We start from the raw sequence: 144179 nt of genomic DNA on the forward strand, positions 1-144179 counted from the left end.
CTGTACAGGAAGCATACACACTTAATTACAGAGTCTGTGAGTTTCACAAAGGATTCCTTACTTGTATTATCTGGGGACGAGTCTTCTCACAAAGCTCTCCAGTGCTAATTCTATTGTCCTCTCAAGGAAAAGGAAATAATTTGTTGCATCAGCTGAATGGCGTCCAATCAGTGCTTGTCAAACACAGAAATACATGATCCAGTAAATAAAGAAATTGTGTGTGCAATTAAATAAATGTCATATTAAAATTCACGTAAGTGACAGGCTTGATTATGCTCAGCGATAAAGCACAGTGTGAGGTACCAAACTGAGAGGTATAAAATAGGTACCTGGCTAAATGTCTGTTTCGTTTTGATGACAGATCCTTTAATTCGAGGCAGCACCAATCCAATGTGGAATTCAGCCACTTGACAGTTTCCCCCCAAAATTCCATTAGTAATTGGCTGATGGCTGGATTAAATGGTGTATTAAAGGAGCCATCCATCATGGTCCTAAACAGCATGAGACAGAGAGGGAGGGAGCACCGTGCTGCTAGACATGTCTGTTCTGATGGCCTCATGCAACCAGCAGTGCCACATCAGTGGTCTGTCTCTATCTGACCATGCTGGAAAGGACGTTCTAACCACAGTGGGAATTAAAACTGAAGCTTTTATTTGAGGAGCTGATCATCATTCAGAAATATAAATAATAGTTGGTTTCAGTTTCGTTAAACTTTTGGTCAATTTATGAATGCAGTTAGATGGCTATTACCTATCTTCATGTCTACTTTTTATGCAGGGGAATTGCAACAACACTATTCCTGTTTCTTAGTTAACCCTCAGAGTGTCTACAGGGCAGGCTCAGATCCCAATATCCAGATTGACAGAGGCAACGTCCATCACTATTCAATTAATGGGATCAGTTTCAGGGCCACAAACAATGACTGGGTACAATCTGGCAGTGTGTGTGTGCGTGTGCGTGTAGGGGGAGCCTCACAAATAGCTGGTCGAGTGCTGCAGTCTGATGAATCATTGATTGGAAAGTTTTGGCCTCTCCTCTCCTCATCACTGAAAAGCGGGACACAGAACAAGGAGGTAACACCTGACGTGGCTTCTCATGTAAGTGTTATATTGATACAATTTCTGATCCCTCATGTTTCTTATTATTGCAGATATGTACTGGAATTGCATAATGAGAGGGTGCACGTTGGACAGGCTGAGATAAATCAACATAGAAACCATTAGACCAAATCTTTCTTTAATTAAAATCGAAACATAAATAGTTGTAGCATGGTTCATTACACTGAGCCTTTGTACAACCAGATTATAAATTCTCTCTTCAAAGTGTGTAGCTAATCTGGATTTGGATCCTCAGATTGTGTCTCATTTAGAGATTATTAGGATTACATTTATTACACATAACTGTAGAGATTCATACTGTTTCCTTTCCATTGATCAGCAACCAGAAAACGATTTCACATTTCAGCAGGGCATCACCCAGGTTTAAATGCAGCGTCAGACAGAATGCTTTTTTAAATATATCAGCTGTTCTAAAATTGTCTCCAAAATGTCTCTTGTCAATGAAAGTTTTTTTCTCTGGCCACAGGGTCATAGCTGTTTTACATGTTGCTGTCTTCTGTCACCCCTTCTGATCTCAAACAACTTATAAAGACGTCCTGCTGCAATAGGAAGATACTACTGCAGATAAAGGGTAACTGTATCTTCATAGAAAACAGTTGAATGTTTTGTTAAATGCTGGTGACGTTTTGGTCGTAATGACCTTCACCCATGTCTGCATTCAGAGTGTGTCACAACCTCCCTCGGCACTCTTCTGCCCCCCTCTTAGAACACACAGTTTAGAGAGATTATGAGGTCAGGTGTTAAATAATAGTTTCACTCAGCTGACAGATTGTCTTCCTCTGCGTGGGCTCTCTGTGTCGCTCTTCCTGCTCCTCAACACTCCCCCCTGTACACTGAAAAGTCAATAATTATTTTGGAGCTATTTTCTCCCATGTTACCACTCTCTCAGCAGACATGATAATTGAGGCTTTTCATGGGAGAGAGCAGGGGAAAGTACGGTGTTCAGTGTGCTGACAGTTTGAAACCTCTGTGTGTGTGAGACAGTCACTCATACAGACACACAAGCATGCACGCACCCATATATACACACGAATGCACACAAACGTGCACATGCACACACCATCCCCTATGCAAGATCAAGAGGCTGCATAGCCTGCTTATTAAAATGTCACACTGAAAAACATCCTGTTTGGTAGTTGTGGTCTGGAGCTAGGAAACATGGTTTGCAGTGTATTCTTACATTTGAATGGGGATGTCTAGTCAGTTGAACAACTGAATGCATTCAACTGAAATGTGTCTTCCGCATGTCAATCTCTCAAGGCTCAAAGTGGAGGAGAGATTGACTTCATCACTACTTGTTTTTGTAGGAAGTGTTGACAAGCTGAATGTAGTGAACTGTCTGTTTAAACTACTCAGACTCCCATGCCTACCCCACAAGACATGCCACCAGAGGTCTCGTCACAATCCCCAGTCCAGAAAAGACTACAGTACATAGAGCCATGACTACATGGGACTCTATCCACATCAGGTAACTGATGCAAGCAGTAGATTCAGATTTAAAAACAGATGAAAATACACCTTATGAAACAGCAGGGACTGTGAGAGACACACACGGGTACACATATATGCATACGCACACAAGCGCTAGCACACGCACTCTACACACATACATTGTAATATTGTTGTATAGTGGTATCATACATTTTGTGTTGTGGATATGTGGTGGTGTGACAGTGTTATATTATCTTTTGCTTTATGTGTAATATAAGTGTCTTAATGTGTTTGGACCCCAGGAAGAGTAGCTGCTGCCTTGGCAACAGCTAATGGGGATCAAATACAAAAATACAAACCCAACCCGTCTGAATCAGAGAGGTGCAGTCGGAGCAGCTGTTGTTGGGGGTTAACTGCCTAGATCAAGAGGAGAACGACAGATTTTTCCACCTTGCCGGTTCGGGGATTCAAACCAGCGACCTGCCACCAATGGATAGACAGATACTCACACACAGATAAACTCACTCACTCGTACAAATACACACAGCCTTTCCCACAGATGCACAAACCAACGCACATACCTACAGCTGCAGCAATTCAGCACACTTTCAAGTCCCAGAATAGATCATACATAGATATCTTGGCTGGATAGCCAGTTGGTAAGCCTAAGGCGTTTCTCTATAATTATTATAATAGAGAAGAGCAATCTGTGTGTTCCATGGCCCTGTGCTAGATAACTGATGAGAGGATGCAGTCACAGCTAAAATCACACCTGTGAGAGCATAACTAAACTCAATAGCATTCCTACCTATAATCTACACAGTTTAAAGGTTATGTGCAACTCTCCAGAAATAATGTGGTACAGTATCTGTGGCCTATGTCTTTACTGCAGTTGTGAAACTTTCCTTTCTCTGTTTTTGTTCCCACCCGTGACACTCACATGTGCACACACGTCCCCGCATGCACAAGCCTGCCCATAAACACACACACACAAACACACCCCACTCATGCATACATGAACTTACGCACATGCACACACACCGAACGGAGCTGAGCGAATCAATTAACATGCTCATTAGGCAGAGGAAGTCATTATGGCAGTTTTTGGAGCATTCCTCCTTTCCCCTGTTCCTCTCTCACTTGGCTGCCGACTCCTACCTATCTCTCATCACCGGCATTGTGTGTGTATGTGTGTTTGTGTCTGAGTGTCTGCACTTGTTCCTGTGTGTATATCCATTCGATGGTGTGTGTGTGTACATTCTCCTCCAGCGACAACATACACACACCTGCACATGCCAGTCAGTCAGCATTGCCGGAGCTCTGGCCAATCGTGTCGTCTCACGCTGGGCCACACAGACGATCAGCAGGAGTGTGTTTGGAAACCCAGTATTCAGCTGTCAGAACCACTGCTCTGTCCCTGCTCATCCTGCTAATCCTGCCCTCTCTAGGGACAGACAGAGGTGTGAAAAAACATATAGGAGTGAGCAAACAGGCTACATCAGGAGACAATCATGTGAAGCAGTGGTCCAGAGACAGGCGGTTGGAATGACCTTGACTGGTCTAGAGAAGTCATAGGCCCAGTGGAACCTACACAGCAACTGTCACAACAGTCCCTGAAACTTAACTTAGCTTTCTTCTGTCTTCGCTGCACGACTGAATGATGATTAGGGACAGATATAATAGTTACTATAGACAAACACTCAGAAAGATATTGCTCATGTGGCAGTCTAATGTTTGGAAGTGACTGTGGTAAGGTGAAAAGTATTTTGACTCAACTCTGACACATTGAATCCTTGGCAGCTAGATGTATGGATGTCACAGTAATACTTGTAGCTTGGAACTATAGACATTGTCTGTATGGGTACTGTGAGACGGAGAGCAGTGTGACTAATTCCATCATCAGAGCTATGAAATGAGAATGCCACGCCCCATAATAGCGTGACTGTCTGTATCCACACAAGTCCTCACTAGTGCCATATAAACCATGTATCATCACTCACTGTGATTCACCACCAATTAGATTTGATCCTTTATTTTTGGAATCTTTTCCACTTAAATTTAGTAAACCAGATCTGAACCAAGATTGCTACAGTGCCTTCAGAAAGTATTCATACCCCTTGACTTATTCCACGTTGTGTTACAGCCTGAATTGAACATGGATAAATAGATTGACAGGATGGTTACAGTCACACGTTCACTGGTTGGGTAGAAAACATGATATCTTTTAGATAGTAGTAATGATACATGCCTTCAGAAAGTCTTCAGCCTGAATTCAAAATTGATTAAATCGGCTTTTTTCTCTCACACATCTACACACAAAACTCCATAATGACAAAGTGAAAACATGTTTTTAGAAATGAATTGAAAATGAAATACAGAAATATCTAATTTACATAAGTATTCACACCCCCGAGTCAATACTTTGTAGAATCACCTTTGGCAACTTTTACAGCTGTAAGTCTTTCTGGTTAGTAATTGTGGCGTAACTACAAGGTTGTTGATCGATCCTCAGTTTTCTCCTATCACAGCCATTAAACTCTGTAACTGTTTTAAAGTCACCATTGGCCTCATGGTGAAATCCCTGATTGTTTTCCTCTCTCTCTCAACTGAGTTACGAAGGACGCCTGTAGCTTTTTTAAACACATCTACCAATAGGTGCCCTCTTTGCGAGGCATTGGAAAACTACCCTGGTCTCTGTGGTTGAATCTGTGTTTGAAATCCACTGCTCAACTGAGGGACCTTACAGGTAATTCATTATATGTGTGGGGTACAGAGATGAGGTAGTCATTAGAAAATCATGTTAAACACTATTGTTGAACACATAGTGAGTCCATGCAACTCATTATGTGACCTGTTAAGTACATTTTTACTCCTGAACTTATTTAGGCTTGCCATAACAAAAGGGTTGAATATTTATTTACATTTTTATAAACATTTCGAAAAACATAATTCCACTTTGACATTATCCAGTATTGTGTGTTGGCCAGTGACGACAAAATATGAATTGTATCAATTTTATAATTCAGAATGTAGCACAACAAAATGTGGGAAAAGTCACTGTTCAAATATATGGAAGGTACATTTTTCTCAACAATTATAGGGATCAGAACCATCAGATTATATCAAGGCAATGAATAGAACAGGCTTGGGGATTGCCTTAGTCAGGGGTCTCTAAATACGATTGGGTGTGCAGGCTTTTGTTCCAGCCCAAAAGTACGCAATTTATTCAACTAAACTAGGAGGAAAATCTTACTGGACCGGAGCCCTGACCTCTGATGTTATATAGACTCAGAGGCATGGAATCTTACTCTTTGTGCTCTTTAACACTGTTGTGTTTCTACAATAAGGTTGTTTATCTGCAACTGTCACTCTATGTTCAGTAACGGACTTGAGGAGATGGAGAGGAAGGGGAAATGAGAGAAAGAGCTAGAGAGACAGAGAAAAATAGAGAGGGAGAGAGAGATAAATAGGGTTAAAGAGTGAGGGTGAGAGAGAAATAGAGAGAGGGTCAGAGAGCCTCCCACCTTGGGTTGGGGTGAGGAGAGCGTGGATTCCGTGACTATCACTCGGTGGCCTAGCTGACTGTAATTCAACAGGACCGTCATCGCTCATGAAAGAATCATGGCATATCATCAAATAGGAGGAAAAACCCGGGAGGCTTCCCGCGCCCTGAATATTTCATGTAATGGAGGCTCTCGCCACCATGGAAACTCTCAACAACTCAGGATTGCGTGCAAATATTGACTGTAGCGCTGAGGGCTGAGGGCAGGGCCGGGCGGACATGTGTGTGTGTCGTCCATGGAGCCTGAGTGAGTTTTATAAATAATGGTAATCAGATGTGACACATCACACAGCAGGGGGGGTAGCAGCCACTCATAACCTCATACTGGAGAGATGTTACAGTTAAAGCTACACAGGCAGAGAGCACTAGGAGAGAGGGGGGGGGGGGGGAGAATGGAGAGAGAGGGAGGGAAAAAAGTGCCCTGATGCATATGAATTGACAAATGTGTGTTGTGGCTGCCATTGAATGGAGCTCAAACGTAGGTCTGAGGAAACATCAAAACACAATCTAGGGCTGACAAGCAGAGAGAGAGGAGAGGAGGGGGGAGAGCCTGTGTCTATTGCCTGGTTGAGAGCTCTGCAGTGCGGCTACACTACAGTCCCTGCTAGTTCTCCCTGGACGATAGAATCCGCAGCTTCTGTACATTAAACATGGAGCTCACCAACTAATACACTCACTGCCTGCAAACTAGTGTCACTACAGACCACCACTTATTAATATGAATACAAATGCACTAGGAAAAGAGGTAGTTTGGACAGTTTACTTGAAGTAAGGGATGTACTAAAATAAGTGTATTCTGAACAGTAGGGTGTCTTCGACAGTAGGAATTTAAGAGAGAGCAATTATTATTTACAGTAACACATCAGTGATTTGAGCACTGTAGACAGACAGTGAGAATCTAACTATATCTGTGTGTATCTGTCTGTGTGTAATGTGTTTGACTGGAGCTGTTTGCATTTGATCAGCCCTCTCAGACAGGGTAATTGAGGATCAGGCTGCTTTTGAGTCTGTCTGAGAGGAACATAACTGCATCTCCTCACTAATGTAGAAATCTGATCCGTCTACAGAGTTACTATCTGCTGTGTGTGTGTGTCTGAGAGAGAGAGAGAGAGAGAGAGAGAGAGAGAGAGAGGAAGAGAGAGAGAGAAAGAGTGTGTGTGTGTATCATAGTGTGCGCCATCACATTGAGTTGTTTTACTGTTTATAATAGTTGATTTACTCCAGTCAAGAGCAACACAGTAAACCTTAATGACAGGAGCTGCTAGCAGGTAATTAGACTGCTGCCCAGGGTCGAAACAACTCTGTTTATGGTGCCTGCCTGCCTACCTGCAGCCCCATCCCATCTGTAGGCGATAGCCTTGCTGCCTACCTGCAGCCCCATCCCATCTGTAGGCGATAGCCTTGCTGCCTACCTGCCTGCCTACCTGTAGCCCCATCCCATCTGTAGGCGATAGCCTTGCTGCCTACCTGCCTGCCTACCTGCAGCCCCATCCCATCTGTAGGCGATAGCCTTGCTGCCTACCTGTCTGCCTATCTGCAGCCCCATCCCATCTGTAGGCGATGGCCTTGCTGCCTACCTGCAGCCCCATCCCATCTGTAGGCGATAGCCTTGCTGCCTGCCTGCCTGCCTGCAGCCCCATCCCATCTGTAGGCGATAGCCTTGCTGCCTACCTGCCTGCCTACCTGCAGCCCCCTCCCATCTGTAGGCGATGGCCTTGCTGCCTACCTGTCTGCCTACCTGCAGTGGTATTTGTCAAAGGGGCCCAGGCACAGATGGTTAAGAGAATGTAACAGAACTGAGAAAGAGAGACAACTCACAGTGTGGACAGCCCTGTGACTGCAGTGAGTTCAGAGGGTACTGTAGATGTCCATATGGTATGGAGTTCAGGACCCTCTGCGGTCACACTAACCACAGTCCTCTCGTGTGCCTGTCTTGTCTGACCTCTTTCTGTTGAGTTCTCTAAGTATTATTATTATTATGATTATTATTATAACAGTATATGTTGTTTTGTGCCGGATTTCTTGTCTGACCTCTTTCTGTTGGATTCTCAAAGTAAAGCCAAGCACGCAACACAGTGCCATAGGGTAGACCACTTATATCATTCATAATACACGCATTAATGCACACAATGCGAGGCCATGCAGTCTAATGGCAGAAGTACTTTTGTTATATTACGTGTTCTCAAGAAGCAATGCCAACAAACACATTTTTTAAAGGTTGGACATCCTTAACTTGTTTGTTTTTCAAAAGTGTCTGTACGTGTCGGTGCTTGTGAAAGAGTGTGTTTGTGCTTTGTTTACCATTGTTTACCGTACCTGTTGTTAAGACATAGCTACACAGCTAAACCGCACTGCGTGGCATACATCATCCAGGATCTCATTACTTTTCGAGGTTGCACAAATAACAGATGGAGAGGTGACCTTTTTACAATATTTATTTATGCTTGAAATGTAATCTCTCCCTGCCTGCCCCTTTTGAAAGGAACGAGACAAAACTGATGGTGAATAAGGGAGGGAGGTACTATTTTTTTGTTGTCATGTTCCTGTGAACACCTCTAGTGTACTGTATAAGTCAACAATAAGTCAACATTAGCACATGGATTTGCTTATTTATCAATAACAGTCAAATCTGATAAAACTTCTTATGATATGCCCAGAAAATTAGCTAAGATTCCCATGAAGTTCTAGTTAGGGTTTTATCTAACATTATGATTAGAGCATACCAATAACATTAAAATAATGTTTTAGATTAAAAAAAATAATTGTTCATAATTTTAAAAAACAAAATATCCCTGGAATGTTCTCTTCATATTCACAACAAATATTGTGCACAACCCCCACAGAACATTCCCAAAACATTATCTGTAGGCTTCCAGGTAATGTAATAACACAATGTAGCAGTAATGTTTGTAGAACATACTGCTGCAACAAATGTTGGGCTCCTGAGTGGCGCAGGGGTCTAAGGCATTGCATCTCAGTGCTAGAGGCGTCACTACAGACCCTGGTTAGATTCCAGGCTGTATCACAATCCGCCGTGATTGGGAGTCCCATAGGGCAGTGCACAGGGTTAGGGTTTGGCCCGGGTTAGGCTGTCATTGTAAATAAGAATTTGATCTTAACTGACTTGCCCAGTTAAATAAAGGATAAAAAGGTTTAAAAATAAAACAACATGTGAGAGCATTGTTCTGGGAATATTCTTGCAACATCAGGTGAATGTTTTGGGAACTTTCACAGAACCACTATTGGTTTGCTTGTCTTTAAGAGTTGAGGTGACATGACGGCTCATCTTCACACTGACCTTCTTTAAGGCCATCTGATTCTGATAACATAGTTTACTTCATACTATGATCATCTCTGTTTGGCTCTAACCATGGTCTCTCATGAGTCAGTCATAGGCCTTCTGCAGGACAGTCAGCTCCAGCAGACAGAACACCCAGCCTGGGACGTTACTGAAACATATTTACGCTGCTGTCACTAAAAAAGTCCTATTTGTCACTAAAATGTCCAAATCCCTCAAATGTTTCCTTCCCACTGTGTTGTACTGTGTAATTCTAACAGCCCTCCTCCCTATGTCTCCTCCCATCTCCTCCTCCACTAACACAAAGCTAATTTGCTATTCTCACCAGCTAGGGTTTGATGTCTCACCGAGGTGCGAGCTAACAGAATTATGTGAGAGAATGGAGAGAGAAATCTCAATTTTGAGAAGGAGAATTATTCATCTCGATTGTGGTGCTCTCCCTAACAGGCTGAATCCATCATAGCCCTCAACTCATGGCTCTTGCTGACTGACAGCTCCCAGAATTACCTTTCCATCAGCTGCTTATACAATTACATTCAATAATGTTAGAGAATCAAAGAGAAGTAAATCTGGAGTCAAAACCTTTCACACCAGAAGTTATGTAAAATATTAAATGTTGCACTTTAACCAACATTTATTATAAGTACAAACAGTGTGCATGAGTCTCTTCGGCTTTCTACTCAAGCTGCAGTAGACGAGCTGGCTGGATCAGCAGTAGTAGATAAAGTCAGGGCTGTCATACTGTAATTAGAGAACACCATTTATTTAAGTCTTCTACTGTTTCCTTTGTTTATTATTTCCTCTCATAGCCCTGATGCTTTTTAATGAACTGCTTTGTTTCAGACTCCATGATTACACACCTTCTTCCATGTTTATCCAAGGAGAATAACCATCCTATTGCACCTTGGTGATTCTGTGGAGGATCATTTAGTGGATCAGTTTTCTGAAAGTTATTTCAACTATTACGCTTTGAGCTGTTAGTGGTTTGTGTGAGAGCAACAGCAGGCTTTCCCCCTGTTCTCACTGTGTTACTGACAGCTCCGTCTGCAGTGGAGACACACACCACACTGTAGAAATCAATACACACACACACGCGTGCATGAGTAACCAACTTCATATAGCACCCCCAGAAGGACACATGGACACCCACACTTCAGGTTGACTGGGATTGTACCTGCAGTAAAAGATATCAAACAGTGACGACAGGCATTGTTGACAGGATGGTTACAGTCACATGTTCACTGGTTGGGTAGAAAACAATATATATTTTAGATAGTAGTAATGATACATGCCTTCAGAAAGTCTCTCACACATCTACACACAAAACCCCATAATGACAAAGTAAAAACATGTTTTTAGAAGTGTTTGCAAATCTATTGAAAATGAAATACAGAAATATCTCATTTACTTAAGTATTCACATTGTATGTTGGAATCAATGCATGTTAGAATCACCTTTGGCAGCGATTACAGCTGTGAGTATTTATGCACACCTGTACTGTACAATAGTTTTTAATTCTTCAAGCTCTGTCAAGTTGGTTGTTCGTCATTGCTAGACAGCCATTTTCAAGTCTTCCTATATATTTTCAAGACGATTTAAGTCAAAACTATATCTAGGCCACTTAGGAACATTCAATGTTGTCTTGGTAAGCAACTCCAGGGTTTTATTTGGCTTTGTGTTTTAGGTTATTGGCCTGTTGAAAGTTGAATTTGTCTCTCAGTGTCTGCTGGAAAGCAGACTGGACCATGTTTTTCTCTGTAATTTTGCCTGTGCTAAGCTCTATTCTGTTTATTTTTGTCCTATAAAACTCCCTAGTCCTTGCTGATGAAAAGCATACCCATAACATGATGCAGCCACCACCATATATAAAGTGGTACTTAATGATGTGTGTTGGATTTGCCCTCTCTGGAAGTTAGGAAAGATACACTTATCTTGGTAGTGACTGGGTGTATTAATACACCATCCAAAGTGTAATTCATAACTTCACCATGCTCAAATGGATATTAAATATCTGCTTTTTTTTACCCATCTACCAATAGGCGCCCTTCTTTGTGAGGCATTGGAAAACATCCCTGGTCTTTGTGGTTGAATCTGTGTTTTCAATTCATTGCTTGACTGAGGGATCTTACAGATAAATGTATGTGTACAGAGGTACAGAGATGAGGTATTAATTTTAAAAAATCATGTTCAAAACTATTATTGCACATAGTGAGGCCATGCATCTTATTATGTGACTTGATTAGCACATTTGTACTCCTGAACTTATTTACGTTTGCCATAACATAGGGGTTGAATACTTGTTGATTCAAGTCATGTCAAAAACATAACTCCACTTTTAAATTATGGGGTATTGTGTGTAGGCCAGTGACATAACATTTCAATTTAATATATTTTAAATTCAGGCTGTAATTCAATAAAATGTGCAACAATTCAAGGGGTGTGAATACTGTCTGAAGGCACCGTACACCCTCAATGTGAAGTGACACCCACCCATAAATACAGAGGACAAGTGCAACCCTTTTAATATAAGCCTTATTAAGATAGTAAGAAAATAAACCTTCAGTTATTAATATTTCATTAACGCCCTAGAGTTGATGTCCATGTCCCGTGGAAGTCCAATTAGCATAATACAAAAAGCAGTTTAAGCTAGAGATATCCGTTCATTTGCATTGGATCTGGGGTGAAAGGTGACAGAGCTAGAGCGTTGTTTATCAGACCATGAGACATCCTGAAAATCGGTCTTCTCACAAAATCATCTGTAGCGTCTGAACGGTTATGCCTATACAAACTATTATGACTCCTCTACGGAAAGATGAGACTCTCACAAACATGTACATGTCTGTTGTTTTGCTCGAGGATGCCCACAAGACTCGACTGAAGGTCCCCCAATACCAGTTTAAAAAAATGTATGGAAGTATATACTGTATATGGAGACTGTTTACTGCCAAAAACACAGGGTTAAAATATATAACAAAAATAGGGTTGACACCAAAACAAAGTTCCTTTTGATTTTATTTGGGACTATCTGTTGTTCCATTTAGTGAATCTGTTTTTCAATGCGTTTGCATGGGATAATAGCAGTAAGGCCATTAATAGAGGTAACAGCAGTATATTTATATATACTGTATACAGTATATATATATAAAGTGGGGCAAAAAAGTATTTAGTCAGCCACCAATTGTGCAAGTTCTCCCACTTAAAAATATGAGAGAGGCCTGTAATTTTCATCATAGGTACACTTCAACTATGACAGACAAAATGAGAGAAAAAAACCCAGAAAATCACACTGTAGGATTTTTTATGAATTTATTTGCAAATTATGGTGGAAAATAAGTATTTGGTCAATAACAAAAGTTTATCTCAATACTTTGTTATATACCCTTTGTTGGCAATGACAGAGGTTAAACGTTTTCTGTAAGTCTTCACAAGGTTTTCACACACTGTTGCTGGTATTTTGGCCCATTCCTCCATGCAGATCTCCTCTAGAGCAGTGATGTTTTGGGGCTGTTGCTGGGCAACACGGACTTTCAACTCCCTCCAAAGATTTTCTATGGGGTTGAGATCTGGAGACTGGCTAGGCCACTCCAGGACCTTGAAATGCTTCTTACGAAGCCACTCCTTCATTGCCTGGGCGGTGTGTTTGGGATCATTGTCATGCTGAAAGACCCAGCCACGTTTCAATGCAGGTGTGGCTTCGGGACTAGTCTCTGAACGTCTTTGAGTGGCCCAGCTAGAGCCCGGACTTGAACCCGATTGACAATCTATGCAGAAACCTAATAATATCTGTGCAGCAACGCTCCCCATCCAACCTGACAGAGCTTGAGAGGATCTGCAGAGAAGAATGAGAGAATCTCCCCAAATACATGTGCGCCAAGCTTGTGCGCCAAGAAGACTCAAGGCTGTAATCGCTGCCAAAGGTGCTTCAACAAAGTATTGAGTAAAGGGTCTAAATACTTATGTAAACGTCATATTTCAGTTGTTTTGTATTCATAAATAAATAAAAAATGTTTTTGCTTTGTCATTATGGAGTATTGTGTGTATATTAATGAGGGGGGGGAAAACGATTGAATCAATTTTAGAATAAGGCTGTAACCTAACAAAATGTGGAAAAAGTCTAGGCTTCTAAATACTTTGTGAAGGCACTGTACATAGTCACATTCGCCAATTACTTTGTGAAGGCACTGTACATAGTCACATTCGCCAATGACTTTCTGAAGGCACTGTACATAGTCACATTCACTAATGACTTTGTGAAGGCACTGTACATAGTCACATTCACTAATGACTTTGTGAAGGCACTGTACATAGTCACATTCGCCAATGACTTTGTGAAGGCACTGTACATAGTCACATTCGCCAATGACTTTGTGAAGGCACTGTACATAGTCACATTCACCAATGACTTTGTGAAGGCACTGTACATAGTCACATTCGCCAATGACTTTGTGAAGGCACTGTACATAGTCACATTCACCAATGACTTTGTGAAGGCACTGTACATAGTCACATTCGCCAATGACTTTGTGAAGGCACTGTACATAGTCACATTCACTAATGACTTTGGGATACAGTATGGAAACCAGATTTCAAAATAATCTGCTGTGTTAAACAGTTTTAGACAGTTGTTAGGTACAGAGAAGGGAGACACGAACCTGCTCTCTGAATGTTTCTCTCGGACTGAAGAGCAGACGGACCATGTCTCAAAATAGGGGAGACACGAACCTGCTCTCTGAATGTCTCTCTCGGACTGAAGAGCAGGCGGACCATGTCTCAAAATAGGGGAGACACGAACCTGCTCTCTGAATGTCTCTCTCGGACTGAAGAGCAGGCGGATCATGTCTCAAAATAGGGGAGACACGAACCTGCTCTCTGAATGTCTCTCGGACTGAAGAGCAGGCGGACCATGTCTCAAAATAGGGGAGACACAAACCTGCTCTCTGAATGTCTCTCTCGGACTGAAGAGCAGGCGGACCATGTCTCAAAATAGGGGAGACACTCTCAAAACCCACCAGTTGTTATTTCAAGGTAAATAGTATCAAAAGTTGAGTATGAAGACACCTTGTATTGCCAGCCTTACTACAATGGCAGTAAGTATTTTATGAAGTCGACAACACATGAAAGGAAACCTTATTAAACCACACCCTTCTCTGATGAACGGCGGGGGTCTTTGATACTACACACGTTAGTGGGGTTGATGGAAACTCTACATTTTCAGTCTTTCACATGCACACACGCACGCACACATACAGACTTTAAGCTAAGAGACGTGTAATAGAGATGGATAATTGCACTTATTCCTGTCCTACTTAAGGCTTCTGATTATTCATTGGAAGAAGTTTTGAATAGGGATGATTAGGTGTGAATGAGAGAGTATTTAAAGCCACAGACTGTCGACAGAGAGAGAGGGAGAGAGAGAGGGAGAGAGCTGATTGCTTTTTAAACAGATGTCATGCCACAGACACACCATCTACCTTTTTCTGTCTCTGAGATCAACCCATGCTGTTACTATAAGAAGAACTAAAGCACCATTCAGGGGGTTAGCCATGTTTCTAGCTTGTTGAAATACAATCACTATGTTTTGGTACTGAAGTGTTGACGATGAATTCAGCATGTGTGTTTGTAACAAAACATTGGTGTTCTGTAGACTGTATAGGAAGATTCAGTAGGAAACCAGAAGTACCACAGTTAGACACCCTGAGGATGAAACAGAGTCACTCTGAGTCTGTTTATGTTGATGTTGTTGAGAGTTGTTCACTGTCAGGACTTTACCGTTGTTGTACAGGCCTAATCCTCTACTGACTCAGGAGGAAAAGTTTCACAAGGTGTGTTGTTGTGGGTGTTATTGTTGTTGTGGAGGGCCAGTTGTCTAGCCTGAGGGGAAGTATCTATGATTAGAACCGTCACAGTGGGGAACCACAATCTGGGTCTATTTTAGAGATCTCAGAGGAGAACACCGCCAGGGAATGAGAGACGTGTCCTCATCTCCACCCACCATATAGACAGTACACACACACACACACGCACAGGGACATGCACACACACACACACACACACACACACACGCACAGGGACATGCACACGCACACACACACACACACACACACACACACACACACACACACATACAGATAGATAGACACAACACCTGTTATGGTAAAAAGGAGGACAAGGCTTCCTAACTACTCAGATAATTCCACAGCCCATTTAAAGCATCAACAAACTACTGCATCAGCACCCGAACATAAACAAGTAAACAAGATGGACTCCAAGGCACTTTAGTATGGCCAATAAATTTAGTTATACGATCATTTATATGAAGCCTAGCTTCAGGCCTTGTGTTGTAAAGTTAACTGACTTCTATCTCTTTGTTTATCTTCGACAGGAGAAAGAAGCTGATGTCATTTCACACCTCTCGTTTCAAACACCTCCACCCCTCCAGGGAATTCATCACTCCTTTCCTTCCTGGTTGGTAAAGCTTTCCCTCGTTCTGTTGGGGACAGACAGGTGGTGAGATTCATCAGGAGGATTAGAGGCTTCACACCTGCACTTCATGATGATAGACACACAGACAATAGGGAGCCCTGAGGAGGTTGAAACATACACTGTAAATGGGTTACTAGAAATTTGAAAGTAACTTACAAGCAGCTTGGGGGCAAGTAAAATTCTTTATTTCATATAACAGTGCACCTACTGTAATTTAAATACAGTATCAAAGCAAGAACTGTGTAATGACACACAGTACAACACCGTAAAATGTACTGTAAAAAAAAAAATGCTACCGTAATCAGAATGAATGAATGAATGAATGGAAGGAAGAATGAATGCCATTTATTGAGGGAAGGGGTTTGTATTTCACAGTATTTTACTGTAATTACAAGGTATTTGTGGAAGCAGGTTGGCTGCTTGGTAAACTGTTTGCACATTACAGCATATTAATTCATATTTGGTGTTTTATATCACCTGCACTTCTAGAAGCTGTAACAAAGACTTCCAAACTGGCAAAAGGACATGGCAAAATGCTCAGCCATTTAAAGTTTAATATTTACTGCCACTCTAATCTGTCCCCTATACCATTTTAATTAATGGGGTACTATAACCAAATAGGAGGTCGCAAAAATTATTGCATCTTACAAGGCACACCTCAAAATGTGTTAATGAGCCAGAAACTACAAAACTCCAAGTTGCTTGTAAGTTACTTTCATCCATTAGTTGTCTAAATGTGTTAATGAGCCAGAAACTACAAAACCATGCATCCATTAGTTGTCAAAATGTTCTTGTCACTCCAAACATACAGTACGGTACTGTATTCTGTGGGGTGGAATTACAGCACCCTTCGAGATACAGCACATTTCCCACAATGCACAATAATTTACAGAATGCTGGAGTTAAATGTTTCAGAGTTTTTTTTACTGTTGATGATAACAGAAATGTTTGTATAAATGACAGTTTTCCATTACAGTGTATAATACCACAGTCGGTCTATCTGTTGTCAGGGTTCTATAGCCTCCAGGCCCCCAGGCTCCACCAAAGAGAGACAAAGGCACATCATTTTGTTACATACACATTTGCAATTACTTTGAATGTGTACAATTTAATTGAGTTGTTGTGGTTGCTTAGTGTTAGGACGAGCATATGTTTCAAGTTTGAGATTAGATAATATGGTTCTCTACTAGTCATCTGACAGCACACTCCATACAATTCCTCTGACATAGTGTAGTCTGCTGTCAGGCCTCTCTCTCATACCTCACACTGCGTCTTTTTGATTCCTCTCTGTGATATGTGTGAAGTTTGTAAGTGTGACTCGGGGCTGCCTTGCTCTGTTCTACGAGGCAATGTGTTCATCCTCTGTTTTTGAGTTTGAGGTTGTGGTGTCAATCACACACCAGTCAGATCACTTGGTTTCCATGCCAACCCAGTACTTTAGGACCCTGGGGGTCCTGTGTGTGTGTTTGTGTGTATGTTGTGCACTCAGAGCCCACCTGCTGACGTAGCATCTGTTTGCATAACAGACCCCCTAATAACAGTAAAAGCTCCTCCTGCTGTGGCATATTAACTAGCTGGGTTGCATGTGTGTATTATAATCAGGGAGTAACCCAGGTGGTCGAAAGTCTCTAATTAGATAAAGAGTTTGTTTTTCAGAACTCAAACTGACTCCATGGACTCAATGTCTTAGACAAAGGTCGACTTGTCCGAAATACTGATGGAACATCCCTACAGAGATAATGACTCTGGTGGGAAATGCAGGTGTGTGAAGGAGCCTTTCTTTTATCACTGAGAATGGGTTATAGGTATTTCCAAGATATGGAGAACACATTTGTGATATTCTGAATTTCCTTTCAATGATATGGTCTTTGATAAGAGTTAATGTAGAGTCGTACAGTCGGTTCTGGAGAATATTCTGGCACTTTTCCTCTACAACAGGAAGAAAAGCCAGCGAGAGATAGTCCTTATTCCAGCAGAGGTCCTTTAGGAGATGACAGGTGTGGACAGATGAAGCTGAGGCAGGTAGAGGTGATAGGGCAGCGTGTGAGTGTGTCTGTGTGTGTCTGTGTGTCTGTGTGTGTGTGTGTGTGTGTGTGTGTGTGTGTGTGTGTGTGTGTGTGAGTGTGAGTGAGTGAGTGAGTGAGTGAGTGAGTGAGTGAGTGAGTGAGTGAGTGAGTGAGTGAGTGAGTGAGTGAGTGTGTGTGTGTGTGTGTGTGTGTGTGTGTGTGTGTGTGTAGGGGTGAGATGTATGGTCTCAGTACTAGAAGTGAAGAAGCAGGGAATTAGCTTACATAGACAGTAATTGCATCATCAATTATAAAGGATAAACGCTTTTCAACTCACGGCTGATACTGGCACTAATAACCTCTGGCCACCTGATCAAGGTTAGCACTAAATCTACGGATTTGACTCTCTCTCTCTCTCTCTCTCTCTCTCTCTCTCTCTCTCTCTCTCTCTCTCTCTCTCTCTCTCTCTCTCTCTCTCTCTCTCACACACACACACAGACACAAACACACATACACACACACACTCGTGAATACTTTTTGGGGACCAACAATTGATTCATATTTAAAAACCTATTTTCCCTAACCCTAAAACTGACCCTAGTCCTAACCCTTACCCGAATCCTAACCCTTAATCCTTAACCATAACCCTAACTCCTAACATTAAACCCTAAACACTAAGCCTAAACCCTAACCCAAACCCTAACCCAAACCCTAAACTTAACCCTTAACCTCTATTCCTTACCCTGAACCTAACCCCTAACCCTAAACCCTAACCCAATCCCTAAACTTAACCCTTAACCTCCATTCCTTACCCTGAACCTAACCCCTAATCCTAAAATAGCCTTTTTACAAGTGACTTCTCTGAATTTTAGTTGGTTTACTATTCTTGTGAGGACTTCTGGTTCTCACAAATATAGTTGAACGTGTACACACACACACACACACACACACACGATAATTTCCAGCGATAATTTCCAGCTTCTCCCATCTTCCAAATAACAGCTCATAAATAAAACTCAGCTCAGACTTTTTTCTCCTCTGTCATGGAATAAATAGCTAGCTAGCACATGGACATCTTCAGAATCAAATTACATTTCTTTCCGTACTGCTCCATCAATGGAATTTTTCTTTCAAGTCCATGTTTTTGGAATATATTGTAGTGCTTCAAAAGCAGTGTTGGAGATGGTAATGTGTGTTCTGGTCTGCAGACACTGTGTTTTGATGCCCTCTAGTCAGTGTGTTTTGTCTCTGTATCTCTGACTGGGAAATCAATACTGTCTCCAGCCTGGGGAATGTCAATATCTGTCACTGTGCGTGTGTGTCTGTGCACGTGTGTGTGTGTGGGTTCGAGGTGTGGGGGAGCCCCAGCAGCACCAGCAGCCCCAGTGGTATTGACCAGGGCTGCTGTGTGATCCATAAAGGCAATGGGAGATCATTCAGAGGATGTTAGGGTCAAGGTATACACGCCTTTTATGGCACCATTCAGCATCCAGTCAGCATCCAGTCAGCAACCAGTCAGTATTCAGGCAGCAACCAGTCAGCACCCTATCAGCATCCAGTCAGCATCCAGTCAGCATCCAGTCAGCAACCAGCCAGCAGCCAGTCAGCAGCCAGTCAGCAGCCAGTCAGCAGCCAGTCAGCAACCAGCCAGCAGCCAGTCAGCAGCCAGTCAGCAGCCAGTCAGCAACCAGCCAGCAGCCAGTCAGCAGCCAGTCAGCAGCCAGCCAGCAGCCAGTCAGCACCCAGTCATCACCCAGTCAGCATCCAGTCAGCACCCAGTCAGCATCCAGTCAGCACCCAGTCAGCATCCAGTCAGCGCCCAGTCAGCACCCAGTCAGCACCCAGTCAGCACCCAGTCAGCAGCCAGTCAGCAGCCAGCCAGCAGCCAGTCAGCACCCAGTCAGCACCCAGTCAGCATCCAGTCAGCATCCAGTCAGCAGCCAGTCAGCAGCCAGCCAGCAGCCAGTCAGCACCCAGTCAGCATCCAGTCAGCAGCCAGTCAGCAGCCAGTCAGCAGCCAGTCAGCAGCCAGCCAGCAGCCAGTCAGCACCCAGTCAGCAGCCAGTCAGCACCCAGTCAGCAGCCAGTCAGCAGCCAGCCAGCAGCCAGTCAGCACCCAGTCAGCAGCCAGTCAGCACCCAGTCAGCAGCCAGTCAGCAGCCAGCCAGCAGCCAGCCAGCAGCCAGTCAGCAGCCAGTCAGCACCCAGTCAGCACCCAGTCAGCATCCAGTCAGCAGCCAGTCAGCACCCAGTCAGCACCCAGTCAGCAGCCAGCCAGCAGCCAGTCAGCACCCAGTCAGCAGCCAGTCAACATCCAGTCAGCACCCAGTCAGCATCCAGTCAGCATCCAGTCAGCAGCCAGTCAGCACCCAGTCAGCACCCAGTCAGCATCCAGTCAGCAGCCAGTCAGCACCCAGTCAGCACCCAGTCAGCATCCAGTCAGCAACCAGCCAGCATCCAGTCAGCAACCAGCCAGCACCCAGTCAGCAGCCAGTCAGCATCCAGTCAGCAGCCAGTCAGCAGCCAGTCAGCAGCCAGTCAGCATCCAGTCAGCAACCAGCCAGCAACCAGTCAGCAGCCAGTCAGCAGCCAGTCAGCACCCAGTCAGCATCCAGTCAGCACCCAGTCAGCAGCCAGTCAGCATCCAGTCAGCAGCCAGTCAGCAGCAGATTTAAAGAGTTATTCTCCATCTTTAGTTGTGAATGACACAAACCTTAGGATGTCTTAGAAATCAAAAGATATGTGGGCTGCATGATGAGACTATAGACTATTAATGATTTGAGAACAACGCAAAAAAGCTTGCGCTCTGTTCCTTGCCCCAGGCTGCACACACTGTTCTCTCATCAAGTGATCATATTTTCACCCATCAGACTATTCTCAATTTGATCTTGTCTTTACTATTAAGTTTAAAGTTTTAAAAAATAGTTAGAATGGCCCATTATCAAATAATCAGGAACAGGGGCAGGGGAAAAAAATATATGTTCTGTATGCACTCAATAGGGAACGGAGGCCACTTCCCCACGGTTATCTCACTCCATGCATCAACCACTGTTTGATGAGCATTCAGCCCAAACTCTGTATGCCATTGACTCTCCAACCCTGTTCCTGCAGCTACCCAATGCTTGGGAAAGCAAGTCAAATCTGTTCGTGAACATCAATAGTAATATGTTTTCACAAAAAAACATATTTCATTAAACTGCGCGGAATTAATGAGAGAGAGGAGGAGATGGAAACAAACAGTGGTAAGATATTCTGTAGCTAACGGTAATGTGTCAGCCTATTCATTATGAAAATATAAAAAATTCTCATTACTAGGCTATTCAAAATCAAATACACTACAATTGTAGGCTGACTCTAGAAGCCACCCTGCACAATCAATAAACCAACAGCGCCGTCTAGGCCTAGAAGTTATTTCCCAAACTCATGGATAGAAAGTCTGCAGTATAGCATAAGGTAACCAGTCCATCCAGTATGCATAATACAGTCCACACTCAAAGGCCATTACTAGAATTAGTTTAATTTGGGAGTGTTAGCTTGGCCAATTATGTACAAAAGACATCTTAAAATGTTGTATTTACATTTTTTGCCATTCAAAATCATATCTGCCATCTGTAAAAATATATATTGTGTTATGGGCTTGGGCTCATATATAGGCCTATGCATATGCAAAATCTCTAATATGCATATGTTGTTTTAAATTAATAATCACCTTAGAAAGTGCTGTCCATTTCGTTGTGTTAAGCATTGAAATAACATCCACATTTTTTTCCACTCAGTTTCAACCTGCTGTTGAACTTCTTTCTTCAAATTGATCATCACAGTAAGGTGAGTTTTAAAAGCACATACTGTTTTGATGACAAGTGTTTTAGGTGATTTTTGATTGCATTTATATTGATGTCAGAGTGGTTAGACAGACAATAGTGCCCTGAGTACCAGGCTGTTAGGACCTGATGGAGGGACAATAGAGCCCTGAGTAACAGACCATTAGGATCTGATGGAGGGACAACAGAGCCCTGAGTACCAAACCATTGGGACCTGATGGAGGAACAACAGAACCCTGAGTACCAGACCATTAGGACCTGATGGAGGAACAATAGAGCCCTGAGTACCAGACCATTAGGACCTGATGGTAGTTAGCAAGTTGGGTACTAACAATGCATGTCCAGAGTGCATACCAGGAGATTACTGTGACTCAAGGTCACATGGAATTAATATTCATCCGCCGCCATCACCTCATGTTTCAGCATGATAATGCCGCAAGGATCTGTACACAATTCCTGAAAGCTGAAAATGTTCTGGTCTGCATTCTCACCAGACACGTCACCCATCGAGCATGTTTGGGAGGCTCTGGATCAATGTGTATGACAGCGTGTTCCAATTGCTGCCAATTTCTAGCAACTTCGCACAGCCATTGAAAAGGAGTGGGACAACATTTCACAGGGCAAAATCAACAGCCTGATAAACTCTATGTGAAGGAGATGTGCATGAGGCAAATCGTGGTCACACCAGATAGTGATTGGTTTTCTGATCCACGCCCCTACTTTTTTTAAAAGCATATGTGACCCACAGATGCATATCTTTACTCCCAGTCATGTGAAATCCATAGATTAGGGCCTAATGAGTTTATTTCAATTGACTGATTTCCTTATATGAACAGTAACTCAGTAAAATCTTTGCATGTTGCGTTCATATTTTTGTTCAGTGGAGGTCACGTTTTTTAAACTCTTTCATAACCTACCGTGCCATCAACCAGCTGGCAGCAGGTGTGTTGAGTGTGAACTTGCCTGAGGCTATTGTGTGTGTGTGTGTGTGTGTGTGTGTGTGTGTGTGTGTGTGTGTGTGTGTGTGTGTGTGTGTGTCTGTGTGTGTGTGTGTGTTTGTGTGTCTGTGTGTGTGTGTGTGTGTGTGTTGAGTGTGAACTTGCCTGAGGCTATTGTGTGTGTGTGTGTGTGTGTGTGTCTGTGTGTGTGGCTGTGTGTGTGTGTGTGTCTGTGTGTGTGTGTGTTTGTGTGTGTGTGTGTTTGTGTGTCTGTGTGTGTGTGTGTCTGTGTGTGTGTGTGTGTGTGTGTGTGTGTGTGTGTGTGTGTGTGTGTGTGTGTGTGTGTGTGTGTGTGTGTGTGAATGTGTGTGAATGTGTATGTGTGTATGTGTGTGTGTGTGTGTGTGTGTGTGTGTGTGTGTGTGTGTGTGTGTGTGTGTGTTTGTGTGAATGTGTGTGAATGTGTATGTGTGTATGTGTGTGTGTGTGTGTGTGTGTGTGTGTGTGTGTGTGTGTGTGTGTGTGAGGCAGTTACCTTCTCACCTCCGGTCCCAGGGGAACACTGTCACGCTCCATGCAACATGCTACATACAACACACGCAACCCCATAGGGACAGGCGCTGGAGGAAGGAAATACCTAAACGCAGGCAAAGACAGTATGCTGGTGCTAGAGACAGTCAGACATGATAGGGATACACAGGGCCAATAACCTGAAAATAAAAAGGTATGTTCATTAGATAGGTAAGCAGATATAATCAAAAACAAATGGACTGTTCCATTCATTTTACACATATTTACTTGACAATTTTACACAGGATTTCACAGGAAATTAAACTGTGTGCCAGCTATTCAGTTTCAATAATTGAACATGTTTGATTAACAACATGAATCCAATATAAATTAATTAAGCTATATACGATTTGCGAACATAAGGGCAATTCCTCATTAATGTCCTGCAAGTCTACCAGAGAAAGAGAGAGAGATAGCGAGATAAAGTCAGGGAAAAGACGAAGAGAGGAAAAGAGAGAGAAAGAGTGCTCTGAGCCTCCAGGACCTACTGTTAAACCAAGAATCAATGCTACTCCACTTAGAAGTAAATTGAAACTATTTTCCTTGGAGTCCCGGCCATGTTAATTTCAGCCGCAGGGTCGTGGGGAGGACACTTTAGTGATGATGAAAGACAGTTTTCCATTTACTGAGCTTGGTCACACTCCCATTTGAGTTAATATTGCTGCTCCTTCAGTTTCCTTCATTCTCTCCCATTCTCCCTCATTCACTCTCCCCCGCAGACAGACAAGGGGACAGGAAGAATCATAACCTGGGTCCAGCTTCTTTGCTTTTGTTTATTATCCTGTATCCCATCCTTTCTTATCTAGCAGACTAAGGTCTCTTTAAAAAACACCTCTAGGTCTCTATCAGGAGAAAGGGCTTGGAGTGATGCCACAGTGTCAGAGTCTATATACTTGTGCTGTAACTTCCATTGACTGTGAATTAGTTCAAGTCCAAATGCTTCAGGGTGCAAACAAATAATCCTGCTAAGCATTCTGACCTTTCCTACGGGTAAGGGCTGCGCTAAATGCAAAGGACAGGTTCACTGAAAACACACACGTGTGCATGCACAAAGACACAGACACAGACACACACACACACACACACTAGGTAGGTAGGTTAGCAGCTATACTAAGAGCTGGGTGGTGATATAAAGAGCAATGAAAGGGCAGAGAGTGTGACTCATCCTCCTGTCTGGTGTGTGTGTGTTTTCAAGGTTATGTGTGTGTGGGAGTCATCTGCAGTAATTATCCTATCAGAGGGATAATTCAGCACACACGCAAATATTCAGCTCACACGCAAGCATACCTGAACACAAACACATAAATACACACTGTAAAAATGTAAATAAAAACCCCTGTGGTTCTCTAGGAGCAGGAATGAGGAACAGCGACTGGCTGAAACAGCTGCCAAGCTCAGGCTAGAGTGAGAGTGCAACAGAGAGTGGTTTCAGCACCAAGGACAGCATTTATTTATGCTGTGTGCCTATATGCTCTCTCAGCTGTCTCTGTGGCACAATTGGCTAACGCATTAGACTGTTAATCAAAAGGTTGGTGGTTGGAACCCACCCAGGGACGGAAAGCTTTTCTAATTGTGCCCTCGTTGGTATGAAGGCTATTTTAGGAATGTAATGAACAGGCATGTTTTCAGAGCCATGTGACTGTGTGTAGTGTATTGACTGCATTAGGTAGATTAGCAATAGTTACTGATTTACACTCTCAATCTGGAGGGAGCCAGAACTTGTCAGAGTAACCGTTTTACAGTAATGAATAGTAATAAATGATGTAATACCATAGTAACAGCATAGTAATGACATGTAATAGCAATATTAATCATTCAATTTCATTTCTCTGTGCTTCCGATTCATGGCGTTATATACGAAATCAGTTTCCACATTATTAACATTTCAAGGTTATCAAAAAGCATCAGGAAAACAAACAACTCAACTCATTAGAGTTAAGTTATTCAACCGCCTGATAAGAACATCGCCAGGAGATCTTAAGATGGGAAGATGCTATCATTAACAAATAGAGGTGAAGTAAAAAGAATACCGGTGTAATGATAATGGTAAACACATTCATGTTATCTTCCTCATGGTGTCATGCCAATAGGAACTATCAGATTATGAGGAGCATGGGAGCGCTATTTCTCATGTGAGAATAAAATCGGACGCATATCTGTCTTACTGTCTATATTGACAAAATATATGACTATATTTTCTGTAATACTGGTGTCATTGAAGCTCATCAACCTCAACAAAACCCATGTCCTCTACATAAACTACCCCACAGAGAGTTAGGGCACCCAGCTCATCTCAGCACTTCTCATCCTGTCTTTTTTTATAGGAGAAGAGGAGTCGCGGGGCACTGAGTGTAATTAAATCAAGCTTTAAAATGTAAATATATCATTAAACAATAGCCAGCTCCACTAGTTTTAATGGCTGCTGCTCCAGAAGGTTCAGCTGTGAATCTTAGTGATGTCCTGCATGGTTCTGTGATTACTGATAATATTCTGTATCTCTATGGCTGATGGTGAAGTTCTGTATAGTATGGATGTGTAATAAAAAAGATAAAGGAAAACCGCGAGGGTTGAGCCGGGGTGTGGACATGAAGCTAGGTTTAGGGTTAGGGTAGAGTTAGGGTTATGGTTAGGGTAGAGTTAGGGTTAGGGTTAGGGTAGAGTTAGGGTTAGGGTTAGGGTTAGGTTAGAGTTAGGGTTAGGGTAGAGTTAGGGTTAGGGTTAGGTTAGAGTTAGGGTTAGGGTAGAGTTAGGGTTAGGGTTAGGTTAGAGTTAGGGTTAGGGTAGAGTTGGGGTTAGGGTTAGGGTAGAGTTAGGGTTAGGGTAGAGTTAGGGTAGAGTTAGGGTTAGGGTAGAGATAGGGTTAGGGTAGAGTTAGGGTAGGGTTAGGGTTAGGGTTAGGGTAGAGTTAGGGTTAGGCTTAGGTTAGAGTTAGGGTAGAGTTAGGGTTAGGGTAGAGTTAGGGTTAGGGTAGAGTTAGTGTTAAGGTAGAGTTAGGGTAGGGTTAGGGTTAGGGTAGAGTTAGGGTTAGGGTTAGGGTTAGGGTAGAGTTAGGGTTAGGGTAGAGATATGGTTAGGGTAGAGTTAGGGTTAGGGTTAGGGTAGAGTTAGGGTTAGGGTAGAGATAGGGTTAGGGTTAGCGTAGAGTTAGGGAGTTAGGGTAGAGTTAGGGTTAGGGTTAGGGTAGAGTTAGGGTAGGGTTAGGTTTAGGGTAGAGTTAGGGTTAGGGTAGAGTTAGGGTTAGGGTAGAGTTAGGGTTAGGGTAGAGTTAGTGTTAAGGTAGAGTTAGGGTAGGGTTAGGGTTAGGGTAGAGTTAGGGTTAGGGTTAGGGTTAGGGTAGAGTTAGGGTTAGGGTAGAGATAGGGTTAGGGTAGAGTTAGGGTTAGGGTTAGGGTAGAGTTAGGGTTAGGGTAGAGATAGGGTTAGGGTTAGCGTAGAGTTAGGATTAGGGTTAGGGTAGAGTTAGGGTTAGGGTTAGGGTAGAGTTAGGGTAGGGTTAGGTTTAGGGTAGAGTTAGGGTTAGGGTAGAGTTCGGGTTAGGGTAGAGTTAGGGTTAGGGTAGAGATAGGGTTAGGGTAGAATTAGGGTTAGAGTAGAGTTAGGGTTAGGGTAGAGTTAGGGTTAGGGTTAGGGTAGAGTTAGGGTTAGGGTAGAGTTAGGGTAGAGTTAGGGTTAGGGTAGAGTTAGGGTACAGTTGGGGTTAGGGTTAGGGTTAGGGTAGAGTTAGGGTTACGGTAGAGTTAGGGTTAGGGCAGAGTTACGGTTAGGGTTAGGGTTAGGGTATAGTTAGGGTTAGGGTAGAGTTAGAGTTAGGGTTAGGGTAGAGTTAGAGTTAGGGTTAGGGTAAAGTTAGGGTTAGGGTAGAGTTAGGGTTAGGGTAGAGTTGGGGTTAGGGTAGAGTTAGGGTTAGGGTAGAGTTAGGGTTGCTGAGTCAGGTGTTTGTATAATAAGAAAGGTTTTAAACCAGTAGAATATCAGTTCTAGGGTAAGAGCAGCAGCAACAGCACAGAGAGCCAGCCAACATGCCCAACCTGAACAGCAGCATTGTCTTCTTCATGGGCCTATGAACGCACCTCTGACTGACCTAACATGTACTCCTACCCGAGCTGCTGCCATTCCTACAGGGTTGAGGAGTTCAACATATTTAACAGTCATACTCATGAGACCATCAACTCATTAGAATTTCAAATGACAGGACTTCATCTGCCTCTTCATCGTACTCTGTTTGGATGGCTTAGGGCCTAGCTGAGAGGTGGAGGTTTGTATGTGTGTGTGTTCGTTTGCTTGTTTGCATGTGTGTGTGTGTGCGTGCTTGCGTGTATTTGTGTGCGTGCGTGTATTTTGTGTGTGTGTGCGCGTACATGTGTGTGTGCTGGCTGACACCCGGTACACATGTGAGTCCCTGGCATGGCCTGGCACACAGCTTGGCATGGTTGGGCGATTCACACTGTGCTGGAATTAGTTCCATTATCATAGGGGAGGCTCAGGCAGGTGGCATCCCTTAGCAGACCCGGTATCAAAGCTGGGCCGGAACAAAAGCATGCACACATAAAACATGTGGTAAAGACACCAATGGAACGCAGCCCATTTGGAAAGAACAAGGATGCCGTTATTGGCGCACATTCAAATCTGATCTTACTAAGTGGATATTGGTGATGTTTGTGTTCTAACAGGCCCACACTGTGGTTACTAAAACCATTAGAGACCAGTATGACCAACTTAAATTGTGATGGGGAGGAGGGCTCAGGCAGGTAGGAGTACATGTCAGGTCAGTCAGAGGTGCGTTCATAGGAGCGGCCCATGAAGAAGACAATGCTGCTGTCCATGTTGGGCATGTTGGCTTGCTCTCTGTGCTGTTGCTGCTGCTCTTACCCTAGAACTGATATTCTACTGGTTTAAAACCTTTCTTATTATACCTTTGGCCACATTGTATAAACACCTGACTTAGTAACATGGCATAGAGGCCCATAACATAGAGGCACACTGAGGTTTGTCCACATTCCACAGACTGGGTCCCTCAAAAGTCCTTCAAAAGGTTGTTTCTCTCAGAGAAAATAACACAAAGTCCTTGTGAAGGTGTAAACAAAAAGTCACAGCCTTGGAATTGGAAAGTGTAAATTGTGTTCATCTCACAATACTTAGTTTGAGGTTTTTGTCTTGATTCAGTATTATGAAACAGTTAGTTCCGACCACGCAATCTGATTGGTTCCTCCTTTTAAACCAATCAGAAAAAAGTGTGTTGTGTAAAGTGTTCCGTGTCTCTTGTAAAATGCAATTTAAATCAATTTGACTTGACATGAACACCTGCACTTTCCATGACATAGACTGACCAGGTGAATCCAGGTGAAAGATAAGGTTCCTTGTTGATGTTACTTGTTGAATCCACTTCAATCAGTGTAGTTAAAGAGGAGGAGACAGTTTAAGGAAGGATTTTTAAGCATTGAGATTATTGAGACAGATTTTGTGTGTGTGCCATTCAGAGGGTGAATATTTAAGTGCCTTTGAACAGGGTATGGTAGTAGGTGCCAGGCACACCGGTTTGAGTGTGTCACGCTCATCAGTTTCCCGTGTGGATCAAGAATGGTCCACCACCCAAATGACATCCAGCCAACTTGGCACAACTGTGGGAGGCATTGGAGTCTAAATGGGCCAGCATCCCTGTGGAACACTTTGACACCTTGTCCATGCCCTGATGAATTGAGGCTGTTCTGAGGGCAAAAGGGGTACAACTCAATATTAGGAAGATGTTCCTAATGTTTTGTACACTCAATGAATATTGTGTTTGGAGAGTTCATCCCTTTATCAAATGCACTTCATTTTGTATGAATTGATATTATAGACATGAACTTTTAATGGATATATTGAAAAACATTCATGTGGTATTTAGAGATGATCATAATTATCTCCATTTAATAATACATATTTGAAGGCTAATGATTACACCGTCTGACTTCATGTTCCCGTACACATCAAATGACCATTCTCCCTATTAGACATAACCTGACTAGATACACCAGCCACACATGATAAATATGTTTTTGTCCTGATTGGTATTGGAGTATATCAATTAAAATAATTTACACACTACTTGAATGCCATTAAGTCAACATTAGATATAACTGTAACGGTTTAAAAGGTGCTGTATCAGACTTGAAAAACACTCTTGAAGTTTATGAAGATGTCAATTAACCTGTTTCATGTGTAGGTGTAGCTAACCACTCTACAGAGTTGAAGTGTGAGACTGTGTGATGCTTCTGAGTAGATAAAAGCTTCTATTAACAGACTGTGCAATCAGGGTCACTGGCTGGTGCGTGGGCAGTGGGCACAGACATACAGCCAGGCAGCATCACAACATCTTTTAGAAACTTCCCAAGAGCTTAAAGGGATAGTTCACCCAAATTACAAAATTACATATTGGTCTCCTTGCCTTGTAATCCAGGTGTAGGCAACCCTGTCCTAGAGTGTCGCAGGTACTGCTGGATTTTATTCCAAATAGGCACCACACCTGACCAACTGAGCTAATTGATCAGTTAAAGGTTGGTTAGATCAAGAACATGAAGGACCTGGGTTGTCTACCCCTGCTGTAAGCAGTCTATTTACAAGGTAAGACAGCAATCCTTGCTTTGGTTTAGTTTCCCTGGCACTGTTTTCAAATGCTAACGTTTTAGCATTTGTGGCACAATTCCCATTTAAGTCATGGGACCGCTATTAGCATTCTTCGCACATCATGTCCAAATGTTTAGAAAGTATTTAAAATTGATTGTGGCTCTCACCAAAGTCACTTGTAGATTTTTTTTTAAAATATCGGTCCCATGACTTGAATGGGATTTATTCCAACATATCAGCCACTGCCAGGGAAACTTAACCAAAGCATGGATTGCTGTCATACCTTGTACATAGATTGTTTACAGGGTAAGGAAACCCATGTGTAATTTTGGTGAACTATCCAGATTGCACAATCAACTTTCCTGCCAGTTCTTGACTATGGTGATACCATTTACCAGAATGCAGCAGCCACTAGTCTTAAACCTTTGGATGCCGTCTGCCATAGCACTCTTCGCGTTATTACAGGTCACCATTTTAATATTCATCACTGCATCTATCAGGGAACAAGGCGAGACCCAGATGCAGACACAGGAGACAGATGGTTGGTGTCTTAGATGTTTATTGATCCAAAAAGGAGTAGGCAATAGAATGGCTGTGGACAGGCAAAAGGTCAAAACCAGTTCAGAGTCCAAGAGGTACAGTGTGACAGGCAGGCTCGAGGTCAAGGCAGGCAGAATGGTCAGGCAGGCGGGTACAAAGTCCAGAAACAGGCAAGGGTCAAAGCTGGGAGGACTAGAAAAAGGAGAAATGAAAAGGCAGGAGCATGGGAAAACACGCTGGTTGACTTGGACATACAAGACGAACTGGCACAGAGAGACAGGAAACACTGGGATAAATACACTGGCACAGAGAGACAGGAAACACCGGGATAAGTACACTGGCACAGAGAGACAGGAAACATAGGGATAAATACACTGGCACAGAGAGACAGGAAAGACAGGGATAATTACACTGGCACAGAGAGACAGGAAACACAGGGATAAATACACTGGGGAAACAAGCGACACCTGGAGGGGGTGAAGACAATCACAAGGACAGGTGAAACAGATCAGGGTGTGACAGCATCCTGTATCAGAAGGTCGGCTGGACCTCACTAATTACTCCCTTATTTTTTTACAAAGTTCTGCTCCACAAGCTTCCAACATATTCCACTTCCCTGTTGAAATATACAAATATGAGATACCAAACTCTTGATGTCTCCACACAGTTTGGTACATTGGCCTTTGGTTTTGATGCACCACAGTTATGGGATACCTTACAAAACAAATTCCAGCTGGATTCCCTGTTGCCGTTAGGGCAGTTGACTAGTATTACTTGTTGTAATAAACTGATGTAATGTATTTAAAGCTGTCTTTTAGGTTTTTAAAATATTTTTGTTGTTGCTGTATTTATGTAATTATAAATGAGACACTGGTCTCAATTGGGTTCCCCTGAATAAATGAAAGGTAATAAATACATAAATCCCTTTAAGTGTGTGCTTAAGAAGCGTATGAACCACTGTGTATACTAAGAACATTTGAAGTTTGCTGAAGAAACTTGTGAAACGTATAACTATTCCAGTGTGTCAATGTCTGGCTTCCTCTCCCCCCATAGGAGCCAGATTATTATTATTAACACTGGACAATTATGACCAGCTAATTAATCTGAAGCCAAGCAATCAAAACGGATACACCTGTCTAATTACGCCACAGTTTCACTGTGCGTGTATGTGTGTGTAGGTAGAGAAGATCTGAAACTTGAGTGTGTAAATCTCAGGGCTTGAATCTCCTACCTGATGAACTGACAGTTAATTACATTAAGCTGAGGTCATTAATTAGTGAACGGTTGAATGAGGCTGAAGTCCTGAGAGCCAGAGGCTCTGTTTAGCCTGCTGGTTGGCCACAGGATTCAAAGTTGCACAAAGTTTTTCATGAATTAAAACTTCCTGTGGAGGGCACCTACAGTTTGTCTGTCAACAATTAAGTGAAAGGGTATCTTTTGTTTTAGAAAGGTGTTATGCTTGTTAGTACAGTAGTTACAGTAAGACCTCATCAGTATCTTTGACTGTGAAAAGGTTCTCTCTCCTCCTGTCTCCAATGCCACATTCATGTAGTTTAATAAAGTAATAAGGCACAAGAGGCCCTCCGATATCATGATTATAATCACAGCTAACGGTGTTGTCAGTTACGAAGCTACAGGATGTCATCTCACATTCCACTAATAGACCTTCACTGTGCTTCTAAATGAATCCATAGACATCATCTATTGATGACACAACAGTTATTATCTGTAAAGGCACTACACGATACACTACACTACCGTGGTTGAGATACGGTCTCTTTCTATCAACCAGCCAACTCCACGATAGTGTGATGTTTCTGCCCAGAACGTGCCTTTGTGAAGTCATCCATGAAATAGCGTGGCGTTTATCGGTAGTGGTAGTGTCTCACAGGGAAGGCATAAATAGCCCAGATAGTCCATCATCAGGGGTCTTAGGAGACCTAATGCTTTTTGGGAGCCTGCCTTTTTAGGCATCCTCAGACGAGCCTGCCTGGGGCAACTTGTGCAGTGGTGGCTCTGTTGTAATCCTGATAATTGAAATAAACCTAGAATCCTCTCCTCTCCTCTCCTCTCCTCTCCTCTCCTCTCCTCATTTCCCTCTATTCCCCTTTTCCTCCTTCCCTGCTCCCTATGCTCTGCGGGGCAGAAATCATCCCCCTCCCATTCACCGCTCCTCAAGAATGATCCCCTCTTCTCTCTCCTCCTCTCCTCATCCCCCTCTCTTTAGCAGAACAGGCACCAGATGGTGCTGCCATTTATACCTCCTTTTATTTTGTTTTCCTGGCACAGAGACAACTGGTCTTCATTAGGTTAGAGAGAGAGATAGAAAGCTAGAGAGAAAGAGGGAGGGAGAGACAAGAGAGAGAAGGGAAGGAGACGAGAGAGAGATAGAGAGAGCTAGAGAGAGAGAGAGAGAAAGAGAGAGAGAGAGAGAGAGAGAGAGAGAGAGAGAGAGAGAGGTCCAGCCGGATAAAAGGCTAAAAGCTAAGAGAGTGAAGGGGAGACAGAGTCTTTTGGTAGTCCTTTGAGGTCACATGGTACCTTACCTAGGGGTGAAGGGCCACTTTTATGACAATTTGTCTTAGAAAGAGAGTGAGAGAGATAATATGACATATGACAGTCAGTCTTTTGGAACTTTTGTGAGTGAAAAATGTACTGTTCACTTTTTATTGTTTATTTCACTTTTGTTTATCTGTTTCACTTGCTTTGGCAATGTAAACATAGTTTTCCCATGCCAATAAAGTCCCTTGCATTGAATTGAGAGCGAGAGAGAGCGAGAGCGAGCGAGTGAGAGAGAGAGAGAGAGAGAGAGAGAGAGAGAGAGAGAGAACTTGGAGGCACTCAGTAGTCCATAACAGTTCAGCATTATAGAGAAACAGTAAAAGTATGTTCAACATTGTTCAACATATGACATTAAAAAGAAACGTCACAACATATCTTTATTTAAAATTTATTTAACTATGCAAGTCAGTTAAGAACAAATTCTTATGTACAATGACAACCCACCAAAAGGCAAAAGGCCTCCTGCGGGGCCTGGGATTCAAATAAATAGATACAATATAAATACAGGACCAAACACACATCCAAACGAGAGAGACAACACAACACTACATAAAGAGAGACCTGAGACAACAACATAGCAAGGCAGCAACAGATGACAACACAGCATGGTAGCAACAACACATAACAACAACATGGTAGCAAAACAACATGGTAGCAGCACAAAACATGGTACAAACATTATTGGGCAGTCAACAGCACAAAGGTCAAGAAGGTAGAGACATTAATACATCACACAAAGCAGCCACAACTGTCAGTAAGAGTGTCCATAATTAAGTCTTTGAATGAAGAGATTGAGATAAAAATGTCCAGTTTGAGCGTTTGTTGGAGCTCGTTCCAGTTGCGAGCTGCAGCGAACTGAAAAAAGGAGTGACGCAAGGATGTGTGTGCTTTGGGGACCTTTAACAGAATGTGACTGGAAGAACAGGTGTTGTACGTGGAGGAGGAGGGCAGCAGTAGATATCTCAGATAGGGGGGTGTGAGGTATAAGAGGGTTTTATAAATATGCATCAACCAGTGGGTCTAGACGACCATACAGAGATGCATACAGAGATGACCAGTTTACAGAGGAGTAAAGAGTGCAGTGACGTGTCCTATGAGGAGCATTGGTGGAAAGTCTGATGGCCGAATGGTAAAGAACATCTAGCCGCTTGAGAACACCCTTACCTGCCGATCTATAAATTAGGTCTCCGTAATCTATCATGGGTAGGATGGTAATCTGAATCAGGGTTAGTTTGACAGCTGGGGTGAAAGAGGAGTGATTACGATAGAGGAAACCAAGTCTTGATTTAACCTTAGCCTGCAGCTTTGATATGTGCTGAGAGAAGGACAGTGCACAGTCTAGCCATACTCCCAAGTACTTGTATGAGGTGACTACCTCAAGCTCTAAACCTCAGAGGTAGTAATCCTACCTGTAGTAGGAGAGGCATTCTTCTTACCAAACCACATGGCCTTTGTTTTGGAGGTGTTCAGAACAAGGTTAAGGGCAGAGAAAGCTTGTTGGACACTAAGAAAGAGCATTTAACACAAAATCTGGGGAGGAGCAGATGAGTTTAAGACTGTATCATCTGCATATAAATGGATGAGAGAGATTCCTACTGCCTGAGCTATGTTGTTGATGTAAATTGAGAAGAGCGAGGGGCCAAGGTTTGAGCCTTGGGGTACTCCCTTGGTGATAGGCAGTGGCTGAGACACTGAGAGAGGAAGTTAGCAAAACAGGCCAAAGATTCCTCAAAGACACCAATACTCCTTAGCCGGCCCACAAGAATGGAATGGTCTACCGTATCAAATGCTTTGGCCAAGTCAATTAAAATAGCAGCACAATATTGCTAAGAATCAAAAGCAATGGTGACATCATTGAGGACCTTTAAGGTTGCAGTGACACATCCATAACCTGAGCGGAAACCAGATTGCATACCCGAGAGAATATTATAGACATCAAGAAAGCTGTCAGTTGATTATTGACAATTTTTTCCAACACTTTTAGTAAACAGGGCAAAATAGAAATAGGCCTGTAACAGTTAGGATCAACTTGATCTCCCCCTTTAAATAAAGGACGAACTGTGGCTGCCTTCCAAGCAATGAAACCTCCCCAGGCAGGAGAGACAGGTTAAAACGTTTGGAGATAGGCTTGGCGATGATAGAGGAAGCAACCTTAAAGAAGAAAGGGCCTAAACCATCTCACCCAGATGTTGTTTGGGGGTCAAGTTTAAGGAGCTCCTTAGCACCTTGGACTCAGTGACTGCCTGTAGCGTGGCAGGGGAAAAAGAGGGAGAAGCATCGGGGAAAGTCGCATTAGAAGGGGTGGGAGATGAGGAAATGTTGGACGGGCAAGGAGGCATGGCTGAGTCAAATAGGAATCCTGACTTAATGAAATGGTGATTAAAGAGCTCAGCCATGTGCTTCTTGTTGGTAACAACCACATCATCAACTTTAAGGGACATGGGCAGCTGTGAGGAGGAGGGTTTATTCTCCAGGTCTTTAATCGTTTCCAGAACTTCTTGGGGTTAGACCCACAGAGAGAGAACTGCTTCTTAAAGTAACTAACTTTAGCCTTCCGGATAGCCTGAGTGCACTTATTTCTAATTGGCCTTAAAGATAGCCAGGCAGCCTGAGTATGCGTGTGCCGAGCCTTTCACCAAATGCAATTCTTGAGGTGGAGTAACTCCGCAAGATCATGGTCGAACCAGGGGCTAAATCTGTTTTTAATTCTTATTTTCTTCATGGGGGTGTGTTTGTTAACAATACCACTGAAAATGTCAAAAAAGAAGGTCCAAGCGTCTTCGAGAGAGGGGATCAAGCTGATTTTATACCATTTTACAGAGGCCAGTTCATGAAGGAAGGCTTGCAAATTAAAGTTTTTAAAGTCTATGACAAATCAGGACAGGTCGTTTCACTGAGCAGCCATTACGAACACAGGCTGTAAAACAGTAATCACTTAGGTCTTACTAAAAACACCAGACTGATACCTATCAGGATTATTTCTGAGAATAACATCGAGGAGAGTAGCCTTTTCTGGGTGTTTGGAGTCATACCTTGTGGGATTGGTAATAATCTGAGAAAGATTTAGGGAGTCCCATTGCTTTAGGACTTGATCAAGTGGTTTAAGCATGTCCCAGTTTAGGTCACCTAGCAGGACAAATTCAGAATTGTGTAAGGGGTAAGATATTTGAAAGTTTAATGCTTAAAACCAGCAAATCAAATTTTTTGTAGACAGACTTGGTGGAAACACCTTTGGACACCCCACTTTTGGAAGATCTGTCTTGCCGAAAAAGGTTATAACCACAAAGGTTAACATCAGTATTCAAAACACTCTTTCTTAACAACATCTCAGTAATGACCAACACATCTGGATTGTGTGAACACACACTTTCAATTGATCCATTTTAGGTAATAAGCTTCTAGTGTTAACATGCAGAAAAACCAGGCTTTTACAAGAGCAGAAGTCAGTGAAACATATCAGAGCACAGTCATAATTGGGGCTAGCAACAGTAGATGGGCCAGGGTGTACATGCACATTTCCAGATATCATCAGCGGTAATACAATCAAGGCACGGCATAGTACAGGGAGAGCTCTGCAGTGCTGATTTATGACATCTGAATGTGTATCAGATGGCAACAAGATCATATTATACAGTAATTTCATCAGGTAACATGAATACAAAGCCGGCGAGAGGTGGTTAGAATAGGATGGGAGGCCAAAAGCCTGTGTAACCAATAGAGAGTCAGAGTCCTAAGTGTGGGAACAAACATAGTCTGTCCCACGGTTGGGTAAAGAAAGTTTGTTGTCAACAAAGTATGCAGGAGTCATGAGGCAAATAGTAAAATAGAAGAATGCACAAGAACAAAATTAAATATAAAACAACTTGGGGCTAGCCATTGTAAGTTCAGAGTAATTTTCCCCAACAGTGTGTGTGTGCTGGAGGCGGGAAAAAGCTCTGGAGAGAGGGTTGAGTGTGGTGGAGGTACCTGTACCAGACAGGGGGAGACAGGCCAGGGAGAGAGGGTTGAGTGTGGTGGAGGTACCTGTACCAGACAGGGGGAGACAGGCCAGGGAGAGAGGGTTGAGTGTGGTGGAGGTACCTGTACCAGACAGGGGGAGACAGGCCAGGGAGACAGGGTTGAGTGTGGTGGAGGTACCTGTACCAGACAGGGGGAGACAGGCCAGGGAGAGAGGGTTGAGTGTGGTGGAGGTATCTGTACCAAACAGGGGGAGACAGGCCAGGGAGAGAGGATGAGTGTGGTGGAGGTAGCTGTACCAGACAGGGGTAGACAGGCCAGGGAGAGAGGGTTGAGTGTGGTGGAGGTACCTGTACCAAACAGGGGGAGACAGGCCAGGGCAAACGGTGAACAGATCTCCAGGTGGAATCCAAGCAGCAGTGCAGCAGGCAACAGTAGTAGGTGTCACACCCACTTGGGAGAAGCTTTTATGTCTGGAGGCAGATTTCTTGTAGAAAATGCCAGTGAATGAACAGCAGGAAGGGGCTTCAGAGGACGCTTCAAAGACTCCTGACACTTGTTGGGCCCAAAGGCCTTTTACTTCACACCTTAGTGCTAATTGAATTTGTATCTGGTTCAGTTCCAGGTTGGAATGGTGTCCTCAGGTCTGCTGTTTGTTGGCTAGAGCACCCTCTGTATAGCTTGGCAAAATAAAACCTTAGAAGCCCTAACCTCTAAGGTTAATTTTGGTCAAAATTAAGTTTTGATCTGGAACGAAGGCCATGCTGTCGAGGGTAACATCCTGCATATGTACAGTACCTGCCGAAAAATCCAAGTCTAATTTCAAATCTATTCTTTTGTAAAAAAACATGTTGAAAAATGTGAGAGCTCACATTAAGCTGTGTCTCTCTCTCTCTCTCTGAGGGGTGTGTGTCTCATATCCCCCTGATGGAAGGAAGTTGATGCCAAAAGCATTGAGTTGCCTTCATCACTCACTGATAAGGAGTTGTAATGTCCATTGTTGATAGCAGTTTTAAGTCATAACATCATAAAAATGAGCAAAGAAAAAGAGAAAGAGAAGAGTAATAAAATCAAAATGTTTTGTGATAAAGAGGAAGGGATAAATCATAGTGTCGTTTAATGGAAATAGGTTATTGTAAGTTTACAGTTTTTGCAGTGTGGGAGAGGTGTGAATGTGTGAAGGGAGGAGCGAACCCCTTTACGTCTTTTAACCCAAGGAAAATAAACTGTTGTCTGTTCCAAATGTTCCTATTGTTGATCATTTTAGGTTTGCCTATTTATGTTGATGGGAAAAGTTAACTAATCTTTGAATGTCTAGGTTCGCTTAATGTCTGCAACTCTTAACGAGGCTTATCAGGTCTCTGGTGAGTTCAGTTTGGAAGATGTGTCATTTCTCTAGCATCTCAGCCTCAGTCTTGCTCATAATCTTTGGACCAAAATTTCAGGTCGTAGTTCTGAGCAAACTCAGGGACTTGTCTAACAATGAAACCATGAACTAACCTGACAGTGGTGCTTCTAAGAAGGTAGTTTTTTCCTTTGTGTCATTTGGCCTCCTCCTATTGTCCCTGTCTGCACTTTTGCTTTATAAGCCAGGTGGGGGATGCTCCTTTTTCTGAGCTGGGCCAAGAGTTTTGGGCTGAGAGAGTGATTGAACTGTGAAACAACCCCCCTGTTCTCTTATCTTTAAGTTTGCCTTTATCCTGGTGTTGGCCAGTTGGTGAAGTTATAAGGCACTGCCTTTTGTTCTGAAAGGGAAGGATCATTTGTAACTTGGTGGACAAAAGGATTTTGATCCACAGCCTTTGCCGGGCCCTGTTCTACCTCGTTCAACTGTTCTAGCTGTTAAGAGGCAAACATTTGAGCTTTCATTTAATCTATTTTTTGAACGCAAGTTACAATTGGATGTACTTAATTCATACATTTGTATTTGGCAGGTTTTATGCATAGCTGTTAGGTCAGTTAAAATAGTGGAAAAAAATGGTATTTCTGTACCATTTGGGACCACTGTAGCATGAGAGAAGATAACATGTCTTTGATGTTATCTGGGGCCACATAGTGGGATATATTGCTGGTTGTCTCAGTCAGACTGTGAGAGGACTCGTTGAGATATTTGTTCTCAAAGTATTTTATTACTGCTGCGAGTAAGACATATAGTTTCATTTCGTTTGAAATTTGGTAGTTTAAAACCAAAACGCCTAATGCAATTATTAGCATAACATTTATGCCCCCATGGCTGATCACAAAGACCCAACTGGAAACATCTGTTTGTTCGTCATTGTGATCAATGTAGATAGGATAAAATGGCAAGTCTCTTAAAGAGGTAGTCTACTTTAACTTGATATTCTAATCGGTTTATATCAAACAATTGTGTTGAAATGTCTCAAATACATTTGAGATCAGTCAGGTTTCTTTGTCACACTTTCAGTGGTTACAAAGGTGTTCGTTTCAGCACATTTTTACTCTTCATTGGAGGAAACTCAAAATGTCAAATTATTCTAGTAAAGTAGCTCCAAGATTCCCCTCATACAGGGCATCATAATGTAAGGGAGTGTGTACTCTTATTACTATGGAATTATTAAAGGACACTAATCCTTTCTTGGACAAAATTGTTCTTCTGAGAAGGCCTTACTTTTGAAACTAAAATTTGAATAATAGTAATACATGTATTAATCTGAAGGTATTAATTATTTGAGAATAATTTGAAGTTCTTTCCCAGAATAATAAGACAAACACACATTTGTTTTTATACAATCGACATTTAATAACATTTAATAATGACAAAAATATTTACAAACAAAATGAGTGATCATGAAAATGTAGGAAATAGAAAGAAAACCAAGAAAGAGACCTCATGTAAGGTTCTGTATTTATTTACTTAGTCAACCTTGTGTTCTGTTTCGTTGTGTTCTTGAACGTAGCCCTGTTTCACACACCAAGCTAAACATAAGGATAGGATAAGATGGGCATGTATTATTTTTGGGACATGAAGAGGTCCTGCCACCATTATAACTTAACTAAAAGCAGATATGGGCGTTATTGGGCATGAACAAGCAGGAAGCACAGATTGAAAGATAATGGTGGCAGATGGACTGAGGGAAGTAACTTCATTTGCATGTGGGATGCATATGTTGTATGTGTATAAATACAGAGCCAGTGCTCTGGAAAAGTGTGTGTTCCACGGACCATCTAGGCTTCTGATATGTTTGTATTAAAAGCCTATATTGAATTCACAAGTTCTTGTAAGTGTTATATTTTGAAACGATTCTCCATGACACTCTTCTTTTGAGTTGCAGAGGATGTGCTCTAAATTGACTCGTTTTTTAACCACTCCACAAATTTCTTGTTAACAAATTATAGTTTTGGCAAATCGGTTAGGACATCTACTTTGGGCATGACACAAGTCATTTTTCTAACAATTGTTTACAGTCAGATTATTTCACTTAACACACTGTATCACAATTCCAGTGGGTCAGAAGTTTACATACAGTAAATTGACTGTGCCTATACACAGCTTGGAAAATTTCAGAAAATTATGTCATGGCTTTAGAAGCTTCTGATAGGCTAATTGACATCAATTGGAGGTGTACCTGTGGATGTATTTCAAGGCCTACCTTCAAACTCAGTGCCTCTTTCCTTGATATCATGGGAAAATCAAAGGAAATCAGCCAAGACCTCAGGAAAAACAATTGTAGACCTCCACAAGTCGGGTTCATTCTTGGGAGCAATTTCCAAACGCCCACTTTCATATGTACAAACAATAGTACGCAAGTGTAAACACCATGGGACCACGCAGCCGTCATATTGCTCAGGAAGGAGACGCATTCTGTCTCCTAGAGATGAATGTACTTTGGTGCAACAGCAAAGGACCTTGTGAAGATGCTGGAGGAAACAGGTACAAAAGTATCTATATCCACAGTAAAACGAGTCCTATATCGACATAACTTGAAAGGCCTCTCAGCAAAGAAGAAGCCACTGCTCCAAAAACGGCATAAAAACGCCAGGCTATGGTTTGCAACTGCACATGGGGACTAAGATTGTACTTTTTGGAGAAATGTCCTCTGGTCTGATGAAACACAAATAGAACTGTTTGGCCATAATAACCATTGTTATGTTTGGAGGGAAAAGGGGGAGCCTTGCAAGCTGAAGAACACCATCCCAACCATGAAGCACGGGGGTGGCAGCATCATGTTTTGGGGGTGCTTTGCTGCAGGAGGGACTGGTGCACTTCACAAAATAAATGGCATCATGAGGGAAGAAAATTCTGTGGATATATTGAAGCAACATCTCAAGACATCAGTCAGGAAGTTAACCTCTCTAGGGTAGGTGAGATGCTAACGTCCCACCAGGCCAACATCCGGTGAAACTGCAGAGCATTAACATTCTAAAAGCACCATTTGTTAAAGTGAAAATGATTGGAAATACATGTATCTTACATCATTTAAAAGATGAACATCTTATTAATCCAGCCGCTGTGTCAGATTTCAAAAGGCTTTACTGCAAAAGCAAAGGACAGCTCCCAGCACACACAAGTATTACTAGCATTTTCCAACCAAGCATTAGCGTCACGAAAGTCAGAAATAACAATAAAATAAATCACTTACCTTTGAAGATCTTCCTCTGGTGGCAATGCCAAGTGTCCTAACTGAATGTTCATTTTGTTTGATAACATCAATTTTTATAGCCTAACACGAAACATTTGTAAACCGCTTGTGTCGTGATTTCCGTTTCATTCAACTTTGGACGAAGCGTTCGTGGTAATTACACACTAAACAAACGTTTATCCCGTCATGGTTGGTTTCATTGCAATCCTCTGGTTGTTACTAACACAACCATACGGGATGGTTCTATTCCTGGGACGTATTGACCGAAACAAAACACCAATCAATGACCTCATTGCGCAACAATGGTAGGACCGGTCAATCGTTGATTGACTGTATTTTGGCCCAATGACCACTGATCATCTTGAAATCTAGCTTGGAAGATAGCCAATGAGCTGAGGTAAACGGCAATATGTAATGGTTATACGTTTGAAGACCAGCCTTTGTAGTGAACTCTGGCGTAAAAGAGGTTCATTCACCATTGCAAATCCTACTTGACGGAGCCACAAGTGTTACGCATTGCAGTACATAGTCAATAGCATTTTCAGCAAGTTTATATATTTAAATTATGGCGAATACATCAGGAAAAGCTAAAACAAAGTCTAAGTATACAAATTTAACCCAAATTATAGAGGAAATTGATAGAGAAAGTGAGACCAAGTAAATAGTTACCCTTGTTATTTTTTAAAATGTTTTTTTATAATTTTTTAGATATTTTTTGGGGGGTGGGGGTGTTAGAATAGCATTTATGTATTTTGTATATAGTTCTTTCCTTCAAAATATATCACTGTACCAATTCGGCCACTTGGGTACATATGGTTACATTTGTGTGGGACACCTGGGTGACTTCATGCTCAATGTCATGTAGCTCGCTCATTTTTTAAGTTATCTGCATAAAACTTTGTTCAGCTATTTTTGCCATCTTATGTTCTTCATTAAAATCCCCAGCATCATGTTTGGCTGTTCTTGGTCATTTGAAAGATGATGCAGCAACAATAAAAAACTGAAAGCGTATGTTTATTTCCTTGTATTTTCTTCTACCAGATCTAATGTGTAACATTCTCCTACATTCAATTCACATTTCCACAAAATTCAGTGTTTCCTTTCAAATGATACCAAGAATATGCATATCCTCTGTTCTGGGCCTGAGCTACAGGCAGTTAGATTAGGGTATGTCTTTAGGCGGAAATTGAGAAGAGGGGTGGGGTACCCCAAAGAAGTTAAAGCTTGGTCGCAAATGGGTCTTCCAAATGGACAATGACCCCAAGCATACTTCCAAAGTTGTGTCAAAATGGCTTAAGGACAACAAAGTCAAGGTATTGGAGTGATCATCATGAAGCTCTGACCTCAACCCCATAGAAAATTTGTGGGCAGTACTGAAAAACTGTGTGTGAGCAAGGAGGACTACTGACTCAGTAACACTAGCTCTGTTAGGAGCTAACCCAACCTATGGTGGGAAGCTTGTGGAAGGCTACCCGAAACGTTTGACGAAAGTTAAACAATTAAAGGCAATGCTACCAAATACTAATTGAGTGTATCTGAACTTCTGACACACTGGGAATGTGATGAAAGAAATCAAAGCTGAAATAAATCATTCTCTCTACTATTATTCTGACATTTCATATTCTTAACTTCTGCGCTCTTTTAATTTTTGGATGAAAAACGTTCCCTGTTTTAAACAAGATATTTTGTCACGAAAAGATGCTTGACTATGCATATAATTGACAGCTTTGGAAAGAAAAAACTCTGACGTTTCCAAAACTGCAAAGATATTGTCTGTGAGTGCCACAGAACTGATTTTACAGGCGAAACCCAGATAAAAATCCAATCAGGAAGTGCCGCATTTTTTGAAACCGCCTAATTCCAATGACTCCTTATATGGCTGTGTAGGAGCTTACGTTTTCCACGTTTTCCCCAAGGTGTCTGCAGCATTGTGACGTATTTGTAGGCATATCATTGCTGCCATCCTGCCCTGGTTGTCATATGGTGACAAGGACCATGTTATTTTGCTGTTCTTTGACAAAAATGTCTCTTTCAGCTTGGGGAATTTCTTCTTCATCTGAAGAGGATGCATCGTGCTCTGGGTTGTATTCTTCCCCATCTTCTTCATCAGATGCCTCCTCCTCTTCTAAATCATTGTTCTCTTGTTCCTCCTGGACATCTGAAAAAATCAGATCTACGACACCTGTTGGGCACTGAAACCTGCACTTATGGCTTCTGCAAAGAGAGAACTGAGGGGACTGTAATCTGCAGCACCTTTTTAGCCCCCCATTAGTAAACAATGCTTTCAATAAATGGTTATTTTGTCTGAAATGTTGTTTATTTTGTCTGAAATTGTTGTTATTTTGTCTGTGAACTTTAGTCATGTGTGGTGTTGTGGAGGGGAGATGCTGCATATAAGCACAAGAAAGTTATAGTTGTGTGAGTTCTATCAGTAGCACACTGTTACGAATCTCTTTTGGTCCGACAGTCTAGGGGGGATGGTAACGAGACCCGTAACATGACTCATGCAAATTATAATAGTGAAAAAGTAAAAGTGAGATGAAATAACCACAGACAACTAAATTACAGTCAAACACTCATGGTTTATTTGAAAACACACGGTAATGGGGGGAGCAGGAAAAGGGGCTGAGCTGGACCCAAGGAAAGAAATAATAAGTCTCCAAAACCACCCCTAAGCTAGACTAGCCTACTTCACCAACAGCTAACTAACTAACCAAAAATACAGTGGGTGGTCCGCCCAGTTCTGACTAGTGTTTTTATACAAAGTATTCTTACGGGTAGTGTATGCCCATGGGCGACTTATCTTGGTACCCCCTTTTCCCACCGTCAAACAAACACCATAACAAAACCAATACTCACAGGTGGGGACAAAATGACCTGTAGTTGCAAAAACCAAACAAGAGATCTACAGACAGATGGCATTGACAGAGAGATTGCGCTCTAGAGCAAACAACTGAATGGGTTTTTAAACCAAGGGAAAGGGGATGTGATAGGGTAATGGAAACAGGAGGAGGTGTGTCTTCTGATTAGCGACGGATTGATGATTGATTGGGGAATGATGATTGCCACCTGTGAGGAGGAGAGAAAAGAAATACACACACAGGATACACACACACAGGATACCTGTATCAAGAAGTTCCTCCTCTGTAATTTAGCCTTCACATGAGTCTGTCTGTACAGCTGTTAATTTTACATTATTAATAATAGGAAAAAAATATTCAAAATATTGTTTGGGGAATCATGGGTGACTCCCTCGTTTGTAAAAGGTTTCAGTAATTTATTTTTGGTATGTTGAAGATAAAACAAAATTGTTGCATTTTTCCCTTTATTCCATTCAGTTTGCTTTGTTCTGATAATATATTACACTGGATCTTTCTTGAAGAAGTTCCTCCATTTCTTTTTGTTTTTCCTCTAACATATTCTATGCATCTGTTTTTATTGCTATCTATCTGTACTGTTAGTCCCTCTATTTCCTTTCTTAATATGGATTCTTTGAATTTCATGGCCTCTAAAGGCACATTTAAAAGTGTCCCATACAATAAGGGGATCTGCTGTACCTATATTATGTTGGAAAAAGTAAGTTATCAACTCTTCCGTCCTAGTTAAAAACATTTTGTCATCCAATAGACTTTGATTACATTTCAATACACTAACCAACATGGAAATTCTGTAAGAGTAATGTATATGTAATGTATACGTAATGTATATGTAATGTCTATGCCAATTATTTGAAGGTCCAACCGCATTCTGTCCCCTATCAACACTTTTTAAACTTTTGTTGCCAGCAATAATGACATAAGAAAGTTGTCAAGACAGTTAACTTGATTGAGCCTCCACCATGTACTGTACATGTCACTAGGTCGGGATATTTAAGCCTCCATATATCCACTAGTTCCTTTATTTCCATGAGATAAGGGTAATAGTTTGTAGTGTGATTTCCTTTACACTCCATTGAGATATTTAAAACCGTATTATAATCTCCCACTAAAGTAATAGAGTCCTGTATTGCTTGTAGGCTTGATAAATTATTATATATATTTTCAAAGAGATGTGGATCATCATTATTTGGAACGTATAGATTAATGAGCCAAATCTGTTTATGGACCAATGACTTATTTAAAATAATCCATCTACCTTGCGCCTCTGTTCGAACAATTTGCACATTCCGATCAAAAGTATTGTTAATTAATAACATCACCCCTATCATCACCCCTTTTGAGTTTCTTTGCCCATGGGAGTTTCTTTGCCCATGGGAGTTTCTTTGCCCATGGGAGTTTCTTTGCCCATGGGAGTTTCTTTGCCCATGGGAGTTTCTTTGCCCATGGGAGTTTCTTTGCCCATGGGAGTTTCTTTGCCTAGTTAAATAAAAAAAATAAAAAATACATCTAAAATAGCTGAATGAGTTTCCTGTAAACAATAGATATTTTAGCCAGGCAAATACTGATCGTCTTTTATTATTATCTGCTAAGCCATTACAATTACAACTGGCTTGAGTTATTTCACCATTTACCATAATGAGAAGTTTCAATTATATTTATCATAATTTATGTTTTTAAATGTACCATTAAAAAGTACCATCATGGTTGAGTGTCCATAGCTATACCATGTTATTTGCACTGCTATTGATAAAACCTCCCCCATCCCAAGTTGGATTGATGTCCCACAGTTATGTACTGTATATATTATTATCTATTTTTATTATATTTTGTTTTATTTCACGTTGTCCTGCATTATTGGAGCTTGGAGCACAATAATTTCACTGTTTCCTGAAATTACATCTGTAACCCTGTACAGGTGACTATTAAAATCTCTAATCTAATCTCTAATAAAAAAATATAATATATTTGTATATTAAAGTAAATATTAATTTGTATCAATGTATTATTATTTCTATTAGTGCACTAGAAACCACAAATTGCTCCAAACATCAGAGCTTGGGGCCAATTACAGCCAGGCGAAAGTAGTGGAGCTGAGCTGAGGGACACTGGAAAGGCACATACTGTAGCTTCTGAGTGTGCTTCAGTGTGTATTAGTGTGCTTCAGTGTGTATCAGTGTGCTTCAGTGTGTATCAGTGTGCATTTGACTATGTATGTTTATACTTTATGTAAGTGTGTGTGCATGCAGTGCAGTGTTTGTTTGGCATTGTTGTGACTATACTGTCTGTGTGTTGTGATCGTTGTGTGTGTGTGTGTGTGTGTGTGTGAGGAGGCTAGGTTGTGAGTGGGCCCAGTGCAGGGCTGATCGCGTGCCAAGTGCTCCTGAGGGGCCAGCTGTGGCTCCACTCTGCTCAGCCACCGTGAACACAGAACAGACAGTGTCTCTCTTGCTTCTTCTCGCTCTCTCTCCCTCGCTTGTTCCTTCACTCTCTTTCTCACTCGCTCCCTCTCTCTATCTCATAACCCCCTCCTCCCTCCCTCTCTCTCTCTCTCTCTCTCTCTCTCTCTCTCTCTCTCTCTCTCTCTCTCTCTCTCTCTCTCTCTCTCTCTCTCTCTCTCTCTCTCTCTCTCTCTCTCTCTCTCTCTCTCTCTCTCTCTCTCTCTCTCTCTCTCTCTCTCTCTTTCTCTCTCTCTCACACACACGTTCTTGCAGTACTTTTCCTCTTTCCTCTCTCTTCCAGATCATTTTGGTCTGGATGAAATGCTTTGAAGAATAAGAACCAAAGTAATTTTTCCTTTAATATTCAATGCCATTGCAGTTGTTTTGACGTAGTGTCAGTTGATTATTATTCCTATGTGATTGTAGTTGTAGATGCAGAGTCAGTGTATTGGTTCCTCTCCAAGAGCTTGGAGTTTGTTTTTACATTGGCAATTCCCAGAAAACAGAGTGACAAACAGAGAGATTTTTCACTTACAAATGTAGTTGGGTCTGACATTATTGACGCCATTGTTAAAGATTAGCAAAAATTACTGTATAAAATAAATAATTCAAATACTGTGCTATATTGTATGAAAAAAAAGGGGGGAAATTATATTATTTTATACTAATATTATACTATACTATTGCTCAGAGAAATAGATTTTCTTTAACAAGTAATGCTTTTTTTCTACAAAAGGTTGGGGTAAAAATATTTGACACCACAAAAGATTCTTATAAATACATTCTAGTATTGGTCCCACATTCCTCACACGCAATGACGATATCAAGTTTGTGACTCTTGTTGGATGCATTTGCAGTTTATTTTGGTTGTGTTTCAGATTATTTTGTGCCCAATAGCAATGAATAGTAAATTATGTATTGTGTCCTTTTGGAATAATGATTACAGAGGGTAAAAAATCCTACCCCCAAGACATGGGGTTAAAGATCATACCCCCAAGGCATGCTAACCTCTCACCATTACCAATAACAGGGAAGGTTAGCATGCCTTTGAGGTATGATTTTTGACCCTTTGTAACTTTCTCACTCAACATTATTCATAATTCATTTAGGATTATCCTTAATCTTTGTAGCATCCACATTAATGTAGAATTGTTTAGAAACATAATATTTTCTCATTTATAATAAAAGTGACTCCAAAATGACACAATACATTATTTACCATTAATTTCTATGTGGCACAAAATAATCTGAAACACAAGCAAAATGAACTGAAAATTCATTCAACAAATTAGCTAAAATAACAGTTCTGTTTGTTTAGTTACCACAGCAACTACTATATCTATCTAGTAAACTTGCTAGCTACTTCAGTGGATTGTCACCAAAAGCACTCACAAACTTCTACAGATGCACAATCGAGAGCATCCTGTCGGGCTGTATCACCGCCTGGTACGGCAACTGCTCCTCCCACAACCGTAAGGCTCTCCAGAGGGTAGTGAGGTCTGCACAACGCATCACCGGGGGCAAACTACCTGCCCTCCAGGACACCTACACCACCCGATGTCACGGGAAGGCCATAAAGATCATCAAGGACAACAACCACCCGAGCCACTGCCTGTTCACCCCGCTATCATCCAGAAGGCGAGGTCAGTACAGGTGCATCAAAGCAGGGACCAAGAGACTGAAAAACAGCTTCTATCTCAAGGCCATCAGACTGTTAAACAGCCACCACTAACATTGAATGGCTGCTGCCAACATACTGGCTCAACTCCAGCCACTCTAATAATGGAAATTGATGGAAATTGATGTAAAAAATGTATCACTAGCCACATTAAACAATGCTACTTAATATAATGTTTACATACCCTACAGTATTCATCTCATATGTACATGTATATACTGTACTCTATATCATCTACTGCATCTTTATGTAATACATGTATCACTAGCCACTTTAAACTATGCCACTTTGTTTACATTACTCATCTCATATGTATATACTGTACTCGATACCATCTACTGCATCTTGCCTATGCTGTTCCGTACCATCACTCATTCATATATCTTTATGTACATATTCTTTATGACTTTACACTTGTGTGTATAAGGTAGTAGTTGTGGAATTGTTAGGTTAGATTACTCGTTGGTTATTACTGCATTGTCGGAACTAGAAGCACAAGCATTTCGCTACACTCGCATTAACATCTGCTAACAATGTGTATGTGACAAATAAAATAAAATTGGATTAGATTTGACCTTACATGTAATTCATTATTTTACACAGAACGCATAGCCCCTTGTTGACTATCCCTTAGCTACATAATTTCCCAATTTTTTTGGAGCATACTATATAGCTCAGTATTTGAATTATTTATTTTATCCAGTCATTATTGCTCATCTTTATCAAGGGTGTCAATAATGTAAGACCCCCACTGTATATCAAACAAAAAACAACAATTGCAAAGTTAAACAAATCATACAACTCTATGCACAAGGAATACTTTTAACAATTTCCACTGAACATTTTACCAAAACACATTTACTTGAAGAACAGTGCAAATGAAAAAGTTGGTAACAGAATGACGGCACAAACAGCACAAACCGTCATTCTGTTATTCAGTGGCGATTTTAGCATCTAAATCTTGGGGGGGCAAAAAATAAAAAGTGGGATGACTGCCAACAAAGCCACTAAACAATAAATGAATTGCACTATAATGGTGACAAATGGTGCCCGCAAACTGTTAGGGCCTACAAGCTGTTCCAACAGCAGTCCCAACATCCTACCACTGCTACACCTGGCTATCAGTGGAGCCTTGTCGGTCAGCGAAACAGTTCATTCTGCCTCATTTACTCCCTTTAAAAAAAACATTGCTGATATGGCTGACTTGCTTAAACAAATGTGGTTTCTACTGACAATTGAGATGTACAAACTATGGCATAAGGGGACGACAAGCGGATAAGAGGCAATCCGTAATTTCGACATTAATGAGTGAGCTAGGACGGACGTAGTCAATATAACTATTTGTTTGGCACTTTTGAAATGTACAGCGACAGAATTCAGAACATGGGCCGATCTTACAGTGTTCTCCCTGTACACAAGTCAGAAACGTAGGATAAATAAAGGGGGCATATAAGCAGACAATGAAAGCTCTTACAATATTCAATTATTACTTTTCTCTAAAACAGGTTACAGGCACCACCAAGTCAGAACAGTAGGTGAAATTAAGAAAGGGTAAATAGACCAAATTATTAGGGTGAGGCATATGGGCTACTAACATCTTACTACACAACTTACATTTAGTATTACTTTCTTATCTACAGTATACATATCTCCAGTCAGAGCTAATTTATTCCCAGTTGTCTTGAACTCACTGAAGTCAAGTTTTCGCAGTTCCGAGTTAACAGTTGTTTTGAGCGCGGCACAAATCATGCTTCATTGACAACATGGCCAATGTTGAATGTTTATCATTTTAAACTTGGAAAATATCGCCTTAATCCCAGATTTTGGCACACACAGACACTGTCACTGATTCCTTCCAAACCACTCATTGTTGAATTTGTGATGTCCAACTTGTCATGTAATGTTTATGTCCAATGGCCGATAAGGACCGATACATGTTATTTATAATTTCTCTTCATTATTTGTCTTCATATGACAAGGATTAAAACGGATTTGCCAGTAGATTGTCGACTTGATTCATGATGATGACTGCTAGCTATCTGTGGCCAATGACCTTGAGCCTTCTTGGATGGGCACTTCTAATGTAACTCTATGGCAGCACCCAATGGGCTAGATTTTTCGAGGTCTACCCTTAGACTTGGGGGTGACATAGTGTTCCCATGAGCGACAGAACACTGAGCCAATCACGGCGCAACACTCCGTATTGTCTTCTGGCTTGCCCTAACACCACAGAAAGCACTGAGCTAGACTGAACCACCTGCATTTTGGAGCTGCCTTAATCAAGAGAACAAAAAATAAACCATGTTTGTATGCGCCTTTATCAACTAAATTATACTTTTATTACATTGTTTGCAAACTGATATGTAACACGTATTAATGCCAAAATGACATGCAAAACATGTTACAATTTTTAAATAAAAAAAACAGGAGTTGCTAGTGCACAAGGACATCCCTGCTGGACAAACAGTCCCCTAACCCAGACGACACTGGGCCAATTGTGCACCACCCCATGGGTCTCACAGTCGCGGCCAGCTGCAACAGAGCCTGTACTCGAACCCAGAATCATTGCAGTGCCTTATAGACCACTGAGCCACTTGGGAGGCTACAGGGTTGCGACTGCTGTTACCAAACTTTGAATCTGCATTGTTCTTCAAGTAAATGTGTTTTTGTCAAATTTTCAGTGTCATATCCAGAGTTCACCATCACTCCTATCTGTCTATGGGCTGATAATGACTTACTGCTGTCCCTTTCCAATGAGTTGAGCTGGAAACAACCAGCCACCTTGATGGATCACACACACACACATACGCACGAACACAAGCAGGAACACATGTATGCAAGCACGCACACACGCACATATACATACACACACGCACATATACATACACACACGCTCACTGAGTCTTAATACTTACTGTTCATTAACATGTTGTTCTAATTACCAGGCTCATTAAAGCATTGAATTAGCAGTGGATTTCTCTGCTTCCTTACTGCTTTTCATCATCAACCAAATGAAGCGTCTCAGGTTCTAGGTGATTACTATTTAGATGTAAGCAGCGTCGCCTGTAAAATGTCACTTTACAGACAATAAAAGAAGAATGGAAGCATTTTATCTCAGCTTGTCCCTGCGAAAGAGTGTGTTTAGTGTTTACTGTTTAGTGTTGTGTGAGGTCAAAGGTCAAAACGGCACACGGAAGTTCAACAGCATTTACATCCAGAAAAGGTCTGTTTGTTTTCTTCTGGTTTAGAGGTAGTGCAGGCACGCATGCAATCCCATACACAGACAGAGGAGGTTCATTCTCTGGAGGTCAAGATCAAACAGCTCTTTTATTGGTTGATCCCCGTGTCGCAACCTTGAATAGGTAATGTGGGATTGATTGATTGGCTGAATCTTCAGAGGAGGTAAACACAGGGAATTAGCCCTAGACTGACAGTGCTGACACACACACACACACACACACACACACACACACACACACACACACACACACACACACACACACACACACACACACACACACACACACACACACACACACACACACACACACACACCTGTGTACATCACTCAGGCCTGACTGAACTGATTTGGAAAATGTTTTATAAAGAATTAGCCAAATAAAACACTTTCTAACAGTAACAAGTGCATACTCTATGATAACCATGTCCACATTTAAACTCAGTAAAAGTGACAGGCCTGACACAGCCATAGTGAGGCAGATTAGCCAATGCTATGGCTCATTACATGGCATAATAGCTCTTACTTTGGCATAATTGCTACAACATGAGATCTTTAGGAATGAAATTGACCAGCAGTGGTCGCCCACAGATGTTGCTTAAAGAGTATTCCACCCCTCTGATCTACCAGTCTGTTGATGTAGTAGTTTACCAAGCACACATAGAGGCTACTGTCGTGATGTGACTATCATTAATGTGATGACTGCTATTTATCGAATAATTACCTACGACATTGAATTATTATATGATTAAATGAATCATGTAACAATTAACTCATTAGGAATTTGGGGCACCACGTGAAAGGTTTGTTTATGAGTTACTGTGTCTCGAATTAACTCAAGAATATATAGATATCATACCAGTCACTAATTAACAATTTCCTCATATCAGTCTCATTCTGAACATCGTAGACTCCATAAATCTGTACAAACCTGGGTCTCACTGATCATTCCGTACCACACAAATCGATTTGATAATTTATTTAGTAACAAGCTAAATGATAACATAAGATACACACACACACACACACACACACACACACACACAGAATAGGTTATTGATTAGAAACTTAATATGATGACAACAAGACCCTAGCGGACTAATACAATATGACACTTGTTACACAAGATGGAGAGTTAAAGAGAGAGAGAGATAAGCAACACGCCTAATACCTTGCCCTGAACTGCCGCTCTTATGGGTAAGAAGTAATGCATGTATTTACGTGTTGAAGGTCTTTGTCGGGTATTTCTGTTGGGCCCAGGCCTTCGTGGGCCAGGTTGCACTTGGTGAGGAGGGTTCGATTAGGCTTCTTATTTCGGATTGCCTTCTCCTTCGTTCTGTGGTGTAAGTCTTTGATTGTCCATAAGATGTCACACTGTCCTTCTTAGTTGTCTGTTTACTTGCACTCATTCTGGAAGAGTGGTCTCCTGAGGACTGCTAATCAGCCGTGTCGATGATTCCAGAGTGGTAATGAAAGCAGTGTAGGACATGATGATTTGAAGAGAATAACCGGATGATCCTACTTAAATTCACCTTCTTAGAAACGTCATGCTGACACACTCTCTGGGTTCCCTGGGGCGTGGCTAGTTACGAGGCAAGGCATCACAATTTACAATGATCTCGTTAGAGAACTAAAATCATAATCTTATCGTCACAAAATCATTCTCTTTATCCTGGATATTTTCCACACAATGTAAAGTGTGTTAACATGATATACACAGTATGACAACTCTTCAAGTTACAATGTTTTCGTTATGACATCTTCATGCAACTTTTAATGACATCACAAAATAGACATTCATTTTCCATATTCCATTTGTCATCATTCCCAACATTTGGATGTTGAAATATATTGTCCCAGTGTCCATTGTTTGATGTTGTAGTTTTTGGGCGGCAAACTCTTCATAAGGTACACAGACATTCCAATCATCCAAACTAGACCACAAAAGGAACCGTCTACTGCCTATAGTTTATGTTCAATGTGAGGTGTCATCAAACCCCCACCTTCCTACGGGAGAGAGCTCGGTAGAGCTGATCCACTGTAACCTGATCTTTTGGATCCTCACAGGGGAGTCATGACAACACAACTCTTGGAATTACTTTATATATCATAGATGACGATCAGCTACTGTTTCTAACATAATATTACAAGAATTATCGTCATTTGTACCCTATACTTTGATGTATTTCTATCAAATTACTGATACTCAAATCAAATACAGGTATAATAACACTTCAAAGAGAGGAGGGAGAGGGTGAGAAACAGTGTTACAGGGGTTGGGTCTAATATTTGGAAACAGCAGAAGACAGAGCTAATGTTGAGAATCACCCTCCAATAGACCTGTTACTATTATAGGCCACTTGTCCAACATCACCACACACACACACACACACACACACACACACACACACACACACACACACACACACACACACACACACACACACACACACACACACACACACACACACACACACAATCACACAGTTGTCCTCCTCCCTCCATTTCATGGCGGTTCTTTCCTCTATTTGCTTGACAAGACAATGTATAATAGCCTTGGAATAGCCCGGTCCAGGTCGGTAAGTGAGAGTAATCAAGCTGTCGTGTCCCACTGCCGCTAAGGTTAGATCCTCTCTCCTTAATTATCACCAAGGAAACCAATGTTCCGCTTTAATTGTTCTGATGAATGAAATATTACAGAGAGGAGTCTGGCTGCACCCGAGCGGAATAACAGCTTTTAGTCATAAAACACAGAGGAGGAGAGGAGAGTGGGAGTGAAGGTGACTCAGGAGAGATGGAGGGAGAGAGAGAGGGGAAGGGAGAAGGATGTGAGAGACAGAAGAAGGAAATCTGGGGAGAAAGGGAGGGAGTGAAATGAGGAAAAGAGAATAAGAAGGGAGCAAAGAGAAATGGGTACAGAGACATTGAGGAAGTGAGAAAACATTTGAGGAAAAGAGGGAGAGTTCTGAGAAACAGGAAGCTAGATGGCGAGGAAGGAGAGAGTGAGAGAGAGGGGGGATGACCAGTGCAGGTAATAGTTTAAACCCCCTAAGATTTATTTATTCGCCTCATTTTTTTGCATTGGATGTGTCTCAATCATCTGCCTATGTCGCACTTCCGCAGCTGCGGTGAAATATGACAGACAGAGCAAAAGCAGTGTTTGTCAAACCATGAGACATTCCGAAAATCAGTCTTCTCACAAAATCATCTGTAGCGTCCAAATAGTTTGGCTTACAAATTATTATGACTCCTCTATGGAAAGATGAAACTCTCAAGAACACAACGTTCTCCATTTTGTTCTACGAACCCCACTCGTCTGAGGTCGGTACAACTAATCTGCCAACTTCTGTCTGTAGCGTCCAAACAGTTTGGGCTACACACTAATGTGTCCCTTCTATGGAAAGGGGAGACTCTCACGAACACGTCAGTTGATTTGCTCTAGGACACCCACAGGCTTCAAGACTCTTCTGAAGGTCCCCAAGTACCAGTTGAAAAAAGCATATGAATTTATATATGGAGACTGTTTTCATGATCTTTCTTATATCTCTCAGATATAGGACAGACACTTCACAACAAACTTCCTTTAGATTTGTTTGAGGGGGACTATCTGTTGTTCCTTGTAGTGAATCTGTTATTCAATGCGTAAAAATGTTCATCAAATATTTTATTTTATTTGTTTATACTTGAAGGTGTTCTAAAATTCAAAATCAAATAGCAAAGTGTTTCTTAGTTTGACCTTCTTAAGGATCAGACCCTTTTTTCACAATTTTAGCCTAAAATGACATACCCAAATCTAACTGCCTCTAGCTCGGAACCTGAAGCAAGGATATGTACATATAGTATTGATATAATTTGAAAGGAAACACTTTGAAAGTTTGTGGAGATGTGAAATTAATGTAGGAGAATATAACACATTAGATCTGGGAAAAGATCATTTAAACAAAAAAATATGCGTTCATCTTTGAAATGCAAGAGAAAGGACATGCATTAAGATAGGATCCTAGGTGTAATTTAGATGTTGTCCACAAGATGGCAGCTGTCTGTGTGCACAGGTTCAGACCGATCCAGTGAAGAATTACCTCACTACATAATATTTTGCATCAAGTCTGCCAGGAGTTTTCCCAAATGTGCCGAATTGGTCAATTTATACATTTACAAGTACATAACTATAGAGAACATAAAAAATGATATGGTAATACAAATAATTACGTTTACACACTCCCAAGAATGTCATACATGATGAATTATTAGCATCCCTACAAAAAAATGAAAAGACACTAACATTCACACATCTAGATGGCCGGGCGGGGTGGGTGTGGAGCCAGAGACAGCAGTGGGGTTAAACTGTAGAACCCATTTTGAATATAAAAATAGTTTATTTCAAACAAAACTACACTATCCTCAGGATGACAAATCAGAGCAAGATTACAGAATGTAAGCACATTATTTACCTTCAGACGTAAATGTATCAAACCAGTTTCCGTGACAAAAGTGTTTTGTTGTTGTGAACTATCCTCAAATAATAACATGTTTTGTTTTCTGTAATAGCTACTATACATTCCCACCCATATAAGACATGTCTATGTCCTGGAAAGTTGGCTGTTATATATAACGTTTTCTAGTCACATCATCACATTGGGACACCGATCCCGTAGAGGTTAAAACAATATCATATAGCTTAGTAGACCCTCCCTTTGTTCATCATAAAGGATAGATCATACTTGAGACTGGATGGCTCTCGTGATGGCTCTCTATGGTCTCAATTGGTAGAGCATGGTGCTTGCAACGTCAGAATTGTCGGTTTGATTCCCACAGGAGACCAGTATGAAAATGTATGCACTCACTACTGGATAAGAGCGCCTGCTAAATGATGTAAATGTAAGACAGAACTATGTTACAGTCCTATATACCTTATACAGGACTGGGTCTTGTGCTCTGTTCTACATTAATCACCATGACATTTTATATTTAGCCTTAACCCCTATTATTAAAGCTAAACAGAACTGAAATTTGTGCGGGCTTAATTAACGCCATGGGTTACAGTTTGAATTGAAAGCTAAATTGACTGCTAAATTAAACTTAAACTTAAAATTAAACTTTTAAACCAAGGATGTCAAACAGGCAGCAGGTCTTCAGGTCCAGAGAGCTGCACTGACAATTGATTATTTCCATGTTATTTTATACATTTGTATAAATGTTTTGCCTAATACTGTTTAAAGCAGGGGTGTCAACATACACCTCATATTCAAAAGCATGTGGACGCCTCTTCAAATTAGTGCATTCTGCTATTTCAGCCACGTCCGTTGCTGACAGATGTATAAAATCAAGCACACAGCCATGCAATCTACATAGACAAACATTGGCAGTAGAATAGCCTTACTGAAGCGCTCAGTGACTTTCAAAGTGGCACCGTCATAGGAGGCCACCTTTCCAACAATTAATTGAGTCTAAGTTCTGCCCTGCTAGGTCTTCCCCGGCCAACTGTAAGTGTTGTTATTGTGAAGTGGAAATGTATAGGAGCAACAACGGCTCAGCCGCAAAGTGGTAGGCCACAGAAGCTCTAAGAATGGGACTGCCGAATGCTGAAGCACAAAACTCATTACTGACTTCCAAACTGCCTCTGGAAGCAACGTCACCACAATAACTGTTCATCGGGAGCTTCATGAAATGGCTGAGCAACTGCACACAAACCTAAGATCACCATGCGCAATGCCAAGCGTCGGCTGGAGTGGTGTAAAGTTCACCGCCATTGGACTCTGGAGCAGTGGAAATGCTTTCTCTGTAGTGATGAATCACGCTTCACCATCTGGCAGTCCGACAGATCTGGTTTTGGCGGTGAGCTGTTTTTCATGGTTCGGGCTAGGCCCCTCCAGTGAACTCCAGCATTGTATGCTGGAGTTCACTGCAACTCCTGCATACAATGTATGCTAGAGTATGCTGGAGTTCACTGGAACTAAGGGGCCTAGCCCGAACCATGAAAAACAGCTCACCGCCAAAACCAGATCTGTCGGACTGCCAATATAAAGTATGTTAACATTATATACACAGTATGACAACTCTTCAAGTTACAATGTTTTCGTTATGACATCTTCATGCAACTTTTAATGACATCACAAAATAGACATTCATTTTCCATATTCCATTTGTCATCATTCCCAACATTTGGATGTTGAAATATATTGTCCCAGTGTCCATTGTTTGATGTTGTAGTTTTTGGGCGGCAAACTCTTCATAAGGTACACAGACATTCCAATCATCCAAACTAGACCACAAAAGGAACCGTCTACTGCCTATAGTTTATGTTCAATGTGAGGTGTCATCAAACCCCCACCTTCCTACGGGAGAGAGCTCGGTAGAGCTGATCCACTGTAACCTGATCTTTTGGATCCTCACAGGGGAGTCATGACAACACAACTCTTGGAATTACTTTATATATCATAGATGACGATCAGCTACTGTTTCTAACATAATATTACAAGAATTATCGTCATTTGTACCCTATACTTTGATGTATTTCTATCAAATTACTGATACTCAAATCAAATACAGGTATAATAACACTTCAAATAGAGGAGGGAGAGGGTGAGAAACAGGGTTACAGGGGTTGAGTCTAATATTTGGAAACAGCAGAAGACAGAGCTAATGTTGAGAATCACCCTCCAATAGACCTGTTACTATTACAGGCCACTTGTCCAACATCACACACACACACACACACACACACACACACACACACACACACACACACACACACACACACACACACACAAACACCACTCCAGCCGACGCTAACAGACTATTCTGTGCTTCCAACTTTGTGACAACAGTTTGGGGAAGGCCCTTTCCTGCTTCAGCATGACAATGCCCCCGTGCACAAAGCGAGGTCCATACAGAAATGGTTTGTCGAAATTGGTGTGGAAGTACTTGACTGGCCTGCACACAGCTCTGACCTCAACCCCATCAAACACCTTTGGGATGAATTGGAAGGCCAACTGCGAGCCAGGCCTAATCGCCCAACATCAGTACCCGACCTCGCTAATGCTCTTGTGGCTGAATGGAAGCAAGTCCATGCAGCAATGTTCCAACATCCAGTGGAAAGCCTTCCCAGAAGAGTGGAGGCTGTTATGGAAGCAAAGGTGGAACCAACTCCATAATATTGCCCATGATTTTGGAATGAGATTTTCGCCAAGCAGGTGTCCATATACCTTTGGTTATGTAGTATATGTTCGTGGGCCGGATCCGTCCAATTCAAATATAGATATTTTACTGAAACCACCTGCGGGCTGCATTGAATCAGTCAAAACATTTGTACAAATCAGAAATCCAAAATGTATAAAATAACCTTCCAGAGCTCTTGAACAACTCCTATCCAGTCTTACCATCCTCTGGAGCATGATGCCAACTTCCTGGTGGAGGTATCCATCATTGCACTTTGTAAGCCTGTTAATTGACATAGTCTTTTGTTGGAGCAGCTCAGTGTCCTCAATAATGGTGTGTTTCTGAAATCTCTCAGGTTCAACATCATTATTGAAATCAGTTCTTCACCCCTGGTGCCCCACCTCCCTCCCCCTTCTCCCCTCCCCCATACACACCATTGGTGGCTCACAGGTGCAGGAACAGCAGGGTGGAGAGAGAGAACAGAGTGAAACACTCTAGTGACAGGCTGGGAGCAAAAAACATAACCACACACACTCCGCAAGAGGAGTTTAATGGCTACTGGATATGCATAGACCTGCTGAACAAACAGACGTGAACACACACACTCAAGGTGCTGGCATATTTTACCAACAAAGCCGGTCCCAAGGAATTACACACAGGATGCAGCCATTAGGGGAGACTAGTTCAAGACTTTCTCCTCCCTGCTATGCCTGTTAGTGTGTGTGAGTGTGTGTGTGTGTCAAAAACAGGCAGAGGTGATGAATAGCAGGAGAACAGAAGGCCTGTTTACATTCACCTGTTTGTTGGGCTCTTGGTGGGAGACTGAAGATCACTGACTGATGTTCTAACAGAGAGGATGTCCTGGGTAAATAAGTGGTGGGGGGTATGGAGGTCATCAACCTCTACAAAAGGTTTACATATACTGTAGTAGAATAGATTATTTGACTTTGATATCCACACTGAGTAAAGATGTGACGCATTACAAATATAGTAGAAACATACTAATTACAAACACAATAGGCGTGCATCATTATTGAATTTAGATCTGAGTTCATTGAGTGTGTGTGTGCGTGTGTGTGCGTGTGTGTGCCTGTGTGTGCCCGTGTGTGTGTGAGCGTGTCCTGTTTGTCTGTGTGTGTGTGTATGTTCATTGTGTCCCGGCAGGAAATTCTAAATAAATCATATGTAAATAGTTCTGTAAAACTATTCTTTATACTACGTTAATCATCCCACTTAGACATAATAAATACAGACTCACTCACACACACACACACACACACACACACACACACACACACACACACACACACACACACACACACACACACACACACACACACACACACACACACACACACACACACACACACACACACACACACACACACACACACACACACACACACACACACACACACACACACACACACAGCTTCTGGTTCTGGTTGAGAGGTTGATAATATGTTCACTCTGCCAATGAGCTGGGATTATCATGAAAAAAAGAGAACTAAACTACTTTTCTCTACCAACACCCACAAGCTATATTTGTCTTAAAGGGGGTGTGGATGAGAGTATAAGTGTAGGCCTACACCAGTCTATAGTGAACTTATCATAACAAGACTATGGTGATTGTCCATGAGGCGAAAAGTTAAAAGCTGAAGTGTTGAGGAAGGCTTTTATCTAGCTGGTGATAAATCACTGGTAAATTGCATATTCACGCTATTGAGCAAACAAGGTGGTGGCCGGCCAGGCTCACTTCAAGAGAGAGGAGAGAGCTGGTGGGAGGAGAGAGACTAGTGGGAGGAGAGATACTAGTGACATGAATGTATAATGGGCCTGGATCAGAGAACAGAGAATTTGTTCCAAAATGAAACATTTTCAAGCTAATTTCTTTTGTCCTTGGGGCTCCATCTGGGCTGTGACTCCTGTGTTCAGACTAATGTGGAGCAGAAGGGAGAAGCAAGGGAGCAGAGCCCAAGATCACAACCTCAGGAACAGATAGAAACATACCACATGTAGCTCAACAACTAAACCATATGCAACAATAGAACCATACCATATGTAGTGGGGGTGGTTTAGTGAACTATATATCGAGTGCAGAATAACTATGCCTGAGATCTGACGACTTGTCTTAGTTACTAGAGCTAATGTGTGGGCTGCAGCTGAGTGCACAGAAATTGTTGTGATAGTGCCCCCCCAAAAAGTATTTCACAACTTCTCAGGGCAGCAGTGCATCAGAGAAGTCCTTGTCTCTTATCTGTGTCCCATTCTCCTATTGTGAGCTTCCTATCGGCTTGCCGTTATCTTCCTGCCCCCCCCCCCCCCCCCCCCCCCCCCCCACCACCACCCTAACCCCATAGCCCCCTCACATGGTTCCCTGGTTTGGTCTGGGTCTTATCAGTTTGTCCTCCCAGGGACTCCTTCATCACCCCAAGGCCTCCTCAGTCCCTGGTCTGGCCTCTATCTCTCCTCTCCTCTCCTCTCTTCTGACCATGTGGTCAGCCATTCATGTTTGAAGTTAGCACCCTAAAGAGATTTGATATACTTCACCAGTTCTATCTGAGATTTCACTAGCTGCTATAATACTCCAAAAATTGTTTTGGAAAAGACCAGCCAAGCATGATTTTATCGAAAAGCAGGTCAAAAGACAGATTCCAGTCTTTATTTAACGAATGTTGCAGAGCGTATGTCTGTGTGTATGTTGTAACACATTGACTTGCCTGCCTGGTCCTTGGTATTCACAGGACACTCAAGTTACACTCCAGATTACAAATGAGACCACCCAGCACACTGCCTTTTACAGCAAGCAATTACTCTAAAACATTCCACTACATGCATACTAAAATGACAAATAACACAATGCATATTAACTATGCTGAATGTATGCCCTCTGTATCTCTTTACACTTATCTTGATACAACCACAGCAAGGGCTTTTACTAAGGTCACATTCCCATGTTGATGCAGCAAACAGAATATTAACAGTCAAAAAGGCTCTAGGTTGAACATTTATCTAAGTTGTCCTACATGTTAAAATCTATGGCGAGACAACTTTTTAAACGATCAACTATTCTTTTTATTCCACATTTAGATGAGGATTCATTGATGTTTGCTAAACAAAAAGGCAACAAAAATAGTATAAATAAATAAAATATCTATTTGAATAAATATTACTAGAGGAATTAATAACATAATAATTTGGGTCTTTCTGCTATGTGGTTTTCTTTTCTACTTTTTGTCATTAGACTCGGCTAGAACAATTAAGGACTGATTATTAGAAAGCAAAGAGCATGAGACTCTAACAAATTTGGAAAATGTATTACAATTATCTATAATATGACACTAATGCACTGAGCATCTAGTCTTGATAGGGGTACAAAAAAGTACTTATTTCTAGATCATGTGTTCTTAAGCGAAACTAGACTGTACACTGTAACAGAAGACTGTAATTGATATGGTCATTTGAGGTATTATAAACAGTAGAACACTTGGAAACCTTTAACTGCAGCATACTGTAAATGATTGTGCATTGTGGGAATGTATTCGAAAGGTAGTGTAATTCCACCTCATAAAATACAATGCCCTACCATATCCTGGGACACCAAAATCATTTGACCACTAGTGGGTGCATGGTATTGTTGTTTTTGGCTCATGAACATATTTTGAGTCATGCCTTGTAAGAGGCTGTATTTGTTGCACCTGTGAGTGAGAATACTGTACCAATTTAACTCTTATGTGATTATAGTTCCCCGTCAATTTAAAATGTATAGGGCACAGATTAGAATGACAGCAAGTCTTAAACCTTAAATGGCTGAGAATTTGAACATGTCCTTTTGTCTGTTTTGCCCTGTAGTTGCTGCCAGCTCAGCAGCCTTTGTTGATAAAACCTTAGAGTCGATGTCCACGCCCCCACGGAAATGTAATTATCATCATTAAAAAATCCCAATAAAAATCTGTCAATTTAAACTAGAGATATCTTTCTTTTTTGTTGTTGATTGGATACATCTCAATCCACTGCATCTGCTGAAGCCGCATCTTCCGTGAGAGGTAACAGAGCACGAGCAGTGTTTGTCAGACCATGAGAAGTCCAGAGGAGTCTTCTCACACAATCGGCTGTAGAATCCGAACGGTTTGGCCTACAAACTATTATAACCCCTCTATGGAAAGATTAGACTCTCACGAACATGATGGTCTTCTCCAGTTTTCTCTACGACAAGCATCTTGGGACTCGTCTGAAGTCAGTACAGCCAATCTGCCAACTTCTGTCTGTAGCGTCAGAACAGTTTGAGCCGGCTAAACACTAATATGACCCCTCTGTGGAAAGGTGAGACTCTCATGAACACACGTACATGTCGGTTGTTTTGCCTCACAAGACTCGTCTGAAGCTCCCCCGCTACCAGTTGAAAAATTGAATGGAAATATATATGGAGACTGTTTAGTGCCAAAATAAGGGGTTAAATACATGTCAAAAAAAGTTTCCTGATCTCTCAGCTATAGGACAGAACACTTCAGAACGAACTGCCTTTATTGGAACTATCTGTTGTTCCATGTGGTGAATCTGTTATTACATTTTTTGTCAAATAATTTGTTTAAATTCAAAATCAAATAGCAAAATGATCCTTGATAGGAACTTCTTAAAACAATCATAGAAGTGCAATTGATATAAAACACCAAATATTTATTAATATGCTGTAATGTGTAAGCACTTTATCAAACAGCCAACCTGCTTGCACCAATCGCTTGTAATTGCAGTAAAATACTGTGAAATACAAACCCCTCCCCTCAATTAATTTCATTCATTCATCCATTCAATCATTCATTCATTCATTTTGATTATGGTACCATTTACTTTTTTTTTTACAGTATAATACAGTCAATTTTACAGTATTGTGTCATCACACATTACTTGCTTTGGTACCATATTTATATTACAGTAGTTGTACTGTAACATGAAATACAGACTTTTACTCACCACCGAGCTGTCTGTAAGATACTGTCAAATTCATAATGATGTATTCTTGTTAATATAAATGCTAAATAAACCCCATAGAGTCGATGTCCATGCCTGCTAATTAGCTTAATTAATACAAAAATTGCCATCAAAATCTGTGTTTAAGATAGCAACTTCTGTTTTTTTGCACGGCTGCATCTCAATCCCAGACAAGTCACCCGTGATACAAGTTAATATTCGACGTCCATCCAAGAATGTGCCCCTGCACATTGACTCTGTACCGGTACTCCCTGTATATAGCCTCGTTACTGTTATTTTATTCTTGCTCTTTAGTTATTTGCTATTATTTATTATTATTTTTTATTTATTTTTTTTACTTCAGTTTATTTTTGTAAATACTTTTTTAACGTTTAAAAAAAATGCATTCTTGGTTAAGGGTTTGTAAGTAAGCATTTCACTGTTGTATTCAGCAATGTTGTATTCAGGACATTGGGAGATTACGTGGAAACTGGCCGCTAGGGGCGTCAGCGAGCACTGTTACCTTCTGGTAGTTTTTTGTTTTGTTATGGTGTTGTGGATGGGGATGAGCCTGAGCCTCTTCCTCTAGTGCCAAAAGGTGCATGTTCAAATCCAGCTATAGAAAGCTTTTTTATTTATTTTTGTTTTAAGCCTATCTCAAAACTTAACCCTTACATTAACCAGTCAGAGTTAATGCCTAACCTTAAAAAAACTTAACCTTAAACAGTTTGAAAGTTGACCTTTAGAACAACTTTTACAAGCGTCACGAGACTCGTCTGAAGGTAACCTGGTACAGACCGGTAAAACATTTATGAATATGTTTTTTGGAACTAGGGTGTCACATGTAACCTTTTTAAAATTATTATTTGTTTTATGATTTCCTATACGTATCTCTCAGATGCATTTCAGACATCTCAAACCATACTTCCTTTTAATTCATTTTTGGACTATCTGTTTTCCCATGTATGAATGTGTCATCCAATCTGTTTCGCTGGGATATCAGTAAGGTCAAATTCAATGTTTCATCAAATACTTTTAGTGGTCCTAAAATTCTAAATCAAATAGCTAAATTATCCATGGTATGACCTTCTTAAAACAATTCCATATGTTATCTTAGACTCTTATAATTACACTCTTATTAAATTCCTAATATCGCTGAGCCTCTCACATTAAACGACCATCTTTCCTGTCGTTTTTTGTATGTTGCCAACTTAGTGGCACAGACGGTGAAACCAGAAACATTTTTCACTTGGTCGTGAAGATTCTCAATACTATGCTGTCTCGCGAAAACAATGACGTGATTCATTTACAAGCTGTGGCTCAAAGCAGCCTCATAAATGTTCAGTCAGAATTTCACTCTTGCCATACAGAGTTGAAATATCGAGCCAACATTGCTTGGGAACTTCAGAGCTGTAACGATTTGACACTTTGGCTTTGGTTGAAGTCAAATACAAATGCATACTAGTAGTATGCTCGAGAGTCTACACATTCTGGGCGATCCGAAATATCGTCACCATCTCATTAGCTTCTTCTCTGGCGAGCTCTCATTGGCTATTGCTGATCACTGTTCTCAAAACTTCTCATTGCACATCGTGCCGATAAAATCAAACCTGTTTGAAAATACCAAGACCTCTGGAACTGCTCAAAGACGAGATCCGTAGCCATCAGATTGCGTATTTGACCGCTTACATCTGGCGTGTGTTGGTGACGGCCGCACACCCCAAGTATGCAACAACATGGGGATTTTGTCTCCGATCTGAAACACTTGTCTGGGACAACTAAATCGTGGCCAAAATCCTGTAGTGTACACCTGTCAGTCTCCCTCAGAGTTAAAAGGCTGTTCCCATCCAGGTAAATCTGTACAGACAATCACCCACTACTATTGTCTACACTAATTGACAGCTCAGTCTACCTCTACTGTGGTGGGTGATAGGGAGAATAGTGCAGAGTGTGTTTGACAGTAGAGGTACAGGTGTTAGACTAATGAGTGTTGACAGCCCTTCCCACCCTGCGGCTGTTTGTTCTAACGGTCCAAACTTCACACAGCTGGAATGAATTACTTCATCATTAACAACACACACACATGAACTTTCTAGTTGGCTGGGGCTAGGGGTTGATTTAGGATGGGGAAATAGGCAGGACCCAGGAGATGCCACAGAGGTTAACCCTGCTCTGTCATCATCAGCTCTGTGTTTTTAATGATAAACACAAACATGATTTTTATTGGATGATCATTACGTTGTGACAAGTTATCTGGAGCTAATCAGGAAGTAATGAATTAAATTACTGCGAACACTGTTGCTTCCTAATTAGCAGGTCTGGGACCAGATATGGTGTATATTAAATATGTCTTGTTACGAAGACAGGCCGGGTCAGAAAGGGGAAGGACGGTCTGAGAGGGAGGTAAGGGGGGTTAGAGGAGGTGAACGTGTTCTAAGTCTGGCCTGAGTAGAGTTCAGGGATTGCACCTCTCTTTCTCTCTCTCTCTCTTTCTCTCAGACAGAGGCTGCATGAGAAAAGCCTCTCTGACATCACATCATCAGGAAAGCTACTCTGGGCTGCTCTGCCCCTCGACAGGATGACAGCACGCCGCCTGAATGCTGCATGATTGGAAACACACACACGTTTTCTTCTTCTGTTCTCTTGGGGACCTAAAATTCATTTCCATTGAAAATCCTGTTTTCCCTATCACAGTAGAGTCGATTTCCGTGGCTATGAGGAAATATAATTAGCATAATAAAAAAATGTTTTCTGTTTTCTTGTATTGGATCCACCACTTCCCCGACGTCCCACTGCCCCATCTGCGGTGAAAGGTGGCAGAGCTAGAGCGGTGTTTGTCCGACCATGAGACCTCCCATCTGCGGTGAAAGGTGGCAGAGCTAGAGCGGTGTTTGTCCGACCATGAGACCTCCCATCTGCGGTGAAAGGTGGCAGAGCTAGAGCGGTGTTTGTCCGACCATGAGACCTCCCATCTGCGGTGAAAGGTGGCAGAGCTAGAGCGGTGTTTGTCCGACCATGAGACCTCCCATCTGCGGTGAAAGGTGGCAGAGCTAGAGCGGTGTTTGTCCGACCATGAGACCTCCCATCTGCGGTGAAAGGTGGCAGAGCTAGAGCGGTGTTTGTCCGACCATGAGACCTCCCATCTGCGGTGAAAGGTGGCAGAGCTAGAGCGGTGTTTGTCCGACCATGAGACCTCCCATCTGCGGTGAAAGGTGGCAGAGCTAGAGCGGTGTTTGTCCGAACATGAGACCTCCCATCTGCGGTGAAAGGTGGCAGAGCTAGAGCGGTGTTTGTCCGACCATGAGACCGCCCATCTGCGGTGAAAGGTGGCAGAGCTAGAGCGGTGTTTGAAAGGTCCGGTGTTTGACCATGAGACCTGCCCATCTGCGGTGAAAGGTGGCAGCGCTAGAGCGGTGTTTGTCCGACCATGAGACCTCCCATCTGCGGTGAAAGGTGGCAGAGCTAGAGCGGTGTTTGTCCGACCATGAGACCTCCCATCTGCGGTGAAAGGTGGCAGAGCTAGAGCGGTGTTTGTCCGAACATGAGACCTCCCATCTACGGTGAAAGGTGGCAGAGCTAGAGCGGTGTTTGTCCGACCATGAGATATACCGGAAAAACGTTTTCTTACGGAAACGTTCGTAGTGTCCAAACGATTTGGCCCCCTGTGTATAGATGAGACTCTCATGAACACGATGGTGTTCTCCGTTTTTCTCTATGGCCCCCACAAGCGTCTTGGGACTCGTCTGAAGTCGGTACAGACGATCTGCCAACTTCTGTCTGTAGCGTCCAAACAGTTTGGGCTAAACACTAGTATGACCCCTCTGTGGAAAGAAGTTTTCCTCTAGGACGCCAACAAGACTCGTCTGAAGGTCCCACGGTAATAGTTGAAAAAATGAATGGAAGCATACTGTGTATGGAGATTGTTTAGTGCCAAAAAAAAGGGTCAAATACATGTAAACATTTTATAGAAAGAGTTTCCTGATCTTTCTTATACAGTATCTCTCAGATATAGGACAGACTTCAGAACAACTTCCTTTAGATTTTTTTGGGACTATCTGTTGTTCCATGTAGTAAATCTGTTATTCAATGCATTTGTATGGGATAGTAGCAGTAAGGCCAAATTAAATTCATATTTTAAAAAAATGTAATTTTTTTATTCTCCAAGGGGTCTTAAAATTCAGAATCAAATAGCTAAATGATCCTATGTATGACCTTCTTAAAACAATTCCAAACAGCCCAGTAGAACCCCCGTCTTAGAGACACACACACACACACACACACACACACACACACACACACACACACACACACACACACACACACACACACACGCACACACACACACACACACAAGGGAGGGCTGACGGGGGAAGCGGTAGGGAGGTTGTAGAGGTTGGACAAGATATTTCCTTTGGCCCTCTCACCCCTCTCCTCTACCCTCTCCTCTCCTCATCTCTCCCAACTCCTCTCCTCCACTCTCCCCCTCTCCTCTCCCCTACTGACATGGGAGGTGAGGGTGCAATGGCATCTCCATGGTTACCCCCTGTGGGTCTCCACCGCTGATCTCTGTAAATAATTATGCGTGACTCAGTCGGTGGGGCGATATGCCAGTTGCCAGGGGGGTGCCTGGAGTGATTCACACCTAGCTGATGGGCTTGATGGAGTGGAAACCATGCATGGGGAGAGAGGAGGGAGAGACTGCCGGTCTTGCTAAAGTATGTTTTGGCTGGCGAGGGTTGAATATGGTTGTAGGTCGACAGGAACATCAAAACTCTATGAGAGACAGATGGAGAGAGAGGAGGTGGGCAGCGGTGTGTCCAGGACCCCCCTGAAACACGTTTGGACACCCCAGTGGCCCCCCCCCCCCCAGAAATTCTAAGATCTGATAGGTCGTCTTTGAATATATATGTAAACAAAATGTCTGGGCTACAGACAGCTATACTGGTCCGCTAATACAGGACTAGTAAAGGCCCAGTGCACTACCTTTGTGAGAAAAGTCATATTTCATTTTTTAATAAAAGTTTTTTTTTCAGGTGTTGTTGCAGCACCCTTTCCTCCCGCGGCTATGTGCACAGTGCACTGTTCGGATGCTGGACTTATTTCGGTAACCTACTTAACTTGAAGGGATTTATTAGATGAGAATATCATGACTGGTTATGTTCATGACACATTAAAAGTTAATACATTTTTACAGTTAAATTACATCTTTACTCTAAAGCCCATATGCGCAAGTGCACACGTAGGAGGTCCCGCAAATAAAATATGGACCCTCTGAAAGTCATGGTATAATTCACACTCTGCATGGCACTATCAAGTGAATTTACTGCTGTATGCTAATACCCTTATATGAAATCCTGACCTTGAATGCAAACACTGTTACAATACTTTTGGAATTGATTTATGATTTATTTGAACAGGGAAATGTACCAAACCTGAGCTGAAGCATTTCATTCATTGAATCATCATAATTATATTGTAAAAATCCACCTTGCATCAATTAAGGTTCAACATGTTACGGCCCTCCTAAACTGGGTGTGTGCCCCACCTTGGCCACCCCATTCAACATGTTACGGCCCTCCTAAACTGGGTGTGTGCCCCACCTTGGCCACCCCATTCAACATGTTACGGCCCTCCTAAACTGGGTGTGTGCCCCACCTTGGCCACCCCATTCAACATGTTACGGCCCCCCTAAACTGGGTGTGTGCCCCACCTTGGCCACCCCATTCAACATGTTACGGCCCCCCTAAACTGGGTGTGTGCCCCACCTTGGCCACCCCATTCAACATGTTACGGCCCTCCTAAACTGGGTGTGTGCCCCACCTTGGCCACCCCATTCAACATGTTACGGCCCCCCTAAACTGGGTGTGTGCCCCACCTTGGCCACCCCATTCAACATGTTACGGCCCTCCTAAACTGGGTGTGTGCCCCACCTTGGCCACCCCATTCAACATGTTACGGCCCTCCTAAACTGGGTGTGTGCCCCACCTTGGCCACCCCATTCAACATGTTACGGCCCCCCTAAACTGGGTGTGTGCCACACCTTGGCCACCCCATTCAACATGTTACGGCCCCCCTAAACTGGGTGTGTGCCACACCTTGGCCACCCCATTCAACATGTTACGGCCCTCCTAAACTGGGTGTGTGCCCCACCTTGGCCACCCCATTCAACATGTTACGGCCCTCCTAAACTGGGTGTGTGCCCCACCTTGGCCACCCCATTCAACATGTTACGGCCCCCCTAAACTGTGTGTGTGCCCCACCTTGGCCACCCCATTCAACATGTTACGGCCCTCCTAAACTGGGTGTGTGCCCCACCTTGGCCACCCCATTCAACATGTTACGGCCCCCCTAAACTGGGTGTGTGCCCCACCTTGGCCACCCCATTCAACATGTTACGGCCCCCCTAAACTGGGTGTGTGCCCCACCTTGGCCACCCCATTCAACATGTTACGGCCCTCCTAAACTGGGTGTGTGCCCCACCTTGGCCACCCCATTCAACATGTTACGGCCCCCCTAAACTGGGTGTGTGCCCCACCTTGGCCACCCCATTCAACATGTTACGGCCCTCCTAAACTGGGTGTGTGCCCCACCTTGGCCACCCCATTCAACATGTTACGGCCCCCCTAAACTGGGTGTGTGCCCCACCTTGGCCACCCCATTCAACATGTTACGGCCCCCCTAAACTGGGTGTGTGCCCCACCTTGGCCACCCCATTCAACATGTTACGGCCCTCCTAAACTGGGTGTGTGCCCCACCTTGGCCACCCCATTCAACATGTTACGGCCCCCCTAAACTGGGTGTGTGCCCCACCTTGGCCACCCCATTCAACATGTTACGGCCCCCCTAAACTGGGTGTGTGCCCCACCTTGGCCACCCCATTCAACATGTTACGGCCCCCCTAAACTGGGTGTGTGCCCCACCTTGGCCACCCCATTCAACATGTTACGGCCCTCCTAAACTGGGTGTGTGCCCCACCTTGGCCACCCCATTCAACATGTTACGGCCCTCCTAAACTGGGTGTGTGCCCCACCTTGGCCACCCCATTCAACATGTTACGGCCCCCCTAAACTGGGTGTGTGCCCCACCTTGGCCACCCCATTCAACATGTTACGGCCCTCCTAAACTGGGTGTGTGCCCCACCTTGGCCACCCCATTCAACATGTTACGGCCCCCCTAAACTGGGTGTGTGCCCCACCTTGGCCACCCCATTCAACATGTTACGGACAAGCCACTAGGTGTGTGTGGGGGAGGGGGGGGGGGGGGGGTAGGACGAGAGGAGAGGATGAGAGGAGAGGAGATGAGAGGAGGAGAGGAGAAAAGAGGGATGGGGATGGTAGATATTCAGAGGCACTGAGAGGGGAGAAGAGAGAGGAGTGGAGTGGACACTTATATAACAAGAAAAGATGGTTGATTTAAAGTGGAACAGAAGAATTTCACCTGCATATTAGAGCAGTTTATCACATACTTTATCACTGTATTTCACAATAATTGAGAATAAACATACAAACACTTGACATGATAGAGCTATTATAGCCAGGGCTGCGTGTGAACAGCAGTGTCACAGATTGAGAGATGGAGATAGAGATGGAAAGAGAGAGATGGAGGTGGAGATGGAAAGAGAGCGATGGAGATAGAGATGGAAAGAGAGAGATGGAGATAGAGATGGAAAGAGAGAGATGGAGATAGAGATGGAAAGAGAGAGATGGAGATAGAGATGGAAAGAGAGAGATGGAGGTGGAGATGGAAAGAGAGAGATGGAAAGAGAGAGATGGAGATAGAGATGGAAAGAGAGAGATGGAGGTGGAGATGGAAAGAGAGAGATGGAGATAGAGATGGAAAGAGAGAGATGGAGATAGAGATGGAAAGAGAGAGATGGAGATAGAGATGGAAAGAGAGAGATAGAGATAGAGATGGAAAGAGAGAGATGGAGATAGAGATGGAAAGAGAGAGATGGAGACAGAGATGGAAAGAGAGAGATAGAGCTAGAGATGGAAAGAGAGAGATAGAGCTAGAGATGGAAAGAGAGAGATGGAGATAGAGATGGAAAGAGAGAGATGGAGGTGGAGAGCAAGAGTGACAGATAAAAAGACAGAAAGAGGAGTGAATATAATAATAATATAATGAGAAATAGAGAGAGATGAAGAGCGAGAGAGAGATAGAGAGACAGAAGGTGAGAGTAATGGAAAGAGAGCGATGGAGAGAGAGGGCGATGGACATATAGAGTGAGAAGGTATATAAATAAATAAAGAGGAAGGCTTGCGTGACAAGGAATGATGTAACGAGCATCTCTAACGGAGCAGGCGGGGTTAGCCTCTCTCTCTCTCTCTCTCTCTCTCTCTCTCTCTCTCTCTCTCTCTCTCTCTCTCTCTCTCTCTCTCTCTCCTCTCTCTCTCTCTCTCTCTCTCTCTCTCTCTCTCTCTCTCTCTCTCTCTCTCTCTCTCTCTCTCTCTCTCTCTCTCTCTCTCTCGCCGCTACTCAAATGTCACAGTTGTTGGGGCTCTCGCTGGCGAAAGCAAAACAAATGTTAAGTGAATTCAGAAAGGATCCACACAGGACAGTGGACAGCAAAGGGGTTTTATTCTGAGATTTTAACCATATCCCATAGCTCAAACTCTTCATGGCAAATGATGTAAGCTTTTTAGAGGTAACTGTAAAACAGAGCTGATATGGCTATACTGGGATCTTCTGATTTCATACCTTGATGCAGGATGGTAATATAGTATGTCTGTATGATAATGTGTACAACAAACATCTGTCTGTTTTAGACCATATGCTATTTTACCACGAGCACACACCCCTGCACAGGTCTTTCCACACACATAACTGTAATTGCGACATGTGAACATCTGTAAGAGGATTGGATCATGACGAATGGCTTTGTTCATGTCGTATTTAGTACACATCTCAGACAAACACACTTCATGCCAATGTCAATGACAACACATACATCAGATCTGACAACAAATATGCTCATGTTCTTCAAATATGTTCTACATCATTACAGTTATATTTAGAATACCTGTGTCAAAACTCGTGCACAAAATAACACACTCAACAATAACTACTGAGGTAAATTATAGGTTACAGTTGCTAGAGAAAGCAGCCTACAATCTTCTGAAAGAGACTAATGAAGCCCCTGATATTAATAGAGGTGGCTCAGTAGAGAGGAATCTTCACTGAGACTTCTGCCTCAAAGAGAGAGAGAAAGAGAGTGGGAAAGAGGGAGATAGGCTTTCATCTGAGCACTTCATGTATTCCTCCTCAGACTGCAAACGCTATGATTAGAGAGAGAAAGAGAGAGAGAGAAGAGAAGAGGGAGAGAATGTGACACAGAAAGGTAGAGAGTGAAAGGTAGAGTGAGTTATTTTCTTATTTTTCTTCTATTTTTGTTCTATTTTTATTCCAGCGTCACTAGGTGCGCGGTCAGCCTGGTATCTACTGATAAGCTTCAGTCTGCAAAAAATCACAAGACATGACGCAAAAGTCAATACATTATGTTCAATTTGAAAAATTTGCTGATAAAGCTGCAATGGGTAAATTGGTGAAAGACTCAAACAGACAGACAGATAGGGAGACAGAGAGGCAGGCAGGCAGACAGGCAGAGAGGCAGGCAGGCAGACAGACAGAGAGGCAAGCATGCAGAGAGGCAGAGAGGCAGGCTGACAGACAGACAGAGAGGCAGGCATGCAGAGAGGCAGTTAGGCAGGCAGACAGGCAGAGAGGCAGGCAGGCAGACAGACAGAGAGGCAGGCAGGCAGACAGGCAGAGAGGCAGGCAGACAGACAGAGAGGCAGGCAGGCAGACAGGCAGAGAGGCAGGCAGACAGACAGAGAGGCAGGCAGGCAGACAGGCAGAGAGGCAGGCTGACAGACAGACTCCAAAATTATTGGCACCCTTAATAAAGATGAGCAAAAATGTAAAAAATACTCAAAAATATATATAATACCAATACTGAGCTATATTGTATGCTCCCAAAAAATTGACATTTATATTATTTTATACTAATACAATTTCTCAGTGTCACATTCTGACCTTAGTTCTTTTATTATGTCTTTGTTTTAGTATGGTCAGGGTGTGAGTTGGGTGGGTTGTCTATGTTAGTTTTTCTATGATTTTCTATTTCTATGGCGGGTAAAGAGGCGGAGAAGGACTATGGTGGGGTCCACGTCCCGCGCCAGAGCCGCCACCGCAGACGGACACCCACCCAGACCCTCCCCTATAGGTTTAGGTTTTGCGGCCATAGTCCGCACCTTGGGGGGGGGGGGGGGGGGGTAATGTCACGTTCTGACCTTAGTTCTTATTATGTCTTTATTATGTCTTTGTTGTAGTATGGTCAGGGCGTGAGTTGGGTGGGTTGTCTATGTTCGTGTTTCTATGATTTGCTATTTCTATGTTTGACCTGGTATGATTCTCAATCAGAGGCAGTTGTCTATCGTTGTCCCTGATTGAGAACCATATTTAGGTAGCCGGTTTTCTATTGTGTTTCTTGGGTGATTGTTTTCTGTTTTCTGTTGTGTGTCTGCACCAGCCAGAACTGTTTTCTGTTTTCTGTTGTGTGTCTGCACCAGCCAGAACTGTTTTTGGTCGATTCTCTTTGTTATTTTGTTATTTCCGTGTTCATTTAATAAATATGGACACATACCACGCTGCACCTTGGTCCTCACCTTCTTCCACCAACAACGGCCATAACACTCAGAGAAAGAAATTGTAATACTTTTTTTCATAGAGTATATGCTTTGTGCAACCTCCCCTTGCAAGGATAATGTCACTGAGCCTTTTTCTCTAATGTTTTATGAGACTGGAGCACACATTGGAAGGGATCTTAGACCATTTCAACATAGAGAATCTTTCCAGATCGTTGATATCCTTCGTTTGTGCTTATGGACTGCCCTGTCCAATTCAAACCACAGGTTTGTCATATCTTACCCTAAATGATACCTAAATCAAATGTGTGTTATAATGAGGACAACGCAAATATGATGGCCCAAGTATGTCAGTTATAATTATTTAGCTAGGTATTGCCAGAATAGTGATAAAAAAAAGTTTTTGTAGCCGTTTCAAATATATGACATTCAAACACTTCAAACATTTTCTAGAAGCTTTCACTGTCTATCGAATGAAATGATATGCAATGTGATTGTATACATTGTATTACCATCTAGAGATGGGAAGTGAAACCAGCCCCTTTGACACCCTACTTACAAATCCCATAGACATGCCTTAGGTCCAGCAAAGAAGTACAGGTAACCCATTCCAATATTTTCATAGTGAGTGCACCAAACTTTACATCAAGCTAGTAAAAGTTCAAACAATGATGCCTAACTATTGCTGATTTAACCAAATTGTAAACATTTTCCAGTATGGCTGCCAACCAGCTTCATTGGTTTTAATTTAATTAGTCTGACATTGCCACAGCTCTTTCAATAATAAGTGGAATATGCTTGAATTATAATTCAACATTATTATAGTAATGCAGATAACACAACCAATTTAGCCAGATTTGCAAAACTATATAATCTTTCAAAATATCTATAAGTCCCGCTCTCCTTAGTTACTGTTAATAGCTCAGTCAAGCATGAGGCATAACCATAGATTCTTCTGCGGTTACACTGAGAAAATTGCCACAAGAAGTTATAGATGATCTAATAGCACCAAGAAGTCGACAGCAGGGTCTACAGTAGAGGGATATAGTCACAATGTGAAAATTACAACATTAATGATTGCTGCTATAACTTTATTTTGTAGGCCTATCTGTGAACTTGGTGAGACAATATGGGTTTTTTCTACTGTACACGTAACCAGGTCCTCGGGCTACTGCTCTCATCTGGCTGGATTGATACACACATTAGATCTGTGGTGCACCAAAATGTCAAGGACCCTGCCGACCAAGGTGTCTTCAACCACAACAGTGACATAAACCGAGAGGGAGCAAAATAGACGTTGTGGTGGCAAAGGACAAATTAAATCAGAAAAGGAAACCTGTCTACCATTGACAATAGGTAAACTAGGCTTTCTTACAGAGTTGTTTGAAGGCATAGTAAGCCTACAGACAGAGATAGTGGCTTTGGCATAGACATTTTGACATTGATGTTGCATGATGAAAAAAAGAATGGTGTGGTCAGCCAGTATTGTTTAAGGCCGGGCACCACACCGCTATTTTTTTTCTCCCATTAATCATATCACTATCGACTTTTACCAGTTCAGTGTAGACACAAATATAATACTATTTTGTATTAAAAAAAATTGGGAAACATTGTATTAAAATATGCAAATGAGGCGGTCTCATTAAATATGTGCATACAATACTTGCACATCGTTCAAATCAATATTTCAGAACACTGGGTGAAGTCAGCTTGTTAAGACACTCCAGGACCAGTCTTGTCCAGAGCAAATTGTAGATAAATACATTTTTCTTCTTTCTATCTGTAAAATACTGAAGATATGTACAGTATGTAAAATGCATTTTTGGCAAATTTTAACAAAGAAAATGTTATCTAGATTAAGAAATTGACAACATATCAACAATTCCTTCTGGTTAAGTCTGGAGAACGTATCTAAGGAAAACCACATAAAATCTTGTGAACGCAGATGCTTCTGAAGCTGAGAAAAATGTATTGGCATGTGGGAAGAATCTGACTTTCAGGAAATGGAAGTTTAAGAAAAGTACACTGAATTTAGACTACCAAACGCCAAACACCTATTTAGACCCAATCACCATCTCTTCAAGTAAGTTAGTGAATATAGTCCAGTTTGTGACACACTCTATGAAATAGGCTTGTGAAATTGTATGTAGTGAGCTTTGAAATTATAGATGTAAATCCATTTTAAATTGGTAAAATTCATTAAAATGTAGATGACGGTAGCATGATAAACTATAGAATTCAATTAAATTCTGAAGTAGTGTTGTTATTTTACACTGGTTGAATATGTTGTGGGGTAATGAGTTGAAAAGTATGCTTTTTAGTTGGAAGATCAATATGAAACATGAAAGCCAGATATTTCATGTCAATGTTGTTTCGCAGTTTCAGAAGAACCAGTAAAGTGCAGAAGCTGGGGCATGCTTTTGATATGCTTAGTCAGACTCCTGAATCTCAGTGGGATTTCTGTTTGTGGGACTGTAGCACTGCTGGGGACTCTTAAGAAAGCACAGAGTTCATTAAACCGGTCATATTTAAACCCTGAGGAGAGCTTTAAGCTTCAGAAGACACGTCTAATCCACAGCAGGAACTTCCATGGACGTTGTCTTCTGTATTGAAATGTGGCCCGGTGCAGGAACTTCCATGGACGTTGTCTTCTGTATTGAAATGTGGCCCGGTGCAGGAACTTCCATGGACGTTGTCTTCTGTATTGAAATGTGGCCCGGTGCAGGAACTTCCATGGACGTTGTCTTCTGTATTGAAATGTGGCCCGGTGCAGGAACTTCCATGGACGTTGTCTTCTGTATTGAAATGTGGCCCGGTGCAGGAACTTCCATGGACGTTGTCTTCTGTATTGAAATGTGGCCCGGTGCAGGAACTTCCATGGACGTTGTCTTCTTTATTGAAATGTGGCCCGGTGCAGGAACTTCCATGGACGTTGTCTTCTGTATTGAAATGTGGCCCGGTGCAGGAACTTCCATGGACGTTGTCTTCTGTATTGAAATGTGGCCCGGTGCAGGAACTTCCATGGACGTTGTCTTCTGTATTGAAATGTGGCCCGGTGCAGGAACTTCCATGGACGTTGTCTTCTGTATTGAAATGTGGCCCGGTGCAGGAACTTCCATGGACGTTGTCTTCTGTATTGAAATGTGGCCCGGTGCAGGAACTTCCATGGACGTTGTCTTCTGTATTGAAATGTGGCCCGGTGCAGGAACTTCCATGGACGTTGTCTTCTTTATTGAAATGTGGCCCGGTGCAGGAACTTCCATGGACGTTGTCTTCTTTATTGAAATGTGGCCCGGTGCAGGAACTTCATACATGGGCGCCGACATTCAGTTTGGAACGGGGCACTGGAGGAAAAACTCCATGTATGGGCCCACACACCCATATTGAAATGCGGCCTATTAGCAACGTACTCCATATATGGATATAGAACCGTGACCATTCTCACCTGCATCCAATCTTCACTAGCCAGAAGCGTGCTTCATTTACCTGAAACCCCTTGCTCAGTCAACCACCCTCACAGTATTACATTTTCTCTCCCTGTACACGTTCTCTGCCGAATCAGCGAATTGAGCTATAGAAAGGGGTCAGGGTTTTACGCAGGTGGTTTCAGGTTGGGTGAAAAATAAGTTGGTTACTGTTGAATTGACGAAGGTAACCCGAAGTGGACTTGTGATGATTTTCTTTAATGTTTCTTCCGCCCAGAGGAAGCGGGCGCTCTGCGCCACGCGACTGGGGTCAATACCTCTTTCTTGCTTTGCTCTCAGGAACAGGGTGCCATTGAAAGGAGGGATTACTGAGGTAGTGGTAAGGGTGCAGGAAGGGTGGAGGTGGATTGACTGAGTGGACAGTGTCTTGACAAAGTAATGTTAGGATATATCAGATATCCCGCAAGAGCTTTTGTGCAAAAGCAATTATGTTTTTTCGTGGCCAAGCTTATGGACATGGATAAGACGTGTCCGGTGCGAGAAGCAGGTTGAGGTTGCCAGGGTCAGCGTTGTACAGTAGGTGTCGCATGCTGACGTAGTGAAAATTTCAGGCGCCGACAGAGATGGACGACAGAGATGGCCGCCTCGATCGCGTTCCTAGGAAACAATGCAGTTTTTTGTTTTTTTACGTGTTATTTCTTACATTGGTACCCCAGGTAATCTTAGGTTTCATTACATACAGTCGGGAAGAACTACTGAATATAAGAGCAACATCATAGTTGAAGTGTACCTATTATGAAAATTACAGGCCTCTCTCATCTTTTTAAGTGGGAGAACTTCCACAATTGGTGGCTGACTAAATACTTTTTTGCCCCTATGTATCCTGAGGCTGCATTCATTGTAGCTGGGGATTTTAACAAGGCTAATCTGAAAACAAGACTCCCTAAATTGTATCAGCAATTAGATTGCGCAACCAGGGCTGGTAAAACCTTGGATCATTGTTATTCTAACTTCCGCAACGCATATAAGGCCCTCCCCCGCCCTCCTTTTGGAAAAGCTGACCACGACTCCATTTTGTTGCTCCCTGCCTACAGACAGAAGCTAAAACAAGCTCCCGCGCTCAGGTCTGTTCAACGCTGGTCCGACCAATCTGATTCCACGCTCCAAGACTGCTTCCATCACGTGGACTGGGATATGTTCCGCACTGCGTCCAACAACAACATTGACGAATACGCTGATTCGGTGAGCGAGTTCATTAGAAAGTGCATTGAAGATGTCGTTCCCATAGCAACGATTAAAACATTCCCAAACCAGAAACCGTGGATTGATGGCAGCATTCGCATGAAACTGAAAGCGCGAACCACTGCTTTTAACCAGGGCAAGGTGACCGGAAACATGACCGAATACAAACAAACAAACAAAGTAGAGTCGCAATTCAACGGCTCAGACACAAGAGGTATGTGGCAGGGTCTACAGTCAATCACGGATTACAAAAAGAAAACCAGCCCCGTCGCGGACCGGATGTCTAAATAACTTTTTTGCCTGCTTTGAGGACAATACAGTGCCACTGACACGGCCCGCAAGCAAAACATGCGAACTCTCCTTCACTGCAGCCGACGTGAGTAAAACATTTAAACGTGTTAACCCTCGCAGGGCTGCAGGCCCAGACGGCATCCCCAGCCGCGCCCTCAGAGCATGCGCAGACCAGCTGGCTGGTGTGTTTACGGACATATTCAATCAATCCTTATCCCAGTCTGCTGTTCCCACATGCTTCAAGAGGGCCACCATTGTTCCTGTTCCCAAGAAAGCAAAGGTAACTGAGCTAAACGACTACCGCCCCATAGCACTCAATTCCATCATCATGAAGTGCTTTGAAAGACTAGTCAAGGACCATATCACCTCCACCCTTCCTGACACCATAGACCCCTCCAATTTGCTTACCGCCCAAATATGTCTACAGACGATGCAATCTCAACCACACTGCACACTGCCCTAACCCATTAAGACAAGAGGAAGACCTATGTGAGAATGCTGTTCATCGACTACAGCTCAGGATTTAACACCATAGTACCCTCCAAACTCGTCATCAAGCTCGAGACCCTGGGTCTCGACCCCGCCCTGTGCAACTGGGTACTGGACTTCCTGACGGGCCGCCCCCAGGTGGTGAGGGTAGATAACAACATCTCCACCCCGCTGATCCTCAACACTGGGTCCCACAAGGGTGCGTTCTGAGCCCTCTTCTGTACTCCCTGTTCACCCACGACTGCGTGGCCATGCACGCCTCCAACTCAATCATCAAGTTTGCGGACGACACTACAGTGGTAGGCTTGATTACCTAAAACGTCGAGACGGCCTACAAGGAGGAGGTGAGGGCCCTCGGAGTGTGGTGTCAGGAAAATAACCTCACACTCAACGTCAACAAAACTAAGGAGATGATTGTGGACTTCAGGAAACAGCAGAGGGAGCACCCCCCTATCCACATCGAGGCGACAGTAGTGGAGAGGGTAGTAAGTTTTAAGTTCCTCGGCGTACACATCACAGACAAACTGAATTGGTCCACCCACACAGACAGCATCGTGAAGAAGGCGCAGCAGGGCCTCTTCAACCTCAGGAGGCTGAAGAAATTTGGCTTGTCACCAAAAGCACTCACAAACTTCTACAGATGCACAATCGAGAGCATCCTGTCGGGCTATATCACCACCTGGTACAGAAACTGCTCCGCCCACAACCGTAAGGCTCTCCAGAGGGTAGTGAGGTCTGCACAACGCATCACCGGGGGCAAACTACCTGCCCTCCAGGACACCTACACCACCCGATGTCACAGGAAGGCCATAAAGATCATCAAGGACAACAACCACCCGAGCCACTGCCTGTTCACCCCGCTATCATCCAGAAGGCGAGGTCAGTACAGGTGCATCAAAGCTGGGACCGAGAGACTGAAAAACAGCTTCTATCTCAAGGCCATCAGACTGTTAAACAGCCACCACTAACATTGAGTGGCTGCTTCCAACACACTGACTCAACTCCAGCCACTTTAATAATGGGAATTTATGGATATTGATGTAAAATATATCACTAGCCACTTTAAACAATGCTACTTAATATAATGTTTACATACCCTACATTATTCATCTCATATGTACATGTATATACTGTACTCTGTATCATCTACTGCATCTTTATGTAATACATGTATCACTAGCCACTTTAAACTATGCCACTTTGTTTACATTACTCATCTCATATGTATATACTGTACTCGATACCATCTACTGCATCTTGCCTATGCCGTTCTGTACCATCACTCATTCATATATCTTATGTACATATTCTTTATCCCTTTACACTTGTGTGTATAAGGTAGTAGTTTTGGAATTGTTAAGTTAGATTACTCGTTGGTTATTACTGCATTGTCGGAACTAGAAGCACAAGCATTTCGCTACACTCGCATTAACATCTGCTAACCATGTGTATGTGACAAATACATTTGATTTGATTAAGATCGAAAAAAGTAGAGGAAGATTGAGGGTAGAGGAAGTAGAGGGTTCCTATGAGGCTCCCAGTGAGTAGTAGATCTTTGCCAGAACAGAGTGATAGGCCTATGAATGAAATGTGCTTCAGTAAGGTTGGCTTTTTAGCATTCATTCCCATGATCATCAACTGTACTGCAGAAATGGAAAGTAAATCACAGAAAATAGGTGTTGTGGTGGCAGCTGCAGAGAAGTACTCGGGTTTTACGAGATTTTACTGCAGAAGAGTTACAAGGTGTGTTGAATAGTAATGTCTCATCCTTCCAGGCTGTTGGGTCAAAGTAGTGGAATTATGTTATTTTAGTGTTTTTTTTATGGGTGTAGTATTTTTTGCCAGCGTAATTTTCTTCCTTTTTTACCCCTTTTCCCCTTTTGTATTACAAAGTGTAATGGATTTACAGTCCAGTTGGTGGCGGTAATGCACCTTTTTGGTTATCAACTGCCATTTAAAAATCACAAAAGAAGAACTCCTTGTGCTGCACATTTGCCTATAGGTTTTCACACACTTAATGTGCGTAGATCTACGCGTATGTGTGCCCTGGTTGGAGTCAGATTTTTTTCAGTAACGTGCACCTTTTGGTAACATGATACCTCACTGATCCAAACACCCAAATAGCAACATTCACATGCGGGCGACAGAGGTTTTCTTGTTGTGTTCTCATTTGTGAAAGCAAAGGAAGAGTCTTGCTTGTCTTGTCTTCCCTTGCTAGAATATTGGCTAAACACTGCAAGCTAGCTAGCCTTTTAGCTTCCCACATCGCTATCGCAAATGTGCCCTGGCAAATATTTGTGTATTTGCCGGTGTAACCTACAACATTATCCCAATTTCAAATGAAATCAATTACAGTATATTTCTCACATGATTCGTAAACAACAGTTGTTCCTTTTCCAACAATGAGTTAAAGATAAAAAAATAATAATATTGTGACACGAGGAATTCATACACAGTGAATAACAATAACAAGTAAATAATAACATGGCTAAATGCAGGGAGTACCAGTACCGAGATGGTGTGCAGGATATGTGGTAGCTGCAATTGAAGTCAGAGGTTTAGATACACTTAGGCTGGAGTCATTAAAACTCGTTTTTTAACCACTTCACAAATTTCTTGTTAACAAACTATAGTTTTGGCAAGTCGCTTAGGACATCTACTTTGTTTACAGACAGATTATTTCACTTATAATTCACTGTATCACAATCCAGTGGGTCAGAAGTTTACATACACTAAGTTGATTGTGCCTTTAAACAGCTTGGAAAATTCCAGAAAATTTTGTCATGGTATTTGTAACGCTCAATGAGTGAATGGGTGTGGAGTCAGGCGCAGAGAGCAAAGGATGCGGGAAAAAACACGCTTTAATGTCCAAAAAATCACAGGAACAATATAGTATACCCAAACCAGGTATAACTACAAAACAAAAATAGTACCCTATCGTGACATACAAGGACAGCGAGAAACCCAACAAAACACTAACCACTCTAACACATACAGATGAACAAGCCCGCACAAACAGAAGCGGGCTAAACAAACTTAAACAACCCCACCCTAACAACCAAACAAGGAACAGGTGAAACCAATTAGACAAAACCAAACGATCACAGAACAAAGGATCGGTGGCAGCTAGTAGACCGGCGACGACGACCGCCGAGCGCCACCCGAACAAGAAGGGGAGCCACCTTCGGTAATATTCGTGACAGTATTAGACATTTGAGTCAATCAGAGGTGTACCTGTGGATGTATTTCAAGGCCTACAGTGCCTTGCGAAAGTATTCGGCCACCTTGAACTTTGCGACCTTTTGCCACATTTCAGGCTTCAATCATAAAGATATAAAACTGTATTTTTTGTGAAGAATCAACAACAAGTGGGACACAATCATGAAGTGGAACGACATTTATTGGATATTTCAAACTTTTTTAACAAATCAAAAACTGAAAAATTGGGCGTGCAAAATGATTCAGCCCCCTTAAGTTAATACTTTGTAGCTCCACCTTTTGCTGCGATTATTGGCCCTATGGGAGTGATTTGAGTAAGTGCCGCGAGAAAAAACCTGTGCGTTAGGGCGCGAATTGGTCACAGCCATTCCTTTGTTCCAGTACTCAGAAGAAGGACAAACGATGACCGGTTGAATTGAAATTTGTTTTGTGTGTTTAAAACATCATAAAGCTTGCTTCTGCACTTAGTTTGACCTGTTTAGTCGACATATAATATGTACTTTTGAAGTTTTGATGCGCAACTTTTCCGGACCAGAGGACATTTTGGGTGCATTTCAGCTGATGTTATTAGCAGTAGCTAATACAAAGACGCAAGACTTGAAACCAAACGATGTATTGGGTAAGTTTGAAGCCTTCCAGAACATTCTGAACGAAGACCATCGAAGGTAAGGGAATATTTATGCTGAAATCTGTGTTTCTGTTGACTCCAACATTACGGAGAAATGTAGCTTATATCTGAGCGCCGTCTCAGAATATTGAATAGTGTGCGATTTCTGTAACGTTAAAAATAAATGTAACAAAGCGATTGCATAAAGAAGCAGTGTATCTTTCTAACTATATGTAGAACATGTATATTTAGTCAAAGTTTATGATGTCTATTTACGTTATCTTGCCGCGCTACCTAGATTTCCTGCGGACATTTTTGAGTAATTTCTGAACATGAACTCAATGTAAATGGACATTTATGGATATAAATGGCATATTATTGAAAAAAAAAAATGTACTGTGTAACATGTCCTATTACTGTCATCTGATGAAGATTTTCAAAAGGTTAGTGAATGATTTATTTTTTAATCCTGCTTTTATAATTTTATATTTTCTGGGACAAAATGGCTGCCTCTTGTCTTGGTTTCGGTGGGGGTCTAATATAAATATGTGGTGTGTTTTCGCCGTGGCATCAACAGGATTTATAACAGAAGTCATATGGCAGGCAAAAACCTGAGAAAAAATCCAACCAGGAAGTGAGAAATCTGAGGTCTGTAGTTTTTGAACTTATCGAATACACAGTGGGATATTGGTCATTTTGCACTTCCTACGGCTTCCACTGGATGTCAACAGTCTTTAGAAACTTGTTTGATGCTTCTACTCTAAAGGAGGAGCTCATACGAGCTCTTTATGTGAGTGGTCTGGCAGAGTGGCTCAAGCTCAGTCTCGCGCGGTCACGTGAAAGGTAGCTACGTTCCACTTAATTTCTGAAGACAAAGGAATTGTCCAGTTGGAACATTATTGAAGATTTATGTTAAAAACATCCTAAAGATTGATTCTATACATCGTTTGACGTGTTTCTACTGTAACTGTAACAGAGCTTTTTTGACTTTTCGTCTGAAACTAGTGAACGCTCTTTATGAATGTGGATGACTGGACTGAACGCGCTAACAAAAGAAGCTATTTTGACATTTTTTATTTTAATTTAATTTTACCTTAATTTAACTAGGCAAGTCAGTTAAGAACAAAATCTTATTTTCAATGACGGCCTAGGAACAGAGGGTTAACTGCATAAATGATGGACATTATCGAACAAAACAAAAATGTATTGTGGAACTGGGATTCCTGGGAGTGCATTCTGATGAAGATCATCAAAGGTAAGTGAATATTTATAATGCGATTCTGACTAATGTTGACTCCACAACATGGCGGATATATGTATGGGCTCTGAGTGCTCTACTCAGATTATAGCATGGTGTGCTTTTTCGGAAAAGTTTTTTAAAAATCTGACACAGCGGTTGCATTAAGGAGAAGTGGATCTAAAGTTCCATGCATAACACTTGTATATTTTATCAATATTTATTATGAGTATTTCCGTAAAATTGATGTGGCTCTCTGCAAAATCACTGGATGTTTTGGAACTACTGAACGTAACGCGCCAATGTAAACTCAGATCTTTGGATATAAATATGAACTTTACCGAACAAAACCTACATGTTTTGTGTAACATGAAGTCCTATGAGTGTCATCTGATGAAGATCATCAAAGGTTAGTGATTCATTTTATCTATATTTCTGTTTTTTGTGACTCCTCTCTTTGGTTGGAAAATGGCTGAATGCTTTCTGTGACCTAACATCATGATATGTTGTGCTTTCGCCGAAAAGTGTTTTTGAAATCGGACACTGTGGTTGGATTAACGAGAAGTTTATCTATAAAGATGTGTAAAATACTTCTATGTTTGAGGAATTTTAATTATGGGATTTCTGTTGTTTTGAATTTGGCGCCCTGCAGTTTCACTGGCTGTTGAGAGGTGGGACGCTCACGTCCCGAACGGTCCCAGAGAGGTTAACATTAGAGATCGCACAGCAGCTGTTGTTAACAAAGAGACACACCCCTCCTCCCTTTGTCTTACCCGAGTCTGCCATCCGGTTTTGACAATAGCATTTCATCATGTCGTAATGTTTCGTCACAAAGGGAAAAAAAACACATGGCTATCTGGTTTTACGTTTCCAAATAGCCTAGAATGTTATCATCAATGCAAAATAGGCTGCTTATTTAATTCCAAGTTAAACCGATACAGCAATCTTGTTGAAGTAATTTTGAAGTTGATTAGCTTCCAACATCGCAATGTGAAATAATCAGAATGATAATTAAATAATATTCCCTGGCAAACTTACTTATTTGCCGGGATAACCTACAACATTATTCCAATTTAATATGCTGCTTCAATGTATTCACTCCCATATCAGCTAAAAATGGAATGTCATCATGTTTTGGTCACAGAGACAAAGCACATATCCCGCAGCTGTTTTTATCAATAGCCCAGAATCAATAGTTATTACTCCGCAGCTGTTTTTATCAATAGCCCAGAATCAATAGTTATTACTCCGCAGCTGTTTTTATCAATAGCCCAGAATCAATAGTTATTACTCCGCAGCTGTTTTTATCAATAGCCCAGAATCAATAGTTATTACTCCGCAGCTGTTTTTATCAATAGCCCAGAATCAATAGCTATTACTCCGCAGCTGTTTTTATCAATAGCCCAGAATCAATAGTTATTACTCCGCAGCTGTTTTTATCAATAGCCCAGAATCAATAGTTATTACTCCGCAGCTGTTTTTATCAATAGCCCAGAATCAATAGTTATTACTCCGCAGCTGTTTTTATCGATAGCCCAGAATCAATAGTTATTACTCCGCAGCTGTTTTTATCAATAGCCCAGAATCAATAGCTATTACTCCGCAGCTGTTTTTATCAATAGCCCAGAATCAATAGTTATTACTCCGCAGCTGTTTTTATCAATAGCCCAGAATCAATAGTTATTACTCCGCAGCTGTTTTTATCAATAGCCCAGAATCAATAGTTATTACTCCGCAGCTGTTTTTATCAATAGCCCAGAATCAATAGTTATTACTCCGCAGCTGTTTTTATCAATAGCCCAGAATCAATAGTTATTACTCCGCAGCTGTTTTTATCAATAGCCCAGAATCAATAGTTATTACTCCGCAGCTGTTTTTATCAATAGCCCAGAATCAATAGCTATTACTCCGCAGCTGTTTTTATCAATAGCCCAGAATCAATAGTTATTACTCCGCAGCTGTTTTTATCAATAGCCCAGAATCAATAGTTATTACTCCGCAGCTGTTTTTATCAATAGCCCAGAATCAATAGTTATTACTCCGCAGCTGTTTTTATCGATAGCCCAGAATCAATAGTTATTACTCCGCAGCTGTTTTTATCAATAGCCCAGAATCAATAGCTATTACTCCGCAGCTGTTTTTATCAATAGCCCAGAATCAATAGTTATTACTCCGCAGCTGTTTTTATCAATAGCCCAGAATCAATAGTTATTACTCCGCAGCTGTTTTTATCAATAGCCCAGAATCAATAGTTATTACTCCGCAGCTGTTTTTATCAATAGCCCAGAATCAATAGTTATTACTCCGCAGCTGTTTTTATCAATAGCCCAGAATCAATAGTTATTACTCCGCAGCTGTTTTTATCAATAGCCCAGAATCAATAGCTATTACTCCGCAGCTGTTTTTATCAATAGCCCAGAATCAATAGTTATTACTCCGCAGCTGTTTTTATCAATAGCCCAGAATCAATAGTTATTACTCCGCAGCTGTTTTTATCAATAGCCCAGAATCAATAGTTATTACTCCGCAGCTGTTTTTATCAATAGCCCAGAATCAATAGCTATTACTCCGCAGCTGTTTTTATCAATAGCCCAGAATCAATAGTTATTACTCCGCAGCTGTTTTTATCAATAGCCCAGAATCAATAGCTATTACTCCGCAGCTGTTTTTATCAATAGCCCAGAATCAATAGTTATTACTCCGCAGCTGTTTTTATCAATAGCCCAGAATCAATAGTTATTACTCCGCAGCTGTTTTTATCAATAGCCCAGAATCAATAGTTATTACTCCGCAGCTGTTTTTATCAATAGCCCAGAATCAATAGTTATTACTCCGCAGCTGTTTTTATCAATAGCCCAGAATCAATAGTTATTACTCCGCAGCTGTTTTTATCAATAGCCCAGAATCAATAGTTATTACTCCGCAGCTGTTTTTATCAATAGCCCAGAATCAATAGTTATTACTCCGCAGCTGTTTTTATCAATAGCCCAGAATCAATAGTTATTACTCCGCAGCTGTTTTTATCAATAGCCCAGAATCAATAGTTATTACTCCGCAGCTGTTTTTATCAATAGCCCAGAATCAATAGTTATTACTCCGCAGCTGTTTTTATCAATAGCCCAGAATCAATAGTTATTATCCCGCAGCTGTTTTTATCAATAGCCCAGAATCAATAGTTATTACTCCGCAGCTGTTTTTATCGATAGCCCAGAATCAATAGTTATTACTCCGCAGCTGTTTTTATCAATAGCCCAGAATCAATAGTTATTACTCCGCAGCTGTTTTTATCGCACTACAAGGAACAAGGATGAAAAACAACACTGCGACACTGCGCTAAGCGCTGTAGGGTCCGTCTCTTTAAATAGCCCTTTACAAACAGTCCATACTGCAGTTCGTTGATGATCCATTGACCAACCACCACCCGTCCTCGTCCCGATCGAGTCACCCTCCAGGCTTCATGTACAATAGAGGGCCAGCTCCTCTTGTGTTATTTCCCAGTTTGACCAATTTCCCGAAAACAAATATGTACTTCTGCTATTTGTTACGTAGTCATTTCAGTCATTTGATCTGATTGCAAAACATTTTCTTATTCCACAGTTTTTAAGATGAGCTCCAACCAATATAATGGTCCATTGTTGTTTGATATACTCATTTTCATTCAGCATTTGAACACTTGTCTTAACATTCCTTAATCAGCCTGCGAACATTCTATTGCATGGACTCCCATACAACAAGACATATAAAGGTATGGATAACATAGAAAGCTACTATTTGGGACAGGTTATCATATATCAATTTCATCAGGCGCTTGTGGGGAAACATTTTAGACCATGAAACCTTTGTCTCCCCAAAGTGGACAAATGTCTACGCTGGCCCATGGACTGTTGACGGATCATTATGCAGAACTCTCTCACCCTTTCTGTCCATTTATTTTGTCATTATCTTTACCTCTACCCCCTTCCCCTTTCTCCTCTCTGTTGTCATCTGCCTCTTCCCACAGATTGCCCCCCGCCCTGGGGTCTGCCATAATGTTCCCTCAACCCTATGTTCCCTCAAACCTATGTTCATTAAACCCTGTGTTCCCTCAACCCTGTGTCCCCTCAGCCCAATGTTCCCTCAACCCTATGTTCCCTAAACCCTATGTTCCCTCAGCCCAATGTTCCCTCAGTTCTATCTTCTAAACCAGTGTTTAGCAACCCAAATGAGAGGAAGTGTCACACCCTGACCATAGTTTACTTTGTATGTTTCTATGTTTTGGTTGGTCAGGGTGTGATCTGAGTGGGCATTCTATGTTACATGTCTAGTTTGTCTAGTTCTATGTTCGGCCTGATATGGTTCTCAATCAGAGGCAGGTGTTCGTCATTGTCTCTGATTGGGAACCATATTTAGGTAGCCTGGGTTTCACTGTGTGTTTGTGGGTGATTGTTCCTGTCTATGTGTTTTCACCAGATAGGCTGTTTAGGTTTTCGTTACGTTTATTGTTTTTGTAGTGTTTGTGTTTAGTGTGTTTTTTTTTCATTAAACATGAATCGCAATCGACACGCTGCATTTTGGTCCGACTCTCCTTCACATACAGAAAACCGTTACAGAATCACCCACCACCAACGGACCAAGCAGCGTGTCAACAGGCAGCAACAGCAGCGTAAAGAGGAATGGACATGGGAGGACGTTTTGGATGGCAAGGGCTGTTACACTTGGGAGGAGATACTGGCTGGAAGAGATCGCCTTCCATGGGAACAGGTGGAGGCACTTAGGAGAGCAGAGGCAGCCGGAGAGAGGAGCCGGCGATATGAGGGAACACGGCTGGCAAGGAAGCCCGAGAGGCAGCCCCAAAAATTTCTTGGGGGGGGGCTAACAGGGAGTATGGCTACGCCAGGTAGGAGACCTGCGCAAACTCCCTGTGCTTACCGGGGGGCTAGAGAGACCGGACAGGCACCGTGTTATGCAGTGGTGCGCACGGTGGACTCGGGTTCATAGCCCGGTGCGGTATATTCCAGCTCCTCGTGTCGGCCGGGCTAGATTGAGCGTCGAGCCTAATGCCATGAAGCCGGCTCTACGCAGCTGGTCCCCAGTGCGTCTCCTTGGGCCGGCTTACATGGCACCAGCCTTGCGCTCGGTGTCTCCGGTTCGCCTGCATAGCCCAGTGCGGGCTATTCCACCTCGCCGCACTGGCAGGGCGACCGTGAGCATTCAACCAGGTAAGGTTGGGCAGGCTCGGTGCTCAAGAGCTCCAGTACGCCTGCACGGTCCGGTCTTTCCAGTACCACCTCCACACCCCAGCCCTCCGGTAGCAGCTCCCCGCACCAGGCTTCCTGTGCGTGTCCTCGGCCCAGTACCACCAGTGCCAGCACCACGCATCAGGCCTACAGTGCGCCTCGCCTGTCCAGCGCTGCCAGAGCCTTCCTCCTCTTCAGCGCTGTCGGAGTCTCCCGCCTGTTTAGCGCTGTTAGAGCCTTCCTTCTCTACAGCGCTGCCGGAGTCTCCCGCCTGTTCAGAACTGCCAGTTTGCAAGGAGCTGCCACTTTGCAAGGAGCTGCCAGTTTGCAAGGAGCTGCCACTTTGCAAGGAGCTGCCAGTTTGCAAGGAGCTGCCAGTTTGCAAGGAGCTGCCAGTCTGCAAGGAGCTGCCAGTCTGCATAGAGCTGCCAGTCTGCATAGAGCTGCCAGTCTGCATAGAGCTGCCAGTCTGCATAGAGCTACCAGTCTGCAAGGAGCTGCCAGTCTGCAGGGAGCTGCCAGTCTGCAAGGAGCCGCCAGAGCTGCCAGTCTGCAGGATGCCGCCAAAGCTGCCAGTTTGCAAGGAGCCGCCAGAGCTGCCAGTCTGCAAGGAGCCGCCAGAGCTGCCAGTTAGCATGGAGCAGCCAGAGCCGCCAGTCAGCATGGAGCAGCCAGGGCCGCCAGTCAGCATGGAGCAGCCAGGGCCGCCAGTCAGCATGGAGCAGCCAGGGCCGCCAGTCAGCATGGAGCAGCCAGAGCAGCCAGTCAGCATGGAGCAGCCAGTCAGCATGGAGCAGCCAGAGCTGCCAGTCAGCATGGAGCAGCCAGAGCTGCCAGTCAGCATGGAGCAGCCAGAGCTGCCAGTCAGCATGGAGCAGCCAGAGCTGTCAGTCAGCATGGAGCAGCCAGTCAGCATGGAGCAGCCAGGGCCGCCAGTCAGCATGGAGCAGCCAGGGCCGCCAGTCAGCATGGAGCAGCCAGTCAGCATGGAGCAGCCAGTCAGCATAGAGCAGCCAGAGCAGCCAGTCAGCATGGAGCAGCCAGAGCAGCCAGTCAGCATGGAGCAGCCAGAGCTGCCAGTCAGCATGGAGCAGCCAGTCAGCATGGAGCAGCCAGAGCTGCCAGTCAACCAGACTCTTCCAGATCTACCAGTCAACCAGACTCTTCCAGATCTGCCAGACAACCAGACTCTTCCAGATCTGCCAGTCTACCAGACTCTTCCAGATCTGCCAGTCTACCAGACTCTTCCAGATCCGCCAGTCTACCAGACTCTTCCAGATCTGCCAGTCGACCAGACTCTTCCAGATCTGCCAGTCGACCAGACTCTTCCAGATCTGCCAGTCGACCAGACTCTTCCAGATCTGCCAGTCGACCAGACTCTTCCAGATCCGCCAGTCGACCAGACTCTTCCAGATCCGCCAGTCGACCAGACTCTTCCAGATCCGCCAGTCAGCCAGGATCTTCCAGATCCGCCAGTCAGCCAGGATCTTCCAGATCCGCCAGTCAGCCAGGATCTTCCAGATCCGCCAGTCAGCCAGGATCTGCCAGAACCGCCAGCCAGCCAGGATCTTCCGGATCCAACTACCTGCCTGAGCTTCCTCTCAGTGCTGAGCTTCCTCTCAGTGCTGAGCTTCCTCTCAGTGCTGAGCTACCCATCAGTCCCGAGCTACCTCTGTCCCGAGCTGTCTTTCTGTCTCGAGCTGACCCTCTGTCCCGAGCTGTCATTAAGGAGGGTCACCTATCTAGGGACGCTAAGGAGGTGGACCAAGACTATTATGGAGTGGGGTCCACGTCCAGCGCCAGAGCCGCCACCGCGGACAGATGCCCATCCAGACCCTCCCCTATAGGTTCAGGTTTTGCGGCCGGAGTCCGCACCTTGGGGGGGGGGGTACTGTCACACCCTGACCATAGTTTACTTTGTATGTTTCTATGTTTTGGTTGGTCAGGGTGTGATCTGAGTGGGCATTCTATGTTACATGTCTAGTTTGTCTAGTTCTATGTTCGGCCTGATATGGTTCTCAATCAGAGGCAGGTGTTCGTCATTGTCTCTGATTGGGAACCATATTTAGGTAGCCTGGGTTTCACTGTGTGTTTGTGGGTGATTGTTCCTGTCTATGTGTTTTCACCAGATAGGCTGTTTAGGTTTTCGTTACGTTTATTGTTTTTGTAGTGTTTGTGTTTAGTGTGTTTTTTTTTCATTAAACATGAATCGCAATCGACACGCTGCATTTTGGTCCGACTCTCCTTCACATACAGAAAACCGTTACCGGAAAACCGGAACATAGGGCTGAAGGAACATAACACTGAGGAAACATATGGATAAGGGAACATAGAACTGAAGGAACACAGGGCTGAAGAAATGTAGGTCTGTGGAAACATAGGGCTGTGGGAACATAGAACTGAGAAAATGTAGGTCTGTGGAAACATAGGGCTGGGGGAACATTCGGTGGGAACATAGAACTGAGGGAACATAGGGCTGTGGGACCATAGAACTGAGGGAACATAGGATGGTGGAAACATAGGGCTGTGTAAACGGAGGGAACATAGGGTTGAGGGATCATAGGGCCCAGCCTCTACCCTGCCTTCCAAAGTCCAAAAATATATGTAGCAACTGCAGATGTCCCCTTCAATAGCTTGTCATGATATCAGTCAAATCAAATCAAATTATATTGGTCACATACATGTGGTTAGCAGATGTTATCGCGAGTGTAGCGAAATGCTTGTGCTTCTAGTTCCGACAGTGCAGTAATATCTAACAATTCCACAACAAAAACCTAATACACACACATTTAAGTAAAGGAATGGAATACGAAGGCATAAATATATTGGTGAGCAATGTCAGAACACTTGGCATTCAGGCCAAAGAGTTAAATCTTGGTGTCATCAAATCAGAGAATCTTGTTTCTCATGGTCTGAGAGATCTTTACGTACCTTTTGGAAAATTCCTAGCAGACTGTAATGTTATTTTTTCTGGTCAGAGTGACCATCGGGTTCTATTGAAGTGAGTATACCCATCGATCTTCGTGGTCTTGTGGTCTTGGTCAAGGTCTCGGTCCTTCGAGATATTTTCTTAGACTTCATCTTCACTGCTCTGGTCTTGACTTCACCTCTGGTACACATCACCATGTTCATACAACCTTACAACTCACTTCGAAATCAAGTGAATATTGATTTCGAAGTGAGTTGTAAGGTTGTATGAACATGGTGATGTGTGCCAGAGGTGAAGTCAAGATCAGAGCAGAGATTTTGTATTTTCTCCCACGTCAGGAACCATGTTCGCGTCTTCAGACTGTTTGCAGAAACCACCCTGGCTCTCCTCCTGTCCTACTGCCCTGGAATGGATGTAACTCCAGAATATACCCACTCCAGTCAGTAGACCCTACAGATTCAGTATATCAGCTTGGAACAAAGGTCACCCCTGTTTTAAAAGATGAGTAGTAAAATTGATGTATATTACAAAGGGCAGAAACTACTGTGGTCTCACAGGATCAGTTGGGGTTCACTAGCTAGCTAAAGTGTAATGGGGTTTACTGCCCAACCAAGAGAGAAAATGCCAAATGACATTTAGGGGCCCTGTAAGCATATTAGCTCCTGGTTTTACGCTCAACTGAATCTCTTTTATCTTTCCCTTCTCTCTTTCTACTTGTCTTACCTTCTCTTTTTACTCAAATCATTTTCTTCTCTATTTCCTTCTCTTATTTCTCAGGCCTTGCTGGTGGTTCTGTGCCTTACCCTACGCTCTGTTCATCTTCCTCAATGATGAAATACATCCTGCGGCAAAATTCAGGAGGTAAGTGCTCAGCGACTATGGAAAACAAGCTGTTAAACTAACACTGACAATTTTACATCGATGTCAATTATTGTGTAATAACATGACAATGACATGCAGGATTGGGAGTGCGGAATTATATAATTTGCAGTGTGGCAAGATGAAATCAAACAAACAAAAAATAATTATCTCTGAATTGCCTCTTCTTTAAGGTTGGGTGGACAGTATGAAGGTACTGTAATTTGTGTAATAGTTGTACAAGCATGTAAAGTATGATTTGCATGTGTAAATTAATTGAGCCTGTATAATCACTTTTGTATTTGCAAAAAATATTTGCAAACATGCAACCTCTTTTGATAATAAATGCAACAACACTAGCAAGCAGGTAATGTGATGTGTGAATAAACACAACACTTGCAAACATGTACAGCACCTGTCAAAGGTTTAGACACACCTACTCATTGCAGGGTTTTTCTTTATTTTTACTATTTTCTACATTGTAGAATAATAGTGAATACATCAAAACTATGAAATAACACATATGGAATTATGTAATAACCATTTTTTTTTTAAAACAAATCCAAATATATTTTATATTTGAGATTCTTCAACGTAGCCACCTTTTGCCTTGATGACTGCTTTGCAGCTGTGGACCCCTGGTGTTACGCTCGCTTGATGAGTTTCTATGCTACTCCCTGTGCTCCAGGTAATTGAGCAGCCAGTGCGAACCAAGAAGATCAAATCAAATCAAACAAATGTATTTATATAGCCCTTCGTACATCAGCTGATATCTCAACGTGCTGTACAGAAACCCAGCCTGTATGGGTGGGGCCATATATACATGGATCTGGTAATGGCATACTGTGCTCTCTCTCTTTGCAGGTAAATGCATTTTGTCATATTTTTTTGCAGCTGCACTTCTGGGACTTCTGGGATGCCTCGGAGGCGAGGTGGGGTCCTTGGGCTAGCAAGTAGGCCCAGAATCAGACCTCCTCTCCCTCCTACGTTCCTTCGATCCAGATGGTCAAGGCGATGAGCAAGTTGAGATCCATATGCAGCTCCCAGACTGCGAGCTCGTCTTTAACCTCCTCCGATAATCCGTGAAGGAATATGTCAAACAGAGGTTCTGGGTTCCAGGCATCTCTCCAGGCAGTCAACGTGCGGAAATCAACCACATTGTCTGCCACACTGCGGGAGTCTTGATGAAGCTGGAGTAACTTCCGGACAGCCTCTCTTCCGGACAACAGAGAATTGAAAACCTTTTTCACCTCAGCCTTGAACTCCTCCAGACTGAAGCACAATGCAGATTGTTGGTCTCACACCACTGTAGCCCAGGCGAGAGCCCTGCTGGACATCAGCGTTATAAGGTACACTATCTTCGAACAGTCCGAGGGAAAGTACGAGTTACAGTGCATTCAGAAGGTATTCAGACGCCTTGACTTTTATAAGGTCCCACAGTTGACAGTGCATGTCAGAGCAAAAACCAAGCCATGATGTCGAAGGAATTGTCCGTAGAGCTCTGAGACAGGACTGTGTCGAGGCACAGATCTGGGGAACGGTAAAAAACTTTTTTTCCAGCTTTGAAAGTCCCAGAGAACACAGTGGCCTCCATAATTCTTACATGGAATAAGTTTGGAACCACCAAGACTCTTCCTAGAGCTGGCTGCCTGGCCAAACTGAGCAATCGGGAAGAAGGGCCTTAGTCAGGGAGGTGACCAAGAACCTGATGGTCACTCTGACAGAACTCTTGAGTTCCTCCGTGGAGATGGGAGAACATTCCAAAAGGACAACCATCCCTGCAGTACTCCATCAATCCGGCATTTATGGCAACGTGGCCAGATGGAAGCCACTCCTCAGTAAAAGGCACTTTGGCAGCTCACTTGGAGTTTTCAAAAAGGCACCTTAAGACTCAGACCATGAGAAACATGATTCTCTGGTCTGATGAAACCAAGGTTGAACTCTTTGGCCTGAATGCCAAGTGTCACGTCTGGAGGAAACCTGCCACCATCCCTACGGGGAAGCATGGTGGTGGCAGCATCATGCTGTGGGGATGTTTTTCAGCGCCAGGGACTGGGAGACTAGTCAGGATAGAGGTAAAGATTAACAGAGCAAAGTACAGAGAGATCCTTCAATTAAAAACCTGCTCCAGAGTGCTTACAACCTCAGACTGGGGTGTAGTTTTACCTTCCAACAGGATAACGACCCTAAGCACACAGCCAAGACAGCGCAGGAGTGGCTTTGGGACAAGTCTCTGAATGTCCTTGAGTGTCCCAGCAAGAGCCCGGACTTGAACCCGATCAAAAATCTCTGGAGAGACCTGAAAATAGCTTTTAGCGTCAAACCCATATCCAAGAAGACTCAAGGCTGTAATCACTGCCAAAGGTGCTTCAACAAAGTACTGAGTAAAGGGTCTGAATACTTATGTAAATGTGATATCAGTTTTTTTATTTTTACAAATAAAACCTGTTTTTGCTTTGTCATTATGGGGTATTGTGTGTAGATTGATGAGGGAAAAAACAATTTAATACATTTTATAACAAAAAGTCAAAGGTTCTGAATACTTTCCAAAGGCACTGTATATTTGCATGATTTAGCTTATTAATTATTCATCATTAATTCATCACTAACATTTGGTTCTTGTATGTGACCGACCAATACCTCACGAGGCTTCTTCTCTCCAAGCTAAGACCTTGAAACTGAGATATCTCTTTCCGTTCTCAAAACAATCTTCTGTAACGTCCTTTGCTTCACTGAAACATGGCTCACTGGAGAGACTCTATCCGAAGCAGTGCAGCCAACGGGTTTCTCCATTCATCGCGCTGACAGAAACAAACATCTTTCTGGTAAGAAGAGGGGCTGGGGCGTATGCCTCATGGCCAACGTGACATGGTGTGATGAAAGAAACATACAGGAACTCAAATCCTTCTGTTCACCTGATTTAGAATTCCTCACAATCAAATGTAGACCGCATTATCTACCAAGAGAATTCTCTTCGATTATAATCACAGCCGTATATATCCCCCCCCAAGCAGACACATCGATGGCTCTGAACAAACTTTATTTAACTCTCTGCAAACTGGAAACGATTTATCCGGAGGCTGCATTCATTGTAGCTGGGGATTTTAACAAGGCTAATCTGAAAACAAGACTCCCCAAATTTTATCAGCATATTGATTGCGCAACCAGGGGAGGAAAGACCTTGGATCATTGCTACTCTAACTTCCGCGACGCATATAAGGCCCTGCCCCGCCCCCCTTTCGGAAAAGCTGACCACGACTCCATTTTGTTGATCCCTGCCTACAGACAGAAACTAAAACAAGAGGCTCCCACGCTGAGGTCTGTCCAACGCTGGTCCGACCAAGCTGACTCCACACTCCAAGACTGCTTCCATCACGTGGACTGGGAGATGTTTCGTATTGCGTCAGATAACAACATTGACGAATACGCTGATTCGGTGTGCGAGTTCATTAGAACGTGCGTTGAAGATGTCGTTCCCATAGCAACGATTAAAACATTCCCTAACCAGAAACCGTGGATTGATGGCAGCATTCGTGTGAAACTGAAAGCGCAAACCACTGCTTTTAATCAGGGCAAGGTGTCTGGTAACATGACCGAATACAAACAGTGCAGCTATTCCCTCCGCAAGGCTATCAAACAAGCTAAGCGCCAGTACAGAGACAAAGTAGAATCTCAATTCAACGGCTCAGACACAAGAGGCATGTGGCAGGGTCTACAGTCAATCACGGACTACAGGAAGAAATCCAGCCCAGTCACGGACCAGGATGTCTTGCTCCCAGGCAGACTAAATAACTTTTTTGCCCGCTTTGAGGACAATACAGTGCCACTGACACGGCCTGCAACGAAAACATGCGGTCTCTCCTTCACTGCAGCCGAGGTGAGTAAGACATTTAAACGTGTTAACCCTCGCAAGGCTGCAGGCCCAGACGGCATCCCCAGCCGCGCCCTCAGAGCATGCGCAGACCAGCTGGCCGGTGTGTTTACGGACATATTCAATCAATCCCTATACCAGTCTGCTGTTCCCACATGCTTCAAGAGGGCCACCATTGTTCCTGTTCCCAAGAAAGCTAAGGTAACTGAGCTAAACGACTACCGCCCCGTAGCACTCACATCCGTCATCATGAAGTGCTTTGAGAGACTAGTCAAGGACCATATCACCTCCACCCTACCTGACACCCTAGACCCACTCCAATTTGCTTACCGCCCAAATAGGTCCACAGACAATGCAATCTCAACCACACTGCACACTGCCCTAACCCATCTGGACAAGAGGAATACCTATGTGAGAATGCTGTTCATCGACTACAGCTCGGCATTCAACACCATAGTACCCTCCAAGCTCGTCATCAAGCTCGAGACCCTGGGTCTCGACCCCGCCCTGTGCAACTGGGTACTGGACTTCCTGACGGGCCGCCCCCAGGTGGTGAGGGTAGGCAACAACATCTCCTCCCCGCTGATCCTCAACACTGGGGCCCCACAAGGGTGCGTTCTGAGCCCTCTCCTGTACTCCCTGTTCACCCACGACTGCGTGGCCACGCACGCCTCCAACTCAATCATCAAGTTTGCGGACGACACAACAGTGGTAGGCTTGATTACCAACAACGACGAGACGGCCTACAGGGAGGAGGTGAGGGCCCTCGGAGTGTGGTGTCAGGAAAATAACCTCACACTCAACGTCAACAAAACTAAGGAGATGATTGTGGACTTCAGGAAACAGCAGAGGGAACACCCCCCTATCCACATCGATGGAACAGTAGTGGAGAGGGTAGCAAGTTTTAAGTTCCTCGGCATACACATCACAGACAAACTGAATTGGTCCACTCACACAGACATCATCGTGAAGAAGGCGCAGCAGCGCCTCTTCAACCTCAGGAGGCTGAAGAAATTCGGCTTGTCACCAAAAGCACTCACAAACTTCTACAGATGCACAATCGAGAGCATCCTGGCGGGCTGTATCACCGCCTGGTATGGCAACTGCACCGCCCTCAACCGTAAGGCTCTCCAGAGAGCTCCAGGACACCTACACCACCCGATGTCACAGGAAGGCCATAAAGATCATCAAGGACATCAACCACCCGAGCCACTGCCTGTTCACCCCGCTATCATCCAGAAGGCGAGGTCAGTACAGGTGCATCAAAGCTGGGACCGAGAGCTACAGCTTCTATCTCAAGGCCATCAGACTGTTAAACAGCCACCCACACACTGACACTGACTCAACTCCAGCCACTTTAATAATGGGAATTGATGGGAAATGATGTAAATATATCACTAGCCACTTTAAACAATGCTACCTTATATAATGTTACTTACCCTACATTATTCATCTCATATGCATACGTATATACTGTACTCTATATCATCGACTGTATCCTTATGTAATACATGTATCACTAGCCACTTTAAACTATGCCACTTTGTTTACATACTCATCTCATTTGTACATACTGTACTCGATACCATCTACTGTATCTTGCCTATGCTGCTCTGTACCATCACTCATTCATATATCCTTATGTACATATTCTTTATCCCCTTACACTGTGTACAAGACAGTAGTTTTGGAATTGTTAGTTAGATTACTTGTTATTACTGCATTGTCGGAACTAGAAGCACAAGCATTTCGCTACACTCGCATTAACATCTGCTAACCATGTGTATGTGACAAATAAAATTTTATTTTATTTGATTTGATTTGATTACGTACTGCCAAATTGCAGATACAGATAGTAAGGATTCCTCCTAGCACGATCAATCAGTCACTTGCATGAAACCAGTCAAATTGGTTATTAGAAAAGCATTACATTTTCCTTCACATTCCCTCGTCTTATCACTTCTGCGATGATAATAATAGTTACATTTTAAGGTAAGCATTAGACTATAGCATCTATCAAAAGGTTCTATACTTCTAATAAAGTAAAGGAAATCAACACATAACACCAGACACTTCATCATTTCAAACCCTTCATTCTGGGTTATACAATGTAATTAGTATGGTAATACTATCATCATAATAAAGGTTATACTTCTGTTGACGGGAGTGAATGTATCAAAAATACTGTCACACCCTGGCCTAACATAGAGAATTAAAGCCTCTCTATGGCCAGGGCGTGACTAGGGTGGGCATTCTAGTTTCTTTATTTCTATTTTTTCTATTTCTTTGTTTTTGGCCGAGTGTGGTCCTCAATCAGAGGCAGCTGTCTATCGTTGTCTCTGATTGGGAATCATACTTAGGCAGCCTTTTCCCCACCGGTGTTCTGTGGGTAGTTGTTTTCTGTATAGATTATTTGTTTTACAGAACTGTTCGTTTTTCACTTTGTTATTTTGTTCGAGTGTTTTGATAAATAAAATCATGAACACTTACCACGCTGCGCTTTGGTCCGATCCTCATTCCGACGAGAGCCGTTACAGAACTACCCACCACCAAAGGACCAAGCAGCATGGTCAGGAGGACTGGACCTGGGGGGAAATCCTAGACGGGAAAGGACCCTGGAGGCAGGCCGGGGAGTATCGCCGTCCGAGGGAGGAGATAGATGCAGCGAGAGCAGAACGGCGACGTTACGAGGCGTTAAATCATCGAGGCAAGCACGAGAGGCAGCGGGGAGACTGGCAGAGTCAGGGTTCAGACCTGAGCCAACTCCTCGTGCTTACCGTGGGGAGCGAGTGATCGGTCAAGCACCGGGTTATCCGGTTCTGCGCATGATGCCTTCAGTGCGCATCCACAGCCCGGTGCGCTCTGTGCAAGCTCCCCGCAGTTGCTTTGCTAGAGTGGGCATTCAGCCAGGAGGGATTGTGCCGGCTCAGCGCCGGCTCAGCGTTCTTGGTCTCAGGTGTGTCTCTTCGGCCCAGGTTATCCTGTGCCAGCTCTACGCACGGTATCCCAAGTTCGCTAGCACAACCCAGTGCTGCCTGTTCCATGGCCCGAAGCCTCCAGTGATGATGCATGGCACGAATCCTACAGTGATGATCCATGGCCGGAAGCCTCCAGTGAAAATCCCTCGGCACGAAGCCTCCAGTGATGATCCACGGCACGAAGCCTTCAGTGATGATCCCCGGCACGAAGCCTTCAGTGATGATCCATGGCACGAAGCCTCCAGTGATGAGCCTCCAGTGACGGTCCCCAGTCCGGAGCCTCCAGCGACGGTCCCCAGTCCGGAGCCTGCAGCGACGGTCTCCATTCCGGAGCCTGCAGCGACGGTCCCCATTCCGGAGCATGCAGTAACAGTCCCCAGTCCGGAGCCTCTGGCGATGATCGGTGGTCTGGTTCCTCCGGTGATGATCTGAGGCCCGGTTCCTCCAGTGAAAGTCCATGCACCAGGGGCGCCACCAAAGCAACGGGATCTGTGGGCGGAGGGGGGTCTACGTCCAGCCGCTGTGAAGAGATGCCCACCCGGACCCTCCCCTTTAGAGTCAGGTTTTGCGGCCGGAGTCCGTACCTTTGGGAGGGGTACTGTCAAATAAAATCATGAACACTTACCACGCTGCGCTTGGTACGGTCCTCATTCTGACGAGAGACGTTACAAATACACACGCATGTTAATAGCACAATTAGGCAAACTAAGCAAAAAACACACACTGCAGCCCATTTGGCAATTTGGGATCCCCAACTTCCAAACAGGGATTCCAACCAAATTGCATGCGTTCGCTGTTTGTGGGGAATTATTCTTAGCAACAGTGGTAATGCATTTGGCGAGATCAGACATATTAGAAGAGTGATATGGGACAAAAGTACAACATTCATCGCCAATGATTGCACGAGTGCCCCCTTGACCTGCCAAAAGATGGTCAAGAGCCTCTCTGTTTTGCAGAGCCAATTTACGCAATTATTTTAGCATTGCAAATTTTCTCAACGTGTCTAGAGATCTCCAAAATTTGGTCTAGGGCACATGCAACTCCATACCATGGGAAAAACACACCAAAGAACCTGGAGGCAGGTGCTTGAGTGTGAGTTATATCAGCTAGAGAGCTCTAAGCTCTCATAATTCCAGGAGGTTTGCAGTCTCTTAAACAGAGCCTTCACATCCTTCTCATTGTTTGGAACAGTTCTCATAGCTGTCACTACAAACCCAACAGTGCAAGCATTTTATCCATTAAGATTCATAGTACATTGTTAGTCATAGTCTTAAAAGGCCTGTGTTGGTCCGTTTAGAAACATTCTGTCTCAGAGACAGGCCCTCTGTACTTTGCCTCTGGCCAAAAATACATTTGCACATAAATCATTCCATTTAACCCATAACACATTAATTGCTCCAATTACATGGTTAAAAACATACAAAACATTTGCTCATGTCAATTAGTCAGTTACAAAAAATGTGTCAGTTTCCAACAATCTCTCATCTGGAACAATGATCACTCATATCTTCCACACCACCTAGAAACCCTATTGACTTTCATAGGGAAGAGAGAGAACACATGTTATAACAGATTCCCACCAACCTTGATAAGAATGAGATTGGGGCAAGGTTAGCCCAAACAACAACTAGTGGCTCTCCTCACATTTTAGGGGCATCACTCTGTTTCTAGAAGCCTCGCCTTTCCAAATTATAATTAGAACTATTGATAACTTATCCAACCCAAATGTAGAATGACAGTCCTTACTGCTTCACGTTGGTTCTAGCACTCAAATTTAAGAACTTAGCACACACCGACACTGGTAGAATTCACATTTACATTGCCATACAGTATATTCATCTTATATTTCTAGCATTCATTTTTCTCATCACGGTCCACATTTGTGACAGTGACAGATTGATATCTCAATGCATTCTTAGTCTAAATGACTATACATTTCGCAGTGTGCAGACCTCCACAATCAACCTGGTACCCCAAATAAACAATTTTGGACAAGCCTAAATCTTCATGGAACTTTCATGGCTTCTTCATTTTCTTCTTCAGATAACTTTACAGTTCGTCCTCCCAATGGCACACATGTTCAAAGTGGATGGCACTTGATATGTCCCAATTTCAATATCTGGCGATCTGATTTTCTCAAGCAGATGAATCTCTCACCTAATCCGTCATCACCATCCTTGGTCCACTATGTATTGTCCTACCAGTACACCAGCAGCATGAGAGAAGTTCGACGGGATCTCTCTCCATGCTCACTCCACGTGGACTCATGTCGCTCCTGAGAGAAAAGGCATGAGAGAAAAGGCAGTTGATAGCTTCGACTAGAGGCTGTGTAGAGGTTGCTGGTTCGCACTCAGGTCTCATGGTAGAAGTGTTGAAGGACCATAGTTAACGCCATTACTTCAGCCGGTTAGAAGGGGTGGTAAATTGCAGATATTGGTTGCAGATACAGGTAGTGAGGATTCCTCCCAGGCACGATCAATCAGTCTCTTGCATGAACCCAGTCAAATTGGTTATTAGAAAAGCAAAAACATTGATTGTATTATACAAAGTTATCAAAAGATATATAAACAAATCTTGCATATCTTAATTTATTTCCACAATTAACGATTAATATGTGTAATAATGTAGGTAGTTCATGTGCAGGAATGTTACCTACAACCAGGATTGCCATTACAATAATTACGTTTTTGGAAAGAAATTATTATTATTATTTTGGCAAAAAAATATTGTGATTCATCCTATATTGTCCCTAACATCATTACCCCATAGAAGCAGATGTGGGATACACACACACACACACACACACACACACACACACACACACACACACACACACACACACACACACACACACACACACACACACACACACACACACACACACACACACACACACACACACACACACACACACACACACACACACACACACACACACACACACAACCCTGTCAGGCAGGCTCAGATTCTTGAGGGGGCGGTGCAGCTTTAGTGGGTCTATGACTGCATTTATCTTTCTGTCTTCGCTGCATATAGACTACTTGCAGTAGGCATAAAACAGATATGGACTTTTCCTTTGTGTATGGGTCGCTCAGGTGGGTGTCTAGGGTATTCCATCATGATAGGACAATAAATAAATATGCAATATTTATCATTTATTTTAAATTGTATATCTCATATATGCACAAAATTGAAAGCAATCTCTGTCACAACTCCTGCACATCGGCTCTGGCATTTGCAACTATTTTCCTTTTTCATGAATTTAACTCCACACTTTTCCAAACAAAAACACACACCCCACCTTCCATCACAATACATCAGTACATACCCACATACTGTGCCTTCCATGTCCTCTGTTTGCTGTGTTTTTATCCCTACCATGTTGATTCCTACCATGTTGATTCCTACCATGTTGATTCCTACCATGTTGATTCCTACCATGTTGATTCCTACCATGTTGATTCCTACCATGTTGATTCCTACCATGTTGATTCCTACCATGTTTCAGGCTTTTGACTACTTTTGTGTTTCAGTTCCTTATATTTATGCTGTCTTTTATCTGTTTGAAAATACTATAAATAGAAAGTGAAATACCAGTTATTTTACAACATGCCCTATCTTGAATGATAGTGCATTTGTAGATTATTTCTTTATATATTGTTGTATTTGATTGTTTTCCTTTTTTTTCTTACAATCCCTACTCTATGGGAACTGTATTATTTAGAATATCCATGGAGTAGTCTTGGAACAGTTGGTTATCAATATACAGTATATCTATCAAGGCCCAAGGCAAGACCCAGATGCAGACACAGGAGGCAGATGGTTGGAGTCTTACAATGTTTATTAATCCAAAGGGGTAGGTAAGATAATGGTCGTGGACAGGCAAAAAGGTAAAAACCAGATCAGAGTTCAGGAGGTACAGAGTGGCAGACAGGCTCGTGGTCAAAGCAGAAAGAATCGTCAGGCAGGCGATTACAAAGTCCAGAAACAGGCAAAACCGGGAGGACTAGAAAAAGGAGAACGCAAAAAGCAGGAGAACGGGAAAACCACTGGTTGACTTGGAAACATACAAGACGAACTGGCACAGAGAGACAGGAAACACAGGGCTAAATACACTGGCACAGAGAGACAGGAAACACAGGGCTAAATACACTGGCACAGAGAGACAGGAAACACAGGGATAAATACACTGGGTAAAATAAGCAACACCTGGAGGGGGGTGGAGACAATCACAAGGACAGGTGAAACTGATCAGGGTGTGACAATATGGACCTCAGAGCCACGTTCCCTTTTAATCTATTCACCTTGAAGAGTGGGTACAGAACATTGCCACGTTCTGCAATTTCCTTCATGAACTGATCATTCATGCCTTTTGCCCAGGCTTCTAACCATTATTTTATCTTTAAAGAATGCATATTTGGCAACGATTGGTAGCTCATATCTCTGTCGTCTCTGCCCGAAACAGTGTACCCATTAGAGTTTGATTTTGTCTACAGTATCACCTGGGATCTTTAGTGCTTTAAGAAATAATTATTTGACCACACTTTCAGGATCTTCACCTGCATAGACTTAGCTTGTATTTCAAGATAAGCTTCTCTCTGAAACATGTTCTCCTTTTAATACAAAAAAAACTTCAGTTTCAATTGTACCTTTTAGCTTGTTTGTTTGTTTCTCCATTGTTGCATCTTTTTTGTCACTCATCTCAAGACTCATCTCAAGGCTCACCTTCAACTCCTTTGTCTTTATTGACTAGTTCAAGTATGCCCAGTTTATCATTTATCAACTTTATCAAGTCGGTTTCTACACTTACCATTCCCGGTGGTGAAAAGCATCTGTGTCCGTTTTCTTTTGGGGATTGGTTCTACATGCCTGCTCTCCGAAATGCTTGGGTGTTGATTGTATTGGTGATATTGGTCATTAAATATCTCTAGCCTTATAATGTGTTTTGTGTTGTTATCCAGATGGAAGATTATTGCCCATGAGTATGTGGAGCGAAGTGTTAATATTTAGTCAAACTTACAGGTATGTAATTTACGTTTTTATCTTGAGGCATTCTGCACTGCTGTCTTCTGTCCACTATTTCCTGATTGCGTGCTCGCGGATATGAAAGCCTGTGAAAGCTGTTGCATAGCACAAATAGGGGACTTAACATCAGGTTTGAACCCCTTGAGTTTTTTGGAATTGCACATGCTGTTATTTTGAACACTGTTATCCTTATTGATCTGTAGGATACCAAAATATAACATCTAAAATAAAAAATGTAAAACTCACTCCATAAGGCTTAAGTATTTTCCCCGTATGCTTTTAGAAAACACAAGGCCTGTGTGAAATAGAAAGACTGGGCTGATCTGTAACTCTCTAGCACCTCCCCCTGTAAGAGGGGAAAGAGGCAACCTCAAAGTTACACACAAGGATACTTTATTGACACACAGAGGAATGGAACAGACATGGAAAGGCAGTGGTTCTGTAAATGACTGAAAACAGGGGTAAAGAATATTATATGGTACAGCCAATAGGACAAAAGCAAAAATAACTTACTACCTCCACAGACAGTATTACAACACACACTGTAAAAAAAACCCTCTTTGGATCAACCTAAAATTGCGTCTGGTTACAAGTAAATTAGTTAGGTTTTCTTAATAGAAAAAAACTACATTGGTTGAAACCAAGTATATTATTCAATGTCAACTGTTTTATTTTATTATTAAAATACCTATATTTCAAGTTGCAACCTATTTATTTCAACACTCAACTTACTTTTCCCTTTTGGTTAAACCTAATAAACAACATAAATACAAACTAATATACATGTAACTGCCAAAATAAAGCAAACACCACCATAACGTTTCTTAATAGGGTGTTGGGCCACCATGAGCTTCCAGAACAGCTTCAATGCTCCTTGGCATAGGTTCTACAAGAGTCTGGAACTCTATTGGAGGGATGCGACACCATTCTCCATGAGAAATTCTATCATTTTGAGTTTTGTTGATGGTGGTGGAAAATGCTGTCTCGTGCACCGTTCCAGAATCTCCTGTGTTCAATTGGGTTGAGATATGGTGACATAACACTAAGCATGATGGGATGTCAATACATTGCATTCAAGGCAAAACATTTGGTGATAATTCTGCAATGGGTAAATTGGTGAAAGACGCAGGCAGATATATAAACTCACACAGACAGACATCTCCCTCCCTTCCTCCCTCTCTACCTCCTCTACCTCCTCTGCCTCCTCTTTCTGTGATTGTGGGATGATTATACGGTCTGTCTGTCTGTTTGTCTGTCACCAATTTATCCATTGCAGCTTTATCAACAACTTTTTGCCCTGCAGTGTATTGATTTATGCTTCAACTGCTTGATGCATATCTATGCATCAATACGATTTACATATATATTTTCAAATTTAATGCAATGTATTGACTTATGCACCATGTGTCGTGATGCATATCCCTTTGCGAAAGCATATGAGACTGACACTTTTCAATGATATCATGTTGGCCAGCATGTTGTGGTAAATCTTATTTTGTTGAGCTGGAAAAACGGCTTTAAAATGCTTATCATAATGGTGAGACTTTTTTTTATTAGGGGGTAGATCTATCACGACTCAGGATATGACCCAGATACAGACACAGATACAGACACAGGAGGCAGTTAGTACAGTTCTCAGGTCATGTATTATAAACACGGGGCAGTCAAAGGGCAGGTCGAGGACAGGCAGAGGTTCGTGATCAGGTCAGAGTCAGGCAGGTACAGGGTGGCAGGCAGGCTCAGGGTCAGGCCAGGCAGAATGGTCAAAACTGGGAAAACTAGGAAACAGAACTTGAGAAACAGGAAGACGGGAAAGCACGCTGGTATGACCTGACAAGACAAGACGAACTGGCAACAGACAGACAACACAGGTATAAATACACAGGGGATAATGGGGCGACAACTGGAAGGGGGTGGAGACAAGCACAAAGACCGGTGAACCAGATCAGGGTGTGAAAAGATCAGCTTTAATATGTAATTGTCTGCATCATTACCAATCTCCCATAAAACATTTTTAAATATGCACACTACCAGTCAAATGTTGGACACACCTACTCATTCAAGGGTTTTTCTTTATTTTTACTACATTGTAGAATAATAGTGAAGACATCACAACAATGAAATAACACATATGGAATCATGTAGTAACCAAAAAAATATTAAACAAATCAAAATATATTTTATATTCTTCAAAGAAGCCACCCTTTGCCTTGATGACAGCTTTGCACACTCTTGGCATTTTCTCAACCAGCTTCACCTGGAATGCGTTTCCAACAGTCTTGAAGGAGTTCCCACATATGCTGAGCATTTGTTGGCTGCTTTTCCTTCACTCTGCAGTCCAACTCATCCCAAACCATCTCAATTGGGTTGAGATCGGGTGATTGTGGAGGCCAGGTCATCTGATGCAGCACTCCATCACTCTCGTTCTTGAAAATACACAGCCTGGAGGTGTGTTGGGTCATTGTTCTGTTGAAAAACAAATGATAGTCCCATTAAGCGCAAACCAGATAAAACCCTTGAAAGAGTAAGTGTTTCCAAAGTTTTGACTGTTACTGTATGTGTGTGTGTTATATATATGTGTGTGTGTGTATATGTATACACTTTTAATATATGTTCCTTTATTCTTTTTCCCTAACCTTGCCATCCCTCCCCTAATTGAAGTAAACTCTTAGCTTCTACTTCTAGCTTATACATACTATATACATTTTACAGACACTGTATAGTTTACAATGGTTAATGGTAAGACTTTCACTAACTGCAAACATCGTTCATGTAGATCTAAAATTCATGGGATCTGAAATGTGTGTGAATAACTCTCCGACAAAGGAAATTGAGTGGATGAGGAATAATGGAGAAGAGTACTAGACCATCTCACATCCATCTCCTCAATGAAGTGATGTTGTAGATACACATTCATGTTGTTTGAGCATAGATGTCTGACTATATGTATTGTGAGCAAAGACCAGAGGACAGCATTGGATTGTATTAAGAGTTGCATCTCACCTTTGCTTGCTTGTTTGCTTGCTGAGAACTAATCTATGTACTCACAATGAATAGGCAATTGGAATTCCCAAAGCTGAGTGCAGAAATATAGGCATCCAATTCTAAAGTTGTTCAAATTCTCTTTCTCGCTCGCTATCTCAAGGCTGTGTTTGAGAGTACTGTGGTGCCCTTGAGGTAGAGTAAACACCGATCGACTTCACCCTCCTGCCCAGAGCCCAGACATGAAAGGCTTAGTTCTCCTGCAAGCCTGAAAATACAGAGAGCTCAGGCTTTGATCCTCCATGGGGTTGACTCCAGAGCGACCCCCTGTTTTCCCACTGCCAGCCCAATCAAAGTCCTCTGTTCCCCACCAGACCTTAGGATAGAGCAAAACGAGTGTGGATTCAAAGTTGGAGAGAAGACTCAAAGAGAAATCCATTACTGTACCTGGAGTGTAAATAACACATTATACCAGGTGTCCGGTGTACACAGGAAGACTAACTCTACACGCAATAGACACCAAAGTAATCTTTTTAACAAAAATTGATTTCATTTGGAAAGATGTTTTTGCTCCTTTCAAATTGTCTTTATCTCTCTAACCTCTTAAATGTCAGAAAATGAAAAATCACTCATACTTTTGTTCTGATATATGAAAATAACTTTAATATATTCCTCAATTCACTAAATTCACTCTTAGATTGTGTTACTAATGACAACAACACTCTGTGTTGACATCAGCTCCAGGCTCTTGATGGGGAAAGATGATATCCGCTGCAGGCTCTTCACGCTGGGTGATGGCGTCAGCTCCAGGCTCTTGAGGTGGGATGAAAATGTCAGCTCCAGGCTCTTGACGTGGGATGACAATGTCAGCTCCAGGCTCTTGAGGTGGGATGACAATGTCAGCTCCAGGCTCTTGAGGTGAGATGACAATGTCAGCTCCAGGCTCTTGACGTGGTATGACAATGTCAGCTCCAGGCTCTTGACGTGGGATGACAATGTCAGCTCCATGCTTTTGACGTGGGATGACAATGTCAGATCCATGCTTTTGACGTGGGATGACAATGTCAGCTCCAGGCTCTTGATGTGGGATGACAATGTCAGCTCCAGGCTCTTGACGTGGGATGACAATGTCAGCTCCAGGCTCTTGATGTTGGATGACAATGTCAGCTCCAGGCTCTTGACGTGGGATGACAATGTCAGATCCATGCTTTTGACGTGGGATGACAATGTCAGCTCCAGGCTCTTGAGGTGGGATGACAATGTCAGCTCCAGGCTCTTGACGTGGTATGACAATGTCAGCTCCAGGCTCTTGACGTGGGATGACAATGTCAGCTCCAGGCTCTTGACGTGGGATGACAATGTCAGCTCCAGGCTCTTGCAAATAGTCCGGGTAACCATTTGATGACCTGTTCAGGAGTCTTATGGCTTGGGGGTAAAAACTGTTGAGAAGCCTTTTTGTCCTAGACTTGGCACTCCGGTACCGCTTGCCATCCATGTCCTTACCCTGTAAAGGAGATTCTGTGGTTCACGGAGTGATGCCAAGGCTCAGAGCATCAAGACTCCACTTCCCATATGGCCATCTGATAAATCAAAATCAAATCAAATCAAATTTTATTTGTCACATACACATGGTTAGCAGATGTTAATGCGAGTGTAGCGAAATGCTTGTGCTTCTAGTTCCGACAATGCAGTAATAACAAGTAATCTAACTAACAATTCCAAAACTACTGTCTTGTACACAGTGTAAGGGGATAAAGAATATGTACATAAGGATATATGAATGAGTGATGGTACAGAGCAGCATAGGCAAGATACAGTAGATGGTATCGGGTACAGTATGTACAAATGAGATGAGTATGTAAACAAAGTGGCATAGTATAGTATAAAGTGGCTAGTGATACATGTATTACATAAGGATACCGTCGATGATATAGAGTACAGTATATAATTATGCATATGAGATGAATAATGTAGGGTAAGTAACATTTATATAAGGTAGCATTGTTTAAAGTGGCTAGTGATATATTTACATCATTTCCCATCAATTCCCATTATTAAAGTGGCTGGAGTTGAGTCAGTGTCAGTGTGTTGGCAGCAGCCACTCAGTGTTAGTGGTGGCTGTTTAACAGTCTGATGGCCTTGAGATAGAAGCTGTTTTTCAGTCTCTCGGTCCCAGCTTTGATGCACCTGTACTGACCTCGCCTTCTGGATGATAGCGGGGTGAACAGGCAGTGGCTCGGGTGGTTGATGTCCTTGATGATCTTTATGGCCTTCCTGTGACATCGGGTGGTGTAGGTGTCCTGGAGGGCAGGTAGTTTGCCCCCGGTGATGCGTTGTGCAGACCTCACTACCCTCTGGAGAGCCTTACGGTTGAGGGCGGTGCAGTTGCCATACCAGGCGGTGATACAGCCCGCCAGGATGCTCTCGATTGTGCATCTGTAGAAGTTTGTGAGTGCTTTTGGTGACAAGCCGAATTTCTTCAGCCTCCTGAGGTTGAAGAGGCGCTGCTGCGCCTTCTTCACGATGCTGTCTGTGTGAGTGGACCAATTCAGTTTGTCTGTGATGTGTATGCCGAGGAACTTAAAACTTGCTACCCTCTCCACTACTGTTCCATCGATGTGGATAGGGGGGTGTTCCCTCTGCTGTTTCCTGAAGTCCACAATCATCTCCTTAGTTTTGTTGACGTTGAGTGTGAGGTTGTTTTCCTGACACCACACTCCGAGGGCCCTCACCTCCTCCCTGTAGGCCGTCTCATCGTTGTTGGTAATCAAGCCTACCACTGTTGTGTCGTCCGCAAACTTGATGATTGAGTTGGAGGCGTGCGTGGCCACGCAGTCGTGGGTGAACAGGGAGTACAGGAGAGGGCTCAGAACGCAACCTTGTGGGGCCCCATTGTTGAGGATCAGCGGGGAGGAGATGTTGTTGCCTACCCTCACCACCTGGGAGCGGCCCGTCAGGAAGTCCAGTACCCAGTTGCACAGGGCGGGGTCGAGACCCAGGGTCTCGAGCTTGATGACGAGCTTGGAGGGTACTATGGTGTTGAATGCCGAGCTGTAGTCGATGAACAGCATTCTCACATAGGTATTCCTCTTGTCCAGATGGGTTAGGGCAGTGTGCAGTGTGGTTGAGATTGCATCGTCTGTGGACCTATTTGGGCGGTAAGCAAATTGGAGTGGGTCTAGGGTGTCAGGTAGGGTGGAGGTGATATGGTCCTTGACTAGTCTCTCAAAGCACTTCATGATGACGGATGTGAGTGCTACGGGGCGGTAGTCATTTAGCTCAGTTACCTTAGCTTTCTTGGGAACAGGAACAATGGTGGCCCTCTTGAAGCATGTGGGAACAGCAGACTGGTATAGGGATTGATTGAATATGTCCGTAAACACACCAGCCAGCTGGTCTGCGCATGCTCTGAGGGCGCGGCTGGGGATGCCATCTGGGCCTGCAGCCTTGCGAGGGTTAACACGTTTAAATGTCTTACTCACCTCGGCTGCAGTGAAGGAGAGACCGCATGTTTTCGTTGCAGGCCGTGTCAGTGGCACTGTATTGTCCTCAAAGCGGGCAAAAAAGTTATTTAGTCTGCCTGGGAGCAAGACATCCTGGTCCGTGACTGGGCTGGGTTTCTTCCTGTAGTCCGTGATTGACTGTAGACCCTGCCACATGCCTCTTGTGTCTGAGCCGTTGAATTGAGATTCTACTTTGTCTCTGTACTGGCGCTTAGCTTGTTTGATAGCCTTGCGGAGGGAATAGCTGCACTGTTTGTATTCGGTCATGTTACCAGACACCTTGCCCTGATTAAAAGCAGTGGTTCGTGCTTTCAGTTTCACACGAATGCTGCCATCAATCCACGGTTTCTGGTTAGGGAATGTTTTAATCGTTGCTATGGGAACGACATCTTCAACGCAAGTTCTAATGAACTCGCACACCGAATCAGCGTATTCGTCAATGTTGTTATCTGACGCAATACGAAACATCTCCCAGTCCACGTGATGGAAGCAGTCTTGGAGTGTGGAGTCAGCTTGGTCGGACCAGCGTTGGACAGACCTCAGCGTGGGAGCCTCTTGTTTTAGTTTCTGTCTGTAGGCAGGGATCAACAAAATGGAGTCGTGGTCAGCTTTTCCGAAAGGGGGGCGGGGCAGGGCCTTATATGCGTCGCGGAAGTTAGAGTAACAATGGTCCAAGGTCTTTCCTCCCCTGGTTGCGCAATCGATATGCTGATAAAATTTGGGGAGTCTTGTTTTCAGATTAGCCTTGTTAAAATCCCCAGCTACAATGAATGCAGCCTCCGGATAAATTGTTTCCAGTTTGCAGAGAGTTAAATAAAGTTTGTTCAGAGCCATCGATGTGTCTGCTTGGGGGGGGATATATACGGCTGTGATTATAATCGAAGAGAATTCTCTTGGTAGATAATGCGGTCTACATTTGATTGTGAGGAATTCTAAATCAGGTGAACAGAAGGATTTGAGTTCCTGTATGTTTCTTTCATCGCACCATGTCACGTTAGTCATAAGGCATACGCCCCCGCCCCTCTTTTTACCAGAAAGATGTTTTTTCCTGTCTGCGCGATGCGTGGAGAAACCTGTTGGCTGCACCGCTTCGGATAGCGTCTCTCCAGTAAGCCACGTTTCCGTGAAGCAAAGAACGTTACAGTCTCTGATGTCCCTCTGGAATGCTACCCTTGCTCGGATTTCATCAACCTTGTTGTCAAGAGACTGGACATTGGCAAGAAGAATGCTAGGGAGTGGTGCGCGCTGTGCCCGTCTCCGGAGTCTGACCAGAAGACCGCCTCGTTTCCCTCTCTTTCGGAGTCGTTTTTTTGGGTCGCTGCATAGGATCCACTCCGTTGTCCTGTTTGTAAGGCAGAACACAGGATCCGCGTCGCGAAAAACATATTCTTGGTCGTACTGATAGTGAGTTGATGCTGATCTTATATTCAGTAGTTCTTCTCGACTGTATGTAATGAAACCTAAGATGACCTGGGGTACTAATGTAAGAAATAACACAATACAATAATACTGCCATTTAGCTGAAACGTTCTCCAAAGGCACATTAAATGAAAACGCATTTTCAGCAGGGTTGGGGTTAATTCCACAAATGGAATTGCAGAGAACTAAATTCCTCTCAATTCCAATGTTAGGGAAATTCCAAGAATTCAATAAAACATTATCCCCAATAATTCCACAAATTCAATTCTCTCTGGCTTTCAGGCTGTTCATGTCACTGTTCAGACAGCCTAGCTATATTGGAAACATAACATAGAAATAGTGCCTTCATTCTATTGACTGGGAAATGTACAAATATTAAAATCTAATTACGTTCAATTCCAAATCAATTTCAATTCCATAACTTGAAGATTGCCGAAATGTGATTGCCGTTGAATTGCCGTTGAATTGAATTCAACGTAAATTCAAACTTCAAAACCAAAACCCTGTTGCCAGCCCAGCATCAAAACCTATTGGGCCATGTAACCCTAGCTCACCCAGCATCTCTCCCACTGCAGTCTCCTTTGCAGCAGATAAGCCAGTCTGGTCGTCCAGAGGTGGTCGTAGTCAGGTAGGGGTGGCCGAGGGGCCTGGTCAGGGAGAGGTAGGGGTGAACCAGGGGGAGGGCAGGGTGAGGCTGAGGACAGGGTCCCCTGCCTGGGCTCTGCCCCCTGGTCTGTGGAGGACACGGTTGACCTGCCCCCACGCCATCAAAACACACCGTCCTTTCCCAGAGTGCAGTCAAGCAGGAAGTGTGTGGGTGGCTGGATGAGCTGACCAGTAAGGGCAGTAGAGTCATGCAGATTAGGGGGGGGGTCCCCCTATGTTCTTGTTCTTCCTCTGTCTACAGTGGCTGGCATCGTCATTCCCTCCAGGCATTCTGCCTGTCTCTCTCTTGCTCTGCTTCCCCTATGCTCAGGGCTTGGTAGAGCCAGCAGGTCAGTCCCTGTGCCCTGACTGTGGCAGTGACATTGCTGTGGCATTGCCTTCGGATAGTGAGATGTTACCCGAACTAGCTGGCGACCGGCTTGACACAGACACAGACAGTAGGAGAGGAAGCTATTAAGGAATGTCACTACCACCACAGACTGAGGATGCATGTTGCTCCATAGCCACACAGATGACAAGAGAAGTGAGAGACAGTGAGCATTAAAACTTTAAGAAAATAAGAAAGAGAAGTTTGCTGTGTTGTGTGCCCTAGTTTTTTTTAGAGCTCAAAAGTTCCTGAATAGTCCTCTGTCTGTATGATTGTGATGTCATCACAGAACAGGTTTGCCGCCTAGCAACAGCAGTCCCTCTCTATCTCTCCAGCCCCCCAGCATTCTACAGATTATATTATGTTCAACTGTTGGATGGATGGCTTTCACAAGGCTTTAAAGTCAGAGATTTTGACACTGTGATGCTTTCTGAAGAGACTAAAAAACTACTCCCTAACTTATCTGGCCTACTGTAGGGTTTAATGAGGGGAAACTTTTATCAGTCTGAGTTCAATAGTTCATGAAGTTATGATCTCGCACTTCCCAGAACACCTCAGGCAGGCCACTGCAACGGCTTCACTTGGAGTGGCCTGCTCTGCTCATTTTTACATTTTTTTGAGTAATTTAGGCAGAGTTATGAAAAGCACCATGGGGAGGGGACCATGAGCCTGCAGTGTCTTTCTCCATTCCCCCTCAAAACACATAAACCCTACTAGTTATGTTGCACTCTCCATACCCCCTTGTACAGTCAGACAGTACTGAAACTATGCAGAGACACACATTATGTTCCATTACAGTGACTGCCAACATTGTCACCTTCTTCCTGGCAGACAGCTGTCCTAGAGAGTATATGGTGAGACTCTGCCCTCCCTGTCTCTCCATCACATTGAGGATTTATATATTTATTATATATTTATAGGCCTGTCTCCTGGACAAATGACTGATGTATAATTCATGAGCTCTGGGTTTGACCCTTGACCCTGGTCGCTGAGAGGGAGGGGCTTTACAATGACCCTTAATATCGACTCAGGGGGATAGCCGCTGGAACATGCAGTGACATGCTTAGGAGTGTGTGTGTTTGTGAGTGTAATGCTAAACAGCCAGCAGGATGCCATTTCTCTGCCCTCTGACCACCCCTCCCCCGTCTCTCTCCTTCACACACACCACATTACTCCCAAGGTCTCTCCGCTATAAATAGATATGTACCGTATGCATAAATGACACCAGTTTATTGTATGACCGTTACTGACAGGTCATCTGGTACAGGTTAAGATAGTGTTTAATGTATATAATGTGAAGAGACTTAGATTGATGGTTTAGGAGAAGAATGTCGCTCTATGGTTTGGGAGAGGTTTAAGACAGCTTGGGGGAGTGCTAGGAGGAGGTGATGGTAGCAGCCACTTCATCCTTGAGAAGATAATGGAGTTTGTTTAGCTAGGGTGGGGCTGAAAACATTTTGTAAAAGTACAGTGTTGTCATCAGGGTTGGGGTTAATTCCACATTCTATTCTAATTAAATTTCCTCTCCCTGTAAATTACCGTAATTTACAGACTATAAGCCGCTACTTTTTTCCCACGCTTTGAACCTCGCGGCTTATACAATGACTCGGCTAATTTATGGATTTTTCCCACTTTCACAAGATTCATGCCGCCAAAAAACTGAGCACCGTCACATAATGTGACGTAAAACGAGCGCGCTCAAACTTCCCATCATTCTGATTACGGTAGTAATTTTGTCACTCTCATCGTGGCATAGATGCGGAGAAATGCATGTGATGCAGCTAAATCGCGCATTTAAGGTGGCGCTCCGTGTTCAGTGGGAGGCTTGGATGACAAGTGGGGAGAAATCCTTCACTAAAACGGGCCGCATGCGAAGAGCAACTTATGGTCAAGTCTGCCAGTGGGTCCTGACAGCGTGGAGCATTGTCAAAAAATCCACTATCATCAACGGGTTTCGAAAGGCTGGACTGCTGCATGTTGAAGAGGGCAGCATGAGCTCAGCGGGGAATTTGCCTCTGGATGAAAGTGACGAGAGCGACAATGAAAACGATCCAACATCGGATGAAGCAATTATGAGGCTATTCAACTCTGACACCGAAGGAGATGACTTCAGTGGTTTCAGTGCACAGGAGGAGGAAGATAGTGACCAATGACTTTCTTGGTAGGCTACTGTTTACTACTATTTATTTTATTTTTGTTACAAACCGTGTTTCGTTAAAGCCTATTAATTTTTGTTACAAGCCGTGTTTCGTTTAAAAGCCTATTTATTTTTTTACAAGCCGTGTTTCGTTTAAAAGCCTATTTATTTTTGTTACAAGCCGTGTTTCGTTTAAAGGCTGTGTAAAGTTCCTTTGTTTCAATGTACCGGTAGGCACCTGCGGCTTATAGACATGTGCGGCTTATTTATGTACAAAATACATATATTTTTTTAATTCAGTGGGTGTGGTTTATATTCAGGTGCGCTTAATAGTCCAGCAATTACGGTACATTAAATTCAAATTCCAGGTCAGTCTTTGAAATCCAATTTTAGATAAATTCCAAGAATTCAATTCCCAATTCTATATTATCCCAAAAATTCATCACATTCAAAACCCTCAGACATTCAGTCTGATCATGTCACTGTTCAGACAGCCTAGCTATACTGGAAATATACAAATAGAACTTGAGATTATTCAGAATATTTTTTTACCTAGGCAAGTCAGTTGATAACACATTCTTATTTACAATGACAGCTTAACCCAGATAACATGATTCTGCCTGGATTTGAACCAGGATCTGTAGTGACACCTCTTACACTGAGATGTAATGCCTTAGACTGCTGTGCCACTCGGGAGGCTAAAATCTGCTGGATTCCAAATCAATGCAGTTCCAAAGATTAAATGTTTTTACAATTCCAATTCAAACAGTCGAACATCCAATTCCATAATTTGAAGACTGTTGAAATTTGAATTGAATTCAACCTAAATGTCTTCAATTCATGAGTGAATGAAAAAAATTGAAGTGCAATTTCAAATTAAATTAGAATTGACCCCAGCCCTGGTTTTCATGCAATTTTCACAATGTAGGAAAGTTAACTATCTTTATTTGCCGCCCCCCCCCCCCCCCCCCCCCCCCCCCTCTCTGTCACCCATCTCACATCATCTGTATTGATAGGCCACGCCCACACATACCAACACAAACACACCAGGAACAGGGACCATGTAGCATCTGCAAACACATAGAGGACGTGAAGGTCCTTCTACGACCTTCTTCAAACACCCTCTGAGTTTTCCACTTAATGGCCCATCAGCCGTTATTAAGAATAGATAAGAATGCTCCTTCTCTGCAATCACTTTCCCCAATCTAGCAGCTTTATACACTTAACCATGTTTAGAATGGAGCACTATTAACATTAAGTGGCAGAGAAGTGTAGTCATCTCACATTCATACAGGGAAAGTGTCCAAGAATGCAGTTGGAAGTAATTGATAAATACACCAACATGCACACACAGTTGTAGGATCTTAATTTGACCTGTATTGTCACTTCAAAATACTTCTAGAGCAACAGGATTTGATCGTTTAGTCCGTAATATTGCTTGATCAGGGGTTGAAGAAGCAGTCAAAATGTACGCAATTGTTACTCGGATGAAAATGGGGGAGGGTCATGCTTTTTCAATTTCAGTCAAGGGGAGGGTTTAGTATTTTTTTACATTTAGTCCCGGAGAGTGTCATGTCATTTGTAATCGGTTAAATGTCAGTATTTGTCAGCATTTTGGAACTTGTGAATTCAACTATGTGTAACTTTGGTGTACAACCCTGCTCTCTAGCTCTCCTTGCTGAGCACGGCTGGTGGGCATTTTGCTCATCCAACTCGGAATTCAAATTCGGAAACTAGGGCATGTTTCTAGACCACCGACTTTCCGACCATCATGATTTGACCTTGGTTTTTTGTTGTTGTTCCCAGTTGCCTTGAAAGCACAACAACAACAGTCAGGGTGCGCACAATTACACAAGGAACACAGCTCGTGAAAAGTTATCCTCACAATTTAAGGGTTTCTTTGCAGTCTCTGTCTGCTGAAGAGAGTCTAGAAAAGTTCAATGGAATTTTGGAGTGGAATGGAGAATGAGGAAATGAGGGAAAAAATGTATGGATTAAATTGGGATTTTATTTTTATTCTTTTATTTCACCTTTATTTAACCAGGTAGGCTAGTTGAGAACACCTTTATTTAACCAGGTAGGCTAGTTGAGAACACCTTTATTTAACCAGGTAGGCTAGTTGAGAACACCTTTATTTAACCAGGTAGGCTAGTTGAGAACACCTTTATTTAACCAGGTAGGCTAGTTGAGAACACCTTTATTTAACCAGGTAGGCTAGTTGAGAACACCTTTATTTAACCAGGTAGGCTAGTTGAGAACACCTTTATTTAACCAGGTAGGCTAGTTGAGAACACCTTTATTTAACCAGGTAGGCTAGTTGAGAACACCTTTATTTAACCGGGTAGGCTAGTTGAGAACACCTTTATTTAACCAGGTAGGCTAGTTGAGAACACCTTTATTTAACCAGGTAGGCTAGTTGAGAACACCTTTATTTAACCGGGTAGGCTAGTTGAGAACACCTTTATTTAACCAGGTAGGCTAGTTGAGAACACCTTTATTTAACCGGGTAGGCTAGTTGAGAACACCTTTATTTAACCGGGTAGGCTAGTTGAGAACACCTTTATTTAACCGGGTAGGCTAGTTGAGAACACCTTTATTTAACCGGGTAGGCTAGTTGAGAACACCTTTATTTAACCGGGTAGGCTAGTTGAGAACACCTTTATTTAACCAGGTAGGCTAGTTGAGAACAAGTTCTCATTTGCAACTGCAACCTGGCCAAGATAAAGCATAGCAGTTCGACACATACAACAACAGAGTTACACATGGAATAAACAAAACATACAGTCAATAATACAGTAGAAAAAATGACAGTAGAAAAAAGAAAACTAAAAGTATATACAGTGAGTGCAAATGAGGTAAGGCAATAAATAGGCCGTAGTGATGAAATAATTACAATATAGCATTAACACTGGAGTGATAGATGTGCAGAAGACAATGTGCAAGTAGTGATACTGGGGTGCAAAAGAGCAGAAAAATAACAATATGGGGATGAGGTAGTTGGGTGGGCTATTTACAGATCGGCTGTGTATAGGTAGTGATCGATAATCTGCTCTGACAGCTGATGCTTATAGTTAGTGAAGGGAGATATGTCTCCAGCTTCAGTGACTTTTACAATTTGTTCCAGTCATTGGCAGCAGAGAACTGAAAGGAAAGACGGCCAAAGGAGGTGTTGGCTTTGGGGATGACCAGTGAAATATACCTGCTGGAGCGTGTGCTACAGGTGGGTGTTGCTATGGTGACCAGTGAGCTGAGATAAGGCGGTGCTTTATCTAGCATAGACTTATAGACGACCTGGACCCAGTGGGTTTGGCGACGAGAGTGAAGCGAGGGCCAGCCAACGAGAGCATACAGTTCGCAGTGATGGGTAGTATATGGGGCTTTGGTGACAAAACAGATGGCCCTCGCCATGGAGAAGTTACTAACGAATGGGGAGGACACAGTCCATGTGGATGGCTGAACTATCTGTATGCATACAAGTTGTCTTCTGTTTGAGTGACATGTTTTTCCTAGGCTGCCTGTCATTTCATATAAATCATATTTTTTTTATATGTATTTCACACTTAAAGTTCATTGGGTAGGCCTTTAGGCTATTCACTTCGGTATTATTCCTAATAATTTCTCTTTAGCTCTTGGACTCCAAAGAAAAGCTAAACTAGGCCTACAATGTAAAATAACAAAACCAAAAGAAATGGGGCGTGTTCATTATGCCAATTCTGTTGTAAGACTTTTCTTAAACAGAAGTAAACAGAACAAAACAGGAAGGGACCTACCTGAATTTTTCCAAATAGAAACTCTTGTTTTGCTCTGTTTGCTTCTGTTTAGTTATAAATGGTAAGCGGTTTCCATAATTAATACGCCCCTGGCTGTCACGATCGTCGTCAGGGTGGAAATGACCGGACCAAGGTGCAGAATGGTGAGCGTACATTTCTTTTTATTTATTAATGTCGCCAACAAAACAAAGAATAAGGCAACAACCGTGACGCTTACTTCTGCTATACAGGCCACTAACAAAGACAACTACCTACAAATAAGGTGGCAAAACAGGCTGCCTAAGTATGATTCTCAATCAGAGACAACGATAGACAGCTGCCTCTGATTGGGAACCACACTCGGCCAAACACACAGAATTACAAAACATAGAATGCCCACCCCACATCACACCCTGACCTAACCAAATAGAGAAATAAAACGGCTCTCTAAGATCAGGGCATGACACTGGCTGGGAATTTTAAAGGAGAGAGAGAGGGATGGTGTGATCAAATACACCGTATGAGTGGCCTGCTAATGTAACTTTCTGGACTTTGTAAACTGTCGAGAGTAGACCCATAATTGATCCAAATGTTTGGATAATCAGGCCTAGGCTGTATGGTACTCTCTGTGCACGGAGTGTACAAAACATTAAGAACACCTGCTCTTTCCATTACATAGACTGCTCAAGGGAATCCAGGTGAAAGCTATGATCCCTTATTGATGTTAGTTGTTAAATCCACTTCAATCAGTGTAGATGAAGGGGAGAGAACTGATTAAAGAAGGATTTTAAAGCCTTGAGACAATTGAGGCAGGGATTGTGTATGTGTGACATTCAGAGCATGAATGGGCAAGACAAAATATCTAAGTGCCTTTGAACTGGGTATGGTAGTTGGTGCCAGGCACACCCGTTTGCATCAAGAACTGTGAAGCTGCTGAGTTCTTCACTCAAGAGTTTCCCTTTGTGACAGCCCTGAAGACAAACAATGTATACGAAATGCTTCAGTCTGGTTCTAGACCTCATCATAGCACTGAGACTGCACGTGTGAAGGTGGTAAATGACCTTTTAATGGCATCAGACCGAGGCTCTGCATCTGTCCTCGTTCTCCTACATCTTAGTGCTGCTTTTGATACCATCGATCACCACATTCTTTTGGAGAGATTGGAAACCCAAATTGGTCTACACGGACAAGTTCTGGCCTGGTTTAGATCTTATCTGTCGGAAAGATATCAGTTTGTCTCTGTGAATGGTTTGTCCTCTGACAAATCAACTGTAAATTTCGGTGTTCCTCAAGGTTCTGTTTTAGGACCACTATTGTTTTCACTATATATTTTACCTCTTGGGGATGTCATTCATAAACATAATGTTAACTTTCATTTCACTGGATGACACACAGTTGTACATTTCAATGAAACATGGTGAAACCCCAAAATTGCCCTCGCTAGAAGCCTGTGTTTCAGACATAAGGAAGTGGATGGCTGCAAACTTTCTACTTTTAAACTCGGACAACACAGAGATGCTTGTTCTAGGTCCCAAGAAACAAAGAGATCTTCTGTTGAATCTGACAATTATTCTTGATGGTTGTACAGTCGTCTCAAATAAAACTGTGAAGGACCTCGGCGTTACTCTGGACCCTGATCTCTCTTTTGACGAACATATCAAGACTGTGTCAAGGACAGCTTTTTTCCATCTACGTAACATTGCAAAAATCAGAAACTTTCTGTCCAAAAATGATGCAGAAAAATTCATCCATGCTTTTGTTACTTCTAGGTTAGACTACTACAATGCTCTACTTTCCGGTTACCCGGATAAAGCACTAAATAAGCTTCAGTTAGTGCTAAATACGGCTGCTAGAATCCTATCTAGAACCCCAAAAATGTATCATATTACTCCAGTGCTAGCCTCCCTACACTGGCTTCCTGTTAAGGCAAGGGCTGATTTCAAGGTTTGACTGCTAACCTACAAAGCATTACATGGGCTTGCTCCTACCGATCTCTCTGATATGGTCCTGCCGTACATACCTACACGTACGCTACGGTCATAAGACGCAGTCCTTCTAATTGTCCCTAGAATTTCTAAGCAAACAGCTGGAGGCAGGGCCTTCTCCTATAGAGCTCCATTTTTATGGAATGGTCTGCCTACCCATGTGAGAGACGCAGACTCGGTCTCAACCTTTAAGTCTTTACTGAAGACTCATCGCTTCAGTGGGTCATATGATTGAGTGTAGTCTGGCCCAGGAGTCTGGCCCAGCCCTTGCTGTCTCTGCCTGGCCGGTTCCCCTCTCTCCACTGGGATTCTCTACCTCTAACCCTATTACAGGGGGCTGAGTCACTGGCTTACTGGTGCTCTTTCATGCCGTCCCTAGGAGGGGTGCGTCACTTGAGTGGGTTGAGTCACTGACTTGATCTTCCTGTCTGGGTTGGCATCCCCCCTTGGGCCTTCTAATTGCAGTCGCTGTACTCGCCTTACGGCGAGGATAGCTGTGCTACAAGCCCAGCTTCAGACGCAATCGCTAGGCAAGGGTAATTTCAGTGTAGGAAAGGATGAAACCGCGTCTGTGCCACCAGTAAGTACAGATAGTAGTATAAATCCCCTGGCACAGTCCCCGCAGCCGGACAACTTTCTCACGGTTTCTGGAAGGAAATGCTGTAGGAACGCTCAACCGGTGTCGCTCATTCAGCCGACAGAAACTTTCAACCGGTTTTCCCCATTAAGCAGCGGGTCGGAGTCAGAGGCCGAGTCTTCTCTGGTCTCTACTCCTCCCGTTACGGGGTCTGAGACGCCGAAGCTTCCCACCATTAGCTCTGACAAATTGAAAACTCTAGTCATTGGCGACTCCATTACCCGCAGTATTAGACTTAAAACGAATCATCCAGCGATCATACACTGTTTACCGGGGGGCAGGGCTACCGACGTTAAGGCTAATCTGAAGATGGTGCTGGCTAAAGCTAAAACTGGCGAGTGTAGAGAGTATAGAGATATTGTTATCCACGTCGGCACCAACGATGTTAGGATGAAACAGTCAGAGATCACCAAGCGCAACATAGCTTCTGCGTGTAAATCAGCTAGAAAGATGTGTCGGCATCGAGTAATTGTCTCTGGCCCCCTCCCAGTTAGAGGGAGTGATGAGCTCTACAGCAGAGTCTCACAACTCAATCCCTGGTTGAAAATTGTTTTCTGCCCCTCCCAAAAGATAGAATTTGTAGATAATTGGCCCTCTTTCTGGGACTCACCCACTAACAGGACCAAGCCTGACCTGCTGAGGAGTGACGGACTCCATCCTAGCTGGAGGGGTGCTCTCATCTTATCTACCAACATAGACAGGGCTCTAACTCCTCTAGCTCCACAATGAAATAGGGTGCAGGCCAGGCAGCAGGCTGTTAGCCAGCCTGCCAGCATAGTGGAGTCTGCCACTAGCACAGTCAGTGTAGTCAGCTCAGCTATCACCATTGAGACCGTGTCTGTGCCTCGACCTAGGTTGGGCAAAACTAAACATGGCGGTGTTCGCCTTAGCAATCTCACTAGGATAAAGACCACCTCCATTCCTGTCATTATTGAAAGAGATCATGATACCTCACATCTCAAAATAGGGCTACTTAATGTTAGATCCCTTACTTCAAAGGCAATTATAGTCAATGAACTAATCACTGATCATAATCTTGATGTGATTGGCCTGACTGAAACATGGCTTAAGCCTGATGAATTTACTGTGTTAAATGAGGCCTCACCTCCTGGCTACACTAGTGACCATATCCCCCGTGCATCCCGCAAAGGCGGAGGTGTTGCTAACATTTACGATAGCAAATTTCAATTTACAAAAAAAAAATGACGTTTTCGTCTTTTGAGCTTCTAGTCATGAAATCTATGCAGCCTACTCAATCACTTTTTATAGCTACTGTTTACAAGCCTCCTGGGCCATATACAGCGTTCCTCACTGAGTTCCCTGAATTCCTATCGGACCTTGTAGTCATAGCGGATAATATTCTAATCTTTGGTGACTTTAATATTCACATGGAAAAGTCCACAGACCCACTCCAAAAGGCTTTCGGAGCCATCATCGACTCAGTGGGTTTTGTCCAACATGTCTCTGGACCCACTCACTGTCACAGTCATACGCTGGACCTAGTTTTGTCCCATGGAATAAATGTTGTGGATCTTAATGTTTTTCCTCATAATCCTGGACTATCGGACCACCATTTTATTACGTTTGCAATTGCAACAAATAATCTGCTCAGACCCCAACCAAGGATCATCAAAAGTCGTGCTATAAATTCACAGACAACACAAAGATTCCTTGATGTCTTTCCAGATTCCCTCTGTCTACCCAAGGACGCCAGAGGACAAAAATCAGTTAACCACCTAACTGAGGAACTCAACTTAACCTTGCGCAATACCCTAGATGCAGTTGCACCCCTAAAAACTAAAAACATTTCTCAAAAGAAACTAGCTCCCTGGTACACAGAAAATACCCGAGCTCTGAAGCAAGCTTCCAGAAAATTGGAACGGAAATGGCGCCACACCAAACTGGAAGTCTTCCGACTAGCTTGGAAAGACAGTACTGTGCAGTACCGAAGAGCCCTTACTGCTGCTCGATCATCCTATTTTTCTAACTTAATTGAGGAAAATAAGAACAATCCGAAATTCCTTTTTGATACTGTCGCAAAGCTAACTAAAAAGCAGCATTCCCCAAGAGAGGATGACTTTCACTTTAGCTGTGATAAATTCATGAACTTCTTTGAGGAAAAGATTATGATTATTAGAAAGCAAATTACGGACTCCTCCTTAAATCTGCGTATTCCTTCAAAGCTCAGTTGTCCTGAGTCTGCACAACTCTGCCAGGACCTAGGATCAAGAGAGACGCTCAAGTGTTTTAGTACTATATCTCTTGACACAATGATGAAAATTAATCATGGCCTCTAAACCTTCAAGCTGCATACTGGACCCTATTCCAACTAAACTACTGAAAGAGCTGCTTCCTGTGCTTGGCCCTCCTATGTTGAACATAATAAACGGCTCTCTATCCACCGGATGTGTACCAAACTCACTAAAAGTGGCAGTAATAAAGCCTCTCTTGAAAAAGCCAAACCTTGACCCAGAAAATATAAAAAACTATCGGCCTATATCGAATCTTCCATTCCTCTCAAAAATTTTAGAAAAGGCTGTTGCGCAACAACTCACTGCCTTCCTGAAGACAAACAATGTATACGAAATGCTTCAGTCTGGTTTTAGACCCCATCATAGCACTGAGATGGCACTTGTGAAGGTGGTAAATTACATTTTAATGGCATCGGACCCAGGCTCTGCATCTGTCCTCGTGCTCCTAGACCTTAGTGCTGCTTTTGATACCATCGATCACCACATTCTTTTGGAGAGATTGGAAACCCAAATTGGTCTACACGGACAAGTTCTGGCCTGGTTTAGATCTTATCTGTCGGAAAGATATCAGTTTGTCTCTGTGAATGGTTTGTCCTCTGACAAATCAACTGTAAATTTCGGTGTTCCTCAAGGTTCCGTTTTAGGACCACTATTGTTTTCACTATATATTTTACCTCTTGGGGATGTTATTCGAAAACATAATGTTAACTTTCACTGCTATGCGGATGACACACAGCTGTACATTTCAATTAAACATGGTGAAGCCCCAAAATTGCCCTTGCTAGAAGAATGTGTTTCAGACATAAGGAAGTGGATGGCTGCAAACTTTCTACTTTTAAACTCGGACAAAACAGAGATGCTTGTTCTAGGTCCCAAGAAACAAAGAGATCTTCTGTTGAATCTGACAATTAATCTTAATGGTTGTACAGTCGTCTCAAATAAAACTGTGAAGGACCTCGGCGTTACTCTGGACCCTGATCTCTCTTTTGAAGAACATATCAAGACCATTTCAAGGACAGCTTTTTTCCATCTACGTAACATTGCAAAAATCAGAAACTTTCTGTCCAAAAATGATGCAGAAAAATTAATCCATGCTTTTGTCACTTCCAGCTTAGACTACTGCAATGCTCTACTTTCCGGCTACCCGGATAAAGCACTAAATAAACTTCAGTTAGTGCTAAATACGGCTGCTAGAATCCTGACTAGAACCAACAAATTTGATCATATTACTCCAGTGCTAGCCTCTCTCCACTGGCTTCCTGTCAAAGCAAGGGCTGATTTCAAGGTTTTACTGCTAACCTACAAAGCATTACATGGGCTTGCTCCTACCTATCTCTCTGATTTGGTCCTGCCGTACATACCTACACGTACGCTACGGTCACAAGACGCAGGCCTCCTAATTGTCCCTAGAATTTCTAAGCAAACAGCTGGAGGCAGGGCTTTCTCCTATAGAGCTCCATTTTTATGGAACGGTCTGCCTACCCATGTCAGAGACGCAAACTCGGTCTCAACCTTTAAGTCTCTACTGAAGACTCATCTCTTCAGTGGGTCATATGATTGAGTGTAGTCTGGCCCAGGAGTGGGAGGGTGAACGGAAAGGTTCTGGAGCAACGAACCACCCTTGCTGTCTCTGCCTGGCCGGTTCCCCTCTTTCCACTGGGATTCTCTGCCTCTAACCCTATTACAGGGGCTGAGTCACTGGCTTTACTGGGGCTCTCTCATGCCGTCCCTGGAGGGGGTGCGTCACCTGAGTGGGTTGAGTCACTGATGTGGTCATCCTGTCTGGGTTGGCACCCCCCCTTGGGTTGTGCCGTGGCGGAGGTCTTTGTGGGCTATACTCAGCCTTGTCTCAGGATGGTAAGTTGGTGGTTGAAGATATCCCTCTAGTGGTGTGGGGGCTGTGCTTTGGCAAAGTGGGTGGGGTTATATCCTTCCTGTTTGGCCCTGTCCGGGGGTGTCCTCGGAGTGGGCCACAGTGTCTCCTGACCCCTCCTGTCTCAGCCTCCAGTATTTATGCTGCAGTAGTTTATGTGTCGGGGGCTAGGGTCAGTTTGTTATATCTGGAGTACTTCTCCTGTCCTATTCGGTGTCCTGTGTGAATCTAAGTGTGCGTTCTCTAATTCTCTCCTTCTCTCTTTCTCTCTCTCGGAGGACCTGAGCCCTAGGACCATGCCCCAGGACTACCTGACATGATGACTCCTTGCTGTCCCCAGTCCACCTGGCTGTGCTGCTGCTCCAGTTTCAACTGTTCTGCCTTATTATTATTCGACCATGCTGGTCATTTATTAACATTTGAACATCTTGGCCATGTTCTGTTATAATCTCCACCCGGCACTGCCAGAAGAGGACTGGCCATCCCACATATGCTCTCTCTAATTCTCTCTTTCTTTCTCTCTCTCGGAGGACCTGAGCCCTAGGACCATGCCCCAGGAATACCTGACATGATGACTCCTTGCTGTCCCCAGTCCACCTGACTGTGCTGCTGCTCCAGTTTCAACTGTTCTGCCTTATTATTATTCGACCATGCTGGTCATTTATGAACATTTGAACATCTTGGCCATGTTCTGTTATAATCTCCACCCGGCACAGCCAGAAGAGGACTGGCCACCCCACATAGCCTGGTTCCTCTCTAGGTTTCTTCCTAGGTTTTGGCCTTTCTAGGGAGTTTTTCCTAGCCACCGTGCTTCTACACCTGCATTGCTTGCTGTTTGGGGTTTTAGGCTGGGTTTCTGTACAGCACTTTGAGATATCAGCTGATGTACGAAGGGCTATATAAATAAATGTGATTTGATTTGATTTGATTTGATTTGATTTGAATTGATTTGAATTTGATTTGGTTGTGCCGTGGCGGAGATTTCTATGGGCTATACTCAGCCTTGTCTCAGGATGGTAAGTTTCCTAGCTACCGTGCTTCAGCTCAAAAAAGCTAAGAAAAACAAAAAAACTTTCCACCTTCTCCACTACTGTCCCGTCGATGTGGATAGGGGGGTGCTCCCTCTGCTGTTTCCTGAAGTCCACGATCATCTCCTTTGTTTTGTTGACGTTGAGTGTGAGGTTATTTTCCTGACACCACACTCCAAGGGCTCTCACCTCCTCCCTGTAGGCCGTCTCGTCATTGTTAGTAATCAAAAGGTAAGGAAGACCCAGAGTTACCTCTGCTGCAGAGGATAAATTCATTAAAGTTACCAGCCTTAGAATTTGCAATCCAAATAAATGCTTCATAGAGTTCAGGTAACAGACACATCTCAACATCAACGGTTCAGAGGAGACTTTGTGAATCTGGCCTTCATGGTCGAATTGCTGCAAAGAAACCACTACTAAATGACCCCAATAAGAAGAGATTTGCTTGGGCCAAAAAACACAAGCAATGGACATTTGACCAGTGGAATTCTGTCCTTTGGTCTGATGAGTCCAAATTTGAGATTTTTGGATCTAACTGCCGTGTCTTTGTGAGACACAGAGTAGGTGAACGGATGATCTCTGCATGTGTGGCTCCCACCGTGAAACATGGAGGAGGTGGTGTGGGGGTGCTTTACTGGTGACGCTGTCTGTGATTTAGTTAGAATTGAAGGCACACTTAACCGGCATGGCTATCACAGCATTCTGCAGCAATACGCCATCTCATCTGGTTTGCGCTTGTTGGGATTATCATTTGTATTCAACCGGACAATGACCCAACACACCTCCAGGCTGTGTAAGGGCTATTTGACCAAGAAGAAGGGACGGAGTGCTGCATCAGATGACCTGAACTCAACCCAATTGAGATGGTGTGGGTTAAGTTGGACCACAGAGCGAAGGAAAAGCAGCCACGTTTAACACTTTTTTGGTTACTACATGATTCCATATGTGTTATTCCATAGTTTTGATGTCGCCACTATTATTCTACAATGTAGAAAATAGTGATAATAAAGAAAAACCTGCCAATTAGTACATGTGTCCAAACTTTTGACTGGTACTGTATGTGTATGTATATTTATTTATTTATTCTCCGGCCTCCGACATTGCTCGTCCTAATATTTAGATATATCTTAATTCCATTCTTGTCTATTTAGATGTTGCTTATTGCTGTGAATTGTTAGATATTACTGCACTGTTGGAGCTAGGAAGACAAGCATTTCGCTACACCCGTAATAACATCTGCTAAGTAAGTGTATGTGACCAATAACATTTGTTTTGATTTGACCCAAAGGACATCTAGCCAACTTGACACAACTGTGGGAAGCATTGGAGTCAACATGGACTGGCATCCCTGTGAAACACTTTCGACACCTTGTAGAGTTCAAGCCACGACGGTGAAACTCAATATTAGGAACACCTTTGCTATTTATGCTACGTTCTTGTGTATTAAATTGTATTCCTCTTGTGTTGCTATCATATTTTTTGATCTTATTTTTAAATTCTGCATCGTTGGAAGTACTCATAAGCAAGCATTTCACTGTACCATCTACACCAGTCATCTTCGTTGTATGTGACAAATAACATTTGTTTGATTTTATGCAGTTTCTTCAGCAAGAAGCGTTAAAAACAGGACGTTTGAGTGGTCTTGCTCTTCACTGTAATCAGAGGGCATATGCCAGTCTGTCTTGCACACCAGTCTGTCTTGCACACCAGTCTGTCTTGGCTTACAGTAGAGACTGGTTGCATCACTTTTTGTTTTTAGAAGAAGCATTAATGTGTTGAAAACACTGCACTGACACACACACTTACCCCACCAGCCAGGTGTGACATATTAAATGTAGTTTTGTCCTTATGCTGTTCTGGTCTATTAATGTTCTCTATTATGTCATGTTTCATGTTTTGTGTGGACCCCAGGAAGAGAAGCTGCTGTAATCGCCACACCTAATGGGAATCCTAATAAAATACAAAAAAATAAAATAGGCCTACCAAAATTCAAATTAGCCTACATCCCTCCAATTTACTGCCCTAGCCAATATTTGTGTACAACAATACATTCCTCGTTGCACTATGTATTGTTGTAGCCTAGGTAGATTATTGTTATTGTCTAAAAAAGTAGGCCTAATAAATACAGGAGTTTTGCGTGCTGAACTGCTGCAGAGCGCAGCCTGGAGGAACTCACAGATCTGCCATTTTATAATAAGTTAATTGATTTATTTTGTACTTTGACAGGTAAGTATTTAAAACCCTAATATTTGGTTAATGAGTGGCCTAATATCTAGCTAATATTTAGCTTCTTCGGCTACACAACTCTAGCCTCTCTCTTCCAGCTATTCCCATTAGCAATAGGGTATGTAAGGATGCGAGCTTCTTCCCTATTCCTATTCTTGTGAAATCCCAGGAAAAGCTATAGGAAATTTGTTTGTTTTTTAGCCTTTTTTATACTAATAGGGTTTTTGTGGAGAAGCAGACTTGCTCTTGTTAATTGCTGAATGTAAAATAGGCCTAGGCCCAATTAACTGTTGGGGAACGTTGCAGCGAGAGTACATCACTGGCCACTGATGATAACATTGTTGCACTGATGTGGCCTATTAAATGTTTGCACAGGACAGACAATGATGAGCACAGTGAAAAAGAAGATCCAAATGAATTGACATCCATTAAAAATGGAAATCACTTGCAAACCACTTGAGCAACGAGGCAAGCAATGACAGGATGTAAAAGATGTGCAGGCTAAACAGTGTTTGTTGTTGAACTTCTCAATTTAATTTAAATGCGAGTAGCCAACATTGAAGTATTATTTGCAGTTGTCACTATGACAATGAACACACCCTGTAGCATGGAATGGTCTGTGTTACCACCACTCCAATCCACTCTACTCAGCAAATTGGATGTAGTCTATCACAGTGCCATCCGTTTTGTCACCAAAGCCCCATACACTACCCACCATTGCGACCTGTAAGCTCTCATTGGCTGGCCCTTGCTACATATCCATCGCCAAACCCACTGGCTCCAGGTCGTCTATAAGTCTTTGCTAGGTAAAGCCCCTCCTTATCTCAGCTCACTGGTCACCATAGCAACACCCACCTGTAGCACACGCTCCAGCAGGTACAGTGCCTTGCGAAAGTATTCGGCCCCCTTGAACTTTGCGACCTTTTGCCACATTTCAGGCTTCAAACATAAAGATATAAAACTGTATTTTTTTGTGAAGAATCAACAACAAGTGGGACACAATCATGAAGTGGAACAACATTTATTGGATATTTCAAACTTTTTTAACAAATCAAAAACTGAAAAATTGGGCGTGCAAAATTATTCAGCCCCTTTACTTTCAGTGCAGCAAACTCTCTCCAGAAGTTCAGTGAGGATCTCTGAATGATCCAATGTTGACCTAAATGACTAATGATGATAAATACAATCCACCTGTGTGTAATCAAGTCTCCGTATAAATGCGCCTGCACTGTGATAGTCTCAGAGGTCCGTCAAAAGCGCAGAGAGCATCATGAAGAACAAGGAACACACCAGGCAGGTCCGAGATACTGTTGTGAAGAAGTTTAAAGCCGGATTTGGATACAAAAAGATTTCCCAAGCTTTAAACATCCCAAGGAGCACTGTGCAAGCGATAATATTGAAATGGAAGGAGTATCAGACCACTGCAAATCTACCAAGACCTGGCCGTCCCTCTAAACTTTCAGCTCATACAAGGAGAAGACTGATCAGAGATGCAGCCAAGAGGCCCATGATCACTCTGGATGAACTGCAGAGATCTACAGCTGAGGTGGGAGACTCTGTCCATAGGACAACAATCAGTCGTATATTGCACAAATCTGGCCTTTATGGAAGAGTGGCAAGAAGAAAGCCATTTCTTAAAGAGCCATAAAAAGTGTCGTTTAAAGTTTGCCACAAGCCACCTGGGAGACACACCAAACATGTGGAAGAAGGTGCTCTGGTCAGATGAAACCAAAATTGAACTTTTTGGCAACAATGCAAAATGTTATGTTTGGCGTAAAAGCAACACAGCTCATCACCCTGAACACACCATCCCCACTGTCAAACATGGTGGTGGCAGCATCATGGTTTGGGCCTGCTTTTCTTCAGCAGGGACAGGGAAGATGGTTAAAATTGATGGGAAGATGGATGGAGCCAAATACAGGACCATTCTGGAAGAAAACCTGATGGAGTCTGCAAAAGACCTGAGACTGGGACGGAGATTTGTCTTCCAACAAGACAATGATCCAAAACATAAAGCAAAATCTACAATGGAATGGTTCAAAAATAAACATATCCAGGTGTTAGAATGGCCAAGTCAAAGTTCAGACCTGAATCCAATCGAGAATCTGTGGAAAGAACTGAAAACTGCTGTTCACAAATGCTCTCCATCCAACCTCACTGAGCTCGAGCTGTTTTGCAAGGAGGAATGGGAAAAAAATGTCAGTCTCTCGATGTGCAAAACTGATAGAGACATACCCCAAGCGACTTACAGCTGTAATCGCAGCAAAAGGTGGCGCTACAAAGTATTAACTTAAGGGGGCTGAATAATTTTGCACGCCCAATTTTTCAGTTTTTGATTTGTTAAAAAAGTTTAAAATATCCAATAAATGTCGTTCCACTTCATGATTGTGTCCCACTTGTTGTTGATTCTTCACAAAAAAATACAGTTTTATATCTTTATGTTTGAAGCATGAAATGTGGCAAAAGGTCGCAAAGTTCAAGGGGGCCGAATACTTTCGCAAGGCACTGTACTAAATTAACTAAAGTAAAAAATAATAAAAAGTAACATCATAAAATAACAATCACGAGGCTACATACAGTATCAAGACAATGTGGTTCAGGTTAGTCGAGGTAATTTGTACATGTAGGTATGGGTAAAGGAACTATGCATAGATAGTATACAGTGCATTGCAGCAGTGAAAAAACTAATGGAGGGAGGGGTGTCAATGTAAATAGTCTGGCTGGCCATTTGATTAATTGTTCAGCAGTCTTTTGGCTTGGGGGAAGAAGCTGTTCATAAGGAGCCTTTTGGTCCTAGACTTGGCACTCCGGTACCGCTTGCCGTGCGGTATTAGAGAGAACAGTCTATGACTTGGGTGACTGGAGTCTTTACACAATGTTTTGGAACTTCCTCTGACACCGCCTACTATATAGGTGCTGGATGGTAGGAAGCTTGGCCCCAGTGATTTATTTGGCCGTACGCACTACCCTCTGTAGTGCCTTATGGTCAGATGTCGAGCAGTTGCTATACCAGGCGGAATTTCAACCGGTCAGGATGCTCTCGATGGTGCAACTGTAGAACTTTTTGAGGATCTGGGGACCCATGGCAAAACTTTTCAGACTCCTGAGGGGGGAAAGGTGTTGTCGTGTCCTCTTCACAACTGTCTTGGTGTGTTTGGACCGTGATAGTTTGTTGGTGGCGTGGACACCATGGAACTTCAAACTCTTGACTCACTCCACTACAGCCCCGTCGACGTTAATGGGGGCCTGTTCGGCCCACCTTTTCCTATAGGCCACGATCAGCTCCTTTGTCTTTCTCACATTGAAGGAGAGGTTGTTGTCCTGGCACTACACTGTCTCTGACCTCCTCCCTATAGGCTGTATCCTCATTGTCGGTGATCACATCTACCACTGTTGTCATCAGCAAACTTAATGATGGTGTTGGAGTCATGTTTGGCCACTCAGTCATGGGTGAACAGGGAGTAGAGGAGGGGACTAAGCACACACCCCTGAGGGGCCCCAATGTTGAGGATCAGCGTGGCAGATGTGTTGTTGCCTACCCTTACCACCTGGGGGCGGCCTGTCAGGAAGTCCAGAATCCAGTTGCAGAGGCAGGTGTTTAGTCCCAGGATCCTTAGCTTAGTGATAAGCTTATTGGGGAATATGGTGTTGAACGCTAAACTGTAGTCAATGAACAGCATTCTCACATAGGTGTTCCTTTTGTCCAGGTGGGAAAGGGCAGTGTGGGGTGTGATTGAGATTGGGTCATCTGTGGATCTGTTGGGGAGGTATGCGAATTGGAGTGGGTCTAGGGTTTCCGGGATGATGGTGTTAATGTGAGCCATGACCAGCCCTTCAAAGTACTTCATTGCCACAGACGTGAGTGCTATGGGGCAGTAATCATTTAGGCAGGTTACCGTTGCTTCCTTGGGCACAGGGACTATGGTGGTCTGCTTGAAACATGTAGGTTTGCAGACTCGGTTAGGGAGAGGTTGAACATTTCAGTGAAGACACTTGCAGTTGGTCCGCATATGCTTTGAGTACACGTCCTGGTAATCCGTATGGGCCCTCGGCTTTGTGAATGTTGACCTGTTTAAAGGTCTTGCTCACATCGCCTACGGAGAGTGATCACACAGTCATCTGGAACAGCTGGCTCTCATGCATGCTTCAGTGTTGCTTGTCTCGAAGCGAGCATTAATGGCATTTAGCTAGTCTGGTAGCCTCGCATCACTGGGCAGCTCGCGGCTGGGTTTCCCTTTGTAGTCCGTAATAGTTGTCAAGCCCTGCCACATCCGATGAGCTTCACAGCCGGTGTGGTAGGATTCAATATTAATCCTGTATTGACGCTTTGCCTGTTTGATGGTTTGTCTGAGGGCGTAGCCAAATTTCCTATAAGCTTCCGGATTAGTGTCTCACTCTTTGAAAGTGGCATCTCTAGCCTTTAGCTCTATGCGGATGTTGCCTGTTTTCCGTGACTTCTGGTTGGGATATGTACGTAAGTCACTGTGGGGACGAAGTCATCGTTGCACTTATTGATTAATGCGGTGACTGAGGTCGCAAACTCCTTAATGCCATTTGAAGAATCCCAGAACATATTCCAGTCTGCTAGAAAAACAGTCCTGTAGCGTAGCATCCGCTTCATCTGACCACTTCCGTATTGAGCGAATCACTGGTACTTCCTGCTTTAGTTTTTGCTTGTAAGCAAGAATCAGGAGGATATCATTATTGTTAGATTTGCAAACTGGAGGGCGAGGGAGGGCTTTGTATGTGTCTCTGTGTGTGGAGTAAAGGTGATCTAGAGATTTTTTCCTTCTGGTTACACATGTGACATGCTGGTAGAAATGAGGTCAAATGGATTTAAGTTTGTCCACGGCCACAAGGAGCGCCGCTTCTGGATGAGCATTATCTTGTTGGCTTATTGCTTTATACAGCTCGTTGAGTGCAGTCTTAGTGCCAGCATCGGTTTGTGGTGGTAAATAGACTGCAACGTATAATATGAGAACTCTCTTGATAGATAGCGTGGTCTGAAGCTTATCATGAGGTACTCTACCTCAGGCGAGCAATACCTCATGACTTCTTTAATATTAGACATCGCGCATCAGCTGTTTTTGACCAGTAGACACACACCCCGCCACTCGTCCTACCAGATGTAGCTTCTCTGTCCTGCCGATGCACAGTAAATCTAGCCACCACTATATTATCTGTGTCGTCGTTCAGCCACGACTCGGTGAAACATAAAATATTACCGTTTTTAATGTCCCGTTGGTAGGATAATCTTAAGTACACTTAGCATCAGGTAGCTTGGTCACGAAAATCAGAAAAGCAATCAAATTAATCGTTTACCTTTGATGATCTTCAGATGTTTTCACTCACGAGACTCCCAGTTACACAACAAATGTTCCTTTTGTTCCATAAAGATTATTTTTATATCCAAAATACCTCCGTTTGTTTGGTGCATTATGTTCAGAAATCCACAAGAAAGAGCGGTCACGACAATGCAGACAAATTCCAAAAACTATCCGTAATATCCACAGAAACATGTCAAATGTTTTTTAGAATCAATCCTCAGGTTGTTTTTAAAATATATAATCGATAATATATCAACCGCAAATGTCTTTCACAGTAGGAGAGGGAAAAACAAAAGCTGTCCAAATTCTGTTGCGCGAGCAAAACTCATGTGACCACTTGACGCGATGTTATCGTTCTGGCTCATTTTTCAAAATAAAAGCCTGAAACTATGTGTGAAGACTTTTGACACCTTGAGGAAGCGATATGAAAAGTCTGGTTGATATCCCTTTAAATGTAGCAATGGGAGGCTATGGAACATGGAGTTTTCAAAATAGAAGCCACTTCCTGGTTTGATTTTTCTCAGGGATTCGCCTGCAATATCAGTTCTGTTATACTCACAGACAATATTTTTACAGTTTTGGAAATTTTAGAGTGTTTTCTATCCTAATCTGTCAATTATATGCATATTCTAGCATCTGGTCCTGAGAAATAGGCCGTTTACCTTCGGGAACATTATTTTTCCAAACATAAAAATAGTGCCCCCTAGCTTCAAGAGGTTCATCGTAGATCATTAATTTTATTTTCCAAAGCTTGCACGTTGGCCAATAGAACGGATGGGCTGCCTTCTCAGAAGGCACCCCGACCTCCGCCCCCTTTTACTCCTTCTTTGCGGATTCGGACTTGTTCTCGGGAAAGCAGTATACCCTTCGCGTCGGACTCGTTAAAGAAAAAATCTTTGTCCAGTTCGAGGTGAGTAATCACTGTTCTGATGTCCAGAAGCTCTTTTCCATCATAAGAAACAGTAGCAGCAACATTATGAACAAAATAAGTAAAAAAAATAAGTGACAAAGAACGTGCAAAAACGAACAAAATAGCACAGTTGGTTAGGAGCCCGTAAAACGGCAGTCATCCCCTCCGGGGCCATTATTTGTGTTGTTGAGTTGTAAATAGTCTGATACATGTACTAATTACGTCACCATTGAGTTGTTATTATCTTGCAAATTGTGAAAAGCCAATTAGGGAGGTTGCAACACATGCATTTTTCCTCAGTGAGCAGTGAACTGAAAGCAATAGCAAAGAGATAAATGTCAAGCTGTTGATCAATGCTGTGAAAAACATGTGCTTAGCCCTATACTAGTGATGTAAGACTACAACCTCTGCCAGGAGGTTTAAATCTTTATGGCACACGAGGTAGTGGATTTTCCCTATAACACATATGGCTTTCTGGTTCTAGCTCTGTCTGTTCCTCCACAATTACTATACTTTTACTAATATGCCACAGCAGCATCTCTAAATAGTCCTCCCCTATTTTCCTGGGGCTGAACATACAATTAGCTCATTTCAATAGTTCTCTTCAACAGATTCAGTAGGTCTCCATTATAATACAGTCAGTTCTGTCTCAGTTCTGTCTCTGAGTCTCTGTCACCACAGCGTCTACCGTCTGGTAGATTGTCAGTGTGAGAGACCAATCTTACAGAAACAGATCATGTCTAAGCATTTCGTACATGTGTTCTGAGCTGTGACGGGCTGACCTCTGTGTGACCCTTAGTATGTGACAGCATTGTGGCAGTGTTTACTCTGGGACTGGTACTGAAGTGCTAATAACTGATCACAGGATCAGAGTGTTGTGAAGCCACCATGCAAAGTGGGTTCCCTATGACAAGACTAGGTGGAGCTGATGACTGCTCCAAAGGACACTATAGACTGGTGTAGGCCTACACTTATACTCTCATCCACACCCCCTTTCAGACAAATATAGCTTGTGTGTGGTGGTAGAGAAAAGTAGTTTAGTTCTCTTTTTCTCATGATAATCCCATCTCATTGGCAGAGTGAACATATTATCAATCTCTCAACCAGCAGCTGTGTGTGTGTGTGTGTGTGTGTGTGTGTGTGTGTGTGTGTGTGTGTGTGTGTGTGTGTGTGTGTGTGTGTGTGTGTGTGTGTGTGTGTGTGTGTGTGTGTGTGTGTGTGTGTGTGTGTGTTAACTAGACAGATGTGTGGTTGGGTTCATGGTAGATACCAGGGCCTGATTTGCATGATGCTCGGCCTTGTTGTCATGAAATACAACGTGATCCTGCTCACAGCAAACTGTAAGAAAGGAATCAGGACAAGGTTGTGAGTGGTGTGATTAAAGCCCATATTCAGTCAAACCTGCTAAGTGTGTTTCAGGGAAAAGATAGAGAAAAAACTACTTTATTCCAGTGCAGCGTGAAACTATGCTCAAATGAATTTGCAGTTTTGCTCAATGACCATTCAAATGCATTTTTAAAAGGCTAAAGCTATAATTTGTATAGGCAATATGGTTATCTTCTGCTAATTAAAATAGCAGGCCATCACTACATATTTCCTGTCAAGTATACAGTACTGGTTTCTATTGCGTTTTACTGCCTCACACATGGCTAGGTAAAGATATTAAAAATAAAGGTCTGACAAAATAATTAGGAACAAAAGACTCCTCTTATTCTGGCCCCATTAATTAATAGAAAATATATATCTTCTCATAAAGATGGATGGAGGGAGAAATTAAGAAAGGAAGGGAAGGAGAGGGAAGTAGAAAGAGTGTGAAAATTGCATCTTGCATCAGTGTGTGTGTGTGTGTGTGTGTGTGTGTGTGTGTGTGTGTGTGTGTGTGTGTGTGTGTGTGTGTGTGTGTGTGTGTGTGTGTGTGTGTGTGTGTGTGTGTGTGTGTGTGTGTGTGTGTGAGTGTGTTTGCGCATGCTCATGTTAATTGTTGCTCATTTAGGCATTAATGTCATGGCTGGAGAGAGCGATGGTTTGTTCCTTATTACCAGAGAAGAGATAATGACCCTATAAGCCCAGCGCTGTGTGTTCTCTTCTCACGAATGGCTACATCCCCATCAACGCCACGCCTCATAGAGCCACAGCAAAATAAGAACAATGGATAAAGGAATTAAAACTGAAGATGTCCAGACAATTAGACATGCATATTTTACGCTCCTCAGTCTTTTAGAGCTGGGCATTAAATCTCCCAGTTTGTAAATGGATGGATGTGATGCATGACGTTGATGTTGACACTTTGTAGTGTGATCAGAATGCACTGAGGTCAGTAGAGATGGCCGTGTTGGAACTAATCTTGTTGATGATTTGATCTGACTTACAGATAAGCTACAGCACACAACCTGCTAGTCTTGTACAGTTTATTTTTGCCATTGAGAATAAATTATATTTTACAATGACACGGTTACACAGTGCTTTGCTTTGCAGACATGTTCAAGCTCGTACTATAGCTAGTATTTAATAGAAAATAACATTCAACTGCAGGCCTTATGTAGTGACATATTGTGCTTGTGGTAGGGAGCGTTTTCCAGGGTAAAACATACGTTTAGATTTGGAGTTTTCAGACGTAATACAGAGAGTCTTGAAGGAAAATCAATATGTGTGAACTTTGCAGAGCAAAATGTCTGACGATCAATAAGAAGCTGTTTACTGAATTCCCCTCCTGTGATTAGTTGGTAGCATGGGAGCTCTCATCTAACACATACTACATAATTATCTATCTGGGTCTGTATTGTATGATCCCCTAGAAGTATGTTTTGCAGAGTTATTAATTGGTATCAAATGTAACTGTTTCTTACAGAAGCTCCTCACCTCTCCTCCTCCCCTCCCCACTCTCTCCTCTTCTGCTGATGACGGTTTTCTGAAGGTGACCTTAACTCAGTCAGTTAGACGTGCTCCACCCTCCTCCCCTTTTCTCCCCTCTTCCCCTGGGAAAGCAGAAAACCCTACAAACAGAAAAGCGCAGGAAGCAGCAGAAAAGGTGTGGAATGTGAGGAGTGTGAAGGCCTGCTGATGATATGCAAAAAGAGGCGTGACTGTTTACACATCGCTAATTCCCAGCCATCACTCACCGCTGTCCCTGAAGAGAGGGAGACTCATCAGACATGAGAGAGGAGAGGAGTGAGGAAGGGAGAGAGAGAAAAGCAGAGAGAAGCAGAGAGAGTCAAGGAAAGAGAAAGGGGTAGATGAAGATGTAGTGTAATATTTGATACATACACTGCATTCTGAAAATATTCAAACCCCTTTGTCCAGATTTTGTTACATTACAGCCTTATTCTAAAATTGATTAAATAAAAAAATGTCCTCATCAATCTACACACAATAACCCATAAGGACGAAAAGAAAACAGGTTTTATAAATTTTTGCAAATTTAGCTAAATGCTTGTGTTCCTAGCTCCAACACTGCAATAATATCTAACAATTCACAACAATATGTCAAATCTACAAGTACAAGAATGGCATTAAGAAAGATATACAGTGGGGCAAAAAAGTATTTAGTCAGCCACCAATTGTGCAAGTTCTCCTACTTAAAAAGATGAGAGAGGCCTGTAATTTTCACCATAGGTACACTTCAACTATGACAGACAAAATGAGAAAAAAAATCCAGAAAATCACATTGTAGGATTTTTTATGAATTTCTTTGCAAATTATGGTGGAAAATAAGTATTTGGTCACCTACAAACAAGCAAGATTTCTGGTTCTCACAGACCTGTAACTTCTTCTAAGAGGCTCATCTGTCTTCCACTCGTTACCTGTATTAATGGCACCTGTTTGAACTTGTTATCAGTATAAACGACACCTGTCCACAACCTCAAGCAGTCACACTCCAAACTCCACTATGGCCAAGACCAAAGAGCTGTCAAAGGACACCAGAAACAAAATTGTAGACCTGCACCAGGCTGGGAAGACTGAATCTGCAATAGGTAAGCAGCTTGGTTTGAAGAAATCAACTGTGGGAGCAATTATTAGGAAATGGAAGACATACAAGACCACTGATAATCTCCCTCGATCTGGTGCTCCACGCAAGATCTCACCCCGTGGGGTCAAAATGATCACAAGAACGGTGAGCAAAAATCCCAGAACCACACGGGGGACCTAGTGAATGACCTGCAGAGAGCTGAGACCAAAGTAACAAAGCCTACCATCAGTAACACACTACGCCGCCAGGGACTCAAATCCTGCAGTGCCAGATGTGTCCCCCTGCTTAAGCCAGTACATGTCCAGGCCCGTCTGAAGTTTGCTAGAGAGAATTTGGATGATCCAGAAGAAGATTGGGAGAATGTCATATGGTCAGATGAAACCAAAATCTAACTTTTTGGTAAAAACTCAACTCGTCGTGTTTGGAGGACAAAGAATGCTCAGTTGCATCCAAAGAACACCATACCTACTGTGAAGCATGGGGGTGGAAACATCATGCTTTGTGGCTGTTTTTCTGCAAAGGGACCATGATGACTGATCTGTGTAAAGGAAAGAATGAATGGGTCCATGTATCGTGAGATTTTGAGTGAAAACCTCCTTCCATCAGCAAGGGCATTGAAGATGAAACTTGGCTGGGACTTTCAGCATGACAATGATCCCAAACACACCGCCGGGCAATGAAGGAGTGGCTTCGTATGAAGCATTTCAAGGTCCTGGAGTGGCCTAGCCAGTCTCCAGATCTCAACCCCATAGAAAATCTTTGGAGGGAGTTGAAAGTCTGTGTTGCCCAGCAACAGCCCCAAAACATCACTGCTCTAGAGGAGATCTGCATGGAGGAATGGGCCAAAATACCAGCCACAGTGTGTGAAAACCTTGTGAAGACTTACAGAAAACGTTTGACCTCTGTCATTGCCAACAAAGGGTATATAACAAAGTATTGAGATAAACTTTTGTTATTGACCAAATACTTATTTTCCACCATAATTTGCAAATAAATTCATTAAAAATGTTTTCTAATTTTGTCTGTCATAGTTGAACTGTACCTATGATGAAAATACAGGCCTCTCTCATCTTTTTAAGTGGGAGAACTTGCACAATTGGTGGCTGACTAAATACTTTTTGCCCCACTGTAAATATTAGGATGAGCAATGTCGAAGTCCGGAATATATATATATAGTGCATTCAGAAAGTATTCAGACCACTTCTTCCACATTTTGTTACATTACAACCTTATTCTAAAATGGATTAATAAATGTTTTCCTCATCAATCTACACACAATATCCCATAATAAAAAGTGAAAATACGTTTTTAGATTGTCTTATTTATAAAAACATAAAACAGAAATACCTTATTTACATAAGTATTCAGACCCTTTGCTATGAGACTCGAAATTGAGCTCAGGTGCATCCTGTTTCCACTGATCATCTTTGAGATGTTTCTACAACTTGGAGTCCACCAGTGGAAAATTAAATTGATTGAACATGATTTGGAAAGGCACACACCTGTCTATATGGGATTCTCTAATGGGATTCTCTGCCTCTAACCCTATTACAGGGGCTGAGTCACTGGCTTACTGGTGCTCTTCCATGTCGTCCCTAGGTGGCGTGCGTCACTTGAGTGGGTTGAGTCACTGACGTGATCTTCCTGTCCGGGTTGGCGCCCCCCCCTTGGGTTGTGCCGTGGGGGAGATCTTTGTGGGGTATACTCAGCCTTATCTCAGGATGGTAAGTTGGTGGTTGAAGATATCCACCTAGTGGTGTGGGGGCGGAGCTTTGGCAAAGTGGGTGAGGTTATATCCTGCCTGTTTGGCCCTGTCCGGGGGTATCGTCAGACAGGGCCACAGTGTCTCCCGACCCCTCCTGTCTCAGCCTCCAGTATTTATGCTGCAGTAGTTTATGTGTCGGGGAGCTAGGGTCAGTTTGTTATATCTGGAAAACTATGTGAATTTAAGTATGCTCTCTCTAATTCTCTCTCTCATTCTCTCTTTTTCTCTCTTTCTCTCTTTCTTTCTCTCTCTCTCGGAGGACCTGAGCTCTAGGACCATGCCTCAGGACTACCTGTCCTGATGACTCCTTGCTGTCCCCAGTCCACCTGACTGTGCTGCTGATCAAGTTTCAACTGTTCTGCCTGCGGCTATGGAACCCTGACCTGTTCTCCGGATGTGCTACCTGTCCCAGACCTGCTGTTTTCAACTCTCTAGAGACAGCAGGAGTGGTAGAGATACTCTGAATGATCGGCTATGAAAAGCCAACCAACATTTACTCCTGAGGTGCTGGCTTGTTGCACCCTCGACAACCACTGTGATTATTTTTATTTGACCCTGCTGGTCATCTATGAACCTTTGAACATCTTGGCCATGTTCTGTTATAATCTCCACCCGGCACAGCCAGAAGAGGACTGGCCACCCCTCATAGCCTGGTTCCTCTCTAGGTTTCTTCCTAGGTTCTGGCCTTTCTAGGGAGTTTTTCCTTGCCACCGTGCTTCCACACCTGCATTACTTGCTGTTTGGGGTTTTAGGCTGGGTTTTTGTACAGCACTTTGTGACATCAGCTGATGTAAGAAGGGCTTTATAAATACATTTGATTGATTGATATATAAGGTCCCACAGTTGACAGTGCATGTCAGACCAAAAATCAAGCCAGGAGGTCGAAGGAATTAGCCGTAGAGCTCCGAGACAGGATTGTGTCGAGGCCCAGATCTGGGGAAGGGTACCAAAATATTTCTGCAGCATTGAAGGTCCCCAAGAACACAGTGGCCTCCATCATTCTTAAATGGGAGAAGTTTGGCACCACCAAGACTTCCTAGAGCTGGCTGCCTGGCCAAACTGAGCAATCGAGGGAGAAGTGCCTGTGTCAGGGAGGTGACCAAGTACCCGATGGTCACCCTGACAGAGCTCCAGAGTTCCTCTGTGGAGATGGGAGAACCTTCCAGAAGGACAACCATCTCTGCCGAACTCTACCAATCAGGCAATTATGGTAGAGTGGTCAGATTGAAGTCACTCCTCAGTAAAAGACACAACAGCCCACTTGGGGTTTGCCAAAAGGCAAGTTACGGATTCTCAGACCATGAGAAACAAGATTCTCTGGTCTGATGAAACCAAGATTGAACTCTTTGGCCTGAATGCCAAGCGTCACATCTGGAGGAAACCAGGCATTCCTCATCACTTGTCCAATACCGTCCTTATGGTGAAGCATGGTGGTGGCAGCATCATGCTGTGGGTATGTTTTTCAGCAGCGGGAACTGGGAGACGAGTCAGTATCGAGGGAAAGATG

The sequence above is a fragment of the Oncorhynchus clarkii genome, chromosome 3 (genome assembly GCF_045791955.1).
Source record: "Oncorhynchus clarkii lewisi isolate Uvic-CL-2024 chromosome 3, UVic_Ocla_1.0, whole genome shotgun sequence".
Taxonomy (NCBI): domain Eukaryota; kingdom Metazoa; phylum Chordata; class Actinopteri; order Salmoniformes; family Salmonidae; genus Oncorhynchus; species Oncorhynchus clarkii.